Genomic DNA, 144,179 nt, shown 5'->3' with positions numbered 1-144,179 from the left:
AAGGCTTTTAGAATGCATTAGGGGGTATAAGAGTTTGCAAAACAGCAAACTTTCTTTATTAAGGCATCCTCTTTCATAGCTATGAAATAATAATTTCTTACATTTACATGAAATACTTACGTGTATTTCCTGGTGAAACATCTGGATACAAAGCCATGTTCATCCTTACGCTCCTCATGCTTGCCTATGAATAAAAAAATATATACATATAAAGAGTTCAGACACAAAAACTGATCCCTCTATTTTCCTTGTTTTTCGTAAATCAATGTTTTTTGTGGAGCTTTTCATAAAACAGCCATCTTGCTGATGTAGGTTGCAAGTGAATCGTTTCTAACAACCAAAATGATAGTCTCAATTTAATTTAATCTAAACAAACACCTTTTTTGGGGGATTTCTGGACATGTGATTTTACACACAGCTCAAAATTGGAGGAATGGCCTTAACCAGTTTTTGTACCTGCTCGTTTGGATATAGAGGCCTTTGTGGTGATATTTTGTAAGAATTATATGTACGGATTAATTCAGCTTGTGCTTACCGACCTCAAAACAAGTTTACATAGTATATGGTGTAATGATAAGTGTGACCAGTAGATGGCAGTCACACAAAGTAGATACATTTGGACTGCAAGATGACGCCAGCATGCAAGCCCAAAATGTTGATGTTCAATTGAGAGTATAGAACATTACACACGGCTCAAAAATCTGTCAAAATGTTTTGGTAAACTACGACGCCGCACCGCCTGATTTTTAGCACATTACAGCGACCGTAGTCAGGCGTACCAAGCTTCGACATACGTTAGGAGAGTTAACATCTGGCGTTTTGTCTCGCAATAATATGCAGAATAAGCTTTTATTTTCTATTGGTACCTGCTGTTGTGTATTTGTGATCTGCATAAGTCCTGAAAATTTGCGAGCGTCCACCATTGTAGTCTGCGCCAACGCCGTAGTCGATAAACTCCTTCTTTTTCTTTATCTGCTTGTTGTGGGGCATTCACCCTCCACTGTTGCCATTTCTAATATGAAGTAGCGGACACTTTTGACTTATATCTGTCAGTAGCTATGGAAGCGCTAAAGACTGCAGGTGTAGTGGGTTTACATAATTCACCCACGGATATTTAGTTATTTTTAGAGAGTTCCGGTCGGACAATTTTTTACGAGATACATTTACAATGTTGTTGTTGTTGCACTAGTGAGCCACGGATGAGGAGATGCTGCTCTGTTGTTGATTTAAGCAAAGTCTGAATGTCATTAAAACAGTTAGTTCCATCTTGTGTCACTCATCCTTCAACTCCTGTCCTTACAAGCTACACTGGTGGTACAACAAAGATGACGGGGAGAAGACACAGTCTAAGGGCAGCCATGTAATTAAGACCTGCCTACAAAACGGTGCATCCTGAAAAGACGGTCAGAAAGTGACTTGAAGATAGTCTGTAAAATATGTAATCTATGCAATAGTTTGACCAAAGCACCACATTACATGTTATGTAGACCACAAGGAAGTGTTTTGAATGTGGGAAAAAAAAATCATAATAATGCGCTGTAATATCTGGTGCGCCTTTAGTATGAATATACACCTGAAAAGACCCGTTCATCGGCAGTGCGCCTTATAATCCGGTGCGCCCTATGGTCCCAAAAATACGGTACGTCTTTATTCTCTGTAAGCCTCTCAATTTCTTACGTAGCTTCACCACTACTATCCTTGTGATTATTTGTTGCCTTTTTTGTCTGAGGGAAACATTGTTATACTATTTGACTCAAACCTGAATTTAGATGTTTTGGAATAATGTTGCAAAGCTTATTTGTATTACTCCAAAACATGCATCCAAAATGCTATTGTTAAACAATGTATTTTTTTTTGGTGAAAAATAAAATCAAGAGTGTAAAATAAACAATTGCGAGGTGATATAACAGAGACATTATTTGCAGCACCAGGGATTAACAGCTGAGTGGAGGAGTAACATAGAGCTGGGAATAAGAGTGGTGTAACATTTGACATAAAGTGTCATTGTATTACAAAGTATTATTTAATCTCATGGTAATATGGGACAAAGTGCTACCTTTTTGGCTCAATATGGGTTGCACACTTTTGTTTCTAAGTACAGGAGGATTTTGTTTTACAAGGGACAATTGGGAACTCTAGTCATTACATCATAAGAATATTGAATGTATAGACAATGCCAAACTAAAGCTGATGGTGAACATTAAAGCGGATTGTGTTTGTTTGCTTTGACAACGAGATGTTGCAAATTCCACTGGAGTTGAACCCTGAGCTTTGTGTGCCCTAGTATGTGACAGCTGTTATCATATTCTGAACAAGATTCAGCTGTACTGTGAAATATAACGTGACATTTGCTGACTCACAAACAGCAACTTTCTCTAATTAAAACTGTTGAAAACATTGGTCATGTTTGTGATGGAGAACCTGTTTGACTATACTTAACAGGCTTTGCCTTTGCATGGTTTCAAGTTATAATGTAACTATAACTGGCTTTTCTGAACACTTCGTCTAGCAAATTGGTTCTCAAACTTTTTTCACCAAGTACCACCTCAGAAAACACTTGGCTTTCCAAGTACCACCACACTGACCAAAATTAAAATAAAGTTGCATAGTAGGCCCAAGTATTCATGAAAAACAACGCATAGGCTTTTTTCAACATGTATATTTAATATTATCGGCCACTGTAACATTACACACAGTTTGAACAGTAACACAGTGTTTGAATATAGGAAGTATAGGAAAATAAAACACTGTACATTAATCAAGTGATTATTTGGCGTATCACTAGATGAAGCTTGGATACCACTTGTGGTACACATACCACAGTTTGAGAATCCCTGCTCTTGCACATCAAATCACCTTATTTGCTATTAGGTTCATAGTAGATACATACAACAAATTCTATCTGTATAACATACTACAATCAGGTACAATTAGTATTGTTAGGGACAAACTGGTCATTTAAATATATAAATCTATTGGTGCTGCCCACCTTCTTTAAAAAGGACCTATAATGATTGTTTTTTTTCTGACTTAAAAGTGTTGCTGCAATGTTGGATACTTGTGTTTAACAATACCAAAATATCATATCATAGTGTAAATGCATCTAAGTGTGAGCTTACGCGCAGTTTGAGTGTTTGTTTAACAGTGGGGAATCAGTGATGTCACAGATTGACGGACATACTAAGTGGCGGGAGGTGGCAGTAGTGGGGCAGTACAAGTACCTGGGAGTCCTCTTGAACAGCAGACTAGACTGGAAGGACAACAGCAAAGCTGTTTACAAGAAGGGCATGAGCAGACTCTTTTTCCTGAGGAAGCTTAGGTCCTTTAATGTGTGCAGCAAGCTGTTGGAGATCTTTTATCAGTCTGTTGTGGCCAGTGCCCTGTACTTTGCAGTGGTTTGTTGGGGGAGCAGCACGAGCAAAAGGGACCTAAACCGGATTAACAAACTGATCCGTAAAGCCGGCCAAACTATTGGCACGCAGTTGGAGGCGTTTGTGTCAGTGAGGGACAGGAGGACACTGGACAAACTGCTGGCTATCATGGACAATCCTGCCCACCCACTCCACCAGACAATTGAGGGACAGCGGAGTTCATACTCCAACAGGCTCCTTCAGCTTCGTTCCCAAAGTGTTCGATTCAAGAACTCCTTCAATCCGCACTCCATCCAGCTGTTTAATCACTCGCCATACAGCAATATATGATATCTGTCTATTACCTGACACCTTATATGTTAGCTACCTCTCTTTGCTTATAATGTCTATTTTCTGCTGGATCTACTCTCTATTTTATGCTGCAGCTGTTTATACTGTAATATTGTACATGGTAATTGTTATATATTGTATATATGATATAAACATATAATATAATATAATATATCAGTATATATCATATACTGTACATATATTATGTAAATATTACATATATGTTATATTTTATATTGCTACTACGGTACATTTTTAGTCTATTTTATACCTGCATTAGCTCAGTTACAAAGGATGGAAAGGAATCCTTTGTAACTGAGCTACTGTGTGGAACAATTTCCCTTGTAGATAATTAAAGTTTGTCTAAGTCTAAGTCTAAGTGAGCACTTTGCTTAACAGTAATAGTGACCGTAATGGCTGCTGCATGGATCTTGTCATTCTATCTCGTTTAACGTCCTCCCACTTGCTCTGATGTCTATAAAATTTTGCTGTGTTCATTTGTCTTTACCACATTTTACAAAGTGACAGTTTTGTCAATATGGACCAGTACGAAATTGGATTATCGCTAAACTCTGACGTAAAATGACGGAATAAGGAAAGATAAAGTATTATTTTCATATAATCCTGGCATGTGCATAATAACAATCCTGCTAAAACATTGTTGTTGTTTTTAATGCAGCTGGATCGGAGAAGGACAGGTGTATCTATAATGCCACAACCTCCAAAAGACTGTTAAAAACCCACTTCTTAAAAACTACTTTTCATACCAGACGAAACATCTCACAATCTAACCACGTTCTCTTTAATTTTGTCTATTTTATGTTGATTTACACCTGTACAGTTTGTTTGTTATTTTTATACGTGATGTGCTTTTATGATTATGACCAGGGTTTCCTTTTGAGTATGTGTAATATGGATTCAAGGATTCAAGGACTCATGGACCTTTATTTGTCATACCCGTACACATTTGCACATGTCAGATATATAATTTGGACTCAGGTCCCGGCAAGTATATATATATATTGGACACCCCTGCTCTAACTCCTAATCTTAGAAAAAAAATTCTACTGCTTATCCTGTTCAAGGTCACAGTAAGCTCATCGCATACTGCAAAATCTAAATATTGTCCACGATATTGTTGTAAAAGCACTTTAGAAGGATGAATGTTTGTGTCAGATCCCATTACATTTCATAAATGTACCTAATGAAGTGGCTGTAAAAGACGAGTCTCTCTAACAGCACACAAACCGAAAGAAAGGCCTCACCTGTAATTTCCACCACACCATCCATGGTCTTGACCACCAACTCTTCAGGTGAGAAATGGTTGACATCCAAAGACACCTTCCAGTGGTCTTGTGTCTGCTTGATCTCTGACATGCCGGTGCTCATCTGGCGGGAGAGAGCGCGAGCCTGCTGTGCCCCCATGGCACCGGGGTACATCATGGGCATCATGGGCATTTGGGGCATCATGGCACTCATCTCCGCGGGCATCATGTGCCGCATGTAGCCTGGCCAGTGGGTGCAGGGGAACTCCTCCACGGGGGCGGGCATGCCAAAGGTCTGGTCAAAGATGCGACTAGTCGGGTTCCAGTCGCGGAAGGGTTCCCAGCTTGCGGTGCGGACCAGGGTGAAAGGAATACGTCGCTCTGTCATTATGAGTGTTGTGCTGAAGCTACTGGCGCCCTTTAGCCTCTGACAATGTCCCCAAACAAGCTGCAGCCCTCTTATATAAATAAGAGGGCTATCACCGCCTCTCTCAAAATAGCTCTTTGCCCTCCCTTCACACACTCATGGAAGGCACCAAAATATCTATTTGTAGCGACTAATAGCATTGCAATGGAATCTGACATGAAGCTCCTCCCTAAATGACAGCTGACCTGTGCACTGTCAAACTCCCTCATGCAGCTCCCTCCTGTGAGGGTGGTCCATATAGCCAGAAGAAGAATGCTGAAGGCCTCAGATTACATGACATGACATCAAAAAGACGTGCATGGAAACATTCACATGCTCATTTGAATTACTGTCTTCATTACAAACATTACAGCACATTTGCCATGTAGAACACACCTTGATAAGACTGTCCATCTGGCATATTTGGTTCAAATGTTATGCTTGAATCTAACTTTGTATTGCCCCAAACTACTGGAAGGAGCACTTTCCTGTCTTTTTGTGACAAAAATAAAGGCATTGCTTAAAAACTTACAAAAGCACATTTTCCATGGCGAACTAAAGTACATTAGTACAATTAAAATGACCCAAATGGCATCTTTGGTTCAAGTGATATCCTTGATACAAACTTTTTACTTAACATTTGAAGAGTTCAGGCCCAGAAACCGATAAGCGCCATTCCGCCGGATTTGAGCTACGAATACCACTAAATAGTTTACACCATTTTCTAACAGAAGGTGACATCACATTTTCCGCAAAAGCGACTTATCGTTTGAATTTCACTGCTAAATATTTGGTTTCACTTCAGAAACCAACAAGCGCCCCGGTTCTCTTTGTGGCACAAACACACAAATCCGTCAGCACCAATCAGTGCATCGAAATTTGTTGACGTCATCAAATATCACTGTTCATGTTTGTTCGCATTGTATCTGTTTGGCTCTCATAACTAAATTAAAATGTTGATAATGAGTAACTTTGGTTAAATCATTGGGGGTGTGGTGCTTTCGCCTACTGGGCGCCTACTGTCCTGATAAATCTGGCGGTCCGTGAGAGCAAAAAAGATGGAAGATGCGGTGGGAAAAATCCTGTCTATTGGCTGTGTACATCATGACAGGATACATGTGTAGCCACTACTCTCTCAAATGACCAACTGAATCATGTGTTCACACAGTACCCATGACGCAACTGTCAATACCACGACCACCTTTTCCAGGGATTAAGGTGTTTGTGTGGAAGAAATAAAATTATTACAGTGATGGAAAAAGCTTTCCTCAATAAAAAAAAACAACTCATTTTTAGTGCCGGGCATCATTTGGGTTAGTCTGTCTTTGCAAAGCAACATTGTTTGCAGTTATCTGTATTTGTGGCAAGGTGTCCATTGTGTAATAAATTTGCATTTTTCAAATTGAAACAATAATTGTGTTTGTTAGACACTGTAGTAGAATTTCTGACCTTTTGACCTATATTTCTTGTCTTTTAAGAATGTCCGCTCATTTTCAATACTCTTGTATTTTTGTGCCATTGAATGGACCAGTTGTGGGACAAAAGTGAATATTAAGTCGTGCCAACCTGTCTATAGAATGTGTTGACTGTCTAAAGGATTCGAGTTGTTATGGAACAGATAGGAAAAGCAAAACAAGACACTGACGCACTTGATAAGGAACGATGACGCACAACAGACATATAAAAAATGGCAGAAGACCGGAACTCGGGAGTGATTTTGGCTTGTGTGTGTCTTGTTGGCTCCGGAGTAACTTGTGGTTTGTCTGCACGACCAACTCAATTCAACCTGCACTTCTGATAATGGGTAAATAAATTTGTTGTACTAAACTACTTTTGTTGCCTGCTTAAGCTTCGGACAATCCACTACACAAATTGGCGTCACGAACAGGATGGTTTAGAAGCTACAGGTCGACAGCCGCTCCGCTCTCTCAGTGAGGCAGACAGTGTGCTGCACGCGCGCATAACAAGGTAAGCGTTTTGCTTAAAGTGTAAACATTTTCTGCCTGGAGAGAGCCGGATCGATAAGACTAATTGCTGAATCTATTTTTGATAAAAGATAGGTTTGGTCAGGTTCTCCAAAAACAACCTGGAATGGGGTAAATTATGGTTGGATTGAGTTGATTTATATGTGATCATTTGTCTGTGTGTTTGTTGAAAACTTGTGATCTCTTGTTTTTAACAAATGGGGATTGTTGATAGAATTTTGGTGGTTTGGAGTGTAGAAGCATAGACGATGTGAGACGAAAAATTTCTTTTAACCTCTTCATCCTCTGTCGTTGTTGGCAGAGGATGCTTTTTTCTGCAAGTACATGGTTAGCCGGAGTTGGACACAGCGAAATTTAAGGCAAGGTTGGCTAAACTGGTGTGACATTTGGCCCACACAAATTTATGACGTCTATGAAGGTCCTACGTATCTGTCTATGTGGAAGCTGCAGCCGGGTAAAAAGCCTGATATAAGGTGATCGTTCAGTGACTCCGGTAAAGGAGATCAACTGAGCCAAGTTGTCACAAATTTGGAAATTTGCTGCAGTATAGATGGATAGAGTAAGGGCTCCATATGGTAGAGCCTTGGTGAAACTATATGGACTGACCAGACACGATGTACTGTAGAATTGAAGGGTGATTCCTGGTGATTCTACAGCGCCTTAGGCTGTTATCCGTGTTGGTCAGGAAGGAAAAGCAGGGTTTGCTCCGCTGAATGGGTTAATCGCCGTTATATGAGTAAGAATGACCTGCGTGTGTGTGTTATGAGACGGCCGATTCCACAAAAGCACGCGTGCATTAGTTGTTTATATTGGTCCGGACCAGGGAGGAATGGTTTGTGGGATAAAAATGTGTGTTTTTAAATTTATATATATATATCTGCATATTTTAATAACTTTTGTGTAGCACCTGGTTTCTTATATGTTTTAATTCTCCCTCATGCTTTTGTGAGAGTTCCCTCACGCTTTTTTCGCACCCACGCTGATCTGCAAGAGCTGGGAAATTGTCGGTTATGTGTGTGCGTGTGAGAAAATAGACAAAGTTATGTACAGAAAACACATGAGTGAATGATCCATCCATATAATTATTTTCTTTCGCTTATCAAGAGGTTGGATCGCGGAGGCAGCAGCCTAAGCAGGGAGGCTCCCCCTCTTGGGCGCTGCGAGCGAATTCCAGTCATTTGAATTTGTTTTTAACTATACTGGTGATTGTGACTGTGCGATATTACAGTTGTTTTACACACTGAGATTTTGAGTACGGGAAAAAAGGCTCTTGCTCGCTGGTAAATTCTCTGTGTGTGAGTGACTGTGTGACGCATATAAAAAAAAAGCTGGGAGACATTTTGAGATAAGAGTGTGTGCGTGTGACGAGGCTGTGTGAGTGACAGCTGCGTGAGGCATTGGTTCGAAGAGGAGTGACACTGATAGCATTGAGCTAGGTTGGCATTGTGTTAGCATAGCATTGAGCTATGTTAGCATTGTGTTAGCATAGCATTGGGCTAGGTTAGCAAAAGTTTGCTTACTGAGGCATAGTAAGGCTAAGTTAGCATCTAGCTTGGCATTACTAAGTGTGGTTGAACAGCTATTCTCGGTCTGTAGAGTGTGCTAGTAGTAGGTGCTTGCTAAGTCCAGTAAAATAATAGATATATGGAAAATTACACGTTTAAATATCAATAAATAAATACGGATTGTGGGACATTGAAACATTGTTTAATTCATCATTCATTTATATGTCTAGTATACTTTTTTTGGTACAGCCTTGTTGCTTATCTGATCCATCCAGTTTCTGTGTGGAAGTTGAGACAAACACACACGCACGAACATCATAGATTAGGACACATTGTAACTTTGAATTAATAGTTATACAACAAATAAATTAAAAATATTGAATTTAAATTTGATAAAGATAAATTGATCATACATTGACATTTTAATTTTTTTTAGGAATAAACACACAATAAAATAAAAGTTACATTTATATTCTAATACATCTAAGGGCATCTGTGAAACATAGAGTCTGAAGAAGTACAGATAAGAGCCACTCAGCGCCATTGTCAAAACAAAACGTAGAAAAGCGTTAAACAAATTCTAATCAGAAGGAAGACAGACCAAAATATGAGAACTTAAGTAAACAGACAGCAAGTAAACCAGAAATAATAATGTAAATAAATAACAAAGAAAGCACATTTCTATGTGACATTGGTGCATGTAGAATAACAAAATGGAATAAAACTATGAGTACGATAGATAATGAATGAATAAATGAAATAGGTTTATTTTGGTCATATAATCAACCATCAACCAATTTGTGTGAGCAGTTTAACAGTAAATTAGACATATTAACAATCATACACATTTACACACAGAAAAGAAAAGACAAAAGAATGACCGGGAAAAAAAAAAAGAATAGGCGGAAGCCAAAGCTTATATTGGCCTATGATATACAATTACTGAACATTAAATTACCTGGAACATCAACGTTAAAAGATGAAAGTTATTGTTACTATATTTTATAATGTTGAGAAAACTTTACTTTTCAAGGGTCTTTTAAACCATAACAAAAAACTACATGTGTTCAGCTCATCACTGAGGATGGTACATCATTTAACTCCTAAAACTGAAATATATTTGTGTTTTTATTTTTATTTTACTTGACCTATTTTAAAAATCAATATCCCCCGTAAATGATAGTTTCTCCTCATAATATAAACAAGCTAAGAATACAAACCGGAAGGCTGTTGTTCTTTACTTGGAAACATAATTGCCATTGTTTTAAAATTAAATTATCTGAACATTTAACACATTATGACTTAAAAAATGGATTGATATGATCATAATAATAATGCTTTGTGTATTATTGAAATGAGCCTTTTAAGTTTAAGTATTGGGTCTATAATTCTTCTATAAACATTTCCCCAAACTTCAAAACAATATTACATATGGAAAAATAAATGAATAATATAACATGTGCAGACATTTCTTATTCAGCATGTGTTTAACTTTATACCGAATAGCAATGGATTTGGATATTTTCTTTAATATGTTCAATATGCGGCTTCCAACATATTAATGATCAATTACTATTCTCAAGAATGTAGTTCATATACTCTGTCAATTTCCACTTGATTCAACTTTAATTTGTGTTTCACAATTTGATTTTGCACCCTGGACAGGTCGCCACCTCATCAAAGGGCCAACACAGATAGATAGACAGACAACATTCACACACTAGGGCAAATTTAGTCTTATTAATTTCTACATATTGAGATCTATTACTTAAAATAACTACTTAACCACTGTTGTGAAACACCTTTCTAATTTATGGGAGTATTGGGATAGGATTGAGGAAGATGTCTGCTGTGGTGGTGGTTAGTTTGGAAATTAATTTAATAAAAGTAACTTTAAAGTGCAGTCTGACATTTTAGTTTGGAGTAATTTATAGTTTTATTTAGACATTGCAGTACACCATACTTCTGGATGTTGAGCTAGAAGAGGATGGGTGTGGTGGAATTTGTCCTCTGCATTTGGCCCATCCCCCGTGATTGCCCCTGGGAGGTGGGGGAATCGTTTTTGGTGATTTGGCTCCCAAATTTTTTGTAGTCTTTGGTGTGACTCGACCGGGGTTTTGAACTTGCGACCTGCCGATCTCAGGGCGGACACTCTAACCACTAGGCCACTGAGATGAAGTAGGCAAACCAAATCTCAACAGCTTTCAGTTAGCTATAGATTTTGAGAGTATAATGCGAATAACTATAACTTTACAACTGTTTGCTGTGAATAGTGTTGAATAATAATTACAAATAACAGCCTACATTAATAATTAGAATAAGAGCCGATATGTAAAGTTAAAAAAAAAATTAAAAAAAAAGAGGAGAAGTGTGATTAGGGCTGGCGCTTAGAGCATGGCCTTGTGTGTTTGTTATGACTAAGTTGGATAACCAGTCGGAGACATGCAAGGCAAGGCGGGGCAGTTTTGTTTGTGTGGCGTTTTTCCAGGAAAGGACAAGACTCAAAGTGCTTCACAGACAACAAAGTGAAATGAAAGAAAATAAAAGCAAAATTAAAATGCAGACAATAAAAATAAACACAGTACGGACGTTAAAAGTTAAAAGATTAAAAGATTTAGCTGAAAGATAAGGAGAAACGTGAATAAAAACATTCCTTTGTTTTGGAGAGTATCACGCACAGCGGGAGGTCAGAGTGCAAGCATGACAGCTTGCTCGCGCCTACTGATAGACAAATGATAGTTTAAATTAACTTATAGATAATCTTTAAGTGAATTAAAAGGGTACTTAAATACACATGAAGTAGTACGTATAATCTTTGAATTAAGGTTTTTGATTAGCAATTAATGGGATAGTTAAGACTGTAATTTTAAAACGTGATATGCAAATTGAACTAACCGAGAGGATATGAAAACGATAGGATGTTTTCAGTTCCAAATTCTGGAGGAAAAAACCTCAACAAAACGTAAAACCATACAGACGGACTTGGGTGGTAGCCACGGTTGTGCTAGGTCAAGCGAGGGTGGAAAGGATATGCAGCCGGGGGACTGCCAGCTTCTCTGAACAAGACAAGCTCCAAGGTGTAGCCAGAACATGCTCACAAAAAATACAGGTGTGACAGCAGGACGAACAGCAGGATACAAACAGACCCCTGCTGGACATAAGTGTCAACGGACAATGTTCAACACAATCTTTGAAGCATTCCTTTGTGGTCAACCTGCACACACCTTGTAATGACCTGCTTACGAACTGTGCCCTGACAATTCAATACTGCACAGAAGGAACTTCCTGATGTTGCCTGACAGCACGACATCAGCTGACAACTACTGGGGACGCCTCCCAGGAATGAGTGGAAGACGGGGACTGCTCCAACTGTCCTAGCACTGGCTGACTGAGGTGCGTCCGTGTGTCCTGCCACCCAAACCGCCAAAGTGTATGATCACCAATTAGACGACTCATAATAGGAGCCTTTTGACTCTTATATATGGTGGGACTCAAGGTATGGCCGCTCATGTGAACTATCCTTAAAACAATTAGAATGGTATAAGATGGACAACTAATGACCCACATTGTTCCCTCTGTCCTGCCTACGAAACCAAAAAATTTAGGTCAAATGATAAAACAGGGCGTAGCTGCCGCTGATTGAACCGATACGCAAATCAATTATTTTGGTTGTCTGTTAAAAACATAGCTATTGGTTGCAATTTGGACATTCCTGCTGTAGGCTACAAAGAGCTAGCAGCTATACAAAAGCTGAGCTAAAATAAAATTTAAGCATATCAAAAAATTATAGTTGCTTACACACAAAGTCGCAGAGAGACAGAAGTCTGTAGTGAAGTGAAGTGAATTACATTTATATAGCGCTTTTTCTCAAGTGACTCAAAGCGCTTTACATTGCGAAACCCAATATCTAAGTTACATTTAAACCAGTAGAAAGTATTCAGTAACAAAAGTGTCCGCATTATTAAACTTTCTACCACAGGAAACATACTGAACAAATACAGCAGTTACTGTCAGACTCTAATCCGGATTACCTTGTCTATCAGAGACATGATTAAAACCCACAACAACTTTCGTTCTAATTAATGTCCCGGGGGACAAGATTACAGTAAAGACAGATCGAGTGACAAAGGGGGGAGGAATTATGATTTATGAAAGGGAAAACGTTAAAAGTAGATCAATTTGAGTATGTTGAAATTAAAATCACATTTTCCTCAGAAATGTATTTCAAGGTAATTGTAGTATACCGACCGACCACAGCTAAAGACATTTTTCTTGATTCATTTTCAGACATCCTCAAACAGTATAGTATGAAAGAAGTAACGTCATGGAGGACGTTAATCTGGACTGGTTAAATAAAACACGTAGAAAGAAATTTAAGGATATTATAAACGGCTTCTATATGATACAAATGATAAGCAGCCCTACTAGAATTACAATTGGATGACAAAAATTAAAGAGAACATCTGTAAATACACGTATACAAAACCAGAAAGAAGAGTGTGGAATAAAAATACCATTGGATTAATAAAACAATTTGGATTCCAATGAAGACATGAGGACTCAGCTCTCATAAGAGCAATTATAACAGGTCTAAATACAGATCGTATGATTTAAAAGTTTGGAGGAACAAAAGTTACAATGTTTATGCGGAAGTCTAAAGCTGACGTTCATTTAGAATTAATCAAAGCTGCAAAAGGGAACAATAGAGAGTTATGGAAAACCAGATACAAACTTACGGAAAGAGAGCAAACAAGAAACAACACTATAACATTAAATATCAATGGCGCTACTATCGCAGACAGTCTGGACATAAGTAATAATTTTAATGAACATTTCATCCAGTCTGTACAAACCCTGAATAAAGAGTCCATCAAAATCAGTGCAAATAATTGTCATTAATTCAGGATGGACTATTTTTAGAATTAACAAATGAAACAAAGTTAAACAAAATCTTCGCTGCATTATCAGACTCACGATCTAGAGATATATAAATGGGTTGGACACTATCTTCCTAAAAACATATAAGGATTGTATTATTGCTCGTATAACAACGATTGATAAATAAATCAATAACGGAAAACACTTTCACTACCACGTCGAGAAACTGCTACTATGATTAAATCCATAAAGCAGGAAATAAAGAAGACCAGAACATGTACAGACCAATTAGCCTTCTCCACGTTATAACAAAAGGAATAGAAAATTTGAAATTAAAAAGTGGCTTTGGAGCAATCAAGGCTGCTCACACGGTCACTAAGAGGGGCATTATGTTGACACATCAATTTAATGAGTATTATATTTATCTTTGAGAGCATTTTTGTTGTAAATTGTGAGGTATGGCTGTTAAAATCTTGGTTGTTTTTACGAATGATGACAGATGTGAACAAGAGCATGTATTGTCTTTGTGGGATGATGTAAATAAGGTGTGGTTGTATTGTATGGTAAGTATGTGTGCATGAAGGGGCATTTGGTGACTTTTCTTATAATTGATTACATGCTACAGTATGATTATTTTTGATTAATTATTGATTACTCTGAATGTATATATTTATTATGATTAATTAGTGTCATAATTTTATTGCTTGATTTGTGGATCCCCTTAATTTAGGTAGCCAGGGACTACAGATGGAAAGTAGCTATTTAGATATAATCTGGTACAGAACATATCTGTTTCTGAACTTAATGTTTCTGTGCATTGTCCCATCATAGATAGACTAAATTAAATACAACTATTTAGTGAATTATTGAGGCCACAATAATTCACTAGGTGTTGTAAAATATCAAAGTACTATTGCAAAAGCGAACAGTGACCTCAAACATGACCTGTCCTCCGCCTCTGTTCTTGCTGCACTTGACTATCAGCTGCCTTTTCTTTTTCTTGGATGTTTCTGAAACTACTAATACTACTATTACTATTACTATTACTACGACTAACACTGTCCCTGTGAGAGGGACAGAGGGGGGAGGTGAGTTTGGATTGGGTCAAGTTTGAGCGTGTTGAGGTTTTATTTAATCGATATGATCAATCCGGTACAAGGATAAAGGAACGTAATGATTTAGATTGACAATTGCAGTGGTTGGCGAAAGCAACCCCAACCTCAAAGGAGGGTGCCAATTCAGTAATTAAATGTTTTGTGAATGATCTAATATCCCGACATGGTTTCCCCAAAAAGATTAGGTCAAACAACGGCACCTATTTTAAGAAAACAGGTTAATCTTCTTCAGTCACAAGATCAGCACTTCTCAGGACCAGCAGCTTCCTAGGAAGGTGGAAAGACCATGAGACCAAAATGGTAAGTTGGCAAAATGTAGAATTTGTGTGCCAGTTCCTCTGTGCAGATTTGAGGATGAAAGCAGCCACTCCAGATTCCCTTGCACTCGCTAAGAGGGGCACGGTCAAAGCCAATCCAGGACCAACACCCGATACCTGACTGGAAGGAACCGAGAGGAGAGACAACACCTTGCCAGCGATGACGAGAACAACTAAGGTTGCCAGCCAATGGGTCCACCGGGACTCCAGCAGCTGTGGAAAGAAGTGTCGGGAGTGCCGAAGCAGCGAGGAGGCCTGAAGCAAGCCGAGGGCCTGGACGAAAGCCCCACGCCCCATACTCTGCCCCAGCCTTCCCCAAAGCCCCCACAGCTCCAACTCTACCTGAGTTTTCCCCAATTTCGGCCAGCACGCACATGCCATTGCACAGTCTGCCCAATGGACTGAACCACACCCCAAGAAGAGACAGAGACAGACTGTTTGAGTGGATCTCTTTCTTCACCAGGGCAGCCGAAAGCCCAACGAGGTGTCGGCAGGCCATCAGCCTGAGGCACCACCGAGCCATCTATACGAGCACTAATCGAACATGGACTCATACGAAATTCAGTTGTGTGTTCAAAATTAATTGGTAATTAACAATATTGGTAACTACATCCATTGCAAATGCCGGGAAAAATATTTTTGCAAATGTCTTACAGTCATAAGTCTATATACATTCATCTATTTATGTTCAATGATGTTCATGATCAAAGTATTTGTTATTCCTTTACTAAATCAAAGGGTAGGCCACTAATTGTGTTCTGTGAGATGGTTTTACTGCAGGCTGGTAACAGCGATCGCTCTGAAGGAGGGTCATAGACGGAATTTTTGCCTCGTATAAAAACATTGAGGTTTTTGCCTCTATCTGCGGTAGAGATTTAAGTTAGTGGTCTATATCACAAATTGTTTTGGTCCAGGGTCTTAAGACCCTGGAAGGCGGGTATGTAGTAGAATTTCTGACCTTTTGACCTATATTTCTTGTCTTTTAAGAATGTCCGCTCATTTTCAATACTCTTGTATTTTTGTGCCATTGAATGGACCAGTTGTGGGACAAAAGTGAATATTAAGTCGTGCCAACCTGTCTATAGAATGTGTTGACTGTCTAAAGGATTCGAGTTGTTATGGAACAGATAGGAAAAGCAAAACAAGACACTGACGCACTCGATAAGGAACGATGACGCACAACAGACATATAAAAAATGGCAGAAGACCGGAACTCGGGGGTGATTTTGGCTTGTGTGTGTCTTGTTTGCTCCGGAGTAACTTGTGGTTTGTCTGCACGACCAACTCAATTCAACCTGCACTTCTGATAATGGGTAAATAAATTTGTTGTACTAAACTACTTTTGTTGCCTGCTTAAGCTTCGGACAATCGGATTCGGATTCACTTGCAACCCACATCAGCAGGATGGCTTTTACATTAAAAGCTCCACAAAAAAAAAATTATTTACTTAAAACAAATAAAATGGTCTCTGTGTCTGGATTCTTGAATTTAACACTCACAAATTATGCAGTCTACTTCTATATGCAAGCCTTCCTCTCTACAGTAGGATGCTCCTACATTTTAACACATGATCTGTGTTCACTTTAAACTGTGTCATTTTCTTTAGCATTTCTGCCTTACCTTGCAGTAGATACAAAATAATTTATTCCGAAAAAAACACATTCTCGCCGCCATTCTCAAAAAAAGGTCAGAAACACTACTGATTGGACTGATAAACACCCCAGCTGTCATAATAATAATAATAACGATGATAGGTGGCGACTTGTCCACCGTGTACCCTGCCTTCTGCCCAACTGTAGCATTTTTCACAACACTCAAAGCTCGTCCACGAGGACTGAGAACCCATCACAATGATGGTGATAAGCTACATTTGTAGTCACAGCTGCCCTGGGGTAGACGGAAGCATAGCTACCAGTCACATTCACATTGATACACCAGTGTGAGTGGCACTGGGAGCAAGGTGGTTGAAGTGTCTTTCCCAAGTATTCAAAGGCTGTGATTGGGATGGCGGAAGCTGGAATCAAACCTGTAACCCTCAAGTCCAATCAATCATCAATCAAAGTTTATTTATATAGGCCTTTATAACAGGTACCTTAAAGGGTTTCACAAACCAAAACGACCTGAACCGTTGCTGGAACGGCCGCTCTACCATCTGAGCCACGCCGTCCAATACTGTGACGTTTATGGAGGAAGTGTACAAGAAGAAGTAGAACATCTGGTGGATTGGTGCAAAAGCAACAACCTTTGCATCAATTGCATTACAAAGACCAAGGAGACGGTGGTGGACTTCAGGAAGTTCAGGCCCTCCTTCCCCCTGCACATTGGAGCAGCAGATGTGGAAGAGGTCTCCAGTTTTAGGTACTGTGGTAAATTAGGCCGTATACAATTTTCTTATATGATTGTGAGGTAGCATGTATTTGTATTTGGTCAAAGAATCCTTTAGAGGATTATTCTACTAAGGTCAAAAGTGCACATGTCCAACACAAACTCTCCAGAGAGTGGGGGCTTTTGCCTCCAGGACACTGAGGAACTTAAGGGATAGCAGCAGTTGGATTTTGGGAGGAAGTGTAAACACAATAACGACATCTGGTAGGAGCCCCCACCGGTAGGAGTAGAGATTAGGGGTTGGAGGTCACCCGACTCAAACCGATCACAGGAAATAGGCTGGCCAAGCAACAAACAGGGCTTTGTCCAGACTGATCGGCTTCAAGGCTAGAGTTACGACGAGTGGGGGTCTTTGTGTAAAAGGTATTTAAGGAAAGTGGTCCGAGAAGACAGCAGAAAAGTGATTAGGTCCATACTTTTTCTCCTGGAAGCTGCAGGTTCTAGTCTGAGGCTCGCTGAAACAAATACAGCTTTTTGTTTGACGATTCCTCGTTGGGGTCTTCTTGGCTCATCACTCATCACACGACCATCTGCTTCCTTAGGAAGCTGTGACTTGCTGGATTAGGGAGCTCCATCCTTAGGATTTATGACAGATGTGTGGTGGAGGGCACCCTCAGCAGAAGCATAAGCGTGTGGCACAGTATCTGCACGGCTGAAGATAGGTAGCAGGGTTTCTCCTTAACTGCCAAAATACCTGTGGCGGTGAGGGTGTGGTTACAGGTGTGATCACAATGACGTCATCGAGTAATTTGCATAATTTGCTATGGCGATATCATACCGAAATGAGTTTCCTCCGCCGGGTGGCGGGTCTCTCCCTTAGAGATAGGGTGAGAAGCTCTGTCATCCGGGCTGAGCTCAGAGTAAAGCCGCTGCTCCTCCACATCGAGAGGAGCCAGATGAGGTGGTTCGGGCATCTGCTCAGGATGCCACCTGAACGCCTCCCTAGGGAGGTGTTTGGGGCATGTCCGACCAGCAGGAGGCCAAGGGGAAGACCCAGGACACGTTGGGAAGACTATTTTTATCGTTTGCTGTATTTTCAATTGTTGCTGCTTTTTGTATAAGGTACTTTGTTGATATTTTTTCAAGTGTTTACAGTCTTTTAATGACTTGTTTTTAAATAAAAACAACCAGCAATAAATCTAGCATCTTCTTCTGGTGTTATTATAGAATGGACTTGTGTTTAGAGACTCTACTTCTGTCTCTCGATGTCCTGACAAAGAGGCTGAAGCAAGCATGACGTTACACTTGCTTGGCACTGTTGCTGTATTTGGACTTTCTCTTTTTAAAAGCTGCCACTGTCCTCTTAATATTTACACAATTTGAAGATGGCTGTCCGTGCAGGTTCATCTGCAATATATATAAAAATCATGTCCACATCGCAGACATGCTGACAATGCTTTGGACCAGGTGTCTCAGACACACGGCCCGCGGGCCAATTGCGTCCCGCGAGACGTTATTTTGCGGCCCCCACATTAATATGAAAGTTTAATGTTAATGCGGCCCGCAAGTTTTATATGAATGCCGCTTGACAGCGTTGTGTGCGGAGCTGAAGGAATCTACCTTGAACTACCTTCTCCACCTTGAACTTCAATAAGTCCAAGTACAGGTCCAGACTTACTGATGATCATCTTCAAACCATACTGAGGGTCTCAACTGCTTCCTCTCTCCAGCCAAATGTAGCTCAGCTATGCGAGAGGAAGCGCTGCCAGGTGTCTAGCAGCAAGAAGTAGGCAAGAGGAGCCATGTTCAAGTTCACGGATTTATTTATTGTTACTTCTCACATAGTAAGTATGTGTATACATAGTTGCTGACTGGAGAAATCGAATTATTATTGTTATTACTTATGACTGATTTATTTACTTAATTCTCATTTTGTTAATTTATATTTTGATTTTATTTTGTGTTGAAAATAAAAATAAAGACATTTAAAAATATATTTTTAAAGTAATCTTTTCTTGCCGCCCAGCCTCACCCAGACTCTGCATCCAGTGGCCCCCAGGTAAATTGAGTTTGAGACCCCTGCACTAGAGCTTAGATCAGGGGTGGGCAATTAATTTTCACCGGGGGCCGCATAAGCAACCCGAGCACTGCTGGAGGGCCACACGACAATATTTCAATTAAATTTTGCTCAATATTATTTTTGATATACCGTAAGATAAATAATAATGATGATAATAATAATAATAATTTAATTTAACCTAACTTAACTTTATACAAAAGCAGATTGCTTTTGATGGTCACTTTATCCTGCATTATCCAACATTTTTCCCCATCAGATTTGGACAACCACCTGTTGTTAAAAATAGTTTTTAATCATATTTATTTTATATTGTTTTTTATATTGGTTTTATATGTAATTGTTTTTTCTTTTTATTCAGTCATTGGTGGAGCTAAGGATAATATTTGAATATTGTTTTTAATATTATTGTGCAGCACTTTGGAAACATTTTGTTGTTTAAATGTGCTATATAAATAAAGTGGATTGGATTGTCACACCTGCCAGCTTGTCCCAACACCCATTTACCTCTGTGAACAAGTCATTACCTGTGGTTGTCTCTTTAATTGACTGCATCAGAGCTCTCATCCAAAGTTAGCGAAAAACAGTCCATGTCTCCGGGCATTATCAGCGCAACAAAGTCCAATAAGCACTCCTTAATAAACTCTCCGTCAGAAAACGCCTTACTTTTTCTGGCGCTTTTGTGAGAAATGACGAAACTTGTCCTGACGGCTGCATCTCTGGGGGTGTGAAATATGGCACAAAGTCCTTGTTGGGTTTGCAGTTTTACCATCAACGCATCAGCCTCCCTTGCGCGCGCTTCATCAGACACATTCCGGTATTTTCCCTCGTGTTTCTTCGTGTAGTGGCGATTAAAATGATATTCAAACACAGCAACCTGTGTACCACACATTAAGCACACGGCTTTACCATTAATTTATGTAAAGAAATACTTGGCAGTCCATGTCTTGTTGGAAACACGCCATTCCTCATCAACTTTTCTTTTTTTAGCGTCTCATCACTTGTCTCTATGCACCTTCACTCACAGGTTCCCCCCGGACATACGGCATAAATAACACATTTCAAAATAAAAGCAGCACAATTGTATTGCGCGCACGACATAGATGTTTTTTAAACTTTATTTTGTAATTTGTAATTGCGCCGTTCAATTCACTCACAATTGCACACGCGCATACGTCCACACGGAAGTAATACAAATAACACTTTTCAAAACAAAAGCAGCACCGTTGTATTGCACACTCGACATAGATACTTTTTGAAATGTATTTTGTAATTTATGATTGGCCTCACGCGGGCCGGACAGGGATGCGCAAAGGGCCGGATGCGGCCCGCGGGCCGTACAATGCCCAGGTCTGGCTTAGATATATGATGAAAAGTCTGTTGATAGAGGGCCAGGTAAAATCAAGCATCATTTTGCTAACAGGCCACACATTTTACAGAACAGCAGAGAAAAGAGTCAATAAGTGGAAAATGTGGCAGCTCACCATCATAACCAAAACATGATTGTCCTGCAAATGTTAAGAAATGTCTCGCATGTGGAGGAAGATGACATTACAGACGAGTGCAAGTCGCCAAAATCCGTAATTGAAGAGACGATTGATGAGGACCTTGTCTTTCTCGGCAGCTTCACAACATGGGGATCGCGGAAGGCTCAATATTGATGTTCATTACAGCGAGGTGACTTTTAAAAGTGCTGATGTCACTGTTTTGCCGTACACTGTAACCCCAAGCCCCCGGTTGATCGGTGCAACGAATGCCGAGTGGATACGGTTAATAACGTGAGAGTCCAGTCCATAGTGAGGCCAGTACAGAGACGTCACCATTTGATGCATAGAGCAGTGGTCCATCCCGTTTCCTGACTTGAAACAGCTAGCGGGTCCTCCGTGGAAACTGATTCGTGGCCACCTGATAACCTCTCCATGCATAACATAAAAGAGAGATGGCAGATCAATTGGTCTAAAAAGAGGTCTATTTGAGGGCTAGAGTATACAAATGAGTTTTAAGATGGGACTTAAATGCTTCTACTGAGGTAGCATCTCTGTTACCGGTAGGGCATTCCAGAGTACTGCAGCCCGAATAGAAAACGCTCTATAGCCCGCATACTTTTTTTGGGCTCTGGGAATCACTAATTAGCCAGAGTTCTTAGAACCCAGATTTCTGGCCGGGACATATGGTACAATACCATCAGCAAGATAGAATGAAGCTAGACCGTTTAGTATTTTATACGTAAGTAGTAAAACCTTAAAGTCGCATCTTAAGTGCACAAGAAGCAAGTATAGGCGTAATATGATCAAACTTTCTTGTCCTTGTCAAAAGTCTAGCAGCTGCATTTTGTACCAACTGTAATCTTTTAATGCTAGACATACAGCATAACTAATAGCGCTTTGGGAGGCAACGATCTGATTTATAAAAATCCCATTTTATAGGTAGTGGGCTGTTTTAAGGCATTTTGTTAATGGTATTCGTATTACTGATATTAATAAAGTTACGTCTATTTTGCATAGTGCACCTTAAATAAGTTCGATCATATCTAGAAATTGATATGGTGGGGATCTTGAGACTATTTCCTTTGTGCTGTTATGGATTTAGTGCTTCATAATGTGGCACCTCAGTAGAATGCATGTCTGTCTCTGGCACAATCACTACAGAAAAAACATTGTGAGTTTCTACAAGAGGTGCTGTGTGCAGGAATTTTCCAGCCTGGTGTTGGTTAGTTCCATCTTAACTAACTCGGGTGTGTCCGAGCTTGCTCTAGTGTAGTTAGTCATATGTGATCCATCCCATCCATCAATTTTCTACCGCTTGTCCCTCTCGGAGTTGCGGGGAATGCTGGAGCCTATCTCAGCTGCATTCGAGCGAAGGCAGTGTACACCCTGGACAAGTCACCCTCAGTATATCCCATTTGGGTCCAAACACAGTCTGGCTTTAGGGACACATGGCCAGGCAACCCACTGCCGAGCCCACCCATGCTTTTGGACTTGTTCTTTTTTTAATTTTGGGACATCTGGAATCCGTTCCTTTCGGTCGGGGGGTACTGTCGCGCCAGTTTAGTCTTCTGTTTGTGTTTTCTTATGTTTTGTGCTTAGTTCCTGGCCGCGCCCTTACTTTGTAGTCTTGGGTGTATCATGCAGCAGCTTTTGTCTCCCAGCGCACCTGCTCTCACTTGGTAATAAAGTCTATTTAAGTTCAGCTGTTGCTGCTGGCTGGTGTCGGAACATTGTATTTTGTGTATGCATTTCCTCTGTTTTTGCTACTTCCGAAAGGTAAAATGCTTTGCTGACTGCCAGCATTCTGTTTTGGTTTACTTTGTAGTCTGTTCAGCTTTTGTAATTGCATAGCTTCCCCTATGCTTCTCGAGTACTTACCAGCTGCTCTTTTGTTTTTTCGCATATAAAAATACCTTTTATCTGCACACTGCCTCTAGCTACCTTCATTATATTAGGATCAAGATTACTATTGCTATCATATAACTTCCTGGGTGGCAGTCTAGGAACATAGCAGACTAACACAAACACATATTTCAATAAAGGCATGTTATGAGTACTCAAGCAGCATTTTAATAACACAACACTAATGTCAACTAGTATTGTATTCTTATCATTTATAGTTTCTTATTTTTGACTGTTCTATACTTTTTTTTTACAAAAAGGGAAACTGAAGTTATTTTGCCCATTTTTTTCAGTTTATTGTCAGTAATTTGAACGTGTACACTGCAAAAGACACAATGGACCAAAGGGGCAGTGCTATATTGTAAATGAATCAACTGGTTGGAAAACTGGGTTTGAAAAAAAACACACAAAAAAAAAATATATACATATATATACATATTTTGATTGACAGCAAAATAAGGGAATAAGCGATCTTGAAATAACCCAGACCTAACCCTTTCAGATATATTGATGTATGTCCACATGTCAGACATGTTGCCTCCACTCCAGACAATCGCGTGCTTCTTGCTGAGGTCATTACAACATCCTGGTTCGGTAGTGCTGTTTCGCTGATAAGTCTTTCGGCCAAAAGTCGAAAAGGCAGTTTTGGGCCATTTTCGGACAAAACTTTTCAGTGTACAAACTTTTAGAGCATCACTACTTTATAGACAAAAGTATTGGGTCACCATTAAGTCTGTGTAATTTTCCAATTAATCCTGAGGTTACAGATCACATTTGGTCCCGTTTAAATAGGTTCTCCCAAACTTGGCATGTATTTATGGACCTTGATTTGAAGCAAGAGTTTTGTCCCAATACATTTGTCCATGTACCATCAAATGGTGTCCTTGGAAACAAGTTTACTTATCTCTGTTCCTCTGAAAGTAACAACATCTTGGATTGAACCATTGACATACCAAAACAAATAAACAGTCAGGGGTTGGGCCCATAATCATCTTAAAAATACAAGCGTGAAGTGAATCATATTTATATAGCGCTTTTTCTCTCAAGACTCAAAGCGCTTTTTATATTGTGAAACCCATTATCTACCTTTTTTAAGCTACATTTAAAGTGGTGTGGGTGGCACTGGGAGCCAGGTGGGTGAAGTGTCTTGCCCAATGACACAACAGCAGTGACGAGGATGGCGGAAGCTGGAATCAAACCACCATGTTCACCGATCAAAATGAAAACATCATGGACACATACGGTACACATCAACGTGGAAAGACTTCTGCAGCAATCTCAAAGCAAGATTCAATAAATACTTGATAATAAATAGACCAATAAATAAATAAATATATCAATAAATAATACAGTACATTCACATAAAAAAAACATGTGCATGGAGTATTTTGCAAGTTTTCCTGAATAGTGCCAAAGCCGCCCCATCATCTGTCACACACTCATGCACGCACGCACGTAATCATTCTATATCAGTCAAAAAGAATAATCAGCAGAATCACTATACTTCAATGGGGAATAGTTGTATTAATCCATGTCTAATCTACCTGTGTACGTATGTGGGTGGCTGGCATACCATATTAGTAAAGTGGCGAGCACATCCTATGAGGCTGATTTCACAATTGTGGTTTGGTACTCTTCAACAAAGATTTCAGTATATAGGACCAAAAGCAGCACCGTAGATAACATTATGCATAAAGTAGGGACTTGATCGGGCAGCTTTAATAACGTAATATGCCAATATTCTGGGTTAAATAGGTAGGTTATTGATATAGTCTGCCATATTAACCATTTTAGATTTCACAAAATGCTTCTAAAATACAGAGATGCTTCTAATGCTTTCTCTTACTGGACATATTTGTCCTTTCTGCATGCTTTTTTTTTTAAACAATAATCTTTGGTCCATGTAGTGTTTGCAATAAAATGCAAGTGAACTGAACCGCACCAGACTTCACTTGCAGAGAACTTGTTTGTTACACTCCAGGGTTCTGATGAAGTGCACTGGAGTTGGCTTGACCCATAGCAAACATGACAAGTGTGAAAAGTGACACTGTTTGATGTCTCATGCAATGAAACTCAATGGAATAGATGCAGTGCATAGTTTACACAGCCATCTAGACTGTCACACCTACACAATTAAACTAGATGAGGCAATTCCTTAAGGAATTGCGTGTGAATGCTCCAATGCTGAAGTTGAACTGAAATGCTGATGAAATATAAAATGAATGTAAGAGTAGTTTGAATGTTGAAATGGTTTGAAAGTTAAAGAGCAGACGCTAAATTGGTAACGGAATGTAGGATGAATGCAGAAAGGGTTTGAATTTTGAAATTGTTTAAAGGTTGAAATGGTTTGAATCTTGAAGAGCTGACGCTAAAGTGAAATACTAGTAGATTTAAATAGATTAAAGGATACAATAGTTTGGGAGGTGAAGAGCAGAAACTGTACTGAAATGTAGTATGAATTTTGAAATGCTAAATTTGCATACTTCAAAAGGTTGCAAAGTAACATAATCTATACATTTTAGCTCTAAATGTATCACATTAGCTAAAATGCAGGCATACAAACTCAGCATGCCAACAGGGGAACAGCTAGCATACTTGTAACATAGAGCCAAGTGACAAAATCCATGATTATTAGGTTTACAATGTACAATATTGGCTAAAATGCTAGAAAAAAATCTTAGTTTGCTAACATTAATATGCTAACAGGTTACTTTTAAGATGAAGGCAAGTGATGAAATACATGCTTATTAGGTTAAAAAGTACAACATTAGCTAAAATGTTAGCATAAAATGTTAGCATACTAATATTAACATGCTAAAATTAGCATGCTAACAGGTGAAAGGCTATTTATTATACGTTTAAGATGGCGCCAAGTAACAAAATCCATGAGAGCAAATGCTAGCATAAATTGTTAGCATGTAAACATTGGCATGATAACAGGGAAAGAGCTAACATACTTCCAAGATGGCACCAAGTAACAAAATCCATTATTTTTAGGTTTAAAAACATAAAAAAATGCTAAAATGCTAGCATAAAATGTTAGCGTGTATAATATGAGCACACTAACAAGTGAAAGGCTAGCTACTTTTAAGATGGCGCCAATTAACGGAATACATGACTATTATGTTAAAACTTAAGAAATTAGATCAAATGCTACCATAAAACATTAGCAAGCTAACATTAGCATACTGACAGGGGAACATTAGCATACTTCCAAGATGGCGCCAAGGGGATGGGTCAAATGCAGAGGACAAATTTCACCACATCTAGTGTGTGTGTGACAATCATTGGTACTTTAAAAATTTAATGTAATACAATTCATGAGCTGAACATGTTGGTGTAAGAACCAATTGAATTGGTTGAGAAATGTGGCAATTGTGGAACTTGGAAAAATGTCCTGTTCATTTCAGTGGGAATTTCCTGGTAATTTGGGAATTTCTTGAAGGCGATAAATAGCATGAATTTCCTAAATGAGCTAAATTGGTTAAGAAATGTATTTATAGTGACAATTTATAATTGAATAATAGTGTTACAGAATTCTAGGAATTTTAGAATTTCCAGGAAAACTGGAATTTGGTTTGGAACTTGGGAAAGTGTTAGTTTGAATGTCCATGATGAGTGGAAAGTGTTAATGTTGGAATGGTTGAAATAGGTTGAAAAATGTTGGAATTGTTGAAGTTGGAAAAATGTCCCATTCATTTCAGCGGGAACTTCCTGGAAATTTGGGGATTTCAGGAAAAGTGGGAATTATTTTGAAAATGATTATAGCATGAATGTCCTGAATGAGCTGAATGTGTTGGTGTTGGAATTGTTAGAATTGGTCAAGAAAGAGTAATTGACCGATAAGTAATAAAAGTTTTTAAATTGAGAAATGGTACTACATAATTCCTGGAATTTCGGGAAAACTGGGGATTAATCTAATTCCTAAACCAACTTGTATTGTTTGTCCTGAGTAAGATGAATGTTTTGACAGTGGAACGGATGAAATGGGTTTAAAAATGTGAAAGGAGTCGTCGAACGAAAAAAGTTTGGAAATCAGGTTAGAAAAAAAATGGAGATTCCTGGAAACGTTAACAATGTATAGGACGAGTTAAATGTGCTGAATGGTTTGAACCAGTTGAAAAATGTGGAAATTGTGGAAGTTTGAAAAATGGACAATTCATTTTGAATGGGGAAAATGCCCCTAAACTGGGAATTCTTGGAAACCAAGGATTTGTTGTAGAATTGTTGAAGGAGAGCACACAGTTCCCGAACAGGCTGAATATTTTGAAGTTGGAATGGTTTGAATTTGATGAAAAATGTGGGAGTTGTGGAACTTTGAATTCATTTAAATGGGAATTTTATGAAAATTTGGGAATTTGGGAAAAGCGGGAATTTTTTTGAAAACTGGAAAAAATTCAAATGTTCTGAATGGTTGGTTGGTTTAGGTCGAGAAAAGTTGAAGTAGTAACATTTTTATCTGAGAAATGGTATTACAAAATCCCTGGAATTTCAGGAAAACCGGGAATCTTTCCTCTTCAAAAACTACTTTTTTTTCCTGATTAAGAGGAATGTATTGATGGTGGAACGATTGAAGTGGGTTGAAAAATGTGGAAGGAGTAGTTGACAGAAAAAAGGATGAAAATAGGGTTTGGAAAACCGGGAGTTCCTGCAATTTTTTTGAACTTGGAAAAATAATACTTTGCATGTCCAGGATGAATGGAATATGTTGAAGGTGGAATGGTTTGAATCGATTGAAAAATGTGGGAATGGTGGAAGTTTATAAAATGGTCAATTAATTTTGAATGGGGAAAATGTCCCGGAAAACCGGAAATTCTGGGAAGTCTAGGAATTTTTGGAATTGTCGATGGAAAGCCTTCGATTCCTGAATAGGCTGAATAGTTTGAAGCTGCAACGGTATGAATCGGATGAGAAATGTGGAAGGTAGAGTGCGCCAAAATAATAATAATAAATAGATGAATTTTGGTGTAGAAAAGCATATGTCTGAATGCTTTGGAGCATTCACACAATCAAATAAAAAGTGATTCACCTCGATGCTTTCAGGAAGTGTGGGAAAAAGCATCTTTTTCTCAGCACCTGCTGCTAATGTACATACGTACACATGTACTGTATATATTCAACATGTTATTTGCTCTTGATGTAGTTTTTGGTTAATTTATGGAAGATCAAATCAATGTTGGTGCTGACTTATTCCCTTAAATATTTTGCACAAGTAATTATCAAATCATACTGGGGCCAAACTGTTTTTTTCAAATAAGTTTTTGATGTGTTAAACAGTATCTTTTAGCTGGAAGAGTCAACAGTCTAAGAACACTATTTGAATGGGAAAAATGTCTCGGAAAATAATAAATAAATACATAAATAAATAAATAATAAATAATTACAAAGTATAAACTGTATATTTGTTCAAAAAAAACAATCTGAATCTGAAAGTATAATTTAGAGACAATAATTTTCACCCTCCTTTTCGGACTTGCTGTATTGAAACAACTGGAAACATGTGATGCATTACATTGTATTGTATGCATGTTCGAAATAAACTGAAACTGAACTGAATTTTGCAAAGCTCAACCGTGGGCTGGTGTTCTGTCGAATTACATTATAATTATATACTATTATAAGTATAAGGAGTAGCAGCTGTCTTTTAACGTGTCAACATTTTATTTTGTCCACCTTGCGTTAATATAAAAATACGTTTGTTCGCATTAAAGCTTATTCCTATGAATTTATTACTGTTTGTCTGTTCTCAAGACAAAGACGGAGGATATGAAAATATTTGAAATAAGATATAAAGAGCACACTGGGGGGAACCACACAAACTTAACTGCATGCTTTGAGTGCATCATGTTAATCGTTTTTCTGGTATGCCTACCGGAAATTCAGACATTTTCAACAAGTAGCTCGTTTTTCATTGGCCCACGGCCTGTTCTAAAAATACAAATACATATTTATTAATGAGATACAATATCAAATATTACACTGATTTTATTTGTCAGGTAATTTTTTTGGCCTACAATGGATTGTGATAGCATCTTAGGGCCTGATCTACTAAGATCCGTATACCAGGTGTTGTTTAGTGCAAACTACAGTATATCATTTTCCGTATTATTAGTGGATGTGTTGTGTGTGAACTACTAGACTGCGTGTAAAATTGATAACAAGTGCAAAAGTGGTGTAGAGGTGGTTTTTTGTGCATTGTGTGACCATGGAAACACTCATTTCCCTCCACATTCATGTTATCATGCTCTACAACCTGTGTGTGATGTTGTTGAACAAGTAGCATCTATAATCTGTAACCCCTTTTTTGCAATATAGAATCCTCATCTACAGACAAGAGAGACTCTTGTGTGTAACTGTGACAGTTTGCAGACAGATTTCATACGTACCAAATAAAGCCGCAATATAATTCCGACAGAACACTAATCAGTCTAGACAGTTCACACTGCGTGAGCTAAATAGTCATATTTGCATCTACTCCTCTCAGTATTGTTGCTGCATACTGTATATTCTGCATATTCATAAAGACAAACAAGCAAAATGGATTGCGCTCCTTATGCTGCTCACTTAAGAGACAAAACCCTCTGTGCTCGACTTTAGTAGATCAGCTTTGTGTGTTATAAGTTTGCTTGTGTTTTAAGTAGGGTTGTGAGAGATAAACCGATGTGACCAGATATCCGGTTTGACAAGTGAGCGATTTGGCTGACAGAAGCCACTTCAAACGGTAAAAAACAGTACTTTTTAAAAAATATATATTTTTAGGTTAATCGAGTGTAGAAACATTGACCTGGTGTCGCACCAGACTAGCGATCGGCTGACTGTTTGTCTTTTAAACAATACGAGAGCCAGGAATGTCCGCAAAATGATTTATGTGCATGCTCTGTTAGCTTACCTTACTGAAGACGAGAATAGATGTAATTAGCAGCAGAGCTGTCCACTGATGCGCCTTTGCTAGCAAGCTAGCAGCTAACGTCCGTCCCAGTGGAAAGCTGCTTCTAAGTCAGCAATCCTCGCCTCCATGGCAGCAAAAAGGATAAGTTTGTTGCAAGTATTACTGAAAGACGAGAACTGGTAAACATGTTCACTACACGTCGTAGGAAGATACAATAAGCCGTACTAACAGCTAAAATGGAGCTCACAGCGTTGGGCAGATCGACACATTGATAGTAACGATACCAAGTAGCATATGGTCAATACTACAGTGTAAGATCAATATCGATATCCCAAAATCTGCATATTTTTTGTTTATAAACTCAGTAAATAAGTCCCTGGACACAGTAGAACTTTAAGGGCAAAAATCAAATGATTTAAATCAGAGCCAACAGTAAGAAATAATTACACCTCGATCTTGTGTTTTTGTCTGATTATAATTGTGATCAGAAATTGTATTATTTAGTGATCTTGAAAATGTAAAGTATCAGTATTGGTGTGACCAATACTGTCCTGTTGGAACCATAACCAAATTTGTAGTGTCAAATTAATATAAAGTATCGGGAAAAACCTGAAGAAAAAGTGTATTACATCCTGAAAGAAGTGTAGATACAACTATGTTTCAACTGACGATAAGTAGCTATTAACAGTAAATTAACAAGTAGCATTTTTAATTTTTTTAAATACAAGAAATGATAATATATTACTTCATATGTTGATTGGCAACACTAATTTGGCCCTAGTGTGTGAATGTGAGTGTGAATGTTGTCTGTCTATCTGTGTTGGCCCTGCGATGAGGTGGCGACTTGTCCAGGGTGTACCCCGCCTTCCGCCCGATTGTAGCTGAGATAGGCTCCAGCACCCCCCTGAAGGGAATAAGCGGTAGAAAATGAATGGATGGATGGATGTCAGCAGCCAAATTAGGAGCCTTTGTGACCCGTTTTCTAATGGTATTATTATTTTCTATATACCCAATAAAATATTGTTTAGAGTATAAATGTTAGGCCATATCCTCCTTCCTAAGCCAGGGGGTTCTTCAGGAAGAACTTTTTTTATGGGCGCCCAGAACTTGTTGCTACGGTGTTGTTCTCAGGGCACAGTATTGCCAACTCGGCGACTTTGTCGCTAAATCTGGTGACTTTCCAATCCTCTTGGTTACTTTTTTTGATTAACAGCTACTAGCGACAAATCTAGCTGCTTCTTCCGGTGTTATTGAAGACTTTTTTGTGTCTTGGAGACTTTTTTTGAGTCTTGGAGAGTGAGGTAAAAGCGTCATCAACGAGCAGTGGCGGGTGCTGCGAGCAGAGTGGAGAACCTCACAGGCAGGGGATTGCAGCGTTTCGCGCATGCGCAAAACATTTGTCCTCTGGACATTTATGGTGCGTTCCATTTGTAATGGGAAGTCGGAATTTCTGAGTTCCTAGCCGAAAGTTTTGAGTGGAATTTTAAATGTAAATGTTTCTTTATTGTCACACTTAAAGAAATCACCTAATTTGATTTGCCTACTGTACACAGCCTTAGTCACTTATCTCGGAATTGTCTATGTGCGTGTGTGTCTCTCTGTGACAAAAGTCGAACATCTTGCTAACGAGCTAATCATGTCAGTGCAGAGAGGAGATCCACATGCCTCCAGACTGCAAATAAAATGCGCATGTGCAAAGTTGCCACTGTTTCCACCTTGGTTTAAAGAGCGAGATATAAATATTTCTTTAATGTCATGTCAAGATAATATAAAATCACTGCAACGTCCCAATTGCATCGTTCATGTTAATGAGCTAGTCATTAGATATGGTTTGTTAGTGAATATCACAACCCTCCATTTTTTAAATCGAATTTGATACTCTAACATTTATCGATTCAGAACAAAATTGATTAAAAAATACAACTAAGAATCAAAAGAAAAAAGGTAATCTGCAGTTTTAATCATAATTATAATTTTTTTTAAACTCACTTTGACAGCGTCCATTGCCATACATTATGCAAATGAGATGATGTCACGTACACTGTATTGCATCTTATCAAATCGTTTGTACACTATATAAAATCTTATCAAATCGTTCTGTTTTTAGAATTTAGCGTTTTTTTATCATATCATAATCCATATGTATCTAGATGTGTAACGAATCGTCCATCACAAAGAGATGCACAACCCTACTTTTAATACAAGCAAACCTTTAGAAGATTAGGCCCATTATGTACAAAATGCACTAAAGTTCCCCCTATCCTTTCATTTTAATAACTGTCGTCATGCAGTTTAGACATTCCTGGCCTAGTGTAATCAACATTTTTCTTTTAAATAGCCATGTCTAAGAGCGCGTTAAAAGTCTTGTGTTTGATTTCCAGCTAAAAGATACCCATTTGCCAAATTAAAAAAAAAATGTTGGTCTTGTATGTACAGTATTCTTACTGTATGTACAGTAAGTAGCAATTTCAGATTTTTATCAAAACATATATACAGACTGCAGTGGTGGTTGGGGTTTGGACCATGTAAAGGAATAGATAACAAACCCGATGGCAGTCTCCTTTGTTTCATTTTGGCTTTCCCCTTAGAAGCCGGGGCTGTCAGAACTGCTGTGGCTGGAGTAACTGTGAGAGCGACTCCTGCTGCGACTCCAGCTTCCACTTGGACTCCTGCTCCTGCTGGGGCTCCGGCTGCGACTGTAGCTGCTGTAACTATGACTCCGACTGCGACTGCAGCGCGAGGGACTGCTGTCGGAGCTGGACGATGAAGGACTGGGCCGGTAGTACGGGATTGGACGTTTCCGGGCACTGAGGGTGGGGAGAGAAGGTCAACAGTCAACATTAAGACACTCAGCGTCAAATCTGATGTTATTAGAGAGAAGGAATCATTGTTAAGATACAAAGATGGTTATAACCAGCACAGTAACAAGTGGGTTAAAAAGATGCACACTCATATCAGAGAAAAGCATGTAGTTAGTTTTAGCACATGAATTGTGTTATTAAGAGCCACTCTGGAATCACTTCCTGTAAGGTAACTAATTAGCCGTTAGAACCTACAAATAACAATTAGTTTGTGATGGAAGCAATCAAAGTGTTACAGCTTTGCTTTGGATGTGTGTCCGCCACGCTCGGGCAATGCAAGCGGAGAAAGGGCTGTTACACCATTGCAGTGATTCCCAACCACTGTGCCGTACATTAGTGCAGGTTATCATTACTACCACAAGTAATTGTTCATCTAGCTATTACAGTGACAGGCAGACCAATTAAATGCTCCTCCACTAGATGGCAGGAGGTACATAATCAATTTGTGTATCCGCCATTTTTGTTTGGTGGCGTGCCCTGAGATTTTTTCTAATGGCAAATATTTGCATTGGCTCAATAAAGGTTGGGCAATACTGCATTAGTGAGTGGGCGGAGCATCAGAGTTGCTGTGAATTGCAGTAAGGATGTGGAGGAGCAGAAGAAACAAGTAGAAGTCAGCTTTACTCTCCGCGTGTTTTACTGCTCAGGAGTCAGACCATCATGGTCCCGCTGCCTGGCAACAGTTACCACAGTAACCAGGCTGCAGCTCAGCTGCATCCTGTTGTCTTGACATCGGAACCCTAAAGAGCTGGGGGGTGAAAGATCACAGCACATTTCACCTTGGTCATTCCTATCCACTTTAAACTAAACACAACTTTATCATAATTAAGTAAGTGCAAAAAGTTTGGGAAGGATAACTAAGTAAAAGCAGATTTATTCATTCTCAGTATGTCGAGGTAGATGATGGTTATTTCTTAATAACTCATTTTATTTTGTGTTTATGTTGGTTGTGCTCGCTGCAGGCCGTATAACAAACTGTTCATTGGGTACAAGGTGGAAAGTTAATCTAGCAAGTAGGTTGTTTATATACCTGGTAATCCTGCGAGCCTCCATGAAACTGGGGGAATCTCTCCTCCGTTTGCGAATGGGCGAGTAACTCCGAGAGCGGCGTCGGGCCCGGCTGTCAGTGTCGCTGTCACAGCGGTTCTGGCTGTCCCTTTCTCTGTGTAACATGGAACTTAGTCAGAGCAGGTAAGAAAAGTGAAGTGAGTGATACGGTGCTAACCTGGAGGTATTCTGTCTTGCGTTAGGAGCCCTGGTCTTGCTGGGGCCACGGTCCCAGGAGCGTTCGCTGCTCCAAGAGCTGCTACGGTGTCTCGCTTTCTGTTTGCTCCGTGATGCCTCCTTCTTTCTGTCGGACGTGTGCGAGTGGCGGCCTGAAGATGTTGATGGGCTGCGATGGTATCCCTGACCTCGACCGGAACGCTGGTGAAGTTTGGTGGAATGGCCACTTTTTGTCCTAAGGAAGGTGCACAATCTATCATGATCAATGTCTTAATACCAACAATACTAGGATTATTGGGTAATATATTTAATCGCTAGCCACACATTCAAATTTAGTTTAGCAATGCTGCCAAACACATTTAAAAATGGTATGTGAATGGACCGACAGATGTTATTTTTGTTGGCCTGATCTGCTAAAGGGCGATCACACATTGGCAGTTTGGTCATGGGGTTTCTCAAACCGCCGTGACCCGTGTGAAACGATGGCAGAAAGCCTTTTTCAACATGTTTTGATCACCACGGATCTCCCTGAAAGATGGCGGAGTCCTCCACCTTCTACTTTGCATCAACCGCCGTGCCTCTGTGTAGCTCTTTGATGAGCCCTTCATGCTTCTGTGTTTAATTCCACCATGAAAAATGTACCATGTTACATTTTTGTGTCCTGTCCCTGTGGTTCTTAGGGTTCATGGCGAATGAATGACGAATGACCAGGTTTTGTGTTCGGTGTTAATACAGCCCTTGGCGGAGCACGGCAAATTGCCAAATCGATTTTTTAACTGACAAATCAACGAACGTCCCTTAAAATTCCAAATAAGTACTAATAAACAGTTTTTACAAAGTACTATTAGTGTGCGTGTTATGGACGATCTACTACAGTAAGACTGTGTACAATTGATAAACAGGGTTAGGCATCGGGCATCGATGAGAACTGGGTCTTACATTCCGATTCTCCCGGAATCACCCGCATTTTTAAATGTCGATTCCTATTTTTTATGTTGAGTCTGCCGATCGGAAGAGTTAGCTGCCAAAGAAGTGGCTAGCCTAAGCCGACTGTTTATCGCCATACACAGTGTGGAGCCGCACATCAAAGTCAATAATCCTCCATTTTCACAAATAAACTACAGTTTTTAAGTTTTATTATTGTTGGAAGATTGTAGGATGAGGTTACACACAGAGGAAGAACAAGCAGCAACAAGCAAGCTAATAGCTAAGTTAATTGCTAAGATAGCTTGAAGCAACAGAAGAAAACAAGTGCTTCATAAAGTAAAGCTTACACACTTTTGACAAACAAAAACAAAAAGTGCAGGATAATAAACAATGAAATGTAGTCAAATGTGTATCAAGGGTATGGGTTTTAACGGTATATATATATATATATATATATATATATATATATATATATATATATATATATATATATATATATATATATATATATACATATATATATATATATATATATATATATATATATATATATATATATATATATATATATATATATATATATATATATATATATATATATATATACTACCGTTCAAAAGTTTGGGGTCACATTGAAATGTCCTTATTTTTTAAGGAAAAGCACTGTACTTTTCAAAGAAGATAACTTTAAACTAGTCTTAACTTTAAAGAAATACACTCTATACATTGCTAATGTGGTAAATAACTATTCTAGCTGCAAATGTCTGGTTTTTGGTGCGATATCTACATAGGTGTATAGAAGCCCATTTCCAGCAACTATCACTCCAGTGTTCTAATGGTACAATATGTTTGCTCATTGGCTCAGAAGGCTAATTGATGATTAGAAAACCCTTGTGCAATCATGTTCACACATCTGAAAACAGTTTAGCTCGTTACAGAAGCTACAAAACTGACCTTCCTTTGAGCAGATTGAGTTTCTGGAGCATCACATTTGTGGGGTCAATTAAACGCTCAAAATAATAATAATAATAATAATGGATTAGATTTATATAGCGCTTTTCTAGACACTCAAAGCGCTTCACAGAGAAGTGAGAACCCATCATTCATTTTTACAACTCATTCATTCATCATTCATTCTCCGGTGTGAGCGGCACCGGGGGCAAGGGTGAAGTGTCCTGCCCAAGGACACAACGGCAGCGATTTTTGGATGGTAAGAGGCGGGGAGCGAACCTGCAACCCTCAGGTTTCTGGCAAGGCCGCTCTACCCACTACGCCATGCCGCCCCAAAATGGCCAGAAAAAGAGAACTTTCATCTGAAACTCGACAGTCTATTCTTGTTCTTAGAAATGAAGGCTATTCCACAATATTGTTTGGGTGACCCCAAACTTTTGAACGGTAGTATATATATATATATATATATATATATATATATATATATATATATATATATATATATATATATATATATATATATTAGGGCTGTCAAATAGTAACATTTTTTTAAATCAAATAAGTCACATTCTAAACCTGTGATTCAACCATTTCACTGTCAACACATTGAAACTAGCAAATTTCCAGGTTCCAAACATTTCCAGGAATTTCCAGAATTTCCGGTTTTCTAAAGCTTATTTCCACCTCCTTTTCTAAAGTTTTCACAGTTCACATTTTCTAGTCAAATCCAACCATTCCACCATCAAAACATTTCACATAATTAGGACAACAAAGTTACCTATTTTATTTTTCCTAAAAATTCCTGATTTTCCTGAAATTCCAAGATTCTCAATTCCCTACGTAAACATTTTTCAACCAATTTTTAAAATTACAACACCAACCCATTCATAAAATCTAGGACAATTATGCCAGAATCAATATTTTAAACCATTCCCGGTTTTCCTGAAATCCCCACATTTTCAGGGAATTCCCATTGGAATGGACATATTCATTGTTCTAGAATGCTCTAAATTCTTAAACCTGATTACGACCTTTCAACCATCCACCCACACTGCTCTTCCCATATATGGAACGCAAAACATGTTTTCACTTTCACACAATTCTCGGTTTTCCGGTAATTTTCTCCCCATTGACAATGACTGGGAAATACACAATCAATCAATCAATCAATCAAAGTTTATTTATATAGTCCTAAATCATGAGTGTCTCAAAGGGCTGCACAGAGCCCACATCAGGGCAAGAAAAAACTCAACCATATGGGATACAATGAGAAACCTTGGAGGGGACCGCATATCCCACATTTCTCAACCGATTTGAACCGTTCCAACATCCACACACTCAACTCACCCTGGATATTGAAGCATTTCAGTTCCACTCACACGTATCGACGATTTGGCGGCTTGCACACATAAGGCAATCCCACGCAATTCTGACCAGAATAGCAAATTCTAGTTAAATCAGGGATGTCAAACGTATGGCCGCGGGCCGAATCAGGCCCGCAAACAGGTTTTATCTGGCCTGCGACCCACGAGATAAGTTTAAAAGGTAGCTGATTTTTTTTAATGAAAAAAACTGCTGGTGTATATGTGTCCACAAGATGTCACAATAGCAATTCTGTTAGGCAAGCAAACGGTACACAAGGGTCACCACTTTGTCAACAAATGCGTGAGCAAATTGTTGAACAGTTTAAGAAAAACCTTTCTCAACCAGCTATTGCAAGGAATTTAGGGATTTCACCATCTACGGTCCGTAATATCATCAAAGGGTTCAGAGAATCTGGAGAAATCACTGCACATAAGCAGCTAAACCCGTGACCTTCGATCCCTCAGGCTGTACTGCATCAACAAGCTGTTGCTCAGTGTGTAAAGGATATCACCACATGGGCTCAGGAACACTTCAGAAACCCACTGACAGTAACTACAGTTGGTCGCTACATCTGTAAGTGCAAGTTCAAACTCTCTTATGCAAGGCCAAAACCGTTTATCAACAACACCCAGAAACGCCGTCGGCTTCGCTGGGCCTGAGCTCATCTAAGATGGACCGATACAAAGTGGAAAAGTGTTCTGTGGTCTGACGAGTCCACATTTCAAATTGTTTTTGGAAACTGTGGACGTCGTGTCCTCCGGACCAAAGAGGAAAATAACCATAGGCGCAAAGTTGAAAAGCCAGCATCTGTGATGGTATGGGACATGGGTAACTTACACATCTGTGAAGGCGCCATTAATGCTGAAAGGTACATACAGGTTTTGGAGCAACATACGTTGCCATCCAAGCAACGTTACAATGCTTATTTCAGCAAGACAATGCCAAGCCACGTGTTACATCAACTTGGCTTCATAGTAAAAGAGTGCGGGTACTAGACTGGCCTGCCTGTAGTCCAGACCTGTCTCCCATTGAAAATGTGTGGCGCATTATGAAGCCTAAAATACCACAACGGAGACCCCCGGACTGTTGAACAACTTAGGCTGTACATCAAGCAAGAATGGGAAAGAATTCCACCTGAGAAGCTTAAAAAATGTGTCTCCTCAGTTCCCAATCGTTTACTGAGTGTTGTTAAAAGGAAAGGCCATGTAACACAGTGGTGAACATGCCCTTTCCCAACTACTTTGGCACGTGTTGCAGCCATGCAATTCTAAGTTAATTATTATTTGCAAAAAATAAATAAAGTTTATGAGACTAAACATCTAATACGTTGTCTTTGTAGTGCATTAAATTGAATATGGGTTGAAAAGGATTTGCAAATCATTGTATTCCGTTTATATTTACATCTAACACAATTTCCCAACTCATATGGAAACGGGGTTTGTAAAACAATGTTAACAACATTGAATCAGTAACCTTGCCCGGGGTCGCCTTCTCCCCTGCTTGTTGTGGATGGGCAGAGGCCGTCACTGCACGCCGAGGGTGGTGAATGCTGCTTGCTTTCACTTCAGAGACTTCAAGACACAAAATATTCTCTAAGTCTCCAATATCACCGGGAAAAGTCACTAGATAGAAGCTGTTTACAAAAAAGTCACGAAGAAGATTGGAAACACTGTCGGGGCCATCCTTGAGTGCGGGATTCGCTTTAAGATGGTATTTCAAACTTGATGTGCATGTCCATGTTAAAAACTTTTTGTTGCTGCAACACCAACAAGTTACCTTAGTTTTAATAATAATAATAATAATAATAATACATTTTATTCATTTGCACTTAACATTTGAATAACAAATCTTTATCCAAAGTTCTGTTTTGAAGCGAAGTGGGCCGCCCATTCTCGCAATCACAGACCATGTAACAAAGGCTTAACCCGGAAGTGATTAATCTTCATAACGCAATAATTTATTTTAATTAATCACATGCGTTGACACGTTAACGTTGACAGCTCTAATATATATACCGGTATTAGGGGTGTGGGAAAAAATCGATTCGAATTTGAATTGCGATTCTCACGTAGTGCGATTCAGAATCAATTCTCATTTTTAAAAAAATAGATTTTTTATTTTGTATTTATTTATTAAAAAAATGATTATTATTATTATTTTTAATTAATCAATCCAACAAAACAATACACAGCAATAACATAACAATGCAATCCAATTCCAAAACCAAACCCGACCCAGTAACACTCAGAACTGCAATAAACAGAGCAATTGAGAGGAGACACAAACACGACACAGAACAATCCAAAAGTAGTGAAACAAAAATGAATATTATCAACAACAGTATCAATATTAGTTACAATTTCAACATAGCAGTGATTACAAATCCCTCATTGACATTATCATTCGACATTTATAAAATTAAAAAAAAGAAGAACAATAGTGTCACAGTGGCTTACACTTGCATCACATCTCATAAGCTTGACAACACACTGTGGCCAATATTTTCACAAAGATGAAATAAGTCATATTTTTGGTTCATTTAAAGGCCTACTGAAATGAATTTCTTTTATTTAAACGGGGATAGCAGATCCATTCTATGTGTCATACTTGATCATTTTGCGATATTGCCATATTTTTGCTGAAAGGATTTAGTAGAGAACATCGACGATAAACTTCGCAACTTTTGATCGCTGATAAAAAAAGCCTTGCCTGTACCGGAAGTAGCGTGACGTCACAGGTTGAAGGGCTCCTCACATTTCCCCATTGTTTACAATGCAGCGAGAGCGATTCGGACCGAGAAAACGACGATTACCCCATTAATCTGAGCGAGGATGAAAGATTCGTGGATGAGGAACATGAGAGTGAAGGACTAGAGTGCAGTGCAGGACGTATCTTTTTTCGCTCTGACCCTAACTTAGGTACAAGGGTTCATTGGATTCCACACTTTCTCCTTTTTCTATTGTGGATCACGGATTTGTATTTCAAACCACCTCGGATACTATATCCTCTTGAAAATGAGAGACGAGAACGCGAAATGGACATTCACAGTGACTATTATCTCCACAACAATACATCGGCGAAGCTCTTTAGCTACAGAGCTAACGTGATAGCATCGTGCTTAAATGCAGATAGAAACAAAATAAATAAACCCCTGACTGAAAGGATAGACAGAAAATCAACAATACTATTAAACCATGGACATGTAACTACACGGTTAATGCTTTCCAGCCTGTCGAAGCTTAACAATGCTGTTGCTAACGACGCCATTGAAGCTAACTTAGCTACGGGACCTCGACAGAGCTATGCTAAAAACATTAGCTATCCACCTACGCCAGCCAGCCCTCATCTGCTCATCAACACCCGTGCTCACCTGCGTTCCAGCGATCGACGGAGCGACGAAGGACTTCACCCGATCATAGATGCGGTCGGCAGCCCGGAGACGGAGGAAGTCAAGGTGAGGTCACCGGCTAGCGCGTCTGCTATCCATCTCAAAGTCCTCCTGGTTGTGTTGCTGTAGTCCGCCGCTAATACACCGATCCCACCTACAGCTTTCTTCTTTGCAGTCTTCATTGTTCATTAAACAAATTGCAAAAGATTCACCAACACAGATGTCCAGAATACTGTGGAATTATGTGGTGAAAACAGAGCTGTTTGTATTGGATCCAATGGTGTCCGAATACTTCCGTTCACTCCGTGACGTCACGCGCAAATGTCATCATACCGAGACGTTTTCAACCAGAAGTTTCGCGGGAAATTTAAAATTGCACTTTAGAAATTAACCCGGCCGTATTGGCATGTGTTGCAATGTTAAGATTTCATCATTGATGTATAAACTATCAGACTGCGTGGTCGGTAGTAGTGGGTTTCAGTAGGCCTTTAATAGTTAAAACAAATTTACATTATTGCAATCAGTTGATAAAACATTGTCCTTTACAATTATAAAAGCTTTTTACAAAAATCTACTACTCTGCTTGCCTGTCAGCAGACTGGGGTAGATCCTGCTGAATTCCTATGTATTGAATGAATAGAGAATCGTTTTGAATCGGGAAAATATCGTTTTTGAATCGAGAATCGTGTTGAATTGAAAAAAATCGATTTTGAATCGCATCGTGAACCTAAGAATCGATATTGAATCGAATCGTCGGACACCCAAAGATTCACAGCCCTAATATATATATGTATATATGTGGGCCAGCAAGGCCTTCTCTGCTGGCCTAACATAACCAGAAATAATGATCATAATTAAAGATAAAAGTAATTTTTTATTTACTTTCCCTAAATATCTAAAAGTATTCATATTCTCTTCATGTCACATTATGCTCCTTCCAGCGCTATTGTTTTTAGGTTTGAGTTTTTATCCAATCAGAATTCAGCTGGCTTATGTTGCCATGCTGTACAAAATCTGCCTGGGGCCTTCAGAATCAACAGTGCAGGCGTCTATGCACTGTAAGTGAACGGGCACATACAGTTGATAGATAGTTGCGATAGTCAATCAGATCACGAGTTGATGTCAGTAAGTCCTTCTAGCTGGCCTTACGTTGAGCGTGACATTTACGCGTCGTAGAATTTCTGACCTTTTGACCTATATTTCTTGTCTTTTAAGAATGTCCGCTCATTTTCAATTCTCTTCTATTTTGTGCCATTGAATGGACCAGTTGTGGGACAAAGGTGAATATGGAGTTATGCCAACCTGTCTACAGAATGTTTAGAATTTCCAAATATGACTAACAGATACAAGGTTGTTTTGAAACAGACAAAACCAAAACAAAACAATCATGACGCACTAGATAAAAAACAGTGACGAACAAGAGACATATAAAAAATGGCAGAAGACCGGAACTCGACAGTGATTTTGGCTTGTGTGTGTCTTGTTTGCTCTGGAGTCCATGTGGTCTGTCTGCACGGCCAACTCAATTCAACCTTTCGCTTCTGATAATAGATAAATAAATTTGTTGTACTAAACTACTTTTGTTGCCTGCTTAAGCTTCGGACAATCCACTACACAAATTGGCGTCACGAACAGGATGGTTTAGAAGCTACAGGTCGACAGCCGCACCCGCTCTCTCTGTCAGGCAGACAGTGTGTTGCATGCACGCATCGCAAGGTAAGCAGTTTGCTTTAAAGTGTAAACATTTTCTGCCTGGAGAGAGCCGGATCGATAAGACTAATTGCTGAACCTGTTTTTGATAAAAGTCAGGTTCTCCAAAAACAATGTGGAATGGGGTAAATTATGGTTGGATTGAGTTGTTTTATATGTGATCATTTGTCTGTGTGTTTGTTGAAAACTTGTGATTTCTTGTTTTTAGCTATAAGGGGATTGTTAATAGAATTTTGGTGGTTTGGAGTGTTTTTGAAGCATAGACGATGTGAGAAGAAAAATTTCTTTTAACCTCTTCATCCTCTGTCGTTGTTGGCAGAGGATGCTTCTTTCTGCAAGTGCATCAGAATTAGCCAGAGTTGGACAAAGATAAATTTAAGGCAAGGTTTGCTAACTGGTGTGACATTTGGCCCATATAAAATTGATACATCTGTGAAAGTGCGAGACACCTGTCTATGTGGAAACTGCAGCGGTCCCTAGTCCTTGTGACTCAGCGTGTAAAAAAGCCTCATATTAGGTGACCATTCAGTGACTCCGGTAAAGGAGATCAACTGAGCCAAGTTGTCACGAATCTGTTTAATGGCTGCAGAATAGACAGGTGGCGTCTCGGGCTCCATTTGGTAGAGCTTTGGTGGAGCTTTGGTGAAGCTTTGGTGAAACTGTATGGAACTGACCAAAACATGATGACTGTAGAGCATTGGGTGATTATCAGTGACTCTATGGTGCTTTTATGCTGTTGCCGTGTATTGGTCAGGGAGTAAAACCAGGGGCTGCTCCGCTGAACGGGTTAATCGCCGTTGTATGAGTAATGAAGGGACCTGTGTTTGTTAATGAGACGGCCGATTCCACAAAAGCACGCGTGCATTAGTTGTTTATATTTGTCCGGACACGGGGCGGTATTGTAATTTATAAATGTGTGTGTATAATGATGAATGCTGAAATGTGTGTGTATTGAGTGAGTCAGTTTATGTTGGTACATTTAGATGTATGCGTAATTTAATAACTTTTGTGTAGCACCTGGTTTCTTATCTGGTTTAATTCCTCCCCTTCCTTTTTTTTTTTTTTTCACCCAGCCCCCCCACCCCTCCCCTCCCCTCCCTTCACGCTTTTTCTCACAGCCCTGCTATCTGTAAAAGTTGGGAAATTGTCTAAAATGTGTGTGCTTGTGAGAAAGTAGACAAAGTTTATGTACAGAAAACATATGAGTGAATGATCTATCCATTTAATTATCTTCTTCCGCTTATCAAGAGGTTGGATCGCGGAGGCAGCAGCCTAAGCAGGGAAGCCCAGTACTCCCCCTCTTTGGCGCTGCGAGCGAATTCCAGTCATTTGAATTTGTTTTTAACTGTGCTGGTGATTGTGACTGTGCGATATTATAGTTGTAAGAAGGCATTGAAACTATAAATACGGAAAAAAGGCTCTCGCTCTCTGGTAAATTCTCTGTGTGTGAGTGCGTGTGTGACGCATATAAAAGAAAAAGGAGTCTCAGCTGGGAGACATTTTGAGATAAGAGTGTGTCATTGTGACGAGGCTGTGTGAGTGACAGCTGCACGAGACTTGGTTCGAAGAGGTGTGACACAGCTAGGTTAGCATTGAGCTAGGTTAGCATTGAGCTAGGTTAGCATTGAGCTAGGTTAGCATTGAGTTAGCATAGCATTGGATTAGTTTAGCATTGAGCTAGGTTTAAAGAATAAATAAATACATAAATAAATAAATAAATAAAAAACTATATATAAATATATATAGTGGACAGCTGTACTCAATCTGAAGAGAAGGCTGACAGGTTGGTTTTGATAATAGGAAAAATTAAATATACTGTATATGAATAAATAAACATTTAAATATCAATACATACATTTGGACTGGGACATTGAAGCATTGTTAAATTCATTAGTCATTAATTATGTGTGTAATATACGGTATTGAAGAGCCTTGTTGCTTATCTGATCCATCCAGTTCCTGTGTGGAAGTTGAGACAAACACACACACACACACGCACATCATAGGTTGGAACACATTGTAGCTTTGAATTAATAATGATATAGCAAACACATTAAATAAAATTGAATTAAATTGAATAAAGGTAAAATTATTATTTATTTATATTGACATTTTAATTATTTCAAGAATAATCACGATGAAGTAAAATTGTAATTTATATTCTAAAACTTCTAAAAAACATCTGTGCAAACTGTGAAACATGTAGTCTGAAGAAGTACCGATGAGAGTCGCCAACACTCAGCGCCATAGTCAAAACAAAACGTAGAGAAGCGTTAAACAAATTCTAATCAGAAGGAAGACAGACCAAAATATGAGAACTTAAGTAAACAGACAGCAAGTAAACCAGAAATAATAATGTAAATAAATAACAAAGAAAGCAAATTTCTATGTGACATTGGTGCATGTAGAATTACATGTAGAGAATAAAACTAAATGGAAATAACTGTCTGCAAGATGAGCATGACGTCATGAATTGTGCTCTGGTTAGTAATAGATAGATAGATAGACAGATAAAACGTTATTGATTCCTTCATGAGAGTTCCCTCAGGAAGAAGAAGTAAAAAGTAAACAGTGACTAATAAGGGTATAAATGGAAACAAAATAGAAAAATATTACAAGGAGAATAAAAATAGAACAGTAAAATAAGAGAAACTAGGCATTAACGACCATGATATAAAAAAGTATTGCACTGTTATTATTTTGCATTCTCTGTCATCCTAGCCCCCCCCAAAGAGGAGTTGTACAGTCTAATGATGTATGAGACAAAGGATTTTTTATAGGCTAAACCAGTAGTTCTCAAAGGAGGGTATGGTGTTTCCGCCCGGACAAAAAGGGGGGGTACCTGAGATTTTAAATATTTTAAAATAGCGACAATTCAAAATCCTTTATGAATATAATTATAGAAGAATAATTCTTCAACAAAATAAATATTTAGAATTAAGTTCACGAGCCCAGATGGATCTCTATTACAATATCCAAAGAAGGTTGATGATTGATTATATGTATAGAAATCTTTATTATAGTTTAATCACTTGTTTAATTTTTAAAACGTTTTAGTTATTCTTATATTTTTTTTTTGTCCAAATAAGTCAAGTAAGACCACAACAAATGAGCAATATGGTGCACTGTTATACAATTTAATAAATCAGAAAATGATGACATTATGCTGTATTTTATTTCTTTATTTTACTGGGAAAAAAGGTTGAAAACCACTGCCCTAAATCATATCTAAAGCTAAAATTATTTTATAAGACTGATTATTTTGGATAATTGTGTTTGTATTGTGAGAGAAGTAGAGAGGGTGAGAGAGAGAGGAAGAGAGAGCAGGTGAAGGAAGATTGAGGGTGAAGAGGATGGTTTGAGAAAATATGGGAAAAGGATGTTTATAACCTTACGTTATGTGAATGGTTTCTAGGAGAACAGAAAATAGAAACATTGTGTGAAGTGTAAGGAAGAGATGGATACAGGATGTTGTTTGTAAAGGAAAACGAAAGTGAAGAAAAGATGAGAAAGTGACAAATGAAGGTATTCGTAAATGGTATGCTGTTGATTGTGGTTAGCGGCAAGTTTGTTTATTTGTTTGTTTGTTTAGTTGTTTGAGTGAAATGGGAAGAAATCAATAGGAATAATTACATGCAAAATGGAATAAAACTATGAGTGCGATAGATAATGAATGAATAAATGAAATAGGTTTATTTTGGTCATATAATCAACCATCAACCAATTTGTGTGAGCAGTTTAACAGTAAATTAGACATATTAACAATCATACACATTTACACACAGAAAAGAAAAGAAAAAGAATGACCGAAAAAAGAATGGGCGGAAGCCAAAGCTTATATTGCCCTATGATATACATTTACTGAACATTAAATTACCTGGAACATCAACGTTAAAAGATGAAAGTAATTGTTACTATATTTTATAATGTTCAAAAAACTTTACTTTTCAAGGGTCTCTTAAACCATAACAAAAAACTACATGTGTTCAGCTCATCACTGAGGATGGTCCATCATTTAACTCCTAGAACTGAATTACATTTGGTTTTTTTGACCTATTTCAAAAATCAATATCCCCCGTAAATGATAGTTTTCTCCTCATAATGTAAACAAGCTAAGAATACAAACTGGAAGGCTGTTGTTCTTTACTCGGAAACATAATTGCCATTGTTTTAAAATAAATTATCTGAACATTTAACACATTATGACTTATAAAAAATGGATTGGTATGATCATAATAATAATGCTTTGTGTATTATTGAAATGAGCCTTTAAAGTTTAAGTATTGGGTCTATATTTATTCTATAAACATTTCCCCAAACTTCAAAACAATATTACATATGGAAAAATAAATGAATAATATAACATGTGCAGACATTTCTTATTCAGCATGTGTTTAACTTTATACCGAATAGCAATGGATTTGGATATTTTTCTTTAATATGTTGAATATGTGGCTTCCAACATATTTATGATCAATTATTATTCTCAAGAAGTTAGTTCATATACTCTGTCAAGTTACTCTTTCTGGTAAAGATTTAGTCTTATTAATTTCTACATATTGAGATCTATTACTTAAAATAACTACTTAACCACTGTTGGGAAACACTTTTAATTTATGGGAGTATTGGGATATGATTGAGGAAGATGTCTGCTGTGGTGGTGGTTAGTTCGGAAATTAATGTAATAAAAGTAACTTTAAAGTGCAGTCTGACATTTGTAGTTCGGAGTAATTTATATTTTTAATTAGACATTGCATTCCACCATACATCTGGGAGGTGGCCTTGTGAGGTGTTTGTGCTGCGATATCAGGACATGTGTGTGTGTGCATGTTGTGACTAGTGTGAAAGAAAAGATGGAAAAACGAGAATAAAAAAAAACATTCTTTTGTTTTGGAGAATATCACGCACAGCGGGAGGTCAGAGTGCAAGCATGACAGCTTGCTCGCCTACTGATAGACAAATGATAGTTTAAATTAACTTATAGATCATCTTTAAGTGAATTAAAAGGGCACTTAAATACACACGATGTAGTACGTATAATCTTTGAATTAGGGTTATTGATTAGCATTTAATGGGATAGTTAAGACTGTAATTTTAAAACGTGATATGCAAAATTGAACTAACCGAGAGGATATGAAAATGATGGGTGTACATGTTTTGAGTTCCAAATTCTGGAGGAAAAAAAACCTCAACAAAACATAAAACCATACAGACGGACTTGGGTGGTAGTCACGGAATTGTCCTAGGTCAAGCTAGGGTGGAAACTGTTATGCAGCACGGGGACTGCCAACTTCTCTGAACAAGACAAGCTCCAAAGTTGTAGCCAGAACATGCTCACAAAAAATACAGGTGTGACAGAGGACGCCCACAGCAGGACGAACAGCAGGATACAAACAGACCCCTGCTGGACATAAGTGTCAACGGACAATGTTCAACACAATCTTTGAAGCATTCCTTTGTGGTCAACCTGCACACACCTTGTAATGACCTGCTTACAAAATGTGCCCTGACAATTCAATACCGCACAGAAGGAACGTCCTGATGTTGCCTGACAGCACGACATCAGCTGACAACTACTGGGGACGCCTCCCAGGAACGAATGGAGGACGGGGACTGCTCTAACTGTCCTAGCACTGGCTGACTGAGGTGCGTCCGTGTGCCCTGCCACCCAAACCGCCAAAGTGTATGATCACCAATTAGACGACTCATAATAGGAGCCTTTTGACTCTTATATATGGTGGGACTCAAGGTATGGCCGCTCATGTGAACTATCCTTACAACAATTAGAATGGTATAAGATGGACAACTAATGACCCACATTGTTCCCTCTGTCCTGCCTACGAAACCAAAAATTTAGGTCAAATGATAAAACAGGGCGTAGTTGCCGCTGATTGAACCGATACGCTAATACCACATTTTTAATTATTTCGGTTGTCTGTTAAAAACAAAGCTATTGGTTGCAATTTGGACACTCCTGCTGTAGGCTACAAGGAGCTAGCAGCTACACAACAGCTGAGCTAAAATACAATTTAAGCATATCAAAAAATTGTAGTTGCTTATTACATACACAAAGTCGCTTAGAGACAGAAGTCTGTAGAAAGTATTCAGTAACAAACATGTCCGAATTATTAAACTTTCTACCACAGGAAACATACTGAACAAATACAGCAGTTACTGTCAGACTCTAATCCGGATTACCTTGTCTATCAGAGACATGGTTAAAACCCACAACACCTTTCGTTCTAATTAATGTCCCGGGGGACAAGATTACAGAAAAGACAGATCGAGTGACAAAGGGGGGAGGAATTATGATTTATGAAAGGGAAAACATTAAAAGTAGATCAATTTGGGTATGTTGAAATTAAAATCACATTTTCCTCAGAAATGTATTTCAAGGTAATTGTAGTATACCGACCGACCACAGATGAAGACATTTTTCTTGATTCATTTTCAGACATCCTCAAACAGCATAGTATGAAAGAGGTAACGTCATGGGGGACGTTAATCTGGACTGGTTAAATAAGACGCGTGGAAAGAAACTTAAGGATATTATAAACGGCTTCTACATGATACAAAGGATAAGCAGCCCTACTAGAATTACAATTGGATGACAAAATTCAAAGAGATCATCTGTAAATACACTAATACAAAACCAGAGTGCTAAAATAAAAATACCTTGGATTAATAAAACATTTTGGATTCTAATAAAGACATCGGGACTCAGCTCTCAAAAGAGCAATTAAAACAGGTCTAAATACAGATCGTATGATTTTAAAAGTTTGGAGGAACAAAGTTACAATGTTTATGCGGAAGTCTAAGGCTGACTTTCACTTAGAATTAATCAAAGCTGCAAAAGGGAACATTAGAAAGTTATGGAAAACCAGATACAAACTTACGGAAAGAGAGCAAACAAGAAACAACACTATAACATTAAATATCAATGGCGCTACTATCGCAGACAGTCTGGACATACGTAATAATTTTAATGAACATTTCATCCAGTCTGTACAAACCCTGAATAAAAAGTCCCTCAAAATCAGTGCAAATAATTGTCATTTATTCAGGATGGACTAATTTTAGAATTAACAAATGAAACAAAGTTAAACAAAATCTTCACTGCATTATCAGACTCACGATCTAGAGATATATATATGGGTTGGACACTATCTTCCTAAAAACATATAAGGATTGTATTATTGCTCGTATAACAACGATTGATAAATAAATTAATAACGGAAAACACTTTCCCTACCACGTCGAGAAACTCCTACTATGATTAAATCCATAAAGCAAATAAAGAAGACCAGAACATGTACAGACCAATTAGCCTTCTCCACGTTATAACAAAAGGAATAGAAAATTTGAAGTTAAAAGGTGGCTTTGGAGCAATCAAGGCTGTTCACACGGTCACTAAGAGGGGCATTATGTTGACACATCAATTTAATGAGTATTATATTTATCCATGAGAGCATTTTTGTTGTAGATTGTGAGGTATGGTTGTTAAAATCTTGGTTGTTGTTACGAATGATGACAGATGTGAACAAGAGCATGTATTGTTTTTGTGTGATGATTTAAATAAGGTGTGGATGGTTCTGATATATTAAGAATGTGTCCATGAAGGGGCATTTTATGACTTTCCTAAATTTGATTACATGCTACAGTATGATTATTTTTTGATTAATTATTGATTATTATGAATGTATATATTTATTATGATTAATTAGTGTCATAATTTTATTGCTTGATTTTTGGATCCCTTTAATTTAGGTAGAGGGACTACAGATGGAAAGTAGCTATTTAGATATAATCTGGTACAGAACATATCTGTTTCTGAACTTAATGTTTCTGTGCATTGTCCCATCATAGATAGACTAAATTAAACACAACTATTTAGTGAATTATTGAGGCCACAATAATTCACTAGGTGTTGTAAAATATCAAAGTACTATTGCAAAAGCGAACAGTGACCTCAAACATGACCTGTCCTCCGCCTCTGTTCTTGCTGCGCTTGACTATCAGCTGCCTTTTCTTTTTCTTGGATGTTTCTGAAACTACTAATACTACTACTACTATTACTATTACTACGACTAACACTGTCCCTGTGAGAGGGACAGAGGGGGGAGGTGGGTTTGGATTGGGTCAAGTTTGAGCGTGTTGAGGTTTTATTTAATCGATATGATCAATAAAGGAACGTAATGATTTAGATTGACAATTGCAGTGGTTGGCGGAAGCAACCCCAACCTCAAAGGAGAATGCCAATTCAGTAATTAAATGTTTTGTGAATTATCTAATATCCCGACATGGTTTCCCCAAAAAGATTAGGTCAAACAACGGCACCTATTTTAAGAAAACAGGTTATCGTCTTCAGTCACAAGATCAGCACTTCTCAGGACCAGCAGCTTCCTAGGAAGGCGGAAAGACCATGAGACCAAAATGGTATGTTTGCAAAATGTAAAATTTGTGTGCCAGTTCCTCTGTGCAGATTTGAGGATGAAAGCAGTCACTCCAGATTCCCTTGCACTCGCTAAGAGGGGCACGGTAAAAGCCGATCCAGGACCAACACCCGATACCTGACTGGAAGGAACCGAGAGGAGAGACAACACCTTACCAGCGATGACGTTGCCAGCCAATATGTGTCCGTCGGGACTCTAGCAGCTGTGGAAGGAGGCCCTGAAGCAAGCCGAGGGCCTGGACCAAAGCCCCACGCCCCATACTCTGCCCCAGCCTTCCCCAAAGCCCCCACAGCTCCAACTCTACCTGAGTTTTCCCCAAAGCGGCCAGCGCGCACATGCCATTGCACAGTCTGCCCAATGGACTGAACCACACCCCAAGAAGAGACAGAGACAGACTGTTTGAGTGGATCCCTTTCTTCACCAAGGCAGCCACCAGCCTGAGGCACCACCGAGCCATCTATACGAGCACTAATTGAACATGGACTCATACGAAATTCAGTTGTGTGTTCAAAATCAATTGGTAATTAACAATATTGGTAACTACATTCATTGCAAATGCCGGAAAACATATTTTTGCAAATGTCTTACAGTCATAAGTCTATATACATTCATCTATTTATGTTCAATGATGTTCATGATCAAAGTATTTGTTATTCCTTTACTAAATCAAAGGGTAGGCCACTAATTGTGTTCTGTGAGATGGTTTTACTGCAGGCTGGTAACAGCGATCGCTCTGAAGGAGGGTCATAGACGGAATTTTTGCCTCGTATAAAAACATTGAGGTTTTTGCCTCTATCTGTGGTAGAGATTTAACTTAGTGGTCTACATCAGAAATTGTTTTGGTCCAGGGTCTTAAGACCCTGGAAGGAGGGTATGTCATAGAATTTCTGACCTTTTGACCTATATTTCTTGTCTTTTAAGAATGTCCGCTCATTTTCAATTCTCTTCTATTTTGTGCCATTGAATGGACCAGTTGTGGGACAAAGGTGTACAGAATGTTTAGAATTTTCAAATATGACTAAGAGATACAAGGTTGTTTTGGAACAGACAAAACCAAAACAAAACAATCATGATGCACTAGATAAAAAACAGTGACGCACAAGAGACATATAAAAAATGGCAGAAGACCGGAACTCGACAGTGATTTTGGCTTGTGTGTGTCTTGTTTGCTCTGGAGTACATGTGGTCTGTCTGCACGGCCAACTCAATTCAACCTGCGCTTCTGATAATAGGTAAATAAATTTGTTGTACTAAACTACTTTTGTTGCCTGTTTAAGCTTCGGACAATCCACTACACGCATCCTATGATTGGATACTCATCGGGACTGTTAGCGGATTAATTTGAGAACACAGAGTTGAGAGACAGTTACGATAGTCTATCTAAGTAGTCTGATGTTAACGAGACTGTGATTGGATACTCACTTGTCATTCCAAAGTGAGCATCCATTCACAAGTTGCAACTTAGCAGGAAGCAGGAAGTGTTGACCCACAAAGAAGGAGAACAAAACGTTGATTAGGTGGCAGATATATATTGTGATGAACTCCATTACTCAGCATGCCACAGTAGCCCTGTTTAGGCTGTTGAATGTAGCCATGTCGGATGTTAGCAGCTACAGCTGGATGTTATCGATGAGCACGCTGTGGAGTAAACTTAAAGAACTCAGCCAACACGCATGAATTTGCAAGGCCATTTTCAAAAAGGCTATTTAAAGCAGTGGTCCCCAACCTTTTTGTACTTGCAATGCTTGAAAATTTGTAAAAAAAAATATAGATTTTTTTTTGTCATAAAGAAATACAATCATGTGTGCTTACGGACTGTATCCCTGCAGACTGTATTGATTTATATTGATATATAATGTATATATTGTGTTTTTTATGTTGATTTATATTTTAAAAAACTTTTTTTTTTTTTTTTTTTTAATTTCTTGTGCGGCGGCGGCCCGGTACCAATCGGTGCACGGACCGGTACCGGGCCGCGGCCCGGTGGTTGGGGACCACTGATTTAAAGAGTAACTACATCTTGTGAGACGATGTCAGCGTTGAAATGAGGAAATGCCTGCCGAATGGGTGAATTGTGAGTTCAAATATTTTATTTCTTAATTTTTTCACGTTTAATGTTTTTTCCAATTTTAATTTTGACAGTACCACATAAGATATGTTTTAATTGCTGATGTGGGTTTATTGATTTTTAAATGCGCCACAAAATAACCCGTTTTGTACACTGTTGAGGTGATTCAATGGCCAGTAGTGCGTACATGTGTTTCTGTATAGTACTTCTCCAGCAATGGTCATGTGGTGACATAAATCATGGTTTTTTGAGAGGTAATCATTGAAGTCAGACATTAATGAAGGCCTAGGTGGGAAACGCACGGCTCGCCACTGGTTCCACGTATGTGTGTATGTATGCGTTTGTGTATGCCATATGTTTGTGATCATACGTGAGTTAAGGTGTTCCAGATTCTCCGAGAAGTTTTACAAAAAGAAGTATAAACATCTTTCTCAAATATTTCTTCTTACTTTTTCTGATGCCGGCTCCTCCCTCTGTGAGTGCGATCATGCTGGGAGTGTGCCGAGTCACTGCTGCGAGCAGGAGAGCAGGAGTTCCTGTTGTGATCTCGCTGGTTCTGTGTTCTCCCTGACCTGTGACCGACAGCCGCAGCCTTGTCGTCCACACTCTCGCCATCGCTCGACTCACGCAGCTGCACGCCTTGACTCCTGCAGTGGACCTTCTGTTCTTTCAGCAAAGTGGACTGGATACTAGTAGAGCCAGGAGCCAAAATGCGCAGCTTCTGTAAATAAACAATGACCAACAAAGAAAAAAAGAAGACAAAGGAGGACAAAAGGAGCATTAGAATGTTTTCAGGCTTGTGACTGAGCAACACGGTACCAAAGGAAGGTAACATGTGAAAAAAATAAAAGTTTTCTCCATAAGGCTTCTAGATAGATAGTCCTCTAAGGTGCAGCACATGCAATACTTGGCATGCAAAACCATAATGAATTAAAGAAAATCATAATTGAAAAAACAAAACAAAACTAAGAGGAGAAGGACAAGAGGGAAAAATACCAAAATAAGTGAATCAATAATAGAGCAGAGGCAGAAAGTAAAGAGCTACAGATAGTGGAAATTAGAATAGAAAAAGAGGACTTCTTTCATTTGAATGATTTTAAAGAAATGAAACAAAACAAAGACAACTGGACGGAACATCACAGAAATGGAGGGAACAAAATAAAGAACACAATTATTCAATCAGTCGAATCAGAAAAAATCATCTGCTACACAATTTTTCTCTTTTTGATTTTTTTTCCCCTGAAACAAGTGCTGACATGTGAACAGCGACCCATTTTCTTCTATTAAAATCAATGTTATTCCTGTTTAACTCCCTTCTGGTTAACATCCACTTACCAATAAAGTGGTATTCCCTCCTTTAGTAGGTAAGGTATGAAGAAAAGGGAAAAGTGGGGCAACATAAGTGCATCATTAGATTCACAAAATGCAAGAGAAAAAGACACAAAACCCTTCCTGTCAGTGAGTCATGACACAGTGCATGGGAATCAATGGAAAATAAGTGAAAACAAAGAGGAACACCACAATGTGCAAGGGATCCCTCACACCGAGTACTTGCTTTTGGACTAACCACCTCCTGGTAACATTTAGTGGTACTTTCCTTTTTCAGCCTGATACATTCCAATGGAAACAACCTTGGCCTTTAAAGGGTGACGACAGTCTGCTCACAGCCTCCTTCATACGAGCGGTACTTTTTAAGTGTCTCTTACTGACTCTTTTGCTTCTTTCTTACATTTTTAGCATGTTTCAATAAAACGCTGTGCATGACTTAGTTATTTAGATGTCCCCACTTTTTAAAACCACCTCTATCTTAAAGCCTAACAAAAAATTTAAAAAAGCCAAATCTAAATTCATCATAGACTGTCCAACTTTGTAAAATACACCAACACTAAGTTGCAAGTGACTATTACCGAATTATTTGGGGTGTAACGAAATTCAGTTAAACAAAAAAAAAAAAAAACCCGTCAAAATAACTAAAAAAAAAAAAAAAGTTCCAAGAACGCAAAGTGGCACGATGAGATTTGACTGCTTGCTGCATCAGCTGACGCTGCAGTGTCTACAAGATAGAGAACGACGTGACTCCCGGCAGCGCTATCTATCTCGGGACAATTAAGTCGCTGCACTCGTGGTTTCAGCACATGGATGCCTAGTTCCAAGTTGAAGGAATTACACAAGACTCAACCAAGTATTTCCATGTAGTAGCAGTGCTGGAAGCTTCAACGACAGCCAGAGCAACAACGTTACTGGAGGATTCACTCAAAAACGTTTTATATTTTTTCTTACTGTCAGAAATAAAGGGGGTCGACCGCTTACCAACTTCATGGATAGCAAAGCCTCTGAATGAATGTAGAGCAAGTATATTTAACTAAATTGTTTTGGGGCCACATTTCCAAAAAGCTAAGGACAGGGGGAATGGACTTCTTCTTTCACTATTAGTCTTATTTTGTTAATTCCAGAGAACCAGCATCTTCAACAGGAGACATTTGTTTGTGGTTTATTTTTTTGTTCTTGTCAGAGTTACAGAAGCACTCTGCTGTTTTTAAGGACCTTCTGCAAAAAAAACTAGTCCAAGACAAGTATGACAGCTGCAAAATGTGCGTCTCACATGTTTTTTTTTATTGAACTCATGGACCACCAATGGAGTAACCCAAATGATGAAAAAGAGAGGACCTAACATGGAGCCTTGAGGAACACCACTAGTATCGATAAGTAAGTTGAACAAAAGGCTATTGACTGCATCCAGAGTTTAAAAAAAGCTCCTTAGTTATGTAAATCACATTATGAAAAAACATTTTTACTGCCAAAAAGGAGAGGACTTAAAGGGTTGCCTTGAGAAATGCCTCGGTTATGTAAAACACAAGTTTAGACCCCAGTGTTCTATGTTTGCAAGCAAGGTTGCAATGTCAATGCAAGGATCTGCCGATTTTTTACAGTGGTCCAAGTTCCTCCAAATAAACAGGAGCACTGTTGTGTTTTTAGGAATTTGCTGCAAAAATGTTTGCCTCAGAAGTTTTGAACTAAACTCAGGGCTGGGCTGGATTTTGACCTGAGCTGCCAGTTGTATAGCATTGTAGCGAATGCTGACTGTGATATTTACCAGTCCATCACAAGTTTGTCACTCACTCGAAACTTTTCATCTGTTGCTCGATTATCATCTCCATGCATATTTTACCTGTTGTTTATACTCTGGATATGGATTTTTTTGGGGGGGTATTTTGTTTGAGTTTAATCTTTCTCGGTTGTCTATAAGTTCATGTTTTCATACAGGGAAAACAAAAGCCAAGCGCCCTACTGTAGAAGGTAATGCTTACTTCTTGTTTCATGTCAGCCAGTTTTTACTGAACATTTACAACTTTATACATTTTGATATAAGTCACAGGACAAGCCAGACTATGGACAAATGTAAAACGTGATTTATATTGGACAAAAGTTTTAAGTTTACTCAAAATAAAATTTGTTTTGAGCACTTTCCACAGAAAAATGTCAGAAGTTGGCAAAATACTTGCTTGTTCGTACATAGTTCGACAAGGACTGAAAATAAAAAGTGCAGGTTATGTGTTTTTTATGTTTGTTTCTTACCCATTTTTACTTCAGTACCAGGTAGTGGTCTACTACAAACCCCGTTTCCATATGAGTTGGGAAATTGTGTTAGATGTAAATATAATGATTTGATTTGCAAATCCTTTTCAACCCATATTCAATTGAATGCACTATAAAGACAAAATATTTGATGTTCAAACTCATTAACTTTATTTTTTTTTTGCAAATAATAATTAACTTAGAATGTCATGGCTGCAACACGTGCCAAAGTAGTTGGGAAAGGGCATGTTCACCACTGTGTTACATGGCCTTTCCTTTTAACAACACTCAGTAAACGTTTGGGAACTGAGGAGACACATTTTTTAAGCTTCTCAGGTGGAATTCTTTCCCATTCTTGCTTGATGTACATCTTAAGTTGTTCAACAGTCCGGGGGTCTCCATTGTGGTATTTTAGGCTTCATAATGCGCCACACATTTTCAATGGGAGACAGGTCTGGACTACAGGCAGGCCAGTCTAGTACCCGCACGCTTTTACTATGAAGCCACGTTGATGTAACACGTGGCTTGGCATTGTCTTGCTGAAATAAGCAGGGAGCGTCCATGGTAAAGTTGCTTGGATGGCAACATATGTTGCTCCAAAACCTGTATGTACCTTTCAGCATTAATTGGCGCCTTCACAGATGTGTAAGTTACCCATGTCTTGGGCACTAATACACCCCCATAACATCACAGATGCTGGCTTTTCAACTTTGCGCCTATAACAATCCGGATGGTTCTTTTCCTCTTTGGTCCGGAGGACACGACGTCCACAGTTTCCAAAAATATTTTGAAATGTGGACTCGTCAGACCACAGAACACTTTTCCACTTTGTATCAGTCCATCTTAGATGAGCTCAGGCCCAGCGAAGCCGACGGCGTTTCTGGGTGTTGTTGATAAACGGTTTTCGCCTTGCATAGGAGAGTTTTAACTTGCACTTACAGATGTAGCGACCAACTGTAGTTACTGACAGTGGGTTTCTGAAGTGTTCCTGAGCCAATGTGGTGATATCCTTTACACACTGATGTCGCTTGTTAATGCAGTACAGCCTGCTTACGTGCAGTGATTTCTCCAGATTCTCTGAACCCTTTGATGATATTACGGACCATAGATGGTGAAATCCCTAAATTCCTTGCAATAGCTGGTTGAGAAAGGTTTTTCATAAACTGTTCAACAATTAGCTCACACATTTGTTGACAAATTGGTGACCCTCGCCCCATCCTTGTTTGTGAATGACTGAGCATTTCATGGAATCTACTTTTATACCCAATCATGGCACCCACCTGTTCCCAATTTGCCTGTTCACCTTTGGGATGTTCCAAATAAGTGTTTGATGAGCATTCCTCAACTTTATCAGTATTTATTGCCACCTTTCCCAACTTCTTTGTCACGTGTTGCTGGCATCAAATTCTAAAGTTAATGATTATTTGCAAAAAAAAATGTTATCAGTTTGAACATCAAATATGTTGTCTTTGTAGCATATTCAAATGAATATGGGTTGAAAATGATTTGCAAATCATTGTATTCCGTTTATATTTACATCTAACACTAAGAAAGCTAAGATGATGTGGTGTGCATTTTGAGCCAAAAGTATAACAACTTTAAGACACAAGCGTTCAAAACTTTTAAGTTTATGAACTAATAAAAATAAACTACTGAGATTGGTAATCTTCGGTTCATTTTTTCTTTGTGGAAGCAAACCATTCTAATACATGGCTCTAACTTTTGCAACGCAATTGTTTTTCATCAACAAAATTTTTTATAAAACAGATCGTCATTGGTTTTGGTTTTACATTGTATAGTGAGCCCTTTATTGCATTTGGTATTGTCTCGTGTGTTGACAATTTCGTTACACCCCTACACATTTTACAATGAAGTATAAACACTTTTGCAAGCAATTAAATAGCTCAAAAGACATCATGAACTTTCATGCATTATTCATCCGGCAGCTATAACATTATGACCACATACACATTGTTATTAGACCCGAAGCAAGAGCTATATGAAAATAATATTCTGCCATAATAAACAAATATATATATATATATATATATATATATATATATATATATATATATATATATATATATATATATATATATATATATATATATATATATATATATATATATATATATATATATATATATATATATATATATATATATATATATATATAATTTCAGGCATGGTGTTTGTTTGTCCAACACAATGGCAGTTCCTGCAATCAGGAACATGCGCTCTCACAAGAGGGAGTCAGCAGTACATCGCCTTTCAAAGAAGCCACACTCAAATACAAACGCCTTTAAGAAGAATTTACATTTTGCAAAAGCCAGTTACTTCCCAGTGTAACATGGAATCTTGTCATTTTTTGTTGGACGCACAATTTACGAGTGTGTGTGGTTTCCCATGTTTTTATCAAAATATAACTATAAATGTCAACATTGTGTATGTGCTGATAGCTTGATTTATGATCGCTGCCTTTGGTAAAAGCTGAAATCTTTTAGGTTTTGCTCACATTTGCTTTCTTTTATTCAGACTCGTCGAGGTGGTGCTTCACGAAACACTCGTCGCAAAAAGTAAGTGAAGTGATCACTGCAAACTCATGCATTATTCGACTTTGCCTTCTTCGACTGGAGTGTGCTCCTTTTCTTGTCGTTTTTTTGTAAAATCTTGCACTCTTTCACCCTTTTTGATTACCTCTCGAGGAACTCTGAAGAAGGTTTTATCCTTTTGGCGATTTGAACGGTTACACCAGCCTAAAACAACGCAAGCATAGGGCATTTTTCTTTGAGAAAGTCAAAAAAACGCCCACAACGCTATGACAACAGATGCTCGCTGGCGAACCACTTCGAGGATGTGACGTCAAGTGAATACAACCTATACAACATGTGTCCTGTGATTGGCTGGTGACCAGGCAAGGGGGCCCTGCCTCTTGCCTGAAGTCAGCTGGGATAGGCTTCAGCTCACCCGTGACCCTAATGAGGACAAGCAATGTAAAACAATGGATGGATGGATTTTACAGTGTTAACATATTATAAACAGCTTTCAGTATGATCCAAAGCAAAATAATAACCATACTGTTAGATGAATAGCTAGCTAACTGTGTACTGGATCTCCTAGCAATCTGCAGGAGGTCATAATGTTGAGGCCGCTTGATGCTTTAAATCTGAGATATAGCGTAAGTGAGGGCCTATGTTCTCCAGACAGACAACAACAAAGAAGAAAACCTGATGACAGCTGCTAAAAACTATGTTGTAATGATTCATCAACAAACAAACAAATGCTGGACAAACAGGAAGGCATTCTACCAAAACAGAAATAAAAATACAAATGTAGATAGAGAAATGAAGCAGGAAGGTTGAGCGGGATACTGGACTTCATAATGAATTTAAGGCGCAGAAAGACAACAAAAAAACTAAACTAAATACTTCAAAACATTTTCAGAGTCAAATCATAATTGAAGAAAATCAACTTGTTTCAAGACCACTTGGAAACAACAAGAGAGAGAAAGAGAAAGAAAGAGAAACATTGACGTCACTCAAGCTAAAGTGCTTGTCACATTCTTATCTGCATAAAGATCACGTGCGGAGGCAAAGCGTTACCTACCTTATGTTTCAATCAGTGACACGTATGCAAGGTCAACACAAAAAGGAAAGAAAAAAACAAAGAAAGGAGAAGGGGAATGTTCTCCGCAGCAATTTGAGAAAAACACAATGACCTTTTTTAGTATTAAAACTACATATTTTGTCCAAACACTAGCGAGAATCAAACAAACCAAAAAAGCCAAAGAAAAAGAAAAAAAACATAACATGTATACATATACACATATATATATATATATATATATATATATATATATATATATATATATATATATATATATATATATATATATATATATATATATATATATATATATATATATATATATATATATATATATATACATACACATATATACATATATATGCATATACATACACATATATACAGTACATATATATATACATATACATACACATATATATATATATATATATATATATATATATATATATATATATATATATATATATATATATATATATATATATATATATATATATATATATATACATATACATACACATATATATATATATATATATATATATATATATATATATATATATATATATATATATATATATATATATATATATATATATATATATATACAGATGAAAAATTGGGATTAATCTAAAAACTACATTCATCTAAAACTACACGATGTGCTTTGTCTTTTTCGCTTGTACAAATGCAGCCATATTTGTATACAAAAAGGGGAAAGGTTAGAGGTGAGTGGATGTTGTTTATTATTATATTTGTATTGTCGAGTAGCTACACGTGGAGGGGAGAGAGGGGTGCATGCAGAGCTGGTAAATGTGTAACATATATGGGGAGTTAAAATAGTGTGTTGTGATCCACAGGATATGGATGAGGAGGATGGACAGGAGGGGAGGAAGAGTGTCAGGGGGGCAGTCACTGCTAAAATTAACTAGAGAGTCGGCACATTTGAAAGGGACCCCAGTCATATTTTGGCATGGGCCTTTTGTAGATCTACTACTACTACTACTATTACTACTACTACTACTACTACTAAAATAATAATAATCCTAAAACTCCTGCTTCTACAACTCACTGATATCAGCTTGTTTTGCAGGTGATAATTGTGCTGTTGGTTATGAACATTAAACCATATAATAGCACTTTGACAGTTCTCTGGAACTTGAGTGCATTACAAATAAAATATATTAAAGTATTATTGCTGGTAAATACAAGTAAAGTGGGCTGTTTTAACTTGTGGCAAGGGGACATGTTCAAAATGGCTTGGGTCCCTTCCAAATACAAAATCATTTGAACTAAAGTGTGAATTGTCCCAGATCCTTTTGACTTCACAAAATGATGTCGGTCAGTTTGAGACTGTCTCACTCCAAGTGTGGGAGTCAACATGCAGAATACTTTCCTTTTGTGCTACTTTTTGGCAGAGGGGTGAGAATTACACCAGCACATGTTTTTTTCCTCGACAACGCTGCACTTTTTTAAATAAAAAATGATAATAATAATAATAAAAATAAATTATTATATGCTCAAAGCCTTTCATTATTTTCATATTACAATACAGCTGCTTTATGTCACCATCTCATAAATATTAATGACAAACGTGGTTTAGTAGAACATATTTAACACAGGAATGTTTATTATTGTCACAATTAGAAGTTAGGGTAAATAAACATTGCCGGACAGCCTACATGAAACAATTGGAATGTATGGGTGCTGAACACAGTTTAATAACAAAAAACAAAAATGGAAGCAATGGCAGCCATGGCAGCCATGTTGCTTTTAAACAGGTAAGTGAGACCCTACATCACTAAACACTTGAAGGCTAACACTTATTTACAAAAGGAACATGTTTAAATGTTTTCTATACATTAGGCCCTTTTCTGTTGCAGGAACTTTTACAGAAACTGCCATTTACCTGGTAAAACTAAACTAAAAACGACCTGGGTAAATAAAGTTTCACAGGAACTATTTTAGTTCCTAGTAGTTTGGTGGTGGTACTGAAAAAATTCCTGGAGAAACTTTAGAGGGGCTGTGCTGTCGAACGCTGATTGGTTGAACACAGTTGGGGCATTCCTAAAAAGCGGAGACAACTTGTATATTTCGTATTTCTTATGTATTTACAATTACAACATACTTGACAATGGAGTGCAAGAAGAATGAAAGGAACTTTCGACCAACAGGAACTTTTGTGGGGCATCTGTGTGCTGAAGAACACTGATTAGTGGAACATTTTTGCAGTATTTTTACTCAGCCGGAGTGTTTAAACTAGTATGCAGCCTAATGTTGTTTATTCATTTTTTACGAACTTCATTTAGTACACGAAGGTACGAGAAGTGGAAGGACTCTTTTAAACGTATTCACAGAGGAATATAAAGTATTTAGCTGTACAACAAAACCGCGTCTCCAGCTGGGACTTGACAACCTCGTTGAAGTGAAATGTGAATGAGAGGAGACAGTAAACGAGTGGGACGAAGGTAAATCACATCATATATTCACTATTCTCTTTTTGTTACATGTTGTAAAAGTAGTCAGTGACATGCTATTTGTGTAGACATCAGCCTCAACCTGAGTGAACCGAATGCTAATGCTAACCAGCAAACCTAAATTTGATGTGTTCATTGTCACCGTGAGATAAACACTTGACAATTATTAAAATATTGTTATTTACAGTACAAATGTTACTGAGGGAAAGGTTTTCTGATTGTAGGACACTGTCGACAAAAAGCCTAACATCTTATGTAAATTTCAGTACATTTGGTTATTAACTCGTATTGTTTTGTATCTTATTGCTCTCTATTTTATTAAGCTACACTTTAGTAAAATAAATATGATCAATAGTATGTTAATTTACATGGTATCAGTGTAGAACTTTACTGTACCACTCATCAAAATGTCATCAGCCTGGTTTGTATAAAATATTGTGAACTCAAAGTTCCTGAACTTTTGGTGGAAAAGGGCCACATCAGTCCTGTATGACGACCACAGCAATTGTTGTTTCACTTTACTAGTGTCTTTCTTTTCTCCTACAATGCATGTCACAGAATACTTGCACATGTTATTTGCTTCATCGCATAAAAAAATAAAGCAAGTTGGTTGGTGTTATCCTCGGTCTGCTTTTGCATGGAAGCATCCTGGATTGTCTTGATATGAGACAGACCCAAACGCAAGTGGGGGACAAAAAACACAATCCTGAAAATGTCCATAATAAATAAAAGATTTGCAGCTGCAGCAGTAACGTCAAAGTTAACTTCAACCAGAGACATTCACACACAACCTCATTATTCCTTGTAAAGATGCTGCTTAAACAATGTGTTCACTACATGTCAAAAATATATGAGCTAACAAACAGTGTTTGGATTAGAGACATTGAAGTCAGTGTCACCTGGAGGCAACATGCAACGGGCATGTTTTAAAGCATTCATTAATGAACTCCAGTGGTTGAGATGGAGCTGTTGGAGGAAAGGAGGGTTTATCACTGAGCAGAGCTGCTGTTTAACAGAAAGACAACGGTAAACAAGAAGAAACGATCACACATACCCCGTTAATCTAGTTGGTCCAGCTCCGAAACATTTGAGTGCTTTTTATATGAACAAGACAGAGACATTGGGGCATTTATTAATTGTTAGATACCATTTTTTTTTCAGGTTGATTCAACAGTGGGGGTGAGGGTAGATAATGAATGGCACAAGCAGAGAGAGAGCAGATGAGGTCTCTTGAGTCACACAAGAGGAAAACAGCAACAGCGCTACATCGCCTCTCAATAATGACTTAAAATAGCACTATATTTGATTTCAACATAATAGCTAGTTTTTGTTCTTTTAAGTTTTACGTTGTGTTTTTTTTTTTTACAAGCGTTGATATAGGACCAGGCGTTTAAAGATGCTGTTATTTTCTAAATATATTTCTATACATATAGGGCCACATTTGAACCGATACGGTACCAATTCAATACGGTACCTAACTGTACTAATTTTCGGTACGTTTGTGTGTGCTTATTCATTGTTTTATACAACAAAACCTAACTTTCATTTGAACATTTAATAATGAGCTGATTATGATAACTTCTGTCCAATTGTTGTATTTTGTTTTATTCTTACATTACTTTGTTCGCATTGAACATTTCAACATTACCTGGAGGCAATTTGCATTAGTTTGCTCTCAGTGCTGCTGGAGTGATAGCCAAGTGTTAGTGTTGGGGATGTAATGATGTGAAAATGTCATTTTACGGTTATTGAGACCAAAAGTAGCACCATTATTGTAATCGCAATATTGTACTGTACTCATACACACACTCAAATCCTTATTGCTTTAATAACTAAAATAGACACTCTGTTAGAAAAGTGACTTGTTTTGCATATTTGGGTTTCTTATGCTGCACCGATAGTGTTTTAGTCTTAGTATTGAATCTTTTTTTTAATGGCTAAACGGACTGTAGCACTTTAAAATATATTTAAATGTAAAGTGCGTTAAGAATAAAATATATTATTATTTCTGGTGGGTGTTCTATTCTTTGGTTGTCACACTCTTTTTAGTGGTCATTTAACGCACCATAAAATCACCTGATGTGTCGTATTCCTCTGAGTATAGAACGATCACTCTGTCTGATCACTCAGCATGTACTGTAGGTTCAATGTGCACAATTGGATAGCTTAGTTGCTCAGACAGCAATGTGATTATAAGTTTAGATTGATGTATGTCATTTCTTAAGGAGGAAAGATGTTCATGTCCCTTGTTTTCATGTTAGCATTTAAGCTAGCAAGGTTGCGTCAGTCCATCTGTGAATTTAATAATGTGCAGTTATCAATCACGGTTTTTCCAATAATTTAATTTAAAACTGTAATACTAACCGTCAGGGTTTTACTGTGGTTATCGTCATTTCCGTTTATCGTTACATCCCTAGTTAGAGCCGGCTGAGTCCGCAATAGGATGTGACGTCACGCGCATGGCACGAATTTTTAATACAGACTCTCATGCCCAACCCAAAAAAGAACTTCATTTTATTTTACTGTAACGGAAAATGTAGCTCTCTTTGACAACATTTATTTAAGTATATTGCATAACACAACAGCAGCAGAACCAATGTAGTAATGCTGTACAATATGTGTAACATGAATAAGTTTCAAACAACTAAGTAGCGCAAGCCACATTTTTACAGCGCATACAGAGATGGATAATAATCCCTCCTGATACAGTAGTACCTCGGCTTACCAGTTTTTCAGAAAACGAGGTTTCTCTTGGCTAATTGTTTTGCTTTATTCGGGTTACAAGCCTTCCCACCACTAGAGCGGGCCTCTAGAAACCCTAGGGTTCCTGGTACGAAACCAGTTTCTGCCATGACTGCCGTTGTGTCATAGAGCAAGACACTTTACCCACCTTGCTCCCAATGCTACTCACTGTGTGAATGTTTGTTGGAGGTCAGAGAGGCCGTTGGGGCCATCAGTCTACCCCAGAAGTATCTTCCACCATCACTGTGTGAATGTGGACTGAGTGAATGATGGCATCGCAGTTCTCACTGTAAAGAGCTTTGAGTGTCTAGAAAAGCGCTATAAAAATGTAATCCATTATTATTATTATTATTATTATTATTATTATTATTATTTGGCAAAGTGTTATTATTATTATTTGGCACAGTGTATCCTGTAGGATTCGACTAACGTATCCTGTCTTACTCGCGAGCATTATCTTATAGCTAAAATGGACATAAAAAGAATAAGTGGATGATATTCATTGAATTAAAGAAACAAATAATCAAAAACTAACTAAAATCTAACTTGGTGAAGCAGTTGGAGTGTAGCACTGATAACGCCCGCCAAGGACGTTACAACAATATTTAGGGAGTTACAATAATATCTAATTAGCAGACATTTATCCATGGATATATGGAGAAACTGTGCGTTTGATGGAAAAGCAGCTAGAAGGTTATACTGTAAAAGTCCACTCTTCAAGGTAAATTCTGTAAATTATTACATTATTTCATAAAACTACCGTACTTGTTTGTAGTACACATATTGTATTATTTTTCATACAATATGCAATATCTAAAAGTTAGTTTTTCTTTTTAATAGGCATTTTACATGTCAAAATGGTGCTGTTTTGGGGGGCCCAACCCAAATTAATTTAATTTCAATTAATTTAAATTGGGAAAAGTGATTTGATATCGGAGTAGTTTGCGTTACTAGCTCCATCGCATAACCAGTTAGACTCATAAGCCGAGGTACTACTGTGTTTCATCTGAAGTCACCAACATATACAACTTCATGAAGTTGCCAACAGCCACGACTGTTAAAGGGGAACTGCACTTTTTTTGGAATTTTGCCTATTGTTCACAATCATCATGAGAGACAAGAACAAAAAAAAGTTTTTTTTCTTCCCTTTCTAACATACAAATCTGCTCGTTCTAGGTGGCTAGCAATGCAGCTAATGGGAGCAATCAATTCTACCTCTAAATTACTTTTAAAATGCATTAAAAACGTCAACAATACGTAATTTCAAATAGATTGGCTCCAAGTTCCACATTTATAGCATCAAAATCGCTTTCACCACACTCTCCACCTAGTCGGCTCCAACGTCTCACTCTTCTTTCGAGCTGGCTTCTATAAGCAAAATTATATTTAACTTCAAAAGTATAAGGTTATGATTCCTCATTTGTCCAAAAATAGTTGTCTTCGTTGTCTGTTACCAAGTCTGCCATAATTAGAAAACACACTTGTGTTTGATTCCCGAAGTAGGAACACACACATTTGTTGCTCGGAGTCAGACGCGCGTTGCTATGGAAACAGAAATCAATGAGCAGAAAAAAACAGTCACGAAAATGATTACAATTATCAAAATACGGTAAATATTGAACATATTGCATATTGTTATGAAGGTGTATGTTACTACATTATGTATAGACTTGCAATGTGTATATAAAACTTTGATGGAGGGTTTTGACGTTGATATCGAGGGCTTTGAAGGCTACAGCGGTGACTCCCATTATTCGCATCTTTCAAGCGTTTTTTATCATCTTTAAAATCGTTAAAAAAAAGACGTGTGTTATTGCCCCTCATAATGATAGTGAACGAAAGGCAAAATTCCATAAAAGGTGCAGTTCCCCTTTAATGCCATTGTTTTTTTGACCAGGCGCTAATTAGAGACTCTGGTGGTTATTTGATTTTGTAGACCACGCATCCAGCAACTACGGGAGCTTTGGTGAAATTAATAGAGGTGTTGATTGAAGCATTTATGGTACGTTATAACTGGTCTGTTTTCCAAAAACATGTTTGTCAGTGAACAAGCTACATCATATAGAAAATTCTACACGACAAAAACAGTGGTTATGCTGTTGTGCAATTTTATAAAAGTAAATCAATATCCCTCTTTTTAGTACATTACTTTCAAAACTAAACCCAACTAAATTATATTCAGAGTCAACTTTATACTGTTTGCATGATTGATAAAACCTTAGTGTTTTAGGAGCATGAGGTGGTCACAAAATACCAACTGATACAGTACATAAAAAAACATAGGGATTTATATATATTAATCTAATCATTACATAATGGATTACTCACATCAGAGAGAGATGGATATCACTTGATGGGAAACTTCACTTTTTTTTCTTTTTTTTTACCAATCATTGAAAATCCCTATGTAAGACAAGAACACATATATCTTTCTTTTTTTTATCCAATTTAATGTGTAATTTACAGCAAGTACAAGGTGGCTAACAATCCAGCTCATGGGAGTAATCTATTGAGGCCAAAAAACCCTCTAAGAAAACATAAAAAAAACACACATTCACACTCACATTCACTCACAAGCGCCTATTTAGTTTTGCCAATCAGCCTATTCCTAGGTGCATGTTTTTGGAGGTGGGAGGAAGCCAGAGTACCCAGAGATAACCCACGCAGTCACGGGGAGAACATGCTAACTCCACACAGCATATTAACCAAGAATTAGCGATATTGCTACTATAAGCGCTTCTGCCGAGGAACTACTAATAGCGACGCCGTGAACTTCAGTCAACTTTGACATTCAACTTAAACCTGGAGATGGCGAGAAAGACATGAAAAAAGGCCTGTCAACGCCCACTTTTTTTTTTTTGTATCTGCGTGAGGATTATTATTGATTCATCTAAACGGGGGGATACGAGCACCCAATCAGTCGGCATCCCACTCAGAAAAGACATTGTACAGTAAATAATTATGTTGTTATGTTTGTAGTATGTATTTCTTGTTTAGCACTTAGCAGTGAAGTGAAGTGAATTATATTTATATAGCGCTTTCTCTCTAATGACTCAAAGCATTTTACATTGAGTATTAGCAATAGTGCTACTTGCTGGATCTGCTTATCACTCAGCTTTCAAAACTTGTAGCTCATCCTCATATTCAGGCTCAAAAATGTAAGGTTCTGGATCATCATTTGTCCCAAAATAGTTGTTGGCTCCCATGAAGACTGCCATGATAAGTAGTTGTTATTGCAGAAGGAAATAGCGAATGTTGTGATGTGTCTGTGAAATTAATACGCTGCTGTATGCTTAAAATGACAGAAATATGTAAATATTACATGTTCCTATAAATTTGCCTGTTACTACATTACATACAGTGTATATACATAAAGCATGTATATAAAACATTGATGGAGGTTTTTGGTGGTTTTAGATCAAATCTCATTACCTCCATTGTTGGCTGACTGTTGCTAGCGTTTATTTATGAAATAGAAGGCATAAAAAAAAGTCAAACATGTGTGCTTGGCTCACATAAGGATTATGAAAGATAGGCAAAATTCCAAAAAAGTGCAGTTTCCCTTTAAAAACACCAACAAGTGCCTAGTCAGGATCTATGCAAGGTAGTTTGGATTTTTAGCATTGCTGGACTAAATATATTTAATTTTAGATGCAAAGATTTGTATTTATGTTTGAAGTGGTCATACCACAGAACTCTTACGCCTCAGTGAACAAAGGCTTGGAAAGAAGCACATGTAGTTTTAATCATTATTCTGGGATCATAGTAGGCTTGGGTGACTTAAGTCTGGATGTGAGGAAAGTATGCTGTTCTTTGCAGATCTATGCAGAACCTCGCACACACACACCCCAGAACCTTCTTCTCTGTTGCCACCAAACAGGAACAATGAACAAGATGTCAGAGAAGTCAAAGAAAGACAGAAACAAAGCAGCAGGTCTGATCCACATCATAAATGACGACAGTCATAAAAGTTGTGCCCTGTAACCTATGAATGGCGATGTTTAACATCTTAGTGGGAAGGTTAAATGAGCGTAACAGAGAAGATGACATACATTTTGCACCTTATCGCCCTCAGTGTAGTTGCGTCTGCCAGCTTTGCCATTGTGACTGCGCTGAATGTGGTCGCCATCGGGCCAAGCAGTAGGACTGTTGGGGCCAGAGGACACTGAAGCTACCTTCTTTCGATCCTTCTTGTGTTTGCAGTTCATTCTGAAAGAACAAAGGCACTGTGTTTACTGTGACCAGTGAAGAAACATAGCTCCCATAACTACAATTCTCCACCCACAGGTATGGAGAGTACAGTATTAAAAATGTGATGATGAGACTGGTGCACTTTTTAAATCACTGTGTCACAACAATTTAGAAGCTCGGTGATTGGGGATAGCTTTGACTAAAAGAATAGAATCCTTCCCAAGATTAGCTCCCCTTATCCCCTGTATTCATTAAACGCATATGTAAAGTTCATAAAGTGCCTGTGCAAAAAACCTATGAGTGCCCAAGTTATAGAGAGGGAGTTGTTATAAGATACGTCATCCTATTCTTCCGCTGATGAGTGCTCATTAATGAAGCTTAAACCTAATGGCCAGATATTGGGGAGGGAAATCACTGTGTAGGGAAATTATGCACATGTGCATGTTATGTTGAATGTACCTGCTGGGAGACTTAGAGGTGCTCCGCATGGACATTATGGAGGCACTGCGGCTTCTGCAACAGCTGCCTTGACGCTGTATGCTCCTTCTGGGAGTTTCAGCTGGGGAGCTATTTGTACAGACACACATGCACAAATACAAAGGAACTTGTATGTATGGGCACATCATTGCAAACTTAACCATCCCTCTAATTATTTGTAAAGCAGGTCAGGCACGGCTGAACACTTTCAAAATGAGCCATAAGGCAATGCAGAGGTGGAAAATAAGCAATTGGTGCATGACTCTCTTTAATATTCTGCGAGGCTGTATCTGACAAAAATTATGATAAATAAAAAAAATATGAAAGACGATGACACAATACTGTTGATCTCATATTGTTTTCTAAGTATGCCACAGGGCACCTGGCACACCTAAGGCAGCGACAAAGACACACCAAGAGAGGTGGGATACATGCTAAACTGAAAGCTAAGGCTTCACCACCACCACTGTACCTAGCTTATTGCTAGCCAAGGTCTGGTCTTTAAATAACAAGATGGATAAGCTGAGAGCCAGAATAGCATAACATAAAATGTGCGAGTGCTGGGTTTTGAATTTTATAGAAACCTATATCACTAACAACACAGGACTTAGCCATTCAGCTACAGACCTACTCCTTCTATCGCAGAGACCACAAAGCTGTCATGGGGGAGAACAAAGGTGGCGGAGTGTTTGTCTGTTTGTCTAGATCAGGGGTGTCCAAACATTTTAACTGGGGGGCCGCATTAAGCTTAATTTTTTTGCTGGGGACCGAAAGCGGACTGCATGCAAAGTAACTATATATACAGTACAGGCCAAAAGTTTGGACATTCACACAACTGATGGTCCCAACCCCATCAATAAAGCAAGAAATTCCACTAATCAACCCTGATAAGCACTAAGATTTGTTACTAGCTGTCGTAGTCTCACCCACCACTGTCAACTGTATATGAAGTCAGACTTATCTTCATTGACTGCACGCAGATACACACATTGGCTGACTATAATTTATAAGGCTCTTTTAGGTTTAATACCTCCATACTCGTGTACCTCCATACTTGTGTTTTTCTTTTACAAAGAAAAAGCAGCTCTTACGCATTACGTTCTAACAATTTGTATGTTTTAACTGTTCCTCATGTACGGACGGAATTTGGCAAAAGAGCTTTTGGCATTGCTGCTCCTATGGCATGGAATGCATTGCAGACGAAACTGAAACTTACAGAACTACTTCCATTTGGAGCCTTCCGTTCTGTCCTGAGGGACAGACAGCGAGAGACGTTTGCACAGTGCCTGTGTTTTTAAAAGGTGTAAATCTCTGTTGTTTTACAGTTCTCTTATGTATTTTAAAATGTATGTCTTAACGTTTTTTTTTTTTTTTTTAAACTGCTCTGTGACCTCTTGGCCAGGTCACCCTTGTGAACGAGATCTTGATCTCAATGGGTTTCTCATCTGGTTAAATAAAGGTTCTATAAGGCACACCTGTGAAGTGAAAACCATTTGAGGTGACTACCTCTTGAAGCTCATCGAGAGAATGCCAAGAGTGTGCAAAGCAGTAATCAGAGCAAAGGGTGGCTTATTTGAATAAATTAGAATATAAAACATGTTTTCAGTTATTTCACCTTTTTTTGTGAAGTACATAACCCCCACGTGTTCATTCATAGTTTTGGTGCCTTCAGTGACAATAGTCATGAAAATAAAAAAAACGAATTGAATGAGAAGGTGTGTCCAAATTTTTGGCCTCAGCATATATACATATGAGTATATATAGTACATATTATTATAATAATATAGTAGATATATATTAATACTTATTATAATTGGTTATTAAGAGTATGTAAAAGTGCAACTCCTACCTCCTATCAACCAGCTAAAATGCTCCAAGCATGGATAAGTGTGGAGAGAGTGGTTTGCATTTTTCCCATCATCCCTTCTCATGGACGTAAAGTGGACATTTTTTATAATAAAAGTTCAATGAGCAGGCTGTGTTATGTGTGACCATGTTTAGAGAATTTTTGTACTGGCTGATTCTTTTATTTTTTTTCTGCACCGTAACTAGGGAAGGTTGTTTGGATTGGGTCATATAAAAACATACTGCACTTAGTTGACTAAAAAGCACAATTAATAACAGTGTAACTTTTGTTGGCCACCAGATAGGTACAAAATGGCAGTAATCAGACCACTGGATATCTATATTTGATATGGGTGCACAGCTCCCGCTGAAATTGTTTATTGGACTCGTGCCGTCTTGCAGACCAAATTGCTGCATTTGGCCCACGGGCTGTTGTTTGGACACCACTAGTGTAGATGGTGTGCAAACGTTCAGGTGATGAAAAAATACTGCTCAACAAACTTGAAGTGCTGACGGTGTGTACCTTTTTATTTACAAAAGAAGTTCAGTGCAGTGTTCATGCTGGCCGTGTACATCCCCCTGCATGTCTACAAGACAGAACTCCAAGATAGCAGTTCATACTGTGCCAGATCCGCGTTCAAATCACCAGATCTGTATAGAAGTCACACCCGCCCAGCGAATGTGGACCAGTTGTGGCTGGGACTCTCAGATTGACAATCCAAATGATTGGTTAGGGCCTGTTTAAGGGTGGACTCTGCAGACCAGACGCGCCATGATTCTAAATTTACAAGTTGGCGTGTGACGTCACTGCAGTTCGCTACACGGAAGTGCAGAGGACGGGGAAGCGAGCCAACATCATGGATGGCGAAAAGTATAAAAAGTAAGTTTTTTAAAATTTTTTTACTTATTGCTCGTTATGAATGTTTTTGTTTTGGGGCTCTCTAAAATCCTCTTTTGATTTGGCCCAAAGCTGTTTAAGGTTCGGCAAATGAGTCCGTATCAGATCAATGCCGAGGTGCAAAAAGACACGGGCACAAATGGGTAAAACAGATCCGCACCGGAATTTTAAGCACATCTGGCCCATATCTGGTCCAGTTATATTTTGCCATCTGGGCTGACTCCTCTAAATGACATCCTAGATCAACACAAGACTGTTGTAGTGGGCGATTTTAACTACTGCAACATCAGAACGGTTCTCCCAAAGTCCCACCAGCATGTTAAGATTGCAACATGGGAAAAACAAATAAATTAGACCACGTTTAATGTGAAGGTGGTGCCCAGGCCCAATTTTGAACATATACATTTTTATCTACCCTGTCTACAACTAGGCTTTCCCAGTATACACAACTGTTGACTTGTGGAATGAAGAGGCTGATTTGGTGCTTCAGGACTGCTTCAAAACAAGAATGTGTTTAAGACTGCTCTTGTTGGTGAAGACTGCACTGGGGATTCAATGATTATACCTCAGTCGAGACACAGCCCATGCACCCAAAACATTGTTCCCACTAAGAGCTGCATAGTATAGCCAAAGCAAAAACCCTGGATGAATTGTGAGGTCCCGTCCATGCTACGTGCACACTTATGCATTTACATATGGTGATACTGAGGACAAAAAGGTCAGATACAACCAACGTAGATCCACCAGGTAAGCCAAGGGACAGTGCAGGTTGATGCTGATTATCAACGGATGTGGCAGGGCCTTCATTGCATCAAGGACCAACTGAACGAGTTTGGTGCCCACTTTGACGCACACTTACAAGGAGAGGGACACAGTTGCAGCTAGGAAGGGGACACTTGCAGAAATTATGCGATGAAAAGCCACCTTCTTCTTCACTTTCTTTGTTACTGATGCCCAACCATTTTTTTTTTTTAGCCTGTGTGCTGTTATCCGTAGCAGGGGAAATAAGCATCTCCCTCTGAGTCCTCATTGAGCAATGTGGGCCATTTTCAGTCACGTGGATACTTTCAATGGGATTTGCGTATTTGTTAAGGGGCACTGCCTGGGCGTGGTCTAGGCGTGATAAGTCACGCACACATCTGCGGTCGATTTCAAGTAGATTGCGATGTAACAAAGAAATGTGCTTGGATTTGTGCGCGCAAACACTTTCATACATCAGAATTTTTCCTGGCTTACGCTGTTTTCAAAATTTCATCATATGTCCAAATTTAGTAGGAAAGCCATGCAACTCTATGTACATGAAAATAATCTCTCTTTAAATGCTATAAAGACTTAAAACATGATTATCGTCCTTAGGTGAAGAAAAGAGCAGCTCACACCTTATCAGCAGGACTTAGGTGGAGAAGTCCTGCTGATAAAAGGTACCTTTTCATGGTACCCACATCAGTGATGAACTCACATGTTTGATAAGAAATTATCAAGTTCGAGCCCATTATCGAATCCTCTTATCGAACCAATTCCTTATCGATTCTCTTATCGAATCCAGATAGGTTGTTGTATATGGAAAAAAAACACACAATATTTGGTTTAACAAAAGCTCACTTTTATTTTATAAGAAAAAATAAAAATAAAAATAAATAAATAAATATTGACTGTTGTTACCCAAAGTATATTAAGTGGGATTTTTCAGAAAAACAAATATACTGTATACAGTAACAAAAACAACCTGTCTCTGTGATCACTATAGGTGTATAAATAATAATATAGTGTTGAATAAAATCAGTCCCTTGGGCACAAAACTGAAAATACTGTGATGGTACCGGGTAGAAGGAGACGGCACTGAGGCTGGGAGAGCGTTTAGCCTGGGGCGTATTTATTCACAAGGAAAATTATATATTTCTATATAAATATATATATATTATTATATATATATAATTTACATAATATATTATATTGTATAATATATTATGATATTATATTACATATTATATATTATATTATATATATCAATATATGTATATATCAGATGTGTATGTAACCAAACAGGAAATGGGTGTCAGACTATGTGTAGAATTTAACTGGAGGGTTTTACCGTAAGTGTTGGAGGTGCGTGTTGAGAGGAACGGTGCTGTCAGACAAGGGCAAGGCAGGCAGGGTTTGTCCAGGGGCGGAAGCGTGGTCGGGAGGCAGGAGAGAGTCGTCGTAGTCCGGGGGCAAGCGAGGAGTCGAGAACCAGGAAGCACGAGGAAGACAGGGATGATCCAGGAGCGCACGACACACAGCGTGACTCGGGGACACACACAGGGAGCTGCGGGGTGAGGGAGGACACGACAATTAGCGCAGGGAACAAAACACAGAGATCAGGATCAAAAAGGCAACTAGGAAGCTGGAGACGAGCTTACGGTACCATGTACAGATTGCTACGTTCTGGCAAAGGATCTCTGGTGGCGGTTGTTTAAGTCAGCAGTGTGTTGATTGAAGATGGAACGCAGCTGCCTGCAGCAGCTTGAGTGACGCGCGCGCTAGCGCGCTTGGAGGTGCGCTCAGCGCGGCTCCCAGATGATTGCGCACTAGTGTGCGTCTGGGCCGTGACAAATACAGCTCTCCAAAAAGTGCACTTCTGCTGCTATTGGAACATACTAACTACACACACTATGACACTAAGAACGCCACAGTCATCAATCAACAATTCTTCTTTCAAAAAATTTGCATATCTGCTTTTTCAGGATCAAGTCTGACCCGCTCTTCGCTAATCATGTCGCCAACGGTGGAAAAAACATGTTCACTTGGCGTGGAACTAGCTTGGACACACAGATAGGTTTGACGACATCCTCCTCCAGTCTGTATCTAAACCTTCTGGGGTCCATCAGTGTGGCCTCCTCCAGGAATGACTGCACGTCCTTGTCCTGGAGGGAAAATGAGGGACAGACACAGCATAGAATTAGGGGGGAAATTAGCTGAATGTGAAGACTAGGATGTCTGTTATTAAGTCTATAGCATTAGTATGTGGAATTAACTGATGAAATAGATTAAGTAATGAAGTTAAACATTGTACTGATATGATCTACTTTAAGAGGTTGTTCAAATTAATAGTGCTTACAAAGTACAAAGAAGAATTATGAGAAATATACTTTCAACCTTATAGAAAATAAGATATTCTTCATCTCAGTATATTAATAATGACTGAATTAATTAATTACATATTACAAAAAGTAATATTATTTATTATTATTATACAAGGTCAGTAAATGATGTATATATTTGTAAACGCTCTGAAGTGGGAAAAGGGTAGGATTACATAAGTTTTTACTTCTTCCAACTCCTTTTCGGACATTAAATGATATGAAACTGTGATGTGTTATGCTGTAAGTGTGTTCATGCATGAAATAAACTAAAGAAAGAAAGAAAGAAAGCACTAGTTTATTAGACGGACCTGCAAACTCTGGAGTGGTGTAGGCTACACGATACCGTTAACGTTATCAAACACATACAAAAAGGCTAACGTTAACGTTACCGTTAGCCACTGACTATGCTTAGGTAACGTTAGTCTAGCTAACATTCTGCAGTCCTGGTTGACATAAGAGGTAACGTTATTTTAGCCTAAAGGCTACAAGTGAGCAAATATGGAAATTAACCAGCAACAGTTAACGTTAGTTACTCACCGTGATGGAACTGGGGCTGCAGGTTTGAAGCAGAGGAAGAGGGGCGTGCATCGTCATCTCTGTCGCTTCTTCTCCACTTGTCGAAGACACGACACGGTTCTCGAACGTTTAGGTTATGTGCAGCCTGAAAATGTTTCAACATGCTTGTTGTACTTCCCCCTTAAATGAGAGCGAAGCCTGGCAATAATTGCATATTGCCGTTTCCTCGTCGTATTTTTTTGTAAAATGAGCCATGCCTTGAGGCGTTTTTTCCGGTCCATTATTTTTGCTGCTTGTGTGACATCTCAGGAAATGACGTAGCTCAGTCAATAGACTGAGCTACATAATTTCCTGTGATGTCCCACAAGGCATTTCCTGTGGGACGGGATTCGTTCCCAGGGATTTGCATAAAGAACCAACTCTTTTTCTTTACTATAGTGGCCTCGATAATGGGAACCGGTTCTCAAAAAGGGGTTTGAGTCCATGGAATCGGTTCTTTTCTTATCGAACAACCGGGAGAACCGGTTTCGAACATCATCCCTACATGGGCCTCACATGGAATGTTCAACAGAGACTAGGGCTGGACAGATTTTTAAAATCTCTATTTTAATTTTGGCTTCTCACGATCATAAAAATGTTATATTTTGAAAAAAAACGATTAGTGGGCGGTACAACATTCAGGCAAATTTCTGAGCTTGTGATGGTGAAACAGATGAGTGAGCGTTTCAGTGAAAGAAAGACTACGTCTACTAGAAGTTTGGGATCTCACCATGGTTGACAGCGCTATTACGCCTAATCAATCACAAATTTCAACAAAAAAAGTAAGGCCATATGATTTCCGCGTAAACGTAACCGTAATCACAGATTTGGCCAATAAAACGGAATATAATGTTAAACACAGAATATCACGAAAACTTACCGAAATGACTGAAATGCTGTCTTTGTAAGAAGGAAGATTTGTTTGGAAAAATAATGTGTTCATGACCGCACATGTTCTTCCTCGAAACACTCAACCGCCATGTCCTGAACTAGAAAATGTGGAGACGGCCACATGAAACACAGAATAAACGACAACACTAAAGCTAGCAAGATCAATCCATACACCCACAAAACATCTCATCTGATTGTGTTGTTGGGAAAGATATTATCAATGTAAGATCAATGTACAAACGGGTCAGCAGTGAGAGCCTTTCCCTTTAAACAGCCTAAAGTCGTCTGCACTCTAGTCAAACTCAGAAGTGCCGCACACTTACCCTCTTCACAATAACAGCGCTGTGCGCAACATCCGGTCTGACAGCGCTAGCAAAATAAATGTTTCAAAAAAGTACATACGCAAACATAATGTACTTAAAGCAAAATGAGTATGCTTTGCCTCAATCTGGGTCAAAATTGTCCAAAGATGTATTGTACCAATAGATGTGAAAATTGTTGCATTTAATTAAGAAACATTTTACAAAATTGTATATATGACACAAAATGCACACATTTATTTAAATTATATTTAAAGTTGAATTTTGATGGTGTAACAAATACTTGTTTTCAAATTAATGAAAAACTCAATATTTAAATATTCAATATTGTTCAAAATAAATGTTATTATTGTTTTAGCCATAATTGTCCAGCCCTAACAAAGACAGTACTTCTGAAGGAAGCTGAGAAAATTCTGAAGATGTACAGTTAAGCACATGTTGACCAACTCCACCACAGCATTCATGAGAACTGGACCAAACAGGACAGGACAGGACGGCTCTCCAGCATATATCATTAAAACTGTGAAGTAAACGTCACACCATTTATCCGAAGAGGACACGGAACATCACAAGAGACAGAAGACAACAAACTCACAACAAACACTTTTAACACTGGCACATCTGGCACACGCTACTGGAGCGTCACAGCCAAAACAACATGACTCAAAAACAGCTCTACCCACAGGACATCAGACACTTGACTAGGCATATACAATCTAAAGCTGTGAACCACAATGTGCAATACTCAGTGACCTAGTGGTTAGAGTGTCCGCCCTTAGATCGGTAGGTTGTGAGTTCAAACTCCGGCCGAGTCATACCAAAGACTATAAAAATGGGACCAGTTACCTCCCTGCTTGGCACTCAGCATCAAGGGTTGGAATTGGGGGTTAAATCACCAAAAATGATTCCCGGGCATGGCCACCGCTGCTGCCCACTGCTCCCCTCACCTCCCAGGGGGTGATCAAGGGTGATGGATCAAATGCAGAGAATAATTTCGCCACACCTAGTGTGTGTGTGTGACAATCATTGGTAATTTTACTTTTTAACTTTATTGTTGCAACCCTGCCTACACTTGAATGTCTACTGTCCATTACATATGCAACCTGTAATTGCTAAATGTTTTTAAACAATAATATATATTTTTTTTTGCAGCACCTACGCTGCAACTGAACTACAGCGCCTTTTAAAATTATCTTTTTAATTTGTTCTTATCTTTGCCTTTTTCCTTTTTCATGTATAACTATTTTCTTTGATATATTTATCTTCTTTTTTTAAATTAACTGAAAATAGTAATGTAGGAAATGTGTTGCTCGGGTGCACATAACAAATAAACATTTTGAATCTTGAACCTATATTAAAATGTGGATATTAATAAAATGTGCAGTATTTACATAATCCACAATGAAATGTACGGACATATAACAATCTGGGGCGGCGTGGCGAAGTTGGTAGAGTGGCCGTGCCAGCAATCGGAGGGTTGCTGGTTACTGGGGTTCAATCCCCACCTTCTACCATCCTAGTCACTTCCGTTGTGTCCTTGGGCAAGACACTTCACCCTTGCTCCAGATGGCTGCTGGTTAGCGCCTTGCATGGCAGCTCCCGCCATCAGTGTGTGAATGGGTGAATGTGGCAATACTGTCAAAGCGCTTTGAGTACTTTGAAGGTAGAAAAGCGCTATACAAGTATAACCCATTTAATATCTTTGCAGCTTCACATGTATAATTATATGAGATAATTTGCAGAGATGGTGTGAGTCTCACCTCTTTTTGTCTTTGCTCCTGTCTCTGTGTTTGTCCTTCTGGCTTCCCGACCTGAAAAAAACAACAAATACCTTATTTAGTTATTATTCCCTATTATTTTAGCCCTATTCTTACCTATATACATTTAGATTTTTTTTTCTAATGTATGATGTACAACCCTTGAACATTATAGGGTTGTACAGTATACCATTACTAATAAATACCGGGGTCCTAATGCATCAAAAAAGGTACTGTACTGCCTCTGTAAAATACTGGGAGTTTTTACTTTCATGTGCATGATGCCGCTCCATGGTGACATTGCTGGTAACTTGAGCTGAGGCGCATGTAAGTCAACACACACACACACACAACTTTCCAGCGGAAACAGTGTAGAGACAGAAGAAGGAAAATTGTGGTTGGGGGGGCGTGGTTATTTACAGCTAGAATTCACCAACTCGAGTATTTCATATATATATATATATATATATATATATATATATATATATATATATATATATATATATATATATATATATATATGTATGAATACTTGACTTTCAGTGAATTCTAGCTATATATATATATATATATATATATATATATATATATATATATATATATATATATATATATATATATATATATATATATATATATATTTTATTTACATAGAAAAAAAAAAAAAAACTTGAATTTCAGGGTTCCGGTGGCTATCCATTAGATGGCAGTATTGTCCTGTTTAACTTCTCCGTTCATTGGGCAGGCAAGCTGTTTATATTTTGGGAAAGCGGACGTGAGAACAGTTTGTCCCCACTCAGTCTCAGGTCCGCATTGAGCTGGAGGGGGCGTGGCCTCCAGCTCCGGCTGAATACCGGGAGTTTGTCGGGAGAAAATCTCTGCCGGGAGGTTGTCGGGAGAGCCGCTGAATACCGGGATTCTCCCGCTAAAAACGGGAGGGTTGGCAAGTATGCCCGCGACCCGGAAGGGAATAAGCGGTAGAAAATGGATGGATGGATGTCAGACGATGGAGTTTTTAATACTATCGTTGTATCGTGATAATGCATGTTGATGCCAGGCAAATTTGACAGTGACAAGAGAACGAAAGCTTCCTCAATGCACTGCATTGGTAAATGTCCCTCCACAGTGTTTTAGCTATTTCTAAATCACTAATCCTCACCTCCATGGCGACAAATAAACTATGTTTCTTAAAACTATCATCCCTGCAGGATGAGGAATAGCTAAACATGCTTGACTACACACTGTAGGACAGGGGTCCCCAAACTACCGCCGCCCGCGTCCACAAAGACCTATTCCAGTCAAATATTGTTTACAAATCTGTGTTAGTGAGCGATTCTTCTTTGCCAAGATAATCCATCCCACTTCACAGGTGTGGCATATCAATATGGTGATTAAACAGCATGATTATTGCACAGATGTGCCTTAGGCTGCCCACAACAACAGGCCACTCAAAAATGTGCAGTTTTGCTTTATTGGGTCTGGGGGGGTCAGAGAAGCAGTCAGTATCTTGGGTGACCACAACTTGCCTCACACAGTGTAACACAACATATATTTTGCATAGAGTTGGTCAGGTTGTTGATTGTGGCCTGTGGAATGTTGGTCCACTCCTCTTCAATGGCTGGGCGAAATTGCTGGATATTGGCAGGAACTGGAACACGCTGTCGTATACGCCGAACCACAGCATCCCAAACATGATCATTGGGTGACATGTACAGGTGAGTATGCTGGCCATGCAAGAACTGGGATGTTTTCCGCTTCCAGGAATTGTGTACAGATCCTTGCAACATGGAGCCGTGCATTGTCATGCTGCTACATGAGGGTATGGTCCCGGGTGAATGGCACAACAATGGGCCTCAGAATCTCGTCACGGTATCATTGTGCATTCAAAATCAATAACAAGCACTTGCGTTCATTGTCCATAACATACGCCTGCCCATACCATAATCCCACCCCCACTATGGGCCACTCGATTCACAACGTTGGCATCAGCAAACCGCTCTCCCACACAATGCTGCACACGCTGTCTGCCAACTGCCCTGAACAGTGAAAACCGGGATTCATCCACTCAAGTCAGTTACGACGACAAACTGCAGTCAGGTCAAGACCACGATGAGGACGACAAGCATGCAGATGAGCTTCTCTGAGATAGTTTCTAACACTTTGTGCAGAAATTTGTTGGTTAACAAACCAATTGTTGCAGCAGCTGTCCGGACAGCTGGTCTCAGACGATCATGGAAGTGCACCTACTGGCTGTGGAGGTCCTGGGCTGGTGTGGTTACAAGTGGTCTGCGGTTTTGAGGCCTGTTGGATGCACTGCCAAATTCTCTAAAACGCCTTTGGAAATGACTTATGGTAGAGAAATGAACATTTAATTCACGGGTGACAGCTCTGATGGACATTCCTGCAGTCAACATGCCAACTGCACACTCCCTCAAAACTTGCGACATCTGTGGCATTGGGCTGTGTGACAAAATTTCACATTTCAGCGTGGCCTTTTATTGTGGGGAGCCTAAGGCAAACCTGTGCAATAATCATGCTGTTTAATCAGCATCATGACATGGCACACCTGTGAGGTGGGATGGATTTCTTGGCAAATAAGAAATGCTCACTCACACAGATTTAGACCAATTTGTGAACAATATTTGGGAGGAATATGTATTTTGTGTATATAGTAAAACAATTGTTTTATTTTTTTTTTATTAATCAATCCAACAAAACAATACACAACAATACCATGATAATACAATTCCAATTCCAAAACCAAACCCGACCCAGCAACATTCAGAATGGCAATAAACAGAGCAATTGAGAGGACACACAAAATATGACACAAAACAATCCAAAAGCGGTCAGACAAAAATGAATAGTATCAACAACAGTATCAATATTAATAACAATTTCAACATAGCAGTGATTAAAAATCCCTCATTGACATTATCATTACAGACATTTCTAAAAAATAAAAACATTTAAAGAAAAAAAAAGAACAATAGTGTCACAGTGGCTTACACTTGCATTGCATCTCATGAGACACATTGTGTCCAATATTTTCCACAAAGATAAAATAAGTCATAATTTTAGTTCATTTCATAGTTAAAACAAATTTAAATATTGGACCCCCCTATTCCAATATATGACTCCTTATTATCTAAACTAAATGCAGTTTTTCTACTGATATCATCTCCATAGCTTGGTGTACAAGTCAGCATGTGTTGGACTATCAACATCTATCCATTTATTTTAAATATTACCCTTTTTGTTATGATGCATATTGAAAGAAATGCATTTTTACTCTTTGATGACACGTTACTGAATTGATGAGATCCCCAAGAATACAAGTTTGCAGTGTCATTGAGATGTTTATATTAAGGAATGTGATTGCTTCTTTTGTTGTTTTCAACCATAACTCTTTTATCCTCTGACATTCCCACGATAAATGAACAAGAGTTCCCTCAGCTGCCCGACACTTCATACATAACTTGCTATCTACTACACCAATTTTAAACAGCTGTAAAAGTTTTAGATTTTTGAGTTCAACTCATGAAAAATGGGATAAAAACAAAAGTGTTGCGTTTATATTTTTGTTCAGTGTACATTTTGGTACCCGTACATATAAGAAAATATTGGTATCGGGACAACACTAATACCATAACAACATACTGTACAGTAATGACACTCACTGAATATTCCAGTGTAATCTTCAACCACTATAACACATTGACATGACACATGTTATTACTTCTCTCATAATGGTATTCAAAATATATGTATTTGTAAATACAGCTCTTGGATTACCTTATATCATTAAAGAAATAAAACAACAAATAGGTGTTTATTTATAGTTTTCCACACATACCTGTACCTCCTCTTTTTCCTGGAGCCAGATGCAGACCTACATAGTAAGCAAAAAATAATTAGTGCATGACAGATGCTTGAACTGAATTATTCATATGTGTATGAAAAGAGAGATCTTTTTACCAGAACACATAGTTTACATCATGCCATGTTTCAGTTGGCAGCGAAATATGAAGGTGGAGTCTGGGCTTAAATTGCGGGTGTAATATCTTTAATTAAATGTGATGAGTGCATGTTTTACTACATTAGCATGGAAAGGCGGTTCTCTTTCTCACACACATTTTATGGTATCTGTTTATTACATACACATTATATTGACCCAAAAGTTTAGTCACAGATGCCCATTAACACATATTAAGTCATTCATATCACTCTCAGCCTCACTGCAATTTCCATGGAGATTAGTGAGAAAGGAGTGGGAGTTGTTGTCATTTTACAGAGGACTTCCACATCTCCTTAATTGAGTCTATCTACAGTGCCCAGCGGATTGGTGAAGAGGAGCAGGTTGTTGGACTTTCGACCAAAAAAAAAAAAAAGGGAACCAACTGGGAAATATATTCCCTTTGCACAGATCTCAACAACTGTTTACAAAGCTCAACAGTATGTAACTTGATATGGAAGTATTATTGTTGCAAAATTATTTGCAAACATATATTTCAAACTGTGCGCGTGTAATCCAATTTGCGTGCGTGTGTACTAATTTGTGTGTCTGTATATCAATTGGAATGTGTGTATTCAGATCTGCTTAGGTGTGTTTTAGAACCACGCATGTGTGATTTGGATCCGCGTACGTGTGTTTTAAGTTGTCTGTCTGTGCCAATTCAAAAAGAACCCTCGATAGGCTGTCTACTTACACACAGTGTTGGTAGTAAGGGCATTAGAGTAGAACTATACCTAACTACTAACGCCGTCATTTTTATCAGTAACGAGTAATCTAATTATTTACTGTTGCCATCATTGCCGTTACTGAGTTTACAAAGTGGCGCGTGACTACAGTTTGATTGATTGAAACGCAACGTGTCTGGTTTCGGCACACATTGTCTGCATGCAGAGCGCAAGGGTGGGGATGACAAAATTATCGGCAGTAAAGGAGAAATTCGCTGAAAAAGAGACACAATACAGAATATTCCCTCATCGCTGTCCCTCCGCTGTCAGTGTCAGGTTAAGAGCCCACGCGCACAAACTTCCATTACCCTCCGCCCACCTAAGTAAACCAGTGGGGACGAAAATGTTGACATACACAATATCCAATCCTATGTAATTTAATCTTGTCATTGGCTGGGACATACATCCAATCACAGATGTTTAATAGCGCCAAATATGAGAGAGGGTGCGGACTGGGGGTTAGCAACTATGTTGAGCCAATCAGATACTTTCCCTTCCTTGTTTAGGAAGTGGAAATTCTCTCCAGCAGCGCTAAAACAAAAATGTATGGATTTGTTCCACGCTATAATATGTGAACAGTAATGAGGGCATCTTTTATTTTTAAAGCCATCAGCCAGCGAGTCATCATGAAATCTACACAACTGTAAGTTGGCAATGTGTTTTTGCTGCTTCTACCGCACTCATAAACAAAGTGTGATGAAGGAATGCATCGTAACGCCATTTCACAACACATATACACATCTGCCTAGCTAGCCAGAGGCATAGCATAAAAATATGTTTTGTTTCTCTGTGTAAATAAGTGGACAATACATAAGCTTTGAGACATGATGCAGCTGACCTGATGATAAAGTAATTTGAGAAGAATATTTTTTCATTATTGTATTATTTTTGTTTCATCTGACCACATAACTTTCCTCCAGAAGGTCTTATCTTTGTCCATGTGATATCAGATGAAACAAACATTGAGCTGTTCGGGCACAATACCCAGCAATATGTGTGGAAGAGAAAAGGTGAGGCCTTTAATCCCAGGAACACCAAGCCTATCGTCAAGCATGGTGGTAGTATTATGCTCTAGGCCTGTTTTGATGCCAATGGAACTGGTGCTTTACAGAGAGTAAATGGGACAATGAAAAAGGAGGATAACCTCAAAATTCTTCAGGACAACCTAAAATCATCAGCCCGGAGGTTGGGTCTTGGGCGCAGTTGGGTGTTCCAACAGGACAATGACCCCAAACAAATGTCAAAAGTGGTAAAGGAATGGCTAAATCAGGCTAAAATGAAGGTTTTAGAATGGCCTTCCCAAAATCCTGACTTAAACGTGTGGAAAATGTTATTAACATTGCTGTATGTATACTTTTGACCCACCAGATTTGGTCACATTATTAGTAGACCCATAATAAATTCATAAAAGAACCAAACTTCATGAATGTTTTTTGTGACCAACAATTATGTACTCCAATCACTCTATCACAAAAAAATAAGAGTTGTAGAAATGATTGTGTGTAAAAGGAATGGCTAAATCAGGCTACAATTAAGGTTTTAGAATGGCCTTCCCAAAGTCCTGACTTAAACGTGTGGACAATGCTGAAGAAACAAGTCCATGTCAGAAAACCAACAAATTTAGCTGAACTGCACCAATTTTGTCAAGAGGAGTGGTCAAAAATTCAACCAGAAGCTTGCCAGAAGCTTGTGGATGGCTACCAAAAGCGCCTTATTGCAGTGAAACTTGCCAAGGGACATGTAACCAAATATTAACATTGCTGTATGTATAATTTTGACCCACCAGATTGGGCACATTTTCAGTAGACCCATAATAAATTCATAAAAGGACCAAACTTCATGAATGTTTTTTGTGACCAACAAGTATGTGCTCCAATCACTCTATCACAAAAAAATAAGAGTTGTAGAAAGTATTGGAAACTCAAGACAGCCTTATGTTCTTTACAAGTGTATGTAAACTTTTGATCGCAACTGTATATATATATATATATATATATATACATATATATATATATATATATATATATACATATATATATATATATATATATATATATATATATATATATATATATATATATATATATATATATATATATATATATATATATATATATATACATATATATATATATACATATATATATATATATATATATATATATATATATATATATACATATATATATATATATATATATACATATATATATATATATATATATATATATATATACATATATATATATATATATATATATATATATATATATATATATATATATATATATATATATATATATATATATATATATATATATATATATGTATATATATATATATATGTGAAGGCTGATGCAGGAGTGACAGTCTCTGTTGCAGATGTCGCATGTGTATTCTGTCTCTCGTCCATCGGAGCTGTCATTTTGCTTTCTGTGGGCCCACCTATCCCCACAATGCCAATATTTACAAACCCTGTTTCCATATGAGTTGGGAAATTGTGTTAGATGTAAATATAAACGGAATACAATGATTTGCAAATCCTTTTCAACCCATATTCAATTGAATGCACTACAAAGACGAGATATTTGATGTTCAAACTGATAAAACTTTTTTTTTTTTTTGCAAATAATAATTAACTTAGAATTTCATGGCTGCAACACGTGCCAAAGTAGTCTGGAAAGGGCATGTTCACCACTGTGTTACATGGCCTTTCCTTTTAACAACACTCAGTAAAGGTTTGGGAACTGAGGAGACACATTTTTAAAGCTTCTCAGGTGGAATTCTTTCCCATTCTTGCTTGATGTACAGCTTAAGTTGTTCAACAGTCCGGGGGTCTCCGTTGTGGTATTTTAGGCTTCATAATGCGCCACACATTTTCAATGGGAGACAGGTCTGGACTACAGGCAGGCCAGTCTAGTACCCGTACTCTTTTACTATGAAGCCACGTTGATGTAACACGTGGCTTGGCTTTGTCTTGCTGAAATAGGCAGGGGCGTCCATGGTAACGTTGCTTGGATGGCAACATATGTTGCTCCAAAACCTGTATGTACCTTTCAGCAATAGTGGCACATTCACAGATGTGTAAGTTACCCATGTCTTGGGCACTAATACACCCCCATACCATCACAGATGCTGGCTTTTCAACTTTGCGCCTATAACAATCCGGATGGTTCTTTTCCTCTTTGGTCCGGAGGATACGACGTCCACAGTTTCCAAAAACAATTTGAAATGTGGACTCGTCAGACCACAGAACACTTTTCCACTTTGTATCAGTCCATCTTAGATGAGCTCAGGCCCAGCGAAGCCGACGGCGTTTCTGGGTGTTGTTGATAAACAGTTTTCGCCTTGCATAGGAGAGTTTTAACTTGCACTTACAGATGTAGCGACCAACTGTAGTTACTGACAGTGGGTTTCTGAAGTGTTCCTGAGCCCATGTGGTGATATCCTTTACATACTGATGTCGCTTGTTGATGCAGTACAGCCTGAGGGATCGAAGGTCACGGGCTTAGCTGCTTACGTGCAGATTCTCTGAACCCTTTGATGATATACGGACTGTAAATGGTGAAATCCCTAAATTCCTTGCAATAGCTGGTTGAGAAAGGTTTTTCTTAAACTGTTCAACAATTTTCTCACGCATTTGTTGACAAAGTGTTTGATGAGCATTCCTCAACTTTATCAGTATTTGCCACCTTTCCCAACTTCTTTGTCACGTGTTGCTGGCATCAAATTCTAAAGTTAATGATTATTTGCCAAAAAAAAAAAGTTTATCGGTTTGAACATCAAATATGTTGTCTTTGTAGCATATTCAACTGAATATGGGTTGAAAATGATTTGCAAATCATTGTATTCCGTTTATATTTACATATAACTCAATTTCCCAACTCATATGGAAACAGGGTTTGTATTTCAAACTTACTACTTACTCCTTTATAATCTACATTCCTGCCTTCTTACCTCTCCTTTGCTTTTGCGTTTATGACGTCACTTTACCTTTCCTTTCTTGTCCTTTTCTGGACTATTTTGTCCGATCATCCTGCACCTTCCTGTCATTCCTCCTTTGCAGCTTTCCCTCTGTTTTCCTGTCCTTCAATTTGCTTTTCCTTCATTTTCTCCTGGGCATCTTTCTTTACTGCCAAAGTGAGTGGAAGCAACATATGGGGCAATACATGAACGGCCATTGTAGTAATATGTTTCACTGCAAAGTCACCTTCATACATTAATACAAGTGCAATTTCATCCCTGAACATTGGTCAGTTAGAAGCTAACACACCCTTCTCACACTCACGCTCTCTCTCAAACACTCTGCTCTCTCTCACACACTCTCTATCACTCACTCTCTCTCACACACTCTCTCTCTCACACACACCTGTCACGTTTGTGTTTCTTCCCACTCTTTTTCTTCTTCTCTCTGCGAGTAGGTGATAAACTGCCAAGCCTATTGATAGAGAAAAGAGAACAGCATGACCATCTCGTCAAACTTTTGTTTGATTGTTGTCAATCTTGGTGTCTAAAGGTTTTATGCTTATCTGAGTTGATGATTCATTGGCATATCAAACCCTATTTTACAGGAACAATCAGATTATTTCGCAAACAAGGCTATTTTGTCAGTGGAGAATACTCACCGATTTCTTCTGGATTTCTTCTTTCTTTCTTTGGACAAGTTGATGGGGAACTGTTTGATTTCCTCCCCTGTCTGACATATTCATAAAAAGACAAGAGGAATAGACTGAGTGATGAAGAAAAAAACATCTATAGATATGTAGGGAGAGGGTAATTAAAGTTAAGATGGAGTGTTTTTTTTTTCTTATTGTGTCCACTTAAGGGAAGGGTTGTTTGAAATTGGAGGTCGACCTGAGAGGTTCCACAGTGCAATGTTTTTGCTGTCATTGATCTGATCACAAGGCCATTCACTGAAGATTTTGCAGCAAATAGATGCTTTGACAAGATGTGATCTTGTGTGATGTTTTGTGAAGACAATACTGTATACCAGGGCCGCTAAAAATATCTGTTTCTCAGCTGTGGTCCGAATGGCCGCAACGGTACCGGTACTTAGTTGTAATACACTTTTTCATTACAAGTGGCAGTATTGACGATTTCAAACAAAAAGAAGAGTTCTGGAACTAAAGTAATAAAGAAATTTCTTAACTGCAAAAATTATGACTAACGTAGTAAGGCTGTATTTTAACTTGCATTTAAATTGTATTGACATATTAAAAAAAACAAGATTTTTAGTATTTATTGTTCATTTAAAAAAAAAAAAAAGGTAAATAATTTGTATAGCGCTTTTCTACCTTTTTTTTTAAGGAACTCAAAGCGCTTTGACACTATTTCCACATTCACACACTGATGGCGGGAGCTGCCATGCAAGGCGCTAACCAGAACCCATCAGGAGCAAAGGTGAAGTGTCTTGCTCAAAGACACAACGGACGTGACTCGGATGGTAGAAGGTGGGGATTGAACCAGTAACCCTCAGATTGCTGGCACGGCCACACTCCCAACTTCGCCACGCCGTCAGAATTTATTTAATTTAGCACTACATAATTGTATGTAAATTCATTTTTCATCAGTTTTAATGAGTCCCCTTCTTTTGCTATATGTAATTAGTATTTATTTTTGTAATCAGCCTGACCTAAGCCTTGATAATACTATTTGTGATTAAAACATGGTTTCATATCATCTGACAAAGTTCATCCTGTTAAACTGTAAGTAGATTAGATTTAACTATTAAATATCATAAAAATCAGACATTACCATTTAAGTCGGACATTAGCTTTGGTACGCAAACAAACATATCGCTTGTTGTCAACTAACTTTTCTGGCTCGTCACTCAAATACATTCGTGTGCAACAGTGATTTTGTAGTTCCTACGTGGAAATAGTGTTGCCAGATGTCACAAGAGAAATCCGCAAACAGCTTAAAACTAATAATGGGACTTTGCAACACTGGACGGAGACTCAACAGCAGGAGGCACTGCATGAGTCTGCTACCCAAGGTAAATGCTGTGCAATATTGTTACGTAATTACATTAAAACTACTGTAGTTGTTTGTAGTACAGTAGGGAAGGGATTTATAAGGCACCATTCTTTGGTGGATCTCGTGTGAGAGGAAGGGGGAGGGTTAATCATTTTGCAATGCAGTCTGCTGAAAATGATGGAAAGTGCCACTATATAGCAACTGACACTATGGTCATAGTTGGATTTGCCACAAAACACACTAACATATTCAACACTCTACTGCCATCTGGCGGATAAAGTAAAAAGTGCACCCTCACACACACACTATAAATACACCTCTGCATAACATTGCATCCTTATTAACATTAAAGAAAAAAGAAATTAATGTAGCTCAACTTCCAACAAAGAACAACTGTATTAAGATTGTTTTTAAACTGTAATTAGAAAAGATTTCAAGTGTATCCATCCATCTATCCATTTTCTACTGCTTTATCTATTTGCTCGAAATAAAAAATATGTCCTTATTTAAACTGTAAACATTTTTTGACCGACTTGAACCATTTGATAATGAAAATAAAATAAATACAATGTTGTCTGTCTATCTGTGTTAGCCCTGCGTTGAGGTGGTTAATTGTCCAGGGTGTACCCCGCCTTCCAGCGCTCTAACACCCCAACAACCCTTGAGAGGGACAAGCGGTGGAAAATAGATGGATGGATGGATAGTCAATAAATAATAATAATTTCAAATTGATCAGCAACACTAACTCAATAGCACAATATAAAACAATCTAAACTACAAAAGAAAAATTAGTAAAACAATTTGTGCAGATTTTTTTATTATTACTATTTTATGAAAAAATAAGAAATCAAGATTAATGGTTTACAATGAACACATTTTATTGTGCACGGTTGTTTGAAGCGGGGTTTGAAGCATGATACAGCATTATACAGAAAAGCATGTTCCCGAGGTTAACCCACCCCACTATTTAAGAAAAACTGTGCTATTGTAATGTTTTTAAGCAATCGTTCTTGTCTAAACATTTTTAAAAGGCTTGTTACATGTTAAAATTGTGCTGTTTCGGAAGGGCCAAACACGGATTAAATTGACTTCAATTAATTTCAATGGACAGGGCTGCTTTGATATATAAGTGTTCTGGGTTAGAAGCTCAGTCATGGAAAGCTTTGTGCTTGTAAATTGCTACTGTAATCTTTATATGGTTTCATTAATCACTTGAGCAGTAACACAAGTCAGAACTAGAACCTGTGCAATTCCGGCAGGAATTGTGTGTGAATGTCTCAATCAATGCTGAAGCTGAATTTAAAAGCTAAAGGACTGCAGGACTATTTTGGTGAAAAAAAGTTTGAATGTACAGTAGGAATGGTTTGAAAATTAAAGAGCTCAAAATCAACTGAAATGCTAGTGGAATGTAGAAACGGTTTGACCGTGAAATGGTTTGAATCTTAAATATCGGAAATTGTACTGAAAATAACTATGAATGTGGAAATGATAAATGTATGTTGCAATTGTTGGATTTAGACTCTATGACTCAAAGATGTAAAATTGACAAAAAAAAGATTTGTGCTTTTGGCCCTTCCAGGATTCGATCCCACGATACCGGGATTAAGGTCAGTTGTACAACCCTCTTGGCCAAACAACTCAGACTTCAATGCTGCAATAGTACTACATTTTCAGCTAAATTTGGAGCTAAAGTAACACTGTTTTTGTCAAACACTTTTCTTTATTCAATGAAACATTTACTTGCAAACAAGCTAACATTTGGTGGGGAGTTGAAACCATATAATATATTAGTAGGGAAACCAAAGACATCCCTGTCTTAAACATGACACCATATGTTCAATTATGTAAGTCCTCAAGTAAGACACGATTTGTATTAATGCAGGATTCATGCTGTTAGCCATTACTAGCCGACTTGTTTGGCTATGTGAAGCACCTCATGAAGTATGTCACACAAGCATTATAAACGATCACTAAATTAAAAGTTTTGATACACTATCAAATAATATCGGACGACCGGAGTATGAAGCGGAAAAGGAATAAGAACAATTTATGTGGGAATGCCTTTGGCACAGCATGCATGCATTGTGTGTGTTTGAGCATGTGCTTGACCTGTTATCACTGTGATGATCATCATAGGCATAATCTCCGCCTTCATCGCCAACCAAATCATCATCATCCTCATACTTTTCAGGGTAGTAGTGCAAGTGGTTGACCCTAAAACATGACAACAGAGGGTCAGGAACATGGACTTAAACTAAAAGGAAAGGACTGAAACATTAGGCTGTGAAATCTGCTCTTGTGTTTTGCTTTTGTTCTAGCATGAAAGTATTCAATCTCGCTTTCAAAATTTTTGACTGATTCTGACCTGCAATGCAAAAATAAAAATACAGAGATGTGGAGACACAAAAAGTGGCTTTTAAGCTTTGCTGCTGTGGGTGTTGGTTGTTGTGTGCATCTATGAAGGCTTGCTTATTTTCTTCTGTTTTTCTCCAGTTCTCCTGGCAATGTAAATTTGTGTTTCTATTTATTCGGGTTTGTTTGTAAAGAGTTGTGCTTTTTTCTATGTTGCTACTTTTTTGGGTCTTTTTGCCACACTTTTTGTTGTTGCTTTTGGACTATCTTTTCAAGCATTTTGCTTCAATCTGCTCTTGCATACCTTTTGGACTGGACTAGCTTTGTGCTCATATTTGGTGGTACTTTTTCCACTTCTGCTGTGCCAAATTTAATTAATAAAAACTTTATTTTTGAACCGTACACCATCTGTCTCACATCTTGGGTTCCTGCCACACCCTACCTGACTGTATTGTATTTAATTCATCCTTTTGACTAACATTCTGCTACTTTAAAATACACAGTAATGTCCCAATAAGTATGCCGATTCATGCAAATGCGCTGTTTCACCTAATGAGAAACTCAGCTGTTTCTTCATGATATGAATTGATTTATACTTTCTGACTAAACAAGAACAGCAGTACACTTTTCCAGACATCCTCAAAGCAAACACATTCTTCCCGATGCACTGATCGGCTTGCTTCATGCAACTCAATCTCTCACATGCTTACAAGATGCTGAGCTCAGAGATGGAGTTGCCATGTTTATGTCATGTCATGCAAGAGATTGTCGATGATTTGGTGATTTAGTGAGTTCCCCTAATTTAGCCATCCTCAACCATTTAGTTTGGTTAAAGAGCTGGAACACAGCGAATAGAGACATAGGAATGTTCAGTTTTGTTTTTTTGGTTCTTTTTAATATCAGAATCCGAATCAGTTTTTTTGACCAAGTATGTTTAACACCAGTGTTCGTAATAACGGCATTATATAATAACGACTTTGGTAACGCTGTTATTTTTTACTAGTAACGAGTCCATCCATCCATTTTCTACCGCTTGTCCCTTTTGGGGTCCGGGGGGTGCTGGAGCCTATCTCAGCTGAGTGCCATCCATCCATCCATCTTCTCACGCTTATCCGAGGTCGGGTCGCGGGGGCAGCAGCCCAAGCGGAGAAGCCCAGACTTTCCTCTCCGCAGCCACTTCGTCCAGCTCCTCCCGGGGGATCTCAAGGCGTTCCCAGGCCAGTCGGGAGACATAGTCTTCCCAACGTGTCCTAGGTCTTCCCCGTGGCCTCCTACCGGTCGGACGTGCCCTAAACACCTCCCTAGGTAGGTGTTCGGGTGGCATCCTGACCAGATGCCGAACCACCTCATCTGGCTCCTCTCGATGTGGAGGAGCAGCGGCTTTACTTTGAGCTCCCCCCGGATGCCAGAGCTTCTCACCCTATCTCTAAGGGAGAGCCTAGCTACCCGTCGGAGGAAACTCATTTCGGCCGCTTGTACCCGTGATCTTGTCCTTTCGCTCATAACCCAAATCTCATGACCATAGGCGAGGATGGGAACGTAGATCGACCGGTAAATTGAAAGCTTTGCCTTCTGGCTCAGCCCCTTCTTCACCACAACGGATCGATACAGCGTCCGCATTACTGAAGACCCCGCACCGATCTGCCTGTCGATCTCATGATCCACTCTTCCCTCACTTGTGAACAAGACTCCGAGGTACTTGAACGCCTCTACTTGGGGCAGGGTCTCCTCCCCAACCCAGAGATGGCACTCCACCCTTTTCCGGGCGAGAACCATAGACTCGGACTTGGAGGTGCTGATTCTCATCCCAGTCGCTTCACACTCGGCTGCAAACCGATCCAGTGAGAGCTGAAGATCCTGGCCAGATGAAGCCATCAGGACCACATCATCTGCAAAAAGCAGAGACCTAATCCTGCCGCCACCAAACCGGATCCCCTCAACATCTTGACTGCGCCTAGAAATTCTGTCCATAAGAGTTATGAACAGAATCGGTGACAAAGGGCAGCCTTGGCGGAGTCCAACCCTCACTAGAAACGTGTCCGACTTACTGCCGGCAATGCAGACCAAGCTCTGACACTGATCGTACAGGGAGCGGACCGCCACAATCAGACAGTCCGATACCCCATACTCTCTGAGCACTCCTCACAGGACTTCCCGAGGGACATGGTCGAATGCCTTCTCCAAGTCCACAAAGCACATGTAGACTGGTTGGGCAAACTCCCATGCACCCTCAAGGACCCTGCCGAGAGTATAGAGCTGGTCTACAGTTCCACGACCAGGACGAAAACCACACTGTCCCTCCTGAATCCGAGGTTCGACTATCCTGCGTAGTCTCCTCTCCAGTACACCTGAATAGACCTTACCAATAAGGCTGAGGAGTGTGAGCCCACGATAGTAGGAACACACCCTCCGGTTCCCCTTCTTAAAGAGAGGAACCACCACCCTGGTCTGCCAATCCAGAGGTACCTCCCCCGATGTCCACGCGATGCTGCAGAGTCTTGTCAACCAAGACAGCCCCACAGCATCCAGAGCCTTAAGGAACTCCGGGCGGATCTCATCCACCCCCGGGGCTTTGCCACCGAGGAGCTTTTTAACTACCTCAGCAACCTCAGCCTCAGAAATAGGAGAGCCCACCACAGATTCCCCAGGAACTGCTTCCTCATAGGAAGACGTGTTGGTGGGATTGAGGAGGTCTTCGAAGTATTCCCTCCACCGATCCACAACAGCCGCAGTAGAGGTCAGCAGTACACCATCCTCACCATACACGGTGTTGACAGCGCACTGCTTACCCCCCTGATGCGGCGGATAGTGGTCCAGAATCGCTTCGAAGCCGTCCGGAAGTCGTTTTCCATGGCCTCCCCGAACTCCTCCCATGTCCAAGTTTTTGCCTCCGCGACCGCTGAAGCCGCACACCGCTTGGCCTGTTGGTACCTGTCCGCTTCCTCCGGAGTTGTTTTAGCCAAAAGAACCCGATAGGACTCTTTCTTCAGCTTGACGGCATCCCTCACCGCTGGTGTCCACCAGCGGGCTCTAGGATTACCGCCACAACAGGCACTAATTACCTTGCGGCCACAGCTCCAATCAGCCGTGTCGACAATAGAGGTGCGGAACATGGTCCACTCTGACTCAATGTCCAGCACCTCCCTCGTGACGTGTTCAAAGTTCTTCCGGAGGTGGGAATTGAAACTCTCTCTGACAGGAGACTCTGCCAGACGTTCCCAGCAGACCCTCACAATGCGTTGGGGCCTGCCAGGTCTGTCCGGCACCTCCCCCACCATCGCAGCCAACTCACCACCAAGTGGTGATCGGTAGAAAGCTCCGCCCCTCTCTTCACCCGAGTGTCCAAAACATGAGGCCGCAAATCCGATGACACAACTACAAAGTCAATCATGGAAATGCGGCCTAGCGTGTCCTGATGCCAAGTGCACATATGGACACCCTTATGTTTGAACATTGTGTTTGTTATGGACAATCTGTGACGGGCACAAAAGTCAATAACAAAACACCACTCGGGTTCAGATGCGGGCGGCCATTCTTCCCAATCACGCCTCTCCAGGTTTCACTATCGTTGTCAACATGAGCTTTGAAGTCCCCCAGTAGGACAAGGGAATCACCCAGGGGAGCACTTTCCAGTACTCCCTCGAGTATATCCAAAAAGGGTGGGTACTCTGAACTGCTGTTTGGTGCGTAAGCACAAACAACAGTCAGGACCCGTCCCCCCACCCGAAGGCGGAGGGAAGCTACCCTCTCGTCCACTGGGTTGAACTCCAACGTGCAGGCTTTGAGCCGGGGTGCAACAAGAATTGCTACCCCAGCCCGTTGCCTCTCACTGTGTGCAACGCCAGTGTGGAAGAGAGTCCAGCCCCTCTCGAGAGAACTGGTTCCAGAGCCCTTGCTGTGCGTCGAAGTGAGTCCGATTATATATCCAGCCGGAACTTCTCCACCTCGTGCACTAGCTCAGGCTCCTTCCCCCCAGCAAGGTGACATTTCACGTCCCAAGAGCTAGCTTATGTAGCCGAGGATCGGACCGCGAAGTGCCCTGCCTTCGGCTTCCGCCCAGCTCACAACATACCCGACCTCTATGGCCCCTCCCATGAGTGGTGAGCCCATTGAAGGGGGGACCCACGTTGCCTCTTCGGGCTGTGCCTGGCTGGGCCCCATGGCCACCAGGCGCTCGCCATCGTGCCCCAACTCTGGGCCTGGCTCCAGAGCGGGGCCCCGGTGACCCGCATCCGGGCGAGGGAAATCGGAGTCTTGGTTCTTGCATTCCCATAGAAGTCTTTGAGCTGCTCTTTGTCTGATCCCTCACCTAGGACCTGTTTGTCTTTGGAGACCCTACCAGGGGGCATAAGCCCCCGGACAACATAGCTCCTTCACGCAAACTCGTCTACCACGGTAAGGTGGCAGCTCAGAGAGGAGCTCAGCTGAGTGATCCAATTAATTACTTTTAGGTACGTTACAACGCTGTTAGCAATAGCTTTTTGATGTAACGTTACTTTTGAAGTTGTTTTATGTCAACAACAAGACAGCGTCAGGAGTGCAGCAAGTTGAATGCAATAACTATCTTTTTACAAGTGAAAGCAACAAGCAGCACCACACTAAAATTAATTTGATATCAAATAGTAAGAGGCACCATCACACTGTGACACAGCAGACAACAACATACGCACACATACACAATAATGTTGTGTGTCGCGAGAATAATGAACTTGCTATCCAAACAATACACCATTTGTTGACTAAAACATATCACAGCCATCAAGGCACATTCAATCTTTTTATTAAGCAGAGGTAACACAATTTGGTGAAAACTGTCGGTGCTAACTGCTAAAGCTAACAAACACAGCTCCGTTGAAACCTTTGATGATGTCACATGTCACTAGGCAAAAGTTTCCGCCTTTTAAAGGCACACACGCACACTCTGCTCTCATGTGAAACATCTCTCAACTGCATATGCCAGCCAGATATTTGTAGTATTTTTTATTTTTTTAAGTAACATATTAATTACTTTCCATATTAATTCATTATTTATTTATGATAGAGTAATTCCGTTAGTAATTGAATTATTTTTTTGGTAAAGTAACAAGTAACTATAGTTAATTACTTTTTAAATGTAATTTTCAGAACACTGTTTAACACAAGCTATTTGACAAGCTTAACAGCGAGCTAGAGGAAGACCGGAGCCTGCAGCAGATCCAGGCGGGACTTGCCGCAGGTATACATGACTTGCACGAGCGGTTCTGTTCTCCTACTCACATCCGGCCATCGTTGGACCTCCTTCCATGCAACTTGACTCACGCCCTCCGAGAGACAACGTCGCCAGCGTTTACATGGGCAATCGACCACTAGATTCCCAATGTCCCACTCGTCAAACCAACCGCCCATCTCAAGCACGTCTCCTCTATGGTGCGACCTCACTAGTAGCGGCTAAACTTCCCCCGCCAATATCTCCGGCACCTTCCAGGCAACGGCTTCAGCTTCCAGGTACCCTTTCTGGTGTTCAAAGGAACTCGATATTCTAGCTTTCATTGACTCTTGAGCAGATGACAGTTTTTTTGATGAAGAGTTAGTTCAATCACTTAACCTCCCAGTTTTCACGTTACAGACTCTCAAAGTAGTTAATTCAGTAGATGGTCGCCCTCTGGCTAATGTGTAGTTTCAAACCGAACCACTCACTCTTCAAATGTCAGGTAACCACGTCAAAGAGCTTTGTTTTTTTGTCATTCTGTCTCGTTCTGCTCATGTAGTTGTTGGGCTTACCTGGCTTGTAAGGCACAATCCTGAAGTAGACTGAAACAAACTATTAGCAACTGGAGTGTATTTTGTAATTCTCGCTGCCTCCAATCTGCTAGTCCACAGGTCTTGGCTAAGTCCATTGATTTAGTAAATGTGCCGTCAGCCTCCAGGAGGTATTCAGTTATGATCGCGCACAATCTCTTCCTCCACATTGGCCATATGATTGCTGTATCGACCTCATAACAGATGATAAATTACCATCATTGCGACTCTATAATATTTCTCGGCCTTAGCGTGAGGTCCTCATCACGTCTTCACTTGAATCTGGCGTTTTTTGTCCTTCTGTCACTGCCCATCTTTGCCGAGCTCAGCTGGCCTGGCCCAACACCAGAGCTGAATTATCCTGCACTTCAGAGCGCAATTAACGGTTGGCTAACCGACACCGTCCCCATGCCAGGACAAAGTGTGTGTGGTTATCCTCCCTAGATCTTCCACTCCAAACAGACTCTACACTTACAAAGGTCCTCCTGATTGTCATATAAGTAATATACAACTGTACCTCTGCCTACATGTTCAATATTGAAGTGCAACTTTGTCAATATTTTAAGCTATTTTATTTATTATTTTGATTGTGTATATTTGGAGCTCCATCAACCCCTTCCTAACAGACAAAACCTATTTTTTTGTGTTTGTTTGTGATTAGTAATCAAGAGCCAAATTATGCTAACGGACAGAGTATATTTCATTGCTATCATTTATTTGTTTTATTTAACTTGAAAATGTAAAAGTTTATATTCCAATTACAATGTTAAAATATACAAGAAATATACATTTATTGCATATGAAAGTGTATACTTAAATATTTATTATGCATTATCATTACATTAGTGGTTAATTTATTGTCAAAATAATGTTGACAATACTATTGTTTCTGGTATGGTGGGTTGTAGCTATGGTATCTATTGAAAATACTTCACAATACTTCACTTTTACAGGCTGGAAACACCTTTTATATCTTGTTGGCCATGCAAAAGCTACAGGCTGATATTCCCTGCCCTTTTGGCTAAATTCCAGGCTAATATGTCTGACGGCTAAGGAGAATACCTAAATGTAGTTAAACCGGATGTATGGCATAGCACTTTTATTTTGAAGCCTGAAAAGTGTGCCATTGTTTTGAGAACGAGTGTTTTGAAATGTTTTAATGTCGGATGGACTGTTTGCAATAAAAAAAGTCTTCTTTCGACATCCTGCCGACCGTCTTTCATTTCTGTTATCTTACTAAATCAGTCACACAGTAACAATCTAAATGTTATATTATCACTGCACCTCAATCGTAATCTGAACACGGAAGTGAAGCACTACCCACCTCTGAACGACAAACGCAGCAGGCGTTTGCCGAAGGGATGTCGCTTCTTCTCACTGCGAAAAATAGTCCTTTCTTATTGAGAGAACAACTTGCTTTGGCTTTTAACCTGATATTTCCATAAGGTAGACTTTCCTTTATCCATTTCTGCTCACTTGTGGCTTATCAGTAGCAAGTGAACTTGACAACAGACAAAACCTATTTTTTTGTGTTTGTTTGTGATTAGTAATCAAGAGCCAAATTATGCTAACAGACAGAGTATATTTCATTGCTATCATTTATTTGTTTTATTTAACTTGAAAATGTAAAAGTTTATATTCCAATTACAATGTTAAAATACACAAGAAATATACGTTTATTGCATATGAAAGTGTATACTTAAATATTTATTATGCATTATCATTACATTAGTGGTTAATTTATTGTCAAAATAATGTTGACAATACTATTGTTTCTGGTATGGTGGGTTGTAGCTATGGTATCTATTGAAAATACTTCACAATACTTCACTTTTACAGGCTGGAAACACCTTTTATATCTTGTTGGCCATGCAAAAGCTACAGGCTGATATTCCCTGCCCTTTTGGCTAAATTCCAGGCTAATATGTCTGACGGCTAAGGAGAATACCTAAATGTAGTTAAACCGGATGTATGGCATAGCACTTTTATTTTGAAGCCTGAAAAGTGTGCCATTGTTTTGAGAACGAGTGTTTTGAAATGTTTTAATGTCGGATGGACTGTTTGCAATAAAAAAAGTCTTCTTTCGACATCCTGCCGACCGTCTTTCATTTCTGTTATCTTACTAAATCAGTCACACAGTAACAATCTAAATGTTACATTATCACTGCACCTCAATCGTAATCTGAACACGGAAGTGAAGCACCACCCACCTCTGAACGACAAACGCAGCAGGCGTTTGCCGAAGGGATGTCGCTTCTTCTCACTGCGAAAAATAGTCCTTTCTTATTGAGAGAACAACTTGCTTTGGCTTTTAACCTGATATTTCCATAAGGTAGACTTTCTTTTATCCATTTCTGCTCACTTGTGGCTTATCAGTAGCAAGTGAACTGCAGCCAAGCCCCATGTGTCAAAAGTCAAGTGTCAAAAAGGAAGTGTTCGCGTTAGTCGGCCGTTAAGAAAATCAGTGCCGTTATTGAAAACTATAGTCAACGCATTATTGCGTAAACTCTGACAGCCCTAGGTAAAACATACTTTACTCCCAATGAATTACAATTTTCTCTTCATTAGACTCAGAGTGAATTCATTACTTTGTATCCTGTATCTTTCCAGCCAAAATGAGGAAAAATATTGTTGCACATATAGCACACATTTGTAATGTTCATTTCAAAGTTTTTCTCTTATTTTATTTTTACTTTTTTGTTATTGCTAAAAATCAAGCTAATTGCTTCACCTGGCATGGATGGAACTGAGTAACAACAAACTTACAAAGGTTGTGAGCCCTCTCTGGTGATGACACCTTCTTTGTCCATCAGCATTTGCCTGAACGTGCTTACTTTCTGCCGAATCTCCTCCTCGGTGTACCTGCATGGACAGGAAGACACCGCAATGAGAAAAACATCATGAACTGTTGCTGTGAGGACATGTTACAAGGAGGTTACAAGAAAATCATTAAGCGCGGTGCAAATTCAAACAGAAACAGGAAAGCTTTCATACATTCTTACATAGAAGCCAATGTCAAAACAAATTAGGCGATATGAACTAAAATGTATATAATTTCCAGTTGTAATATGTTATTAAAACTATTATTAATCGACTTGCTAATTTACTCCCAATATCTGGTTACTCTTTTGCTGTAACAAGGTTCTATCTACACCTCTATTAAAATGTATTAACACTTCTTCTGTTGTTTGGATACTTCATTAGTTTTGGCGATAATACACTTTGGGCATGGATGCAATAACAAGTGTTATAAGGTCATACCAGAGCTGATACTATTTTAATCACAGTTATAATCAAAAAGATAAAACACAAGAGGGTAGTACAACAATATCAGTTAATTATTTAAATAATTTCCTACTATTGGCTTCGATATAAATAATTTTGTATTTTTGTATTGTGGGACTTATTTCCTGAGGTCTTATATAATTACAAAAACAACAACATATTTTTTAATGGTTAAAAATATTGATCTAAACACTGTAGTACTGTACATGTATTGATATTACTTGGTACCGTAACTGTTGATATTATCAATCATATATAAAATCTATATCGTCGCCCAAATGTATATATTTGACACTGCCCAACCCAAATCAAGAGCATCTTCTAATCTTGACTATGCTTCACTTAAATTAGAAAAATTATATGACTCTCAAACATGACATGTTTCCTGTGCAGTTTTATTAGGCTGGAAAGTGTAAGCTGATGTCCAGAGAGGGTCCAACTCGCAGACATAGGCATTTGATTGTGTAGATTTTTGCAGTGACAGTCTTGCATTCAATTTATAGTAAGCCATCTACATATTTATTTTCTGTTGTAAATTTGTCAGTGGATGAATACGGAAAAATAAATCCAACCCCCTTAGAATGCTCCACGCAGCCTCTCACAGTAGGAGTGAAAACATCCCTTCAAAGCATATTTTGTAATATTCAATTTTAAATACATGTATTCTGTATTTTCTGCTCTGCCAACAAATTGTCACAAGATAGGCTGGCTGGTCAGCCCATGTCGGAACACTGAGCTGCTCTGCTGGTGGAGTCTCATCACCTGCCCATATTTTAAAGAGGAGAGGAGGACGGTAGTTCTGAGTCAGGCAAAAAATAGGAGCTTTGATTTGTGGATATTTTGATTTGTCAAGCATATAAACTGGATTTGTTCTTCTGTGATTGATGTAGACATGAATCATCAGTACTATGTGGTACTGATTCTGATTCTGATTCTATGGAAAAGGGCTGTTTAAGATGTAAAAGAAGCCTGATTCTATGTCTTCTCAGTTGCTGCTTTCAACATATTATCAGAATATTAACAGTGTGGGCAATTTGATTAGCTAGAAGATCGTCCAAAAAGTCTGACAGCAGCATCGGGTTCTTCTGTCGGCCAATCTCTCAACCCAGCAGCTGTCAGCTCAGCACAACAGAAGCTCTTTATATTCATGAGTGCAATTCAGGGGACACATTACCATTTGATATGTGCTTCCTGATAGTTTACAACAGTCCTTGCAAGCCTTTGGTTATACATGACCTGATTAAAGATGTACATATTTGAGTTAAAGACTCAAAAAGGTTCAGAAAAGGAGAAGAGGGACCACTTTGACATTGTGCGGTTCACCACGTCATTATTAGCATCTGCATCTGTGTTTCTTTACTTCCTGATACAGAGGCTGGGGGATGGCATTGTAAGTCTTTGTGATTGGGATGTCATACTTCAATTGAATCATCATCTGCAGCTCCGGAATGCATCCTGTGTCCCAATCATCTTGAGCGAACACCTCACTCTCTTCCATTAGCATCTGTCTCACTTTCCGCTGTTGTTCTGACGTTAGGTGTGAGAAGTTAACTGGTGGGTCCCAGGTTTGTTCTTTGGGTTGATGTGTATCACACTCTTTCACAGTTGTCACTTCTTCTGCTCAACTTGCTCAATGTTCTTAAGGTCATCTACAGCATATAGCCAACCAAGCACAGTTCTGTTTCGTAGTCTGATGTTGTCGTCTGTATTGTTTTCAACGACTACAGTTACTACAGATTTGTCATCTGGTAGCTTGATTATTTGTTGCTTTACCTGGAGGGCAGCTGGCCATGGCGCAATTTCATGCGATTCCAAAAGTGCATTTTCTGTCATGAGTATGTTCTTATTCAGTTTTCCACAGGCTATTGTCAGCATCTCGTGCTTTGGTATGATGACATCTTGTCTCCCGACTCGAGCCACTTGACTGTTTGAACTGCCTGTTTTCTTTTTCAGGACTGAATACACAGCTTTGGCCTTTCTGTGACCAACGTCCAATGCTGATTGAAGACTGTGTATGAATTTGCTAGCTAATTTGTGGGTAGAGCTGTTCATTGGTGCTAACTCTTCAATAACATTAAAGCCTATTATTGGATTGGCAAGTGGCTGGCTGCTTACTAGCAAAGGGATTGTTCATTCGCTTCCTGGGTCGTCAGGCAGGCTAAATTTGACCCCTAGCCAACCTTCATATGGGATCTTTGTGCCATTTGTGGCAGAGAGGTCAAGGCTACCTTCATCTAACAGTTCATGCACTGGTCGAATTTCGGCATCACGAAAATGTGTTCTTTTCCATTCCATATCAACTATGGAATGTCCCATAGCACTGTTGTGGGTACATCGCCAAGTTCGCACTGAATGAGGCTTCTTCGTCCCACTAGTTTTGCCGTTCTCTCCTCGCTCGCTGTAATTGGGCATTAGATATTTTTCCTTTTCGACAGCCAACAGCCCAATGTTCACTGCTTCCACACTTGCAACAATGCGTGCATTTACCCTCTGGATTTGATTTTTGGCATTCACGACATTTGAATTGTGTCTGTTTCGCACTATTTGAGTCATCTTGCTTTGGTTTAGCCCCAATGTTCCCTTCTTTTGGTTTCATTAGACTAAGAGAGGCAACATGTGTAGTAAGGTTTTGCAAGGCTTCGCAGATTACCTTATTTCTAGCTTCAAGTTTGTCTATTATTGGATTTGGCTTTGACATGTGACTTTTGTCTTTCTTTGGAGCATGCGCCTGCACATCATCACCACCTTCATCTTCCTGAACCATTGCCACTTTAATGCTTTTGGGCCTAGTCACAGCTGAGAGTTTGTTTCGCCTTTCTAACTCCACACTGTAGGCCACACTCATCTTGTCAAGCAGTACTTCATCTGACACAAATGGGTCCTGTAGGTAAGGTTTTATGTCTGAGCGTATAGCATCATCACTTAAGCCAGTCAGCAATGTTTGAAGGAATTGTGTCTGTACAAGTTCTGGGTTATACTTTAGGCCAATCTTTGCTGTCTCAGATGTAAGAAGGACTTTCTGTCTAAGATCCATGGCACGGATGAGAAACTGAGTAGGGGTTTCTTTAGGCTCTTGGACCATTCGTGTCAGCATATGAAATAGCTCTGTGGCATCTTTCTCAACAAAATGCGTCCTTAAAATGTGTCTTAATGAGTTTAGTGTTAATTCTGGTCTGCTTTCCATGTAACTTCGTATTTTGACATCAGGCGCAATTGATTGAATCACTACCTCCACAATTTCACCTTCATCATAACCTTTTTTCAATCCACGTTGAATGTGTCTTTCGAGACTGGTGTAATTTAATTTGACCTTTTGCCTTGCATCACCTATTTGTCCAATGATCCTAAATTATTTTCGATACATTGGGTGCAAATTAAAATTGAGATCGGTTATTGACATGCTTTTTTTCTGCGTATGGTACACTACTAGGTGAAGTTGTTGGCACTGTTTGACTTGTAGTACCATCGGCTGCCAGTAGAGGGCGCTCCAAAACCACATTTGACTGCTCAGGAGGCTCCGCTGTTAAGTTGCTGCTGTCAGCCTTTTTCTGGATGTTATCGATTAAATCATTTGTAGCCAAAAGTATTGACAAGCCTCCATCTTCTAAACTTGTAATCTCCTCACTTTCCAAGTATTTCAGAATCATTCTCCTTAGTAAACGACATTACAATTGCACTTCTTCCGCAAGTCCTAATTTCAACGCTTCACTTATTAATTTGAGATGACGTACTGATAACGTGACAAGTTTCTTTTCGATTTCGTTCAGTAGTGATTCCCACTCAAGGCATTTACTCACAAATCACTGATCTTGATTGGTAGACTTTCCCCTTTTCTTTCGGTGGGGGAACGTTGTTCGCTGATCATTAACGAGCTTGACTTCGGTAGTTCACTGCACTGCACTGTTTTCATCAAAACTTCTTTCCACAGGGATAACTTCGCCTGACCGGGCGTAAACACCAACATTATGTTGCACCCTTAAAATGACCAAACGTCGTCTCTTCGGTGCAATATTTATTCAAGAAGCCCACGATTAATATTACAGGCATTTTTTGATATTCCTCTTTTTCCCGCTCACTCTTTCACTTCCTGTTTCGTTCTCGAGCATGCGCATTACACACATAACCTAGGAAATGACGCAGCTCCCCTTCCCAATACTCATAACTAATCATACATGGAGATGAATATGAAAAAAGAAAAACATTGCATAATGCATGTAAAAAAAACAGAATAAGTATTATTCTATTTATGCATTATAATACAACTTTAGATTTTACATCCAACTCTAGTTTCAGGGTGCTACAATATCAAAACAATTTGATCATGTTCAGGTTAATTGGCTTTTAAAAATAGCATTTTTCAAATGTGAATACTGTTTAAAGCAATTTCATTATATCCTCCATGTAACGAAGGGATAGTAGTTATTTTAGAGATAGGACACGATGGACAGATTCCGGCCAGATAATCCTTTAATCATCTTTATTGCTGAAAGGTAGATGTGAATGTGTGTTTTTGTGTGTGTGCGTGTGTGTTTGTGTGTGGTCTAAAAAAATAAAGAAGAGGAAAAATTACAATCCAATTATATACTCATTAATATGCAGCAATATACATGCATGTGCATACATAATATAATATAAAGGTGTGCCTAATAACAACATATATACTGCACTTAACTATGCATGAACTTCAACAAGTTTCTAAGCTTCAAAGCCATAAATGGCGATTATGTGGTCTCTGTCGCCATCTAGAAGTCAAATAACACCATCGCAGTTGCAATGACGTTAAATAAACTATGCGTGAATGGAAACGCCGTCAACGAGACTAATTATCTCTCAATTGACCCAAAAACATCTGAACTTAGCATACGATGCACCAAACATGTGCAGAAGTAGCAAGGCACGACATTCAGTTTAAATGCTGTAACAGTATATGACAAAACTTACATTTAGTCGTCAACGCACACAAGGCTGGCTGACACCATTGATCGAAACCGGCTATTCTGACAAAGACGTGCTTTAAAGGGGAAATGACATCACAGATTGACCTATCAACTTAAAGGCACAGGAACATTACATAACTGGTTAACGGCACACAATAGGCGTTTGTACACAGCCGCCCCCAACTGTCCATTTGGCAGTTGAAACCAGAAGAAAGTCTATGAGGTAGTGTCCTCGTCATCAAGAGGTGGAAGCATGATCAGTCGGGCGACTGGGCGAAGGTAGGTGCGATTCTTCACTTGAACTCTGGCAGTCCAGGCCCGTCCATCTGCTCCTGGATGTGTCTGAGTGATCCGTCCTACAGGCCTCGATCCTCGGGCGAGTTGAGGTCCACTATCAAAACAACTTGACCAGCCAAAAGGATCTTGCCATCGTTCCTCCACTTGTTACGTTCTAGAAGCCCTGGCAAGGTAATGCTGGATGAAAGACGACCAGAAGTGATCTGCTAGGACTTGGCTGTGCCTCCAACGTCTTTTTCCGAGACCACAGGGATCGTAGATTGCTTGAGGTAGAGATGAATCGTGACGGCCCATAAGAAGGAGATTGGGTGTGACTGGGTCTGGGTCTGAGGCGTCCGAAGACAGGTAACCGAGAGGTTTAGCATTCATTATGCCTTCAACCTCTATCAATGTTGTCAGTAATATTGATTCAGGGATTGTTTGGTCTTTGAGAACAACTCTGAGTGCTGTCTTAATGAATTTTACCTGTCTCTCCCATGTGCCCCCAAAATGTGGTGCGCTTGGAGGGTTGAATCGGAATGAAATCTGGTGCTCTGCAAGTTGCTCTCTCAACTGTGGTTCCATTGAAGCAACTGCTTCACGTAATTCACGTTCTCCACCAACAAAGTTGGTACCATTGTCCATGAGGAGTTCAAAGGGTTTGCCCCGTCATGAGATGAATCTTCTTAAGGATAGCAGGAATGCGTCCGTATCAAGATTCTCCAGTAGTTCCAAGTGTACAGAGCGAGTTGTCATGCACTTATAGATAATACCCCATCTTTTCATTGTGCGGCGCCCAATTTTCACTTGAAGAGGTCCAAAGCAATCAACTCCGGTTAAGTAGAAAGGTGGCTTATGAAGTCGCAGTCGGCAGGGGGGTAATCAGCCATTTTAGGGATATCAGGCTTGGCTTTCAAACGACGACATTCTAGACATGTATACTGATGTTTCCGTATTGCTTTTCTGCCCCTTAAGATCCAAAAGCTACGTCGTATTTCAGCAAGAACTCTTTCTGGACCATCATGTTCCTTTATGACAAGCTTTGTCACATGGTGGCTTGGATCCAAGATTATGGGGTGGATTCTCTCCCAATCTAAACTCTCCGCATGCCGCAACCGTCCACCAACTCTGAGTAATCCTGTTGCTCCTTCGTATTCTGGTGAAAGTGATGCAGGTCGACTGTCTGAAGGCGGAGACCGTCCAGCCTTGAGCGCTGTCAACTCTTCTGGAAAACAATCTCTTTGAACCCTTTGCAATATAAGTTTTTCGGCTTGCAGAAAATCCACGGTGGAAGGTGGAGATGAAGCACCAGCATCAGCCGCCCCATGAAGGGAGCTAGCTGTCTCTTGTAGAAGCTGTTTCCATGTGGATAACTTACTGAAATCAGTAACCTGAGTGGATGAAGCACAGGAAATAGTTCCAACGAAGGCGGATTTCCTCAGCTCTGTGGCATCCGGTTCCGGTTCAGATGAAGGCTGATGGGGAGATACGGAGATCACAGACGGACCTTGTAGGGACCAGCCTAGGTTGGTACAGACTGCTATGGGGCCGCCAGATGGGCCTGCTCGCACCGGATCTGTAGGAGCAAGAAGCTGAGACATATCAGAACCTATGAGGAGTAGCGGTTGCGCTCGATGGATAGGCAGCAAAGGAAGGTCCTTGAGGTGCTCGTAGTGTTTTTGGAGGGCCGCTACTGGATATGTGTGCTGAGATAGGCTCAGATTCTCAGCTGTGAAGGCATTTTTAATCCAATACTTCTTGCTTGGCTTGAAGATGGGAGAGACATGAAGGCTGACTGACGAACCATTGAGCACTTTCACTTCTTGTTGAACAGTTCTCAGGTGAAGGATTTCAGGATGCTTAGCAAGTTGTAGCTGCTCTACTGCATAGTGGAGGATGAGTGTTCTCTCAGAACCATCATCAAGCACAGCAGATGTCTCTAGAGTGCGTTCTCTATTTTGTAAGAGCACTTTAACAACTTTCAGCAAAACTCTTTGAGGGCTTTGAGGCTGTTCCAGGTAGACTGTGGGTTTTTGGTTACTCATAATCAGGACTTGTTGAGATGACTCTTGGATCGTGTCATGCAATACTGTGAGGTGCGTCTCTTTGCATAATTTACAAGGGTGTTTAAGCGTACATGCTGCAGCTTTGTGGCCACGACCGCACTTTCAACATCTGTTACCTTCTTGGATCCACTTATTGATCTCACTGGTATTCAGTTTCTTGAAGTCCAGACATGAGTTGAGATAATGCTCCTTACTGTTGCAAAATAGACAATAAGAACTAGGTTTAAAGGGTTGTGACTTTGTCAGATTGGTGCTCTGGCTGCTACCAGTCTCACCAGAACATAGGAGAACTGACGCTGTCCTTTGTTTGGGCCATGAACCATTATGCTCCCTCTTTGCAGGAGGAGGCCCCGAGTTGTAGAGGTGAGTGACTCGGCAGGCCAGGCGCTTAGCTTAAACTTTAACTTGGAGCCAGGATGCCAGGTTGGGCAGGGTGTAAGTTTGGTTGGTACCTGGCTGTAGGATGCCTCGACAAAGACAGTATTCCATAAATCCGTCTCGTGAGCAAGAGGCATTTTACTTATGAGGCGGTCAATGTGAGAACCACATTTGAGCTCGTATCCAAGGGGTCCCTCTAAAGTCCGCAGCATACCAACTAAGGTCTGAACTGAAGAGAGCGAAGGTGTCGAAAGCTTTTGCATCCCCCACTTTGATGGCTGGTGAGTTAAGGATAGCTCCTAGTTCACTCTGTACTAGTTGTCTAGGCTGGCCATATTTGTCTTGTAGAGCCCCTAGCACAGCCGTGTACGGTTTTGGGTCATACATGAATTACTTGGCTAACTGCAGAGCGTTAGGGATTTTGAGCTGATTTAGTTGAACTTGATATTTATATTGCTCGCTGAGGTGAGGATGACTATTCATCAAGTTCTCTAGCGCCATCTTGAGTAGAGCGAAATCACTTTCCCGGTCACTCTCAAACCTTGGAAGTACTGGTTTAGGAATGCCATAGGATGTAGCGATGAGTGTCTCGATGCTCGGGTAGGACCAGGCTGGTGCTGCCGGGGCTGGAGTAGCAGATGGTAAGGTGTATTGTACATACTGCCCAGCTTGAGGAGGTGCACCAGCTGGAACTGGTGGTTGTGGTACAGAAGTCTGCATGGTTTGTGGCACTGCGGCTGCATGTGTCATTGTTGATGCATAACTAAATGTGGGAAAGACTGGCATATATTGATTTGTGAAAGACACAGATGCAGGCAAGGTGACAGAGACAGGAGCTGTAGTGGGGGCTACTAAAGTCGGGACACAAGTTTGTGCACCTTAGACAGGAATGGGAATCGTTGTCAATGGCTGAGTCATTGGGATAGCGGCAGCAGGTTTCATATGAGCCGTTGATGGGAGCTGAAGCATGTCAGCAGAGGGCGGAGCTGACGTTGTTCACATTGAATCATCTTCAGACTGCGACAGGAAAGACTTGACAATATGGGCAATATGTAAGTCTTTCTCCAGTTTCTTGAAACGTCTGCGCCATTCCACTTCCCTTGCCATACTCTCCTTGGCAAGGTGAGCATCCTCTTGTAGTCTTTGTCTTTCTTTAGCTTGTGCATCCAATCTCTTAGCCTCCAAGTCAGCTTTCCTTTCCTCCTCTATTTCTTGCTGTAGGTCAGCAAGCTCCAAACATTTAATTTGTTCCTCTAGGGCAGCTGTTTGAACATCCAGAATATTTTGGAGCAGTTGAAGCCCATGCGATCGCCGAGAGGATCGACGTGATGAAGCAGATGACTGATACCTTGACGCACTCCTAGCTGTGGTTGGCCTTGCTTCACCGTATTGTCCTACTGATAGTGAGGAGACTTGGGCAGCAGGCAGTTGAGAGGGAAGGAGGGTGACATCATAAGGGGCCAAATGCTGTGGTAGTTTAATGTCTCTCTTTGGCCTGACAGAGGGCTGGTGGTCAGCAGGTGATGACTTCATAGTGTCTGATGGTGGAACTCTATCCGGCTCGAAGGACCAATGTAAGGAAGGGATAGTAGTTATTTTAGAGTTGGGACACGATGTACAGATTCCGGCCAGAGAATCCTTTAATCATCTTTATTGCTGAAAGGTAGATGTGAATGTGTGTGTGTGTGTGTTTGTGTGTGGTCTAAACAATTAGAGAAAAGAGGAAAAATTACAATCCAATTATATACTCATTAATATGCAGCAATACAGTATATATGCATGTGCATACATAATATAATATAAAGGTGTGCATAATAACAACATATATACTGCACTTAACTATGCATGAACTTCAACAAGTTTATAAGCTTCAGAGCCATAAATGGCGATTATGTGGCCTCTGTCGCCATCTAGAGGCCAAATAACGTCATCGCAGTTGCAATGATGTTAAATAAACTACGCGTGAATGGAAACGCATCAACGAGACTAATTATCTCTAAATTGACCCAAAAACATCTGAACTTAGCATACGATGAACCACACATGTGCAGAAGTAGCAAGGCACGACATTTAGTTCAAATGCTGTAACAGTATATGACACAACTTACATTTAGTCGTCAACGCACACAAGGCACCATTGATCGAAACCGGCTATTCTGACAAAGACGTGCTTTAAAGGGGAAATGACGTCACAGATTGACCTATCAACTTAAAGGCACAGGAATATTACAGAACTGGTTAACGGCACACAATAGGCTTTCGTACACTCTATCTATCCATTTTCTACCGCTTGTCCGTTTTGGGGTTGCAGGGGTGCTGGAGCCTATCCCAGCTGCACTCGGGCGGAAGCGAGGGGGTTCAACCTGGACAAGTCACCACCTCATCGCAGGGCCAACACAGACAACATCTACACTCACATTCACAGTCTAGGGCCAATTTAGTGTTGCCAATCAACCTATCCCCAGGTGCATGTCTTTGGAGGTGGGAGGAAGCTGGAGTGCCCGGAGGGAACCCACACAGTCACGAGGGAACATGCAAACTCCACACAGAAAGACCCAGATCGAACCCAGGACTTTGGTATTGTGAGGCACACACCTGTCCTCACGATCTAAAAATGTTTAAGGCAGTCCAATGCATTGTAGCGAGAGTTGTGAATTATGTGTCCATACACAAATCAAAAGCCATTGCAATGACAATACTGACTGAAGATCAAAAAAGGCACTGGGGTTTGCCATATCAGCATAAAAATAAATAATAGAACATCAGACGTAAAACATAAAACACAAATAACAAAAAAAGAGTTGTCAAAATAAATTCACAAAAAAATGAAGTTACCAAAATAAAATTATATTATCTATATAAAATATCTAGGCAGTATGTATGAAAATGAATACAATATGAAATATCTATGTATAAAGTAAAAGCTCACAACAATAAAAAGTACATTGTCTTTATAAAATATCTATATATAAAAAAACACAAAAGTATACTGTCTTTATCTATGTATAACAATTAAAAATCACATAAATAAATGAAAGTACGGTAAATAAACTATATAAAATATTTATTTAGAAAATACAAACTGAATTTTAACCTTGTGAACACCATTTAACACAGGGGTGTCCAAAATAAAAATTAAAGATACGGGGGCCAATTCACAAAAAACAATACAATGCAGGTCAATATAGACTAAACTATCTGGACAAAACACATGTATTTGTTTTGTGTTATAGTTAAAATAAAACAATATTGAATACTCCATTTATATATTTCATTTATTATTAACCTTTATTAATATTCAAAAACTATATTTTGAAAACAATGTGTACAAGTTCATCATGAAAATCAACCATATACAGTAAAACAGTAGGCAATTTTTCTATTTATTTTGTATATCATACACAATCATTATGAGAGACAAGAACACGTTTTTTTTTTAGTTTTTTTTTTAGGATTCTAAAAATTAAAAAAAGGCCCCAAAACAACTTCAAAACCCTCCATCAATGTTTTATATAGTTAAAGTTAAAGTACACACACCCTAGGTGTGGCAAAATTATTGTCTGCATTTGACCCATCACCCTTGATCACCCCCTGGGAGGTGAGGGGAGCAGTGAGTAGCAGCGGTGGCGGCGCCCGGGAATCCTTTTTTTGTGATTCAACCCCCAATTCCAACCTTTGATGCCGAGTGTCAAGCACGGAGGTAATGGGTCCCATTTTTATAGTTTTATAGTATGACTCGACGCTGAAAGAATATATGTAATGTACTAACAAACACTTTCATAACAATATGCCATATGTGCAATACTTAACATATTTTGGTCATTTTAGGCATGACCGGAACTTTTAACTTTTAACATTCATTCTAGTGCCCGTAGCAACGTACTTCCTACTTCCAGCAACAAATGTAAGTTGGCAGACAGACTTCGTAATAGATGACGGAGATGATTATTTTTGGACAAATGAGGATTTATGTTATCTTTTTTAATCTGACTATACAGTTACACAGGATGCACAGCTGGTTATAGAAGCTGATTGCTCCCATTTCTAGCCTTGCTACCCACTTAGAACAAGCTGATTATAAAACATTTGAATGCAAAAAAACCCCAAAAAACGTTTGTGTTCTTATCTTTCTTAAGGATTGTGAACGATAGGCAACATTCCAAAAAAAATGTGAAGTTCCCCTTTAAGAACAATGACATATACCTCTACTTCATTAGTTAAAGCCGTTTAAGTATTCAAACTGTGGTGTTTTCAATGTCCTCATCAAGCTTGCTATTATTCAGACTGTCAACCTAGTTCCCCAAATAAGAAGCAGTGGTTTTACAACATTTTTAATAATGAGGTTTAACCCTGAAAACACATTCATTAGCTTCAAGCACACCTGTGAAGTGAAAACCATTTCAGGTGACTACCTCTTGAAGCTCATCGAGAGAATGCCAAGAGTGTGCAAAGCAGTAATCAGAGCAAAGGGTGGCTATTTTGAAGAAACTACAATATAAAACATGTTTTCAGTTATTCCACCTTTTTTTGTTAAGTACATACAGTAACTCAACATGTGTTCATTCATAGTTTTGATGCCTTCAGTGACAATCTACAATGTAAATAGTCTTAAAAATAAACAAAACGCATTTAATGAGAAGGTGTGTCCAAACTTTTGGCCTGTACTGTATATAGAACACTTTATTGTCATCAAACGTGACAGCATGACAAAATTACAGGTGGCTACTCTGTTGGGTGCTGTTAAAATACAAGGCAAACAATAACATGTTTAAATGTTAAAAATAAATACCAGTACGAACAGCAGTGCAACAGTGAAAAACAGTGTAAGCCATTGTGGCAGACAGACACAAACATATATGCATTCATACACATACAGTACATACACTATATTGCCAAAAGTATTTGGCCACCTGCCTTTACTCACATATGAACTTGAAGTGCCATCCCATGGAATTGTCCAAAATGTTTTGGTATCCTGGAGCATTCATAGATCCTTTCACTGGAACTAAGGGGCCAAGCCCAACTCCTGAAAAACAACCCCACACCAAAATTCCTCCTCCATCAAATTTCACACTCGGCACAATGCAGTCCGAAATGTAACGTTCTCCTGGCAACCTCCAAACCCAGACTGGTCCATCAGATAGCCAGATGGAAAAGTGTGATTCATCACTCCAGAGAACGTGTCTCCACTGCTCTAGAGTCCAGTGGCAACGTACTTTACACCACTGCATCCCACACTTTGCATTGGACTTGGTGATGTATGGCTTAGATGCAGCTGCTCGGCCATGGAGCTCTCTGCGTACTGTACATGGGCTAATTGGAAGGTCACATGAAGTTTGGAGCTCTGACTGTGCAGAAAGTCTTTGCACTATGCGCTTCAGCATCCGCTGACCCCTCTCTGTCAGTTTACGTGGCCTACCATTTGGTGGCTGAGTTGCTGTTGTTCCCAAACTTTTCACTTTTCTTATAATAAAGTTGACTTCGGAATATTTAGAAGCAAGGACATTTCACGACTGGATTTGTCGCACAGGTGGCATCCTATGACAGTTCCATGCTGGAAATCACTGAGAGCGGCCCATTCTTTCACAAATGTTTGTAGAAACAATCTCCATGCCTAAATGCTTGATTTTATACACCGGGCCAAGTGATTAGGACACTTGATTCTCATCCTTTGGATGGGTGGCCAAAAACTTTTGGCAATATAGTGTATATTTACACACACGCACACAAACACAATATATTTGAATTAAATGTATGTTTTCCTTTCTTCTCTGCCACCTGTGATTGTCCGCAGTCTGGATTTCATGAAACACAGCCACACATCCAGCCAGCGTCTGCTAGCCATGCTTCCGTATCACTGTGTGTATGTATTTGTGCGTGTGTGTGTGTGTGTGTTTGTGTGTGTTCTTGTATTGTTTTACCCTTCTTGAGACATCAACAAGGATGAGTACCTTCCATATGAGAAACGGTGAAGGAACAAGTGAGGACCAAAATCATGGTCCCAATACGGAAAACCATTGCATCTAATAGAGAATGTCTCATTTGCATCCCTGGTGGTGAAATCTGTCAAAATTAGGGTGGTCCCAAAAAGGAGGGATTTTTCAAAACTGTGTGTCAGTTTTAAAAGCTCTCCCCCTCTGGTCAACATATGAAATAACAAGTGTGTGTAAGAAAATTAATTGCTCCCCCTCTGGCCAACATATGTAATAACAAGTGTGTGTAAGGAATTGAAAAGTGCCCCTTTAGCCAAAATTAATTTATAAAATAAATATGTATATAGAGACATACTGTAATAACTTGAAGTAAATAATGAAGATAAAAAAACAATTTAAAAAAAAACATTAAAAAAAAAAAAAAATTGCTAAAAGCTTACCTTTTTAATAACCCTAACCCCTAACCCTAATCTTTAGTAAAAGGCGAAAGATTTATATGGGGAGGTCTCGTCCCGCACGCGCGAGACGCTTCACTCAGGCTCTTACGAGAGAAAGAGGTTCTGCAGCCTCCGGAGCAGAACCTCCAGGTTCTGTAACAGCTTCTTCCCTCAGGCCGTAAGACTCTTGAACGCATCATAATTAAATTATCCCCTCAACTCCCCCCAAAATGGATTAACTCCCTGGAATAAAAAAGACAATATAACATACATCTATAAACGTGGACGCATGTGAAAAAGTGCAATATATTTATCTGTACAGTAACCTATTTATTTATTTATTTATATATGCACCTTATTGCTTTTTTATCCTGCACTATCGTGAGCTTATGTAACGAAATTTCGTTCTTATCTGTACTGTAAAGTTCAAATTGGAATGACAATAAAAAAGGAAGTCTAAGTCTAAGTCTAAAATATTATTAATGTTGTAAATACAAATCTTTATACATCTAGAAAGGGTGGTTCTAAATAATTTTTTTGAGGTCTCGAGAAGGTAACGTGTGTGTGTGTGTGTGTGTGTGTGTGTGTGTGTGTGTGTGTGTGTGTGTGTGTGTGTGTGTGTGTGTGTGTGTGTGTGTGTGTGTGTGTGTGTGTGTGTGTGTGTGTGTGTGTGAGCTTGTTTTCATACTGCACAACAAATAGGACTAGACTTACCCCTGCTCCTCCATCATCTCTTGGAGCTCCATACATTTGAGCTCTACCCTCCGCTTCCTCTCATGGTCCAGTATCTCTCTTTGTGGCTTTTTCACCAGAACTGGCTCTGGTTTAGGTTTTTCCTCCTCTGCAGCAGACTGTCCTTCCTCAGTTCTCGCATGTTCGGTTGTTGATGGCGTTAAAACTTCTCCTGTTGTTGTTCCCACGTCCACTCCTTCTGCAGGGATCAATGGCTTGGTCAGCTCTTTTGAACCGTCCTTTGGAGATGGCACCCTTGTTGCATCGTACATGATAACTGGAGTCTGTGGACATACAGGTGTAACAACAAATTGTTAAATAACTACTCAGAATTCCAAATTACTAATTGAACACATTTTTATTTGTTTATTTTTGTAAGGGCATGATATTTATTTGACCCGTAGTTTTGTTTTGTAGTTGTTCTGTTTTAGTTTTCCTCCGTGTATGAAGCACAGGTGGATCCTCCATAAGCTTTCCATTTCCACCAGGAAGATGCTAGGTTGTTTTGTTTTGTGCCTCCAAATTCTGTCCAGTTACCAAATTCCTGGGGCTACTTGTATTAGAGTTGCATGGATTTCCTACTAAAAAATATGCGCACGTTCAAATGCAAAAAACATTGTAGGCCAGAAAAAAATCATATGTATTAATGTGTGCAAATTGGCCCGAGTGTGAGAATGTGAGTGTGAATGTTGTCTATCTGTGTTGGCCCCGTCCAGGGTATCCAGGGTATACCCCGCCTTCCGCCCGAGTGCAGCAGGGATAGGCTCCAGCACCCCCGCGACCCCGAGAGGGACAAGCGGTAGAAAATGGATTGATGGATGGGTATTAAAGTGTGCGCACGCACAAATCCAATGACATTTCTTTGATGCATTGCAATCGACTTGGATTTGATTATGAATGGCAAAATAATCGCCGGAAAAAAAAAAATACACATCCTCACAAATATATGTCAGCAACATTTAGAATAGCAATCAACAGAGCAATTGAGAGGACACACACACATGACACAAAATAATCCAAAAATAGTCAAACAAAGATGAATAATATCAACAACATTATCAATATTAATAAGCATTCCGACATAGATTACAAATTCCTCATTGACATTATCATCACAGCCATTTATAAAAAATAAAATAAAAACAAAACAAAAATAACAATAGTGTCACAGTGGCTTACACTTGCATCACATCTCATAAGCTCGACAACACATTGTGTCCAATATTTACCACAAAGATTAAAAAAAAGTCTTATTTTAGTTCCATTTAATAGTTAAAACTAATTTAGATAATGGATTCCATATTCCAATGTATGACTCATTATTATCTAAACTAAATGCAGTTTTTTCTACTGATATAATCTCCATAGCTTGTGTATACCAGTCAGTATGAGTTGGACTATCAGCATCTATCATTTTGTTTTAATATTACCATTTTTGTTATGATGCATATTGAAAGAAATGCATTTTTACTCTTTGATGACACGTTACTAAATTGATGCAGATCACTAAGAATACAAGTTTACAGTGTCATTGGGATGTTTATATTTAGGATTGTGATTGCTTCTTTTGTTGTTTTCAAACATAACTCTTTTATTCTCTGACATTCCCACAATAAATGAACAAGAGTTCACTCAGCTGCCTGACACTTCATACATAACTTGCTATCTACTGTACCAATGTTAAACAGCTGAGAAGATGTAAAATACAATCTATTCAAGATCTTAAATTGACTCATCTTATTTTTAATGTTTCTAAAAGGCTTATTGGCATTTTTCCAAATATAATTCCATGATATGTCTCTTTCATCTAAAATGTTTAAGGCAATCATCCACTTCCGAACACATGCATCATTTGCATTTCTAGTATGATGTTCATTTATTATTCCATAAAATCTTTTAATTAATTTGTTAATTGTATCCTGATTAAAAAGTGCATCTTCCAGTTCATGGCTATTAAAATACATATTTTCACACGATATGCATTTCTTCACGGCGTGTTTTAAAGAGATACAATTTTTAAAAAAGATTTCTGGGTATATTATATTGATCAACTAATTCATTGAACGGTTTAAAGGAGTTTACATTAATAATATGATGAGGTTTAGTAATGTCTTTCCATGTTTTCCATTTGACCACATTTTTATTAATTATGATATTAGGATTGTACCAAAGCGGTTGATTCACAGATGTAATTGGGTTGATTCCATGTATTTTCTGACACAGTTTTAGAATGCTAAATGTGGCTTCTATTGTGCTCTGTCTCAATTCATTAGTTGTTTTTTTTAAATGTAATAAAATACATTAAATACATTCGCGAACAAGTGAATTTTGATTAAATCAAATGTTGGCAAAGCCTGAAAAACTGCCTATTTGTGTCGCCATTGTCACGGCCCAGACGCACACTAGTGCGCAATCATCTGGGAGCCGCGCTGAGCGCACCTCCAAGCGCGCTAGCGCGCGCGTCACTCAAGCTGCTGCAAGCAGCTGCGTTCCATCTTCAATCAACACACTGCACTGATGAGAGGGACGGCTACTTAAACAACCGCCACCAGAGATCCTTTGCCAGAACGTAGCAATCTGTACATCGTACCGTAAGCTCGTCTCCAGCTTCCTAGTTGCCTTTTTGATCCTGATCTCTGTGTTTTGTTCCCTGCGCTAATTGTCGTGTCCTCCCTCACCCCGCAGCTCCCTGTGTGCGTCCCCGAGTCACGCTAAGTGTCGTGCGCTGCTGGATCTTCCCTGTCTTCCTCGTGCTTCCTGGTTCTCGACTCCTCGCTTGCCCCCGGACTACGACGACTCTCTCCTGCCTCCCGACCACGCTTCCGCCCCTGGACAAACCCTGCCTGCCTTGCCCTTGTCTGACAGCACCGCTCCTCTCAACACGCACCTCCAACACTTACGGTAAAACCCTCCAGTTAAATTCTACACATAGTCTGACACCCATTTCCTGTTTGGTTACATACACATCTGATATATACATATATTGATATATATAATATAATATGTAATATAATATCATAATATATTATACAATATAATATATTATGTAAATTATATATATATATATATATAATAATATATATATATTTATATAGAATTTTCCTTTTGAATAAATACCCCCCAGGCTAAACGCTCTCCCAGCCTCAGTGGCGTCTCCTTCTACCCGGTACCATCACAGTACGTTCTGGCCATGTCGGAACCAGACGGCACAAGAAGAGCTCGCTCCACTTCCTCTCCCCGACCCCCCACGAACCCCGATCTTCCCACCGTGTACACTATTGTCCGGCAGCAACAGTCTCGCTTCGATCACTTGGAGACCCAGCTTAATGCTGCCTTTGCCAGCCTGCTGTCTAGGCTGGACACCATTGAGCCAAGAACCCCCCCTAGACCTGCGCTGGATACGGGTGCCTCCGCGGCTGCCTCAGCGGCTACCACAACATGGAACACCTCCCTCCCCAGGGAACCCAAGATTGCCACACCCAAGACATTTGAGGGAGATTTTGAACTCTGCCGGGGATTTTTGGTCCAGTGCGAGCTCATATTTCAACACCAGCCCTCTCGCTACTCGTCTGATGGGGCCAAGATTGCCTTCCTGTTTTCCCTCCTGTCAGGCAGTGCGCTGCGATGGGCCACAGCGGCAATCGACCAGAGCAACGGACTTGGTACTGACTACTCAGCCTTCCGCGCCGAGTTCCGGGCTGTTTTTGACCACCCAGTGGACGGGGGGGGATGCCGCCCCCCACCTCCACTCCATTCAGCAGGGATCCCGCTCCGTTGCTGATTACACCCTGGAGTTTCGCACCCTCGCAGCTGACAGCGGGTGGGGGGACAAGGCACTCCAGAGCGCGTACCGACGCGGGCTCAGTGACTCAGTGAAGGACGGACTTCCTCGGGACCGACCTACGTCCTACCGGGCCTTAATTGACCTCGCTCTCCAGATGGACCAAAGACTAATCGAGCGAGCTGCAGAGCGAGCGCACAGCAGGTCAAGCCCAAGTGCTCGCACCAGAACGCCCGCTGTCATGTGGCCACCACTATCGGCCCCTGGGGCCACCGGCACGGATGATCCCATGCAGCCAGGCAGATCCCGCCTGGCAGCCGAAGAACGGGAGAGGCGCTTCCGGCAACACCTCTGTCTCTACTGCGGGGTGGCAGGTCATGAGATTAGGAACTGCCCGATACGGCCAAAAGACAAGGCTCACTAGTCAGGGGAATCCTGGTGAGCCATACGTCCGTTCCCCACAAGCGGAAGAATCCAGGCATCCTCTTCCCAGCAACTTTATCATGGAACTCCAAGAACTTAACCATCGGGGCCTACTTGGTTTCTGGAGCGGATGACAGTCTTATGGATCGGGAGTTCGCACAACAGGCTGGTATACAGCTTCTACCCCTTGAGACCCCCCTACCGGCTCAAGCCCTGGACGGACACCCCCTCGGTCCCATAACCCACCAGACGGAACCCCTTTTACTTACCCTCTCAGGGAACCACACTGAGACCATTAGTCTCTGTGTTCTGGATGCCCCCATTGCCCCCCTAGTCCTTGGTCGCTTTTGGCTCTGCAAGCACGATCCCCACATTGCCTGGTCTACAGGCAAGATCCTGGCCTGGAGCCCTACATGCCACGCTAACTGCCTTGGATCCGCAGTCCCCCCGAGTGGCAGTCCCAAGGCCACCTTACCCCCCACAGACCTCTCTAATGTTCCCCCCGTCTATCACGACCTTGCCGCGGTCTTCAACAAGGAACAGGCACTCTCCCTTACCCCGCATCGACCATATGATTGCTCCATAGACTTAGTTCCCAATACTGTCCTCCCATCTAGCCGTCTATACAATCTGTCCCTGCCCGAGAAGAAGGCCATGCAGGACTACATTTCGGACTCTCTTGCCTCTGGCATTATTACTCCCTCTAAGTCCCCGGTGGCAGCAGGATTCTTCTTTGTGGGCAAGAAGGACGGATCTCTACGCCCCTGTATTGACTACCGCCAACTAAATAACATCACGATCAAGAACAGATACCCCCTCCCCCAGCCTGAGTTCTTCCTTCGAGCCACTCGCACCCGCCACAGTTTTCAGTAAATTGGATCTCTGCAACGCATACCACCTGGTACGCATTTTGATTTTTTTTTTGATTTTCATAAAGAAATACAATCATGTGTGCTTACGGACTGTATCCCTGCAGACTGTATTTATCTATATCGATATATAATGTATATATTGTGTTTTTTATGTTGATTTAATAAAAATAAAAATAAAAATAAAAATACAAATAAAAATAAAAATAAAAAATAAATATATATATATATATATATATATATATATATATATATATATATATATTTTTTTTTTTTTTTTTAAATTAAATTTCTTGTGCGGCCCGGTACCAATCGGCCCGGTACCTTCCACCCGGGCCCACCTTAAACGCTGCCAGACCATTTGGAGGACTGCTCGGGCTGCCTTAGTGAAGACATCGGACAGGATGCGCCGCAACGCCGACCGGCACCGCATCCCGGCACCCTCCTATCAGGGTGCCGGGATGCGGTGATGTTACGGGCCAAGGACCTCCACCTCAAGGTACAGTCCTCTAAATTGGCACCCCGCTACGTGGGACCTTCCCCATCAACGCCATTGTCAACCCTGCTGCCATTCGTCTCTCTCTCCCATCTTCCATGAAGATCCACCCAAGTTTTCATGTGTCCCAAATCAAGCCTGTGTCTATCAGCCCTCTCTCACCCCCCCCCCCCCTGTCCCCCCCCCAATCATCTGGGAGCCGCGCTGAGCGCACCTCCTGGCGCGCGCGTCACTCAAGCTGCTGCAGGCAGCTGCGTTCCATCTTCAATCAACACTGATGAGAGGGACGGCTACTTAAACAACCGCCACCAGAGATATAATATATTATGTAAATTATATATATATATATATATATATATATATATAGAAATATAGAATTTTCCTTTTGAATAAATACGCCCCAGGCTAAACGCTCTCCCAGCCTCAGTGCCGTCTCCTTCTACCCGGTACCATCACAGCCATAGTATCCACATTATGTAGAATTGTAATAGTAGTCATTTTATTTCAAACCCAGGGGATCCATATCACAGAAGAAAAAATGATATGCAGATGTGCGTGCATGAAGTTAGCGTGATGCAACGCACATTTCCCTCTTGATACATCTCAACTCTTCCATGAAAAAGGGCATACGCAAGAAAGCCTAATACATAAGGCCCCTGCAGCTTGGGGCTCTGCTTTGGGGTCCAGCTATAGCCATATCCTAACAAAACGCATGCTTTTAGTGTGAGGATAACACAGAAATGGCCTCTTATACAGAATAATTGTATCCTTATTTAAAAGGATGTACGCCAGGTTTATTGTGCAAAAGCAAGCTTAATACTAAGGCTGCAGCTAACGATTATTTTTCTATCGATTAATCTATAGATTATTTTTTCGATTAATCGGTTAATCTATAGATTATTTTTTCGATTCATCTATAGATTATTTTTCCTTTTACCGATTTTTTTTTAAATTATTATTTAAAATGAAGATGAAAAAATAAAAGTAGGCCAGTTTTTTCAAAAGGCATGGCTTTTATTTACAAAAAAAAAAAGTATGGCCACTCAGTCAACATTGACAACAACATGACAAAATATTCTGTAACAATGTAAACATTTAAAACTTTTAACATTTAACAAAATTAAAAGTAGCTTATTTGCTTTTTAATGTGCAAATATAAAAGTAAACATCCAGTGCAAATCTTAATATTCTGCAATAGTATAAGCATTTCAAAAGTAAAAGTATTGCTTATTTTGCTTTAAAATGTGCAAAAATAAAGATAAACATCCAATACAAAAAAGTGCCAATCTAAATATTCTGGAGCACTGTAAACATTAAGTATTGCTTTTAAAATGTGCAAAATAAACATCCAGTCCAACACAGTACACAATAACCAATTCTACTCATTCCAGTGAGTGACTAACAGTTGTAATGAAGAAAGGTTAGCATGTCTACTTGCTTTGCTTCTTTTCTTGTTTACAATATTCCCAGCAGCTGAAAATAGGCGCTCAGAAGGGGTCGATGTGGCTGGAACTGAGAGGTAATTAGCCTTCACCTCAAACCAGGACTGCGAGCGAGCTGAGCTGCAGTTTAAGTTTCTAGTAGGTCAACGGGCTCATAGTGATGTTACTAGTAGTTGACTGGGAGGTGTTTATTATCATTTGGGGAGAGTCCGCTGCCTGATGCTCACCTGCTAAACACCTATCTGCTCGACGCTGAAGCGCTGACTACATGCGCTATGAATACGCACTGCTGATTGGCTGATAATGCTTCGTGTGTACCAATCAGATGGTTGTGTGGGTGGGACAATGCTGCGTGTGTACCAATCAGATGGTTGTATGGGTGGGACAATGCTGCGTGCTGAGACAGAGGCAGACAAGCAAAGCAACTTGTTAAGACTTTAGCAGATAAAGTTAGCTTTAGCTTAGAAACTCGTTCGGTACACCCCCGTACCGAACTGAAAGCCCCGTACCGAAACGGTTCAATACAAAACACATACCGTTACACCCCTAGCAGATACAAATGACACATTCATGTATTTGTGTAATGATGACAACGTATGCTAACGCGGACGATTGACTAGTTGATGGTTGATGGTTTTCTTTTCAAATGTTCGTTCATAGCCGTTGTGCTGCTATGATAGGCCATTTCCGCTCGACACAGTGTGCATACAACAACATTATTAGGCTGTGTATTGAAATACTCCCACACTTTTGACGACTTTTGGCGTGCGTTTTTCCCCTCGCTCGCACAGTCTGCTTTGCGCTCCGCCATGACGGTAGTGTGACGTAATTATGCGACGCGTCGACGCACAAAAACGGTGTCGACGTATTTACGTAACCGATGACGTCGACTACGTCGACGCGTCGTTTCAGCCTTACTTAATACATAAGGCCCCTGCTCTGTTGGTTTTGCCCATTTTGCCAGCTTGTGACTCTGCATCGGTCTGCATCTATTAGCCAAATCTTAACAGGATTTATTCCCAACACGCTTTTAGCATAGTGAAAAAATCAGAAAAAGAAAGCACATACCTCTGCCAAGGATTATAACACTTTGATTCAAACGAATAAGATCCCAAATTGGCACATACATACAACATGAGCCACTGACTATGTTTTCATGCACTAAATTAGTCGGATTTCTCAATAAGTTTTTTTTAGATTTTCACACCTACATGTTAAGTCCCAGTGTCCATGCACACTCTCTAATCATAGTGTTTGTAGGGTTCTCGAAGAAGTCCTGCACTTTCTGACTGTGAGCACGCTTTGCAACCTTAATGGCACGGTTCAGGTTAACTCTGGCTGATTTTAATGCCACCATGTCGCCAGACTTGAAAGCCTTGTTCAGAGCCTTCAGCATTGCACGTACCTCACTGTTCATCCAGGGTTTCTCGTTGGCCCGTGTGGGGGTGTTCTTGATCACACTGACATCCTCCATGCACTTCTGAATGTATGCAGACACAGACTCTGCATACTCCTCCACACATGTGTGGTGATTTTCGGTGGCGGCTGCTTTGAACATGTCCCAGTCTGTGGTTTCGAAGCAGTCTTGTAATGCTGACATTGCTCCCTCTGGCCAGGTCCTCACCTGCTTCACTGTAGCTTGCTTCCTGATCAGCAGGGGCTTGTATGCAGGAATTAGCATCACAGATAGATGGTCTGAGGAGCCGAGGTGGGGGCGTGGTGCAGCCTTATACGCCTGTTTAATATTACTATATACCAAGTCCAATCTGCTTCCACCCCTGGTTGCAAAATTCACATTTTGATGGAAATGAGGGAAAACTATTTTCATGTTAGCTTGATTAAAATCCCCTGCCACAATGAAAACTCCCTCTGGATGTGTAGTTTGCAGTTCATTGATGGAGCAGTACAAAGCATTCATAGCTTCTTTGGTGTTAGCACTTGGGAGAATGTACACTGCTGTGAAGATCATAGCACTGAATTCCCTGGGTAAATAAAATGGCCTGCATTTTATAGTTAATAGTTCAACATCAGGAGAGCAGTGACGTGATACTATCTTCCCATTATTGCACCAGTTGTTGTTGACGTATATACAAACACCACCACCTCGGGATTTACCAGTGAGAGATCTACTCCTCTCCGACCGAAACATAGTTAGCCCCTCGATGCTAACTGCCTCGTCTGGAACGGATGATTTCAACCACGTTTCTGTTAGAAATATGGCGCAGCAGTCTCTCAGCTCGCGTCTTGCATTTAAATCCAGCTTCAGGTAGTCCAGTTTGTTCTCCAGGGAGCGGATGTTTGAAAGCAGGATGGAAGGAAGCGGCGTTCTGTGGGGATTAGCCTTTAGCTTTGTTGTTAGCCCTGCTCGGCATCCCCGCTTCTGCTTCCGATCACACCGCTTACGTGTCTTTCGTTGACAATCCCCGCTGGTACTTGACTCCGCTGCGTCAAAGGCCGCTGGATGTAGCCGGCGAAGTATTCCCATGCTAGCGAGGAGGTCCAACGTACACGCATCTTTCAGTCCAAAACGGCCCAATCTATCCACATCCAGAATTGTCTGGCGGTCGTATGTGACCACGGAGTGTCCACGCTGTAAGCCAGCCATGAAATTTAAAGAATTGTCCGGTATTTTGCCAAATTGTTCTATACTACCATGAGCGTCTGCAAGCCGCAGCCCGTCAGGGCGCCGCCATCTTGACAATTTGCAATCTGACATCACTACGCATGTTGCGTAATGACGTCATGCCCACACAGAAGAATCGATAAGGGAACCGTTTCAAAAAATGGCAAGCGATTTCAAAGAATTGACACTCTGGGAACCGGTTCTGAACAAGTAGTTAAATGAGGATTTTCTGTGTGCTACGCGGCTTTCAGCATTGCGACCCTTATTTCCCTCCACATTCATGTTATCATGCTCCTACCTGTGGTGTTTTGCTTTGCTTTGAGATATGCAGACAAATATAATATGTATTATTTTTCCTTTGCATTCTAGAAGCAGTGCGATCGATTTACTTTTTTTTAGCACGCTGAAGGTGCACCCTGGGAGCGTGCTAGCATTCACTGGAATGCTCTTGATGCAAGAATGTGTATGTTGCATATTACAATATTTTTTAATCATATAGGAGATATGTTAATGATATATATCTCCTATACGAAAAAAATAACATCATTCAAAAATCCGCCAGCAGACACCAAAAGACATCAATTTGTTTGTTTTAATCAGGTAATCCAGCAGCTATAAAATTATAAAACGATATTGCTGAATAAACGATATGTCTATGATTTCTATTCCTGACAGTCCAAATATGTCGACACGCACACGCTGTCATGTCTTTTGATCATGTTTTGTTTTAGTTATGTCCTGTTTGGTTTTTGGACTCTTTTTAGTTCCTGTTTTCACTCCCTTGCTTTGTCACCATAGCAACCATTAGTTTCACCTGGTTCACATTTTCACTCACGCACCTGTTGTCAATCATGTCACTGTTATTTAAGCCTTTCTTTTTCTGTTGGTCGTCCTGGCGACATTAACTCTGTTTACTTCTGTACCCTTGCAACTTCTGATACTCATGCCCGTTCATAGTTATGCTTCATGCCATGCCACGTAAGTTTTGTTTGTTCATGTCACAGTTAGCGAGTTTTGTTTCATGTTCATAGTTTCTGCCTTTGTGCTAGTTTATTATTTTCATAGCCAAGTTTGTACCTCTGCCTTTGTGCGCGCCTTTAGTTGTGTACCTTTTGTTAGTGTTAAAATAAAATCATGTATTTACCTTCACGCCATGTCCACTCCAACTTTACTTGCATCTCGGGAAAACAAACATCCCAAAGTCCACGTCATGACACACGCAAGACGAAAGATTTCATCATCTGTCTTAGTAGCGCGATCGCCTCCTTTGTGCGTAACTGTCAGTGGTAAATAAAGACGAGCTAAATAACAACGCAAAACAGCAGAATGTTTGCACCTTTAGAATGTTTTGTTGTTAACTGACAGGTGTCATTTTACACCAGGATACTGATCACTCGCTCTCCAACATGCAGTAAGTGCAGCATGCTGTGGGGCAAAAAGGACATTTAAGTGATGCAGTTAATCATTTTTGCTTTCCTTTTCAATGTGTTCCGTCACATAGACCGAGCAGAAAGAGGAATCAGAAATATTAGCACCTCTACTTGAAATGGTATTTGATTCGATATTTTATTATTTTCAAATATTTGCATTGTGTTCGGGTACTTTATTCAGGCAGTGTAAGGCAGTACGGCACTTAACAGTAACTAGTTCTACATTTCTATCTTTTTTTTTAATTCAATAAGTAACTGGCATTTGTGCTCTCCTTGAAATAATCTGAACGTGAGTGAGTCTTTGGTGGTGACTCAGAGCTTTCTCTGTGTCTTATTGTCAATGTTATTGTTATTAGATTGAATATGTGCACCAACCTGTCTGGGGACGACAGATGTAAATTTGCCTCTCTCTAAAATTTTACATATTTACAAATGTATATGTTCATTAATATGTTATGTTCATATTTCAAATTATAAGAGAGAGGGACGAGAGAGAGATACAGTAATTTTGACATTTTGTGTATATGTGAAGCATCGTCAGATGTCGATATTATGTTTACATATTACAGTATATTATGTTTGACACCAACATCTGGATTTATAAAAGCACATCAAGTGCAAGGTTTAGTTGCTCACTGAATCATTGAAAAAAGTCAATTTAAATTGACAAACTCTGTCAGAATAATACCAATGGACCAATAAATAATTTTATACCAACATCCAACAACATCCATTTAATCAGTAAATGGCTTTATTTCTGCAAACTGTTATTATTGAAATGCAATACATTGATTTTTAATAACGGATCAATCCAGATAAAAAGGACCCTGAACTATTGGCTCAGATGCTCCACCACCGTAATTAATAACTACAACAGAGCCTATATCCCAAAAGTAAATAATCCTGTAAAAAAAAAATCTGAATGCAGAGGGTGTTACACATGTAACACTGAGCAGAAAGAGGAATCAGAAATATTAATTCATGCAGAGGGTGTTACACATGTAACACCCTCCGCATTCAGATTTTTTTTAAATCTAATTAAGGAGCTTTTGAAGAGGTGCTATCACTCTGGTGTGCTGGTTCCACGGCTTAATTTGCCATTTGTCACCTTAATTTCAACAATCTGTTTTTTACAAAGCATTAGTCTTGGATTCACTATTTGGGACAGGTGTACTTGTGTTTTTCTCTAAACATTATATTGTTCATTACATTCAATCAAAGTGTATTCAAATCCATGGTAAGGTAAGAAGAAGAAAGTTACTCAATAGAAAAACACATACAACAAGGCACATGAGGTCCACAGTCTACGTACATACGATAGCATTGTAAATTCAATCTCACTGTACACAAAAGGCAAATGCATTAACAAAGGCAATACAAAACATCTAAAATAAGATTGAGACCTAAAACGTGGACAAAAAGAATAACCAAAATAAAATCACAATAAAAACATAGCATGGTATCAAGGATAAACTAAGCTTAACCCCTAACTAAAATCAGCTCTTTAAGTCATCCAACAGCTATAAAATGGAATATAATAATACCAAGTTGAGTACATATACTTAGTGATGGAGGTAGAAGAGTCAAAGTGATAAACAATGCAAGATGTGTGCTAATTGTGTGCTAATTGGGGTCGCTGGAGCCTATCTCAGCTACAATCGGGCGGAAGGCGGGGTACACCCTGGACAAGTCGCCACCTCATCGCAGGGCCAACACAGATAGACAGAAAACATTCACACTCACATTCACACACTAGGGCCAATTTTAGTGTTGCCAATCAACCTATCCCCAGGTGCATGTCTTTGGAGGTGGGAGGAAGCCGGAGTACCCGGAGGGAACCCACGCAGTCACGGGGAGAACATGCAAACTCCACACAGAAAGATCCCGAGGCCGGGATTGAACTCACGACTACTCAGGACCTTCGTATGTGACACAATAAATATTAATATGTATCCATTAAACTGTGCTTTAGTTGTCATTTCTGGATGATTCCAATCATATCTCAAATGTTCTTGTGTAAAATCTGCTACATTTGAAACATTTCCTGATCAAATACAGGTCAAAACCTTTAGGCAAAGCGACTACTAGTCTTTCCTCTGCCTAGTACGCAAAACAATTGACCAGTCGAAGTGCACACTAATCAGTCCTGAGAGCATGCTTAAGTGCACCTCAGGCAAGCCTTGACTTTCAGGGTCTGATCTACTAAATAGTTGCGTGTTACGTGCAAACTTGATAGCACACAAAGCCAAGATATTACACTTGTGTTTTGAGGTATGCTTCAGTGACGAAAAATTATCAAAATAGAGAGTGTAATCGTGCTTGTCTTCACATCACATGTTTACTGTAACACACAAATCGGGGACGCAAATATAAACATTGTTGCACCCGCAATGTGATTTGGGCGAAGGGTCTTCTAAGACACTGAAGACTTCAGTTCCAATCAATTCAATGCCCTAAGGCAGGGGTGACCACACTGCGGAGGGGGGCGTGGTTTGCGCACCTGCTGCGGAATGGGGTGTGTAAGGACCGGCTTCGAAGCACAGCTGGCAGGTGATTAGATTTCCCCAGCTGGGGCTGATCATTTAATCACCTGTTGTTCTTATCAGTAGCGGCCGGGGCCATGAAACCAGCACGGGCAGACTCTGCACCAGACACGCTGGACAACGCTGGGGAGAGAGGGAGAGAGCCGAAGGAAACGCCAAACACGACAAGACTGAAAAGTTGCGGAGCAGAGTGCTGTCGCGGCTTGTTTACACAACAGGAAAAGACTGGAAAGTTGCAGAGCAGAGTGCTGTCCCGGCGTGCATGTACAACAATAAAACACTGTTAAAACCAGACCCCCCGGCTCCTGTGAAGATCTGTCGGTGTCAGGAGAACCAACAAGAGAGAAACCAGCACACACACTTTTTCAGCAGGCGAGCTACTTTTCAAATTACCAAGTCGAAGTGATCTACCTCATCTTCATATATATATACATACATTTGTATTATCATATATATACTTAATTTTTTTATCAAGATGGCACCGCTGTAGTGGCTGCTGTTAGCAGGAGCTCTGTGCTCTTGTGTCATCCTTTTGTGTTCCTGATGTTTCCCTCTTGTTTCCATGTGTGTTTTTTTGCCTTTTGGTTCGGGACCCTTTGGGACTGTGCGACAAGGGGTGGCACTTTCGTGAGCCTTTTGGCCATGGAGACCAGCTGCTGGGTCTCTGCCACACCAGAGTCCGTTTGGAGAGACTGGAGGAGATGCGGATGAAGAGACAGGGCTGTGGAGCTGGCACTGAGCGCCGGGACGGACAAGCTTCACAGTGTCTTGGCTGAATGAGCAGGTATCAGACACCTTAGTCTCCTTAGACGCATCCTCACTCATCCATGCGCACTGGACACTGGCCGAGAGTTGGTGGGCGGCCGAGGGTGGAGTCAGCTCTCTTGGTTGCTTTGTTGGGGCTGCTCCTGTCTCTGGCCATGCTCCCCCCACCCCAGCAGACGATGGCGTGGAACATCACAGAGGCCACCACAGTGTATATGTTTTTGTTTTTTTCTGTTGTTGTTTTACTTTTGTGGCTGTGTGGCTGTTGCATCAGCTCTGCTCTTTTAATGTCTTTAATGTCCTTTATGTTCTTTGATGTTTGATGTTTCCTTCTTACACACATGTTTATGTGTGCTATGGCTATGAGTTGTTTTTTCTTCCTTGGCCTCAGTCTGGACCCCCTCTCCAGGGTCCCAGGCTTAGACTGAATTTTTTTTTCTCATTCTTACAAATGTAAAACAGGTACACTGGGAACAGAAAGCAAAGGTGCTGCAAAACATGAGAATCAACAGGAAGATTGGGATTAAATAAAACACCATACAGGAAAACAGGGCACAACTAAGGAACACCAAAAACAAACAATTACCTGCTTTTCCATGTCACGACTCGAATGTGCCATCATCAACAATACATGCATGATAGGGCAATACAATTCCAAATCTATATCATAGACCAAATTCATATTGTTTCTACTGTTTCTAAATACAATTGTCAATGTTAAAAAGAAGGATGGCAAAGGGGCAGCTGAAATCAAGTTGACTGTGCTTTTAAGCCACAGTTGGATTTGATGTTTAGCAATGTTGTAATAATAACTGTAATTGTCACTCAACTCACAGACTCATGTGCCACCCAAAGTTTAGTAAATGTAATCCTGTTGTCAAACAGATTGCTGTAAAATAGGTTGTAACAAAAACACACACTCCAGTGTACTGGATGACTCTTATTTCTGGCTCAGGTTTGGGTGATGGATGCCAGGTCCTCATTTTCAGACCTTCTTCTTTCTATCATTGGTCAAATTGACTAAATTAAATCTAGCTGTGACATTAAAAGAGAACAAATGGATCACCACTAACATACTCTCTCCCATCCCCCATCTACCACTGCACATCCCTTCTGTGGCCTTCTTCAGCTATGAAGGGCTTATTAATCCCCTGGGACATGTGTCCAATAACCTTTAGCCAGGCAGTGCACCTAACAGTGCACCACCCCTCCCACCCTCCCTTGTCGCCATCTGTTTCCTGTACAGAACTCTGTCTTTCAGTCTCTGTGGAGCCCAGCCTGCTCTTTATTTATTATTATTATTATTTATTTGTTTATTATATTTTGAAAATTAGTCAATTATGAAGGTATTTACAAACAGCTAGTACATAAAAGGAAGAGACCAGTTTTGAAGTATTTCGTGAAATGATCCACATTTGTTTTAATAATTTCTGCATTTAGATTTGAATGTTTCGATCACAGCCGTTCAATTTCAAATATGTATCATAATAAAAGCAATGTTTTTTTCAATCTGGTAGTTCATGACCTACCCTGTATGATCCAAGCAAAATATTTTCCTTGCTGTGGGAAGAAAAAAGTCATTTTCAACCCAGCCAACTCTCATTAACAAAATGATATATGCCAAGCTTTGTAAGAGCAAGCTGTGGTTAGTTTTTGCCCCTTGGGCATAAATGGCAGTCTGTCTTTGAGGGTGGTTCTGTTTTTCAACTTTGGTCTGTGGAAGCTATCATCTTTATAATCCTCTCCTTTTAATGAGCGCCGTTTATTCCTCCAGCCAGCAGCTGCTTCAGCTTGTTTGGTAGTTGGGTGAATGTATGTTGTTTTGCACCAAAAAATATTAAATTTATAGTTTTGTGCATTTGTTCTACACTAAAATGTGTTCAATGTATTATTATTGTGTGAATGCCACAATAATGGTAACCTTAGCATGCCAGCCCGGTAACATTGTCATGCTAGCTTTTTCAGCTAATTTTGCAACCGTTTACCCCAAAGTCATATAACTTGGTATGCGACACATGCTAAGTGTTAGCATGTTAACATAAGCATGCTAACAATATAATGCTAACTTTTTTAGCAAATGTTGCTACCATTTATCCGATAGTCATATAAGTTGGTATGTGACACATGCTAACAGTTAGTATGCTAACAATAACATGGCAACTTTTTTAGCTCATTTTGCAACAGTTTACCCCAGAGTCATAACTTGGTATGTGACAGACGCTAAGTGTTAATATGCTAATGTTAGCAATTCAGTTCAACTTGCACGTCGGTGCCTTGGGCATTTCAGTGGTGGCATTCACACACAATTCCTTCCAGAACTGCACAGATTATTGTTGTGTAGTTGTTGTGTAAATGCCCAAAAACGTTGGCGCACTCCAGAGCCCACAGTTTTTATCCGATCGGAATAAAATTTGGTTTCATTTACTCTTTCAATTTCTATTCCGTCTATTTGTATTTGTGTTTGACTTTCTCTTCTACTGTTACCAAATAGCATTATTTTAGTTTTACTAAGATTCAACTATAGTCTGTTTTTGTCAAACCATCTTTTTAATTTGTTAATTTCTTCTGTTATTAAAGATTAAAGATTAAAGATTAAAGTACCAATGATTGTCACACACACACTTAGATGTGGTGAAATTTGTCCTCTGCATTTGTCCAATCCCCTTGGGGAGCAGTGGGCAGCAGTGGCGCCGCGCCCGGGAATCATTTTGGTGATTTAACCCCCAACTCCAACCCTTTGTTGCTGAGTGCCAAGCAGGGAGGTTATGGGTCCCATTTTTATAGTCTTTGGTATGACTCGGCTGGGATTTATTTGTATTATCTCCTGTGTGTTCTCTCCTGAACAAAACGCTGTTGTATCATCCGCAAATAATACGAACTTTAAATCTTTTGTAACTTTACAAATGTCATTTATATAGAGATTGAATAATTTAGGTCCTAATATTGATCCCTGAGGTACACCACAGGATATATTTAGCGTTGTAGACGTGTGTTCGCCTAGCTTCACGTATTGTTTCCTGTTCGTTAGATAACTTCTTATCCAGTTTAATACTAACCCTCTGATGCCATATCGTTGAGAAATGTGGGATATGGAGAGGTTCGTATACTGCCAACTCACTGTCAGTGGGGAAACATTTCTAGACGTTTGGCTCGACCGGGTATGATCAGCTCCCCAAAAATATATTTTTTAAATATCCCAGATTAACTAGAATTCCCGGTTTTCCGGGATATTTTTCCCATTGAAAATGAATGAGCCATTTTTCGAACTTGCACAATTCCCACATTTTCAACCAATTCAAACCGTTCCACCATCCACATTCCAGTCACCATGGACAATCAAACTACCATTTTCCAAGTAAAAAAAAATTCCAAGAATTCCCAGACTGCATATCCTACATTTCTCATCCGATTTGAACTGTTCTAACATCCACACACTCCACTCACCCTGGGCATTCAAGCCAGCATGTTTATCGGTTTGGAAAATTCCCTGATTACTCAGAATTACCAGGAATTACCCCCTATTTAAAATTAATGGGTGATATACAAACCTCTCCATATCCCACATTTCTCATCCGATTCGAACCGTTCCAACATCCACACACTCCACTCACACTGCACATTCAAGCATTTCACGCGTATTGGCGATTTGGCGGCTTGCAAATTCTAGTTATTATTATAATTTCGCAGCAAAATTTTGGCGCGCTCCACAGCCCACAATTTTCATCCGATTAGATCCGTTAAACGTTTGGTTCGACCGAGAATAGTGAGCTCGCCAAAAAATATCTTGAAATATGTTTGGTCATGTTTCCCATTTAAAATGAATAGGCCGAACCGTTCCACCATCTGCACACTCTACTCACCTTGGACAATCAAACTACCATTTTCCAATTTAAAAAAAATTCCAGGAATTCCCAGTTTTACAAAGCCCTATTTTCACCTCTTCCTGAAAAGTTTTTGCAGTCCACATTTTTCAAATAATTGCAACTATACCACCCCTAAAACATTCCTCTTAGTTGGGACAACAAATGCTCCTATTTTATTTTTATTTTTTTAGAACAAACTCCCGCTTTTCCCAAAATTCCAGGAATTCTGAAATACCAATTCTCAATTCAAACTACGTCAACATGTTTCAATCGATTCAAAAAATTCTAACACCACCCCATTCATATCTTCTAGCACAATTGTGCTGGTATTAAAATTTTAAAAAACTCACGGTTTTCCCGTAATTCCCAAATTTACAGGAATTTACAAATGAATGGACATATTCAAAGTTTCACAATGCCTACTTTTTAACAGATTCAGACTTTTCAACTATTCCTACACACACACACTACTCTTCTGAGATCTCGAAGGCAAAACATGTTTTTCCTTTCCCAAAATTCACGGTTTTCCCGGAATTTCTAGAAATGTTTCCCCACTGACAGTGAGTGGGCAGTATACGAACCTCTCCATATCCCACATTTCTCAACGATATGGCATCAGAGGGTTAGTATTAAACTGGATAAGAAGTTATCTAACGAACAGGAAACAATACGTGAAGCTAGGCGAAAACACGTCTACAACGCTAAATATATCCTGTGGTGTACCTCAGGGATCAATATTAGGACCTAAATTATTCAATCTCTATATAAATGACATTTGTAAAGTTACAAAAGATTTAAAGTTAATATTATTTGCGGATGATACAACAGCGTTTTGTTCAGGAGAGAACACACAGGAGATAATACAAATAATAACAGAAGAAATTAACAAATTAAAAAGATGGTTTGACAAAAACAGACTATCGTTGAATCTTAGTAAAACTAAAATAATGCTATTTGGTAACAGTAGAAGAGAAAGTCAAACACAAATACAAATTGACGGAACAGAAATTGAAAGAGTAAATGAAACCGAATTTCTAGGTATAATGATTGATGATAAATTGAACTGGAAATCTCACGTAAAAAATATACAACATAAAGTAGCAAGAAACACGTCAATAATGAATAAAGCAAAACATGTTCTAGACAAAAAATCACTTCATATTCTCTACTGCTCACTAGTGTTACCATAGCTGAGCTACTGTGTAGAAATATGGGGAAATAATTACAAAAGTACACTTCATTCATTAACGGTGTTACAAAAAAGATCAGTTAGAATAATACATAATGTTGGATATAGAGAACATACAAATCCTTTATTTATTGAATCAAAGATACTGAAATTCCACGACATAGTGAATTTGCAAACAGCTAAAATTATGCACAAAGCAAACTATAACCTGCTACCCAAGAATATACAACAATTCTTCTCAACAAAAGAGGAGAAATATAATCTTAGAGGAACAATGTAATTTAAAACATTTGTACGCACGTACAACACTTAAGACCTTCAGTATATCAATATGTGGAATTAAATTATGGAATGGATTAAGCAAAGCAATCAAACAATGTACTAATATGATCCACTTCAAGAAACTCTTCAAACTTAAAGTTTTTACAAAGTACAAAGAAGAAGAACCATGACAAACATTCTCAATTTTATTTAATCCATCCATTCATTCATTCTTAAAGTAATCTTACTTATCTCATCATATGAAATATGACTTTCTTCACCAATTATTATTATTAAATTCTTACTATTATTTATTTATTTATTTTTATTGTGATTACCTATGGAGTTTATTGTGAATAAATTGAGAACAGGAAGTGAATAAAAAAGTTTCAGCAACTGTTATGTAAAGAAAAGGGGTAGGATTAAATAAGCTCTGCTTCTTCCTACTCCTTTTCGAACATGTTGAAAAGAGAAACTGGAAATTGTGATTTATCATGTTGTATGCTTGCATGTTCGAAATAAACTCAAACTCTAACTCTAACTCTAACTCTGATTAGAACTGTTCCAACATCCACACACTCCCCTAACCATGACGTGACGTTTCGGCGGTTTTGGCATTCACACGCAATTCTTACTGGTATGCAAATTCTAGTATTAGTACATTGTTAGATTTTTTTTACTTAATAATTTAATCCAACATACTGATATACTAAAGGTTTTGAGTGTTGGACGTGCACACAAATGATGTAAGTTACATTTTTCTCTGAGGTTTCTGTTCTTTTGTTGAGAAGAATTGTTGTACCTCTTGGGTATCAGGTTATAGTTTGCTTTGTGCATAATTTTAGCTATTTGCAAATTCACTATATCGTGGAATTTCAATCATTTTGATTCAATAAATAAAGGGTTTAAATGATCGCTATATTTTTTTGTAAGACGGTTAGTGACTGAAGCGTGCTTTTATGGTTATTTCCCCATATTTCTGCACAATAATTCAGATGTGTTAACACCAGTGAGCAGTAAAGAATATGAAGTGAATTTTGGTCCAATACATATTCATCAGCTTTATTCATTTTTGATGTATTTCTTGCTACCCTATGTTGTATATTTTGTATATGAGATTTCCAGCTCATTTTATCATCTATTATGACATCTATTTCTTCTGTTATTTGTTTTAGCTTCTGTGTGTTCTCTCCTGAACAAAACATGTTTGTATTGTCTGCAAATAATACTAACTTTAAGTCTTTTTTATCTTTACTAATATATTTTATACAATTATTGAAGTATAGATACCTGTGGTACGCCATTGATGTATCATGTTGTAATTTTATTCATGTTCAATATAAACTCAAACCATAAACCATTGTATTGGTATTGCAACCATTGAGATACTGGACATACAGTAGTGTGTATTTTATCACATTTTCCAATATAAGTAAGTCCCAGTGACAAATCGCACTCTTCCCTCCTTTTCGCGATTTGAACGATTCGTACAGTCAAAAACAACACACGCATGGAGCGTTTTTTCTTCGAGAAAGGCTAAATGGCGCCTGCTTGGCACTCAGCAACAAAGGGTTGGAGTTGGGGGTTAAATCACCAAAATGATTCCCGGGCGCGGCGCCGCTGCTGCCCACTGCTCCCCAAGGGGATGGGACAAATGCAGAGGACAAATTTCACCACATCTAAGTGTGTGTGTGACAATCATTGGTACTTTAATCTTAATGTTAATCTTAATCTAGTACCCATTGAGAACAGAGCTAGCTTGACCACCACGCATATTTAATGAACGGGACATGACCCAGACGTGACCTCAGTAAAATCCAAGCAATACTCATTGAAGTACATTATACTGTAGATACTGAAAAGCAGTCACAGTCACATGAAGGAGTGAGAACTGAACCCACGCTGCCTGCATGGAAGGCAGGCAAGTTTACACTATGACTAAAACACAGGTCTGCGGTTCCATGTGAGGCACTGACAGTTAAGAGCTTTTGCACTTACAGTGACCAATGGAGACCCTCATCACAAATGCTAGTCATATTAAAAAAAAGTTTTTTGGACCCAAGTGACAGGCACTTAGCATACACATTGTATTTTACACATGACTGTGTGAGTGCAATGAAAAAATTACTTTTCTAATATGATTTGGCCATTTATTTATTTATTTTTAAGGCACATTCAGACTATAATGTGCGATAATGTTGTATGTGTATATGTATATATATATATGCATATGTATGGATATATGCATGTATGTGGATATATACATATATATAGATACATATCTTCTTTCTTATCTTTTTTACTATTTATATTACTAAATTATTGTGTATGCACCTTAGGGGATCTGCTCCAATTTCGTTGTTCTTTGAATCTGTGTAATAATGACAATAAAACTCTATTCTATTCTACAAACCCCGTTTCCATACGAGCTGGGAAATTGTGTTAGATGTTAATATAAACGGAATACAATGATTTGCAAATCATTTTCAACCCATATTCAGTTGAATATGCTACAAAGACAACATATTTGATGATCAAACTGATAAACATTTTTTTTGTTGCAAATAATCATTAACTTTAGAATTTGATGCCAGCAACACGTGACAAAGAAGTTGGGAAAGGTGGCAATAAATACTGATAAAGTTGAGGAATGCTCATCAAACACTTATTTGGAACATCCCACAGGTGAACAGGCAAATTGGGAACAGGTGGGTGCCATGGTTGGGTATAAAAGTAGATTCCATGAAATGCTCAGTCATTCACAAACAAGGATGGGGCGAGGGTCACCACTTTGTCAACAAATGTGTGAGCAAATTGTTGAACAGTTTAAGAAAAAGCTTTCTCAACCAGCTATTGCAAGGAATTTAGGGATTTCACCATCTACGGTCCGTAATATCATCATAGGGTTCCGAGAATCTGGAGAAATCACTGCACGTAAGCAGCTAAGCCTGTGACCTTCCATCCCTCAGGCTGTACTGCATCAACAAGCGACATCAGTGTGTAAAGGATATCACCACATGGGCTCAGGAACACTTCAGAAACCCACTGTCAGTAAATACAGTTGGTTGCTACATCTGTAAGTGCAAGTTAAAACTCTCCTATGCAAGGCGAAAACCGTTTATCAACAACACCCAGAAACGCTGTCTTCTTCGCTGGGCCTGAGCTCATCTAAGATGGACTGATACAAAGTGGAAAAGTGTTCTGTGGTCTGACGAGTTCACATTTCAAATTGTTTTTGGAAACTGTGGACGTCGTGTCCTCCGGACCAAAGGGGAAAAGAACCATCCGGATTGTTATAGGCGCAAAGTTGAAAAGCCAGCATCTGTGATGGTATGGGGGTGTATTAGTGCCCAAGACATGGGTAACTTACACATCTGTGAAGGCGCCATTAATGCTGAAAGGTACATACAGGTTTTGGAGCAACATATGTTGCCATCCAAGCAACGTTACCATGGACGCCCCTGCTTATTTCAGCAAGACAATGCCAAGCCACGTGTTACATCAACATGGCTTCATAGTAAAAGAGTGCGGGTACTAGACTGGCCTGCCTGTAGTCCAGACCTGTCTCCCATTGAAAATGTGTTGCGCATTATGAAGCCTAAAATACCACAACGGAGACCCCCGGACCGTTGAACAACTTAAGCTGTACATCAAGCTAGAATGGGAAAGAATTCCACCTGAGAAGCTTAAAAAATGTGTCTCCTCAGTTCCCAAACGTTTACTGAGTGTTGTTAAAAGGAAAGGCCATGTAACACAGTGGTGAACATGCCCTTTCCCAACTACTTTGGCACGTGTTGCAGCCATGAAATTCTAAGTTAATTATTATTTGCAAAAAAAAAAAAAAGTTTATGAGTTTGAACATCAAATATCTTGTCTTTGTAGTGCATTCAATTGAATATGGGTTGAAAAGGATTTGCAAATCATTGTATTCCGTTTATATTTACATCTAACACAATTTCCCAACTCATATGGAAACGGGGTTTGTACATTCACACACTAGGCCCAATTCCGTGTTGCCAGTACCCTATCTAAAATCTAGCATCTTTATATTTTATATCTGTTATTGGAGAGTGTACTCATGTTTTAAAAAGTAGCTAAAAATGAGCTTTCCCTAGTTGAAAGACTAGCATACAACTGGTATACGGCCTGTGTTACATTGTACAATAATGTAAATTATAAAAATTGAGCAAAACGATATAAAAAAAATATGTTAATACTAATTAGTAAAAAACATTCATCCATCCATCTTCCTCCGCAGCCGAAGCAGAAAAGCCAGACTTCCCTTTCCCCACCCACTTCATCCAGTTTCTACCAGGGGATCCCGAGGCGTTCCCAGACCAGCCTTAGTCTCCCCAACGTGTCCTGGGTCTCCCTGTGGCCTCCTACTTGTGGGACGTGCCCCAGGGAGGCCTTTGGGGGCATCCTAAACAGATGCCCGAACCACCTCATCTGGCTTCTCTCGATGTGGAGGAGAAGCGGCTTTACTTCGAGTTCCTCCCGAATGACAGCGCTTCTCACCCTATCTCTAAGAAAGAGCCCCGTCACCCAACGGAGGAAACTCATCTTGTCCTTTCGGTCATAACTTAAAACTCATGACCACAGGTGAGGATGGGAACGTACAATGACCGGTAAATTGAGAGCATTGCCTTCCGGCTCAGCTCCTTCTTCACCACAACGGATCGATACAGGGTCCGCATCACTGCAGACGCCACACCACCAATCTCCCGATCAACTCTTCTCTTGCTCGTTGAACTCTTCCACGTTGGGCAAGATCTCCTCCCTAACCCGGAGGTGGCACTCAACCCTTTTCCTGGTGAGAACCATGGACTCGTACTTGGAGGTGCTGATTCTCATCCAAATTGCTTTACACCCGGCTGCGAACCATTTCAGTGAGAGCTGAAGATCTTGGCCAGATGAAGCCTACAGGACCACACCATCTGCAAAAAGCAGAGATGTAATCATGCAGCCACCAAACCGGATTCCCCTCAGTGCCTTCAGTGCCTTGACTGTGCCTAGAAATTCTGTCCATAAAAGTTATGAACAGGATTGGTGACAAAGGGCAGCCCTGGCGGAGTCCAACCCTCAATGGAAACAGGTGTGACTTACTGCCAAGCTCTGACACCAATCATACAGGGAGCGGACCGTCGCAATCAAACCCCATATCCTCTGAGCACTCCCCACAAGACTTCCCGAGGGACACGGTCGAATGCCTTCTCCAAGTCCACAAAGCACATGTAGACCGGTTGGGCAAACGCCCATGCAGACTCAAGAACCCTGCCGAGTGTATAGAGCTGGTCCACAGTTCCACGACCAGAATTAAAACCACACTGCTCCTCCTAATCCGAGGTTTGACTATCCGGCATAGCCTAATCTCTAGTAAACTTGAATAGACCAGGCTAGACTACTGCAACTCACTTCTTGTCGGGATCCCCAGCAAGAACATCCAGAAGCTGCAGTACTTACAAAATAGTGCTGCTAGGATCCTGATGAGAGTGCGAAAATACGACCACATCACACCGGTTCTCAAATCCCTTCACTGGCTTCCTGTTCCACTCAGGATTGAATACAAAGTCTCCCTACTAACTCACCAGTGCCTCCATGGAAATGCCCCCCTCTACCTCAAAGAACTGCTCACCCCCAAATCCTCCACACGACACCTGCCCTCCTGACAGGCTAACCTCCTCCAACCTCCGAGGACAAAGCTCCGAACTATGGGAGATCGGGCTTTCTGCTCCGCCGCTCCCAGTCTGTGGAACGCTCTCCCTGACCACCTGAGGGCACCACAGACTGTGGATGCTTTTAAAAAAAAGGCTTAAAAACCCTTCTTTTAAAAAAATAATATTTTTTTAGATATATGTGTGCTAATTCTAGCTATTAGGCTGTTCTAGTTTTATTTTTTTTATTTTTTTTGACTATTTATTTTACTTGTTGGGGGCAGCTATTTGTGGTTCTAGCGTTGTTGTTGTTGTTGTTTTTTAAATGCAATGTAGCACTTTGAGGTTGTTTGCTAAATGAAAAGTGCTTTTACAAATATAATCTATTATTATTATTATCACTTCGAAGCTGTCCGGAAGTTGTTTTCCATGGCTTCCCACAATCTGTGACGTGCACAGAAGTCCAATGACAAAACACCACTCAAGTTCAGATCAGGGCGGTCGTTCCTCCCAATCACACCTCTCCAGGTTTCACTGTCACGGCCAATGTGAGCAGTGAAGTCACCCAGCAGAACAAGGTGGTCACCTGGGGGAGCAAAATTTCCAGTACTCTCTCGAGGGAGTCCAAAAAGGGTGGGTACCCTGAGCTGGTATTTGGTGCGTAAGCGCAAACAACAGTCAGGACCCGTCCCCTCACCCAAAGGTGGAGAGAAAAAAAACTCTCGTCTACTGGGTTGGACTCCAACATACTCTACCATAAATTGATTAACATGGACCCCGACTTAAACAAGTTGAAAAACTTATTCGGGTGTTACCATTTAGTTGTCAATTGTACGGAATATGTACTGTACTGTGCAATCTACTAATAAAAGTTTCAATCAATCAATCAAGGCTCTGAGCCGAGGGGCAACAAGAATTGCCACCCCAGCTTGCAACACCAGAGTGGAAGAGAGTCCAGCCCCTTTCGAAAGGAGCCCTTGCTGTGCGACAAAGTTAGATCCAGCCGGAATTTCTCCACTTCGGCAGCAGTTCAGGCATCCCAAGAGCTACTTTCTGTAGCCAAGGATCAAACCTCCAAGGGCCATGCCTTCGGCTGCCGCCCAGTTCAAGTTACGCCCGACATCCATGCCCCCTCCTATGAGTGGTGAGCCCATTGGAGGGGAGAACCACGTTACCTTTTTAGGCTGTGCCTGGCTAGGATCATGAGGACAGGTCCGGCCACCAGGCACTTGCCATTGAGCCCCACCTCCGGGCCTGGCTCCAGAGGGGGGCCCCGGTGACCCGCGTCCGGGCGACGGAAATCCGAGTCCTTGTTTTTTCTTTTTCATAGAGGTCTTACTAAAATCACAGATGTGCTTTTTAAATGTGTGTACAACTTTGTTAGCCTTTTTGAAGAAAATAAATGCTTCATTGGCGATTATGCAAACTTTATGATGATATCATATTGAGTCACACCCCCACCGCCACAAGTAAATTGGCAAGCTGGGGCAAAGCCTGACAATCCTCCAACATATCCGTCAGCACACCGGCTATGAGGTAGCAAGTGAATGCTTATTTTGGGTCCATGTTGCTCCCAATAGCAGATTCCTGTAGCAGAACAACAGAAGTGGTATAGGATGATATCAATTCTGTTTTGCTGTGCAACGAAATGGTGAAAGCTCTGCATCCTATTTTTAGCGGTATTGTTGCTCACATTCTCTCTTTTCCTCTGCTTGTGATCTTCTGTTGCTCATTGCTAAATAAATAGAATTGTCCCCCGCAGTGCAGCTCAGCTCTGATGACGTTTTGGTTTGACTGTGTGAGAAAGTGTCACTCACACACAGGATGGTTGAATGTTCATTCAGAGAAGATGCACACAAATATTCAGCATGGCTGAAGAGTGTTAACTGGGGATTATTAATACAGTTATTTTCTTGTCATTTGTACTGTAAATTATTTATTTGTTTTTAACAAAAGACAAAGCAATTAACCGACGGATCTCAGCCTATGTGGTCTATCATCACGAAAGCTTACACTGATGCAAAAAATCCCTAATGCCGAGCCCCACTTAATAAACATAACAATACCCCTCATCCGGTACCCCCTGTTTTACATAGATTACCTAATCAATCATTGGAAAGTACATATTCAATGTACTGATGAATTAGGAAACATATCTTCTGAACATTCCAATAGTGTTGTATCACAACCTGGAGAATGAATGTATTTACACTAATGTTGGCTAGCAGCTATTAGGAGTGTGACAATATATCAGTATATTGTGAAATGTAATCTTACAATAAGATAATCAAATCATTCCATATAAATTTATTGTTGTTTTTTTCTCACATTAAACTGTATTTTGCCCTTTGGTACATTGTGCAATATGTTGTTACATATGTAAAGACGTGGACTGCTGCATCAGCCATCTTGGATCAAAACGCAACACCAAATCTTGTGAAGCCTTCAAAAAAATACACCACGGCATTCTGTAAGACAGGGATTCTTAACGTCCTTTACCTCGGGGCCCGGCTTTTAAACTTCAGAGGGCCCCGGGGCCTACACAAATATTACCACTGAATTAACAATCTGAATCTGGATTTGAATCATTTTGAATAGTACTACTTACAGTTTAACATCTTAATAACCATGTCAAATGATAATCACAAAGATGATTACCTATTTATAACACATAAACCCTTGGCTTAG

The 144,179-nt window shown here is 39.6% G+C and overlaps 2 protein-coding genes and 1 long non-coding RNA gene across 3 annotated transcripts in view; all 3 read right to left on the bottom strand.

Moving 5' to 3' along the window:
- hspb1 (heat shock protein, alpha-crystallin-related, 1) overlaps positions 1-5,417 on the bottom strand; it is a 5,849-nt gene extending 432 nt beyond the window's left edge. Inside the window, exons 1-2 of the mRNA XM_062046457.1 lie at positions 4,967-5,417; positions 121-184 (exon numbers count right to left, since the gene is read on the bottom strand). Of these exons, the coding sequence (XP_061902441.1) occupies positions 121-184; positions 4,967-5,354 (452 nt within the window). The 5' untranslated portion in view covers positions 5,355-5,417. The remainder of the gene's footprint in view (positions 1-120; positions 185-4,966) is intronic.
- A 17,761-nt stretch (positions 5,418-23,178) lies between these two features.
- Positions 23,179-125,237, bottom strand: srrm3 (serine/arginine repetitive matrix 3). Its single transcript, XM_062048516.1, is given in 15 exon segments — positions 23,179-32,659; positions 33,744-33,875; positions 33,939-34,172; positions 53,249-53,520; positions 69,256-69,412; positions 69,854-69,961; positions 79,266-79,316; positions 83,119-83,154; positions 88,372-88,440; positions 88,628-88,652; positions 88,655-88,698; positions 92,088-92,192; positions 100,875-100,970; positions 116,135-116,436; positions 124,569-125,237. Coding segments are annotated over 15 exon segments (2,418 nt in total). The 5' UTR covers positions 125,133-125,237; the 3' UTR covers positions 23,179-32,436.
- LOC133650835 (uncharacterized) lies at positions 59,557-63,569 on the bottom strand. The gene is made up of 3 exons (XR_009826321.1): positions 63,516-63,569; positions 63,361-63,427; positions 59,557-59,981 (listed from the first exon to the last, which is right to left on the bottom strand). It is a non-coding gene; the product is annotated as an uncharacterized LOC133650835 (long non-coding RNA).
- Positions 125,238-144,179: the final 18,942 nt, after the last annotated feature.

The sequence above is a fragment of the Entelurus aequoreus genome, linkage group LG05 (assembly GCF_033978785.1).
Source record: "Entelurus aequoreus isolate RoL-2023_Sb linkage group LG05, RoL_Eaeq_v1.1, whole genome shotgun sequence".
Classification (NCBI taxonomy): Eukaryota; Metazoa; Chordata; class Actinopteri; order Syngnathiformes; family Syngnathidae; genus Entelurus; species Entelurus aequoreus.
The sequence above is the reverse complement of the archived record's forward strand: the minus strand, read 5'-3'. Positions and strand labels throughout refer to the sequence as shown.